General features: G+C 39.7%; 13 protein-coding genes across 27 annotated transcripts in view; 6 read left to right on the forward strand and 7 right to left on the reverse strand.

The window, feature by feature from the left end:
- Positions 1 to 16,568, forward strand: part of LOC144033842 (T-box transcription factor TBX1) — a 30,718-nt gene extending 14,150 nt beyond the window's left edge. For 2 of the 5 annotated variants that reach the window (XM_077542197.1, XM_077542196.1), the window contains exons 3-9: positions 12,485 to 12,653; positions 12,747 to 12,848; positions 13,341 to 13,512; positions 15,151 to 15,306; positions 15,442 to 15,509; positions 15,591 to 15,694; positions 15,858 to 16,568. In XM_077542197.1, the coding sequence (XP_077398323.1) occupies positions 12,485 to 12,653; positions 12,747 to 12,848; positions 13,341 to 13,512; positions 15,151 to 15,306; positions 15,442 to 15,509; positions 15,591 to 15,694; positions 15,858 to 16,099 (1,013 nt within the window). In that variant the 3' untranslated portion in view covers positions 16,100 to 16,568. Of the gene's footprint in view, positions 1 to 7,916; positions 8,083 to 12,484; positions 12,654 to 12,746; positions 12,849 to 13,340; positions 13,513 to 15,150; positions 15,307 to 15,441; positions 15,510 to 15,590; positions 15,695 to 15,852 lie in introns of those variants that run through there. The other 3 variants (XM_077542198.1, XM_077542199.1, XM_077542200.1) reach the window with 3 other exon arrangements.
- A 917-nt stretch (positions 16,569 to 17,485) lies between these two features.
- bace1 (beta-secretase 1) lies at positions 17,486 to 28,685 on the forward strand. Its single transcript, XM_077541678.1, has 9 exons — positions 17,486 to 18,294; positions 19,981 to 20,069; positions 20,840 to 21,056; positions 22,680 to 22,817; positions 22,893 to 23,027; positions 23,123 to 23,224; positions 23,476 to 23,625; positions 24,571 to 24,742; positions 25,645 to 28,685. Exons 1-9 carry the CDS (start codon positions 17,971 to 17,973, stop codon positions 25,881 to 25,883), a joined length of 1,566 nt encoding a protein of 521 aa, XP_077397804.1. The 5' UTR covers positions 17,486 to 17,970; the 3' UTR covers positions 25,884 to 28,685.
- A 768-nt stretch (positions 28,686 to 29,453) lies between these two features.
- Positions 29,454 to 46,616, forward strand: pcsk7 (proprotein convertase subtilisin/kexin type 7). Its single transcript, XM_077540916.1, has 17 exons — positions 29,454 to 29,587; positions 30,083 to 30,363; positions 31,349 to 31,579; positions 31,826 to 31,957; positions 33,175 to 33,340; positions 33,425 to 33,515; positions 33,781 to 33,835; positions 34,388 to 34,526; positions 34,618 to 34,718; positions 37,964 to 38,131; positions 39,338 to 39,442; positions 39,520 to 39,622; positions 43,072 to 43,228; positions 43,321 to 43,415; positions 43,486 to 43,591; positions 43,733 to 43,850; positions 45,636 to 46,616. Exons 2-17 carry the CDS (start codon positions 30,139 to 30,141, stop codon positions 45,909 to 45,911), a joined length of 2,268 nt encoding a protein of 755 aa, XP_077397042.1. The 5' UTR covers positions 29,454 to 29,587; positions 30,083 to 30,138; the 3' UTR covers positions 45,912 to 46,616.
- Positions 46,617 to 46,714: 98 nt separating this feature from the next.
- On the reverse strand, positions 46,715 to 53,107 carry tagln (transgelin). Of its 2 annotated transcripts, XM_077540917.1 has the most exons (6): positions 52,942 to 53,075; positions 49,190 to 49,232; positions 48,473 to 48,661; positions 48,221 to 48,392; positions 47,346 to 47,448; positions 46,715 to 47,260 (listed from the first exon to the last, which is right to left on the reverse strand). In XM_077540917.1, the coding sequence occupies exons 2-6, from the start codon at positions 49,199 to 49,201 to the stop codon at positions 47,122 to 47,124; spliced, it is 615 nt and encodes a 204-aa protein (XP_077397043.1). In that variant the 5' UTR covers positions 49,202 to 49,232; positions 52,942 to 53,075; the 3' UTR covers positions 46,715 to 47,121. The 2 variants fall into 2 exon arrangements, with proteins under 2 accessions (XP_077397043.1, XP_077397044.1); XM_077540918.1 differs by lacking the exon at positions 49,190 to 49,232 and having other exon boundaries at positions 52,942 to 53,107.
- A 10,821-nt stretch (positions 53,108 to 63,928) lies between these two features.
- Positions 63,929 to 72,844, reverse strand: ftr86 (finTRIM family, member 86). Of its 2 annotated transcripts, none has more exons than XM_077541142.1 (11): positions 72,557 to 72,844; positions 69,789 to 70,368; positions 69,628 to 69,723; positions 66,759 to 66,992; positions 66,535 to 66,697; positions 66,374 to 66,463; positions 66,251 to 66,298; positions 65,849 to 65,905; positions 65,698 to 65,763; positions 65,379 to 65,581; positions 63,929 to 64,383 (listed from the first exon to the last, which is right to left on the reverse strand). In XM_077541142.1, exons 2-11 carry the CDS (start codon positions 70,296 to 70,298, stop codon positions 64,048 to 64,050), a joined length of 1,803 nt encoding a protein of 600 aa, XP_077397268.1. In that variant the 5' UTR covers positions 70,299 to 70,368; positions 72,557 to 72,844; the 3' UTR covers positions 63,929 to 64,047. The 2 variants fall into 2 exon arrangements, with proteins under 2 accessions (XP_077397268.1, XP_077397269.1); XM_077541143.1 differs by lacking the exon at positions 72,557 to 72,844 and adding an exon at positions 72,441 to 72,540.
- Positions 71,603 to 75,479, forward strand: nudt8 (nudix hydrolase 8). Of its 2 annotated transcripts, XM_077541145.1 has the most exons (6): positions 71,603 to 72,186; positions 72,513 to 72,597; positions 72,801 to 73,490; positions 73,563 to 73,695; positions 74,690 to 74,767; positions 74,949 to 75,479. In XM_077541145.1, exons 2-6 carry the CDS (start codon positions 72,572 to 72,574, stop codon positions 75,141 to 75,143), a joined length of 1,122 nt encoding a protein of 373 aa, XP_077397271.1. In that variant the 5' UTR covers positions 71,603 to 72,186; positions 72,513 to 72,571; the 3' UTR covers positions 75,144 to 75,479. The 2 variants fall into 2 exon arrangements, with proteins under 2 accessions (XP_077397271.1, XP_077397270.1); XM_077541144.1 differs by lacking the exon at positions 72,513 to 72,597 and having other exon boundaries at positions 71,612 to 72,186.
- Positions 75,480 to 75,487: 8 nt separating this feature from the next.
- Positions 75,488 to 83,919, reverse strand: mfrp (membrane frizzled-related protein). Of its 3 annotated transcripts, XM_077541141.1 has the most exons (13): positions 83,601 to 83,918; positions 83,077 to 83,185; positions 82,747 to 82,884; positions 82,465 to 82,623; positions 82,149 to 82,368; positions 80,387 to 80,517; positions 80,129 to 80,254; positions 79,872 to 79,948; positions 79,656 to 79,804; positions 77,695 to 77,825; positions 77,200 to 77,334; positions 76,912 to 77,039; positions 75,490 to 76,833 (listed from the first exon to the last, which is right to left on the reverse strand). In XM_077541141.1, the coding sequence occupies exons 1-13, from the start codon at positions 83,652 to 83,654 to the stop codon at positions 76,609 to 76,611; spliced, it is 1,782 nt and encodes a 593-aa protein (XP_077397267.1). In that variant the 5' UTR covers positions 83,655 to 83,918; the 3' UTR covers positions 75,490 to 76,608. The 3 variants fall into 3 exon arrangements, with proteins under 3 accessions (XP_077397266.1, XP_077397265.1, XP_077397267.1); XM_077541140.1 differs by having other exon boundaries at positions 75,488 to 77,039; positions 82,747 to 82,833; positions 83,601 to 83,919; XM_077541139.1 differs by having other exon boundaries at positions 75,489 to 77,039.
- A 10,606-nt stretch (positions 83,920 to 94,525) lies between these two features.
- LOC144033040 (uncharacterized) lies at positions 94,526 to 97,546 on the reverse strand. Of its 2 annotated transcripts, XM_077540745.1 has the most exons (3): positions 97,363 to 97,546; positions 96,898 to 97,298; positions 94,526 to 95,884 (listed from the first exon to the last, which is right to left on the reverse strand). In XM_077540745.1, exons 2-3 carry the CDS (start codon positions 97,295 to 97,297, stop codon positions 95,382 to 95,384), a joined length of 903 nt encoding a protein of 300 aa, XP_077396871.1. In that variant the 5' UTR covers position 97,298; positions 97,363 to 97,546; the 3' UTR covers positions 94,526 to 95,381. The 2 variants fall into 2 exon arrangements, with proteins under 2 accessions (XP_077396871.1, XP_077396870.1); XM_077540744.1 differs by having other exon boundaries at positions 96,898 to 97,546.
- A 152-nt stretch (positions 97,547 to 97,698) lies between these two features.
- pnkp (polynucleotide kinase 3'-phosphatase) lies at positions 97,699 to 104,318 on the reverse strand. 2 transcript variants are annotated; one of them, XR_013287856.1, is made up of 18 exons: positions 104,015 to 104,318; positions 103,707 to 103,753; positions 103,183 to 103,458; positions 102,804 to 103,115; positions 102,531 to 102,610; positions 102,392 to 102,449; positions 102,194 to 102,301; positions 101,892 to 101,963; positions 101,659 to 101,707; positions 101,260 to 101,330; positions 101,083 to 101,175; positions 100,813 to 100,909; positions 100,653 to 100,714; positions 100,329 to 100,438; positions 99,253 to 99,340; positions 99,099 to 99,166; positions 98,770 to 98,946; positions 97,699 to 97,951 (listed from the first exon to the last, which is right to left on the reverse strand). XR_013287856.1 is itself a non-coding variant. In XM_077540742.1 (17 exons), the coding sequence occupies exons 1-17, from the start codon at positions 104,133 to 104,135 to the stop codon at positions 98,826 to 98,828; spliced, it is 1,833 nt and encodes a 610-aa protein (XP_077396868.1). In that variant the 5' UTR covers positions 104,136 to 104,318; the 3' UTR covers positions 97,699 to 98,825. The 2 variants fall into 2 exon arrangements, 1 of the variants encoding a protein (XP_077396868.1); XM_077540742.1 differs by having other exon boundaries at positions 97,699 to 98,946.
- Positions 104,319 to 104,414: 96 nt separating this feature from the next.
- On the forward strand, positions 104,415 to 112,066 carry LOC144033038 (TRPM8 channel-associated factor homolog). Of its 2 annotated transcripts, none has more exons than XM_077540741.1 (12): positions 104,415 to 104,605; positions 105,307 to 105,961; positions 106,612 to 106,828; positions 106,932 to 107,223; positions 107,329 to 107,630; positions 107,725 to 107,899; positions 107,985 to 108,079; positions 109,760 to 109,970; positions 110,201 to 110,437; positions 110,945 to 111,168; positions 111,253 to 111,366; positions 111,462 to 112,066. In XM_077540741.1, the coding sequence occupies exons 2-12, from the start codon at positions 105,321 to 105,323 to the stop codon at positions 111,702 to 111,704; spliced, it is 2,751 nt and encodes a 916-aa protein (XP_077396867.1). In that variant the 5' UTR covers positions 104,415 to 104,605; positions 105,307 to 105,320; the 3' UTR covers positions 111,705 to 112,066. The 2 variants fall into 2 exon arrangements, with proteins under 2 accessions (XP_077396867.1, XP_077396866.1); XM_077540740.1 differs by lacking the exon at positions 104,415 to 104,605 and adding an exon at positions 104,786 to 105,170.
- Positions 112,067 to 114,024: 1,958 nt separating this feature from the next.
- LOC144033837 (homeodomain-interacting protein kinase 2-like) lies at positions 114,025 to 118,894 on the forward strand. Its single transcript, XM_077542181.1, has 2 exons — positions 114,025 to 114,545; positions 115,097 to 118,894. The coding sequence occupies exons 1-2, from the start codon at positions 114,497 to 114,499 to the stop codon at positions 116,326 to 116,328; spliced, it is 1,281 nt and encodes a 426-aa protein (XP_077398307.1). The 5' UTR covers positions 114,025 to 114,496; the 3' UTR covers positions 116,329 to 118,894.
- On the reverse strand, positions 118,202 to 121,327 carry LOC144033575 (endonuclease domain-containing 1 protein). The gene is made up of 5 exons (XM_077541761.1): positions 121,250 to 121,327; positions 120,614 to 120,714; positions 120,177 to 120,291; positions 119,873 to 120,029; positions 118,202 to 118,806 (listed from the first exon to the last, which is right to left on the reverse strand). The coding sequence occupies exons 1-5, from the start codon at positions 121,325 to 121,327 to the stop codon at positions 118,415 to 118,417; spliced, it is 843 nt and encodes a 280-aa protein (XP_077397887.1). The 3' UTR covers positions 118,202 to 118,414.
- An 11,422-nt stretch (positions 121,328 to 132,749) lies between these two features.
- Positions 132,750 to 140,377, reverse strand: part of dpf1 (double PHD fingers 1) — a 50,715-nt gene continuing 43,087 nt past the window's right edge. For 2 of the 3 annotated variants that reach the window (XM_077541554.1, XM_077541553.1), the window contains exons 10-13: positions 138,821 to 138,933; positions 136,680 to 136,823; positions 136,514 to 136,595; positions 132,750 to 135,253 (exon numbers count right to left, since the gene is read on the reverse strand). In XM_077541554.1, the coding sequence (XP_077397680.1) occupies positions 135,183 to 135,253; positions 136,514 to 136,595; positions 136,680 to 136,823; positions 138,821 to 138,933 (410 nt within the window). In that variant the 3' untranslated portion in view covers positions 132,750 to 135,182. The remainder of the gene's footprint in view (positions 135,254 to 136,513; positions 136,596 to 136,679; positions 136,824 to 138,820; positions 138,934 to 140,377) is intronic. The other variant, XM_077541555.1, reaches the window with a different exon arrangement.

A 140,377-nucleotide genomic window follows, 5' to 3' on the forward strand; every position in this document is an offset into this window, starting at 1 on the left:
CATTTTACATGCAGGCCTAATGTTGAAATGAATAAACTGTGGATGTCCGTCTGACGTCAGCATTAGAGCGCATCTTGAACTTTGTAATTGTGGTGTGCATTGTTGAAGAATAAAGTGTCAGAAAACGAAAAAAACAATGTAGATTACAGTGACATAGTATATACAAAAGGATACGAATATTACAGGAATGCCATCGCACAACAGAGTATTACCAGGCTCCTGATTTTTTTTTTTTTTTTTTTTTTTTTAAGAATATATCACTGGCATCAGGTAGAATACTTACACATCCAAAGTCATCACTTTTCAGGAGACCCCCGAAACACCATATTTGTTCAGCCATTAATATCTCATCATCAAAGAGAGCAAGCCAGTCAACACTTTAGATTGGTCAATATAAATATAATAATAAATGTAAAAATGGGTGGCACGGTTTTTTTAGTTTAGTTTAGTTTATTCATTTTTTCCTTTCGGACACATTACAGTTTACATCAATCACATCACATCATTTGCAACATTGACATCCGAAAGAAGGGCTGACGGGTAGAAGCCGAAGCTTATTCGAGACCCGTCCCATTACTATAACGCATCAATCATATACATTATTTAGAATAGTCATTAATTTTTATCGTTATCCATCCCATACTTTCCCAGACACTGCTCGCTCAGTTCCTCTTGAATGTCCGTGTGTAGATTGCAGCTAGTCCCAGTCATTTGGCACTGGTGAGTCGGTCCCCAGACGCCACCAGCAAGCCCACCCCGCCAGGCGAGCAGCCAAGGCAAGCGCAATTCTTCTCTTTCACCAGTAGGGTCTTCGCTGACCTCGGATCAGCTTTCACACATGTTGTGCTTTCCAGAAGAGTAGATCGGCTTGCATTCGGCCCATTGCTTTCAAGCAATTTCAGCACTCGATTCTGGTCAGGTAGCACCACTGGTTGCTAGCATGTTGTGGATCTGATGACTCCTGTGCGCTGCCCAGCCTAGCTCACCCAGCAGAGCGGCCCACGCCAGCTGCATTCCAGGAACCAGACCACCAACCCCCATTTTGCGTATTGACAGCAGATTCATTGGAGCCACAATACAGCCTTATCATGTAGCCTTGGCTGTTAGAACAAATGTCCAAACCGAATTCGAGCCAGACAATATTTAGATTCAAACGGGAACAGCAATACATGTTATCAATGCAGGTGTATAAACAAGAGTTAGCCTTGGCAAAGTCAGCAAATAATCATATACAACTCCAGCTTTGGGTAATTAGTGATGTTGTTATTGTTGTGATATTGTGAATTACTGTTGTCTCTCAAGCGCTGCCAATTCCTCAGCTCCTTTCACGATTCGTGTTTTTAGTTGACCAGAGTTATCTTTAGTTTGAATAAAAATTCAAATTCAATTCATTCACGGTGGTTGAGTGGTTAGCACGTCTGCTTCCCAGTGCTGAGGACACAAGATCGAGTCCAGGCTTCGGCCTTCCTGGGTGGAGTTTGCATGTTCTCACCGTGCCTGCGTGGATCTACTCAGGTCTCCTCCCACATTACATTTAAAGGATAAATGTGAAGCTGAGTTGAGTGATGAGTCAGCGTACTGAATGTTTTGCAATGTTTAGCCTGTTGACTGAGTGGTTAGCACATCCGCCTCCCAGTACTGAGAACTCGGGTTTGAGTCCAGGCTGCGGCCTTGCTGGGTGGAGTTCGCATGTTCTCCCCATGCCTGCGTGGGTCTTCTCCAGGTACTTCGGTCTCCTCCCACATTCCAAAGACATGCATGGCAGGTTCATTGGGCTCTGTGATTTGTCCCTCGGTATGCTTGTGGGTGTGAGTGTGTTTTTCGTCTCTGTGTGCCCTGCGGTTGACTGGCAACCAGTTTAGGGTGTCCCCCGCCTACTTCCCGAAGCTGGCTGGAATAGGCTCCAACACCCCCGCAACCCTAGTGAGGAGTAAGTGGTTAAGAGAATGAAATGGATGGATTAATGTAAAAATAACACCCTAACGTGTGGACTGACCAATACCATAGATTTATTAATTGGTTTCAGCCCAATGCCAGCAATATAAGAACATTTCCATGTCCCCCATAATATCATTTGCCTATAAAATTTCTGTAAGTACACCTCTGCATTAGCGCTAATATATACATACATACATACTAATACTCAATGCACTCTCCCTGACAACTACTGCCACCAACTGCAGTGGTAATGCAATTACACTTCATTCTAGTACTTTATTCTAGTGCTGGGGGGTTCACACATGCCCCTGTTCTGTCGGATCAGCATACCCGTATGCTGATCTGACAGCTGCCTCTATCGGGCTAGCATACGTAGTCAGAATAGCATTCCTACGTTACGACGATCCCGTAAATGATAATACACTGCAATTAGGCTAAACACAGATGCATATTAAAAACACTAGAGCTACCAAAGAATCATATGTATAGTTAGTTTTAACACGAGCATGCTGTTCTGACGGCTGATTGTAACATCGGTATGCCTTTTTGATGGCTGAAATGGGCACCCACAGCACATTGTTGCCTTAGTTTACTAGTCAAGAAAACATAAGGCCAACTATAGAGCCACATTAAAACTTCAGAGGACAATATGCCAATGCGCTCCCACAAACGATTTGCATGAATTTCTGTATTTTTTAGATTTAAGTCTTCGCGTCTCATTTCGTCATTTTGTTAGGAGTTCGGCAAAGCCGAGTAATTTGGATCCCAAAGCAGACAAACAAAAGGGGTTTTACAAAAAAGGGTTTATTCAACACAAAGCGCACGCGACACGTGGAATAAATCAAAAGGCACTACAAATGCACGACGCTAGGTCGGCCTCAAAGTACAACGCAAAATAACTTCTATACACGTAACACAAAACAATGTACTTACTCTAGTAGGTGTAAACGTGAAGGACACAACATGAGAGTACATAAAATACACAACCACTAAGCGCAGGCAGCTGATGGGCACATGGGAGAAAGCAAACAATCCTTTGGCACCAGAAGACTGCCGCAGCCAGCCTTAAATAGCTGCCGATTGCTGATAAGTGACAGGTGTGATTCAGAGCACCTCCTACTGCTCACTAGAGGGAGACAAAGCACACCAGAGCACAGACCTAACAGTACCCCCCCATTAACGGACTCCCCTAGGCGGCCCACCAGCCTTATGCGGATGGAGAGAGTGGAAATCACGCAGAAGCGACGGATCAAGGATCCAGGAGCGGGGGACCCAGGAACGCTCCTCAGGACCGTAACCCTCCCAGTCGACCAAATACTGCACCCCCCGACCCCTCTTCCTGGAATCAAGGATAGCGTTAACAGTGTAGACCTGCTCACCATCGACAAGGCGAGGATGAGGAGGAGGCACTGCCGGAGGGTTCAAGGGGCTGGAAGAAACTGGCTTGAGCAAGGACACGTGGAAAACTGGATGGATCTTCATAGACTGAGGAAGAACGAGTTTCACAGAAACTGGGTTCACCACAGAGTCAATAGTAAACGGCCCAATGTACTTCGGACCCAACTTCTTGGCCCCACCAGCCAGGCGCAAGTCCCTTGCAGACAACCAGACCTTCTGCCCCGGAGAATAGGAAGGGGCCGGCCTCCGGTGGCGATTGGCAAGGAGGCTGTTGCGTGCAGCAGTACGAGCCAGGGCCGCCCTCGTGTCCCTCCAAACCCCGTGGGCTCGTCTCAGGTGAACCATCACCTCATTCTCCTGTGAAGGAAACAATGGAGGCTGGAACCCATACGCTGTCATGAATGGAGACCGCCCAGTAGCAGAGCAGACAAGGGTGTTGTGTGCATACTCCACCCAAGGCAGAAAAGAAGACTAGGATGAGGGATGTCGATGACACACACAGCGCAGGGCGGCTTCCAATTCATCCTTTCTGTCTGGCCATTAGATTGTGGGTGATATCCTGACGACAGGCTTGAAGAGGCCCCCAATGCTTTACAGAACCGCTTCCATACTTGAGAAACAAACTGAGGGCCTCGATCAGACGGGATGCCGTGTATTCTAAAAACGTGTTCAACAAGCAGGCTCGCCGTCTCCATGGAAGAAGGCAGTTTAATAAAATGAGCCATCTTTGAGAACCTGTCCACCACGCTGAGAATCACAGCCTTTCCTGATGACATTGGGAGGCCGGTGATGAAGTCCAGTGCAACATGGGACCACGGGCGCGAGGGAATGGGCAGCGGATGAAGCAAACCCGCAGGCGGACGATGCGAAGACTTGCTGCAGGCGCAAACTGGACAAGCGGAAACAAACTCTTCAATGTCTTCGCGCATTGTGGGCCACCAGAACCTCTGAGCAACAAGGAACAGTGTTCGTCTTATTCCTGGATGGCAGGCCACTTTCGAGGCGTGTCCCCACTTTAACACATCGGGCCGCAGCGCCACTGGAACAAACAGCTTCCCCGGTGGTGTGTCGACTGGAACTTCGATTCTGCTCCCTGCTTCCTCCACCAGCTTCTCGACTTCCCACCTAAGGGAACCCACAATCCGTGTCCCAGGGACCACCGTTTCCATGGGTTGCCCCTCCACCATTGGGTCGTGTAGTCTGGACAGCACATCAGGCTTGCTATTCTTTGAACCAGGACGGTAGGTAATGACGAAGTTGAATCGGGTCAGGAACAGAGACCAGCGTGCCTGACGCGGATTGAGGCGTTTAGCTGACCGGATGTATGCCAAGTTCTTGTGGTCCGTGAATATTTGAAATGGTTCTCTGGCACCCTCCAGCCAGTGCCGCCATTCCTGTAGAGCCAAGACAATGGCCAGCAACTCCCTGTTGCCTACATCATAATTGACCTCTGCTGGGCTAAGGCGTCGAGAGAAGAAGGCGCAGGGGTGCAACTTCTGGTCGACTGGGGATCTCTGGGACAGGACTGCCCCCACTCCTGTATCAGATGCGTCGACCTCGACAACAAAAGAAAGATCGGTGTTAGGATGGATCAACACGGGCGAGTTTGTAAACACATGTTTTAGGTCTGCAAAGGCGGCCTCCGCTCTGGGAGTCCATATGAATGGTATTTTATTGGATGTCAGCCTTGTCAGAGGTTCTGCTTTCATGCTGTAATTGCGGATAAATCGCCTATAGAAATGGGCAAACCCTAAAAACCTCTGCAAGTGCTTTCTTGATCTTGGAGTCGGCCACAGCTTGTATTTTGGCTGGATCAGCGCGAAGTTGACCGTTCTCCACTATGAGTCCAAGGAACTGGACTGACGCCGAGTGGAACTGCCATTTTTCGGCCTTCACATACAAGCGGTTCTCTAACAGACGTTGCAAAACCATCCTAACATGCTGGCGGTGTTCTTGCAGATTCCTGGAAAATATCAGGATATCATCTGTAGACGAAACAGAACACGTTCAACATATCCCGTAACACGTCATTGATCAGGCACTGAAAAACAGCAGGTGCATTGGTTAGGCCAAACGGCATCACCAAGTACTCAAAATGGCCAAGTGGAGTATTGAACGCCGTTTTCCACTTGTCTCCTTCTCGCATTCTAACCAAATGATAGGCATTGCGGAGGTCCAATTTAGTGAACATTGTAGCAGCTTGCAATGGCGCAAAAGCCGAGTCCAACAAAGGGAGAGGATATTTATTCTTAATTGTTATCTCATTGAGACCCCGGAAATCTATACACGGTCGAAGGGTTTTTTCTTTATTGTCAGTGAAATAGAACCCTGCACCAATGGGGGACTTTGAGGGACAAATTAACCCTGCAGCTACTGAGGACGAGATGTATTCTCGCAAGGCTTCTTGTTCTGGTTTGGAAACTTGGTACATCTTAGACACAGGCAATCGAGCGTTGGAGACCAACTCAATGGCGCAATCATATGGGCGGTGAGGAGGCAAAGATTTGGCACGGTCATTGCTGAACACTAGTTTAAGATCATGATAGTCAGACGGCACGTTTTCCAGGCTACTGGGTTCTGATTCTTTCTTTGATTGAATTGGAATGGCAGCGGACTGCAAGCAGTGCGAGTGACAGAATACACTCCAATTCTCTATCCGAGGCTTTTCCCAGTTGATATCGGGATTATGGAGTTTCAACCATGTAAGACCAAGTATGACTGGAGCTAATTTACAGGGCATCACAAAGAAACGTCGAGATTCAACATGGTTACCCGAGAGCCGTAAGGTCAACGTGGCTGTAACCTGTATAATCTCTGCTAAGAGTTTACCATTGAGGTCCAGTACCCGCCTGGGCTTTTTAAGACAGAATAATGGGCACTTAAGAGCCCCCACCACACAGTGGTCCACAAAACATTCATCAGCCCCAGAGTCTATTAATGTGGTCACCCTTAAATTGCCACCGAAGCCCGATATATCGCCCTCTATTTTCAGTCTCTGTTCGCTGTCACAGTTTCTTAGTTCATCTGGAATCGAGTCTTCATCGAATAACTCACATTGCTGGTCACTGTTGAGACGACTTTGTGCAGTAGATCCGTTCCCACTGCTAGGACGCGGCGAGGACGTGTTCTGGAGTCGATGAATCGCTGTACAGGCCGCCACCTGGTGGCCTGATCGACCGCAGTATAGACACAGCCTCTCCCGCATCCGTCTCTGACGCTCACCGGCCGTGAGCCGCCCCCCGCCGAGTTGCATAGGTTCCTCTGTTGTAGCCGCAGGTCTCAATGGCGCACCTGCAACGGGTTCCCGGAGAGTTCCAATCTGGCCATTGGACATCCAGGAGAAGTGGTTCCAAGAAACGGCCCACGTTCCTCGGTTCACTCTCGCTCTCGTTCCCTCAAACGATTATCTAGTTTTATCGCCAGTAAAATTAATTCCTCCAAGCTGGAGCAGTCATCGCGGGTGGCCAGTTCATCCTTAATTCTGGGACCAAGTCCCCGCCGAAAAATCCCACACAGAGCGGCCTCATCATAACCGCTCTCAGCTGCCAAAATTCGGAACGTGACCGAATAATCGGCGACCAATTATATTCCCTGGCAAAAGTCCAGCAGACGGCTACCTGCCTCCTTACCCTTGACTGGGTGATCAAATACTCTTTTAAGCTCAGTTTTGAAAGTTGAAAAGGAGGTACGGATAGCGGGGTTGGAATTGCTTACTACCATTGCCCATGTAGCTGCCTTATCGGTAAGCAAACTCATCATGTAAGCGACTTTCGACTTATCTTGTTCCAAAGTATAGGGTTGCTGATCAAATATTAATGAACACTGGTGAATAAATTGACAGCACAAACCAGGTTCACCCCCATAGCGGGTCGGGTGTGGCAAGGTGGGCTCACGCAAGTGGGGTGCAGGGGTCGTTAATCCCACAGGGATGTTAGATGGTACGCCATCTCGTGGAGCAACTTGCTCTAAACGAGAAGTCAACGTAGTCATATGGTTAGTTAATGCAGCAACAGCATCCGTTAACTCGCGTATTGACTGCTCGTGTCTACCCACGAGCTGTCCTTGACAAGCCACTGCATGTGATAATTTTTCAGTGTCTGCGGGATCCATGTTGGCCAAAGGATTCTGTTAGGAGTTCGGCAAAGGCGAGTAATTTGGATCCCAAAGCAGACAAACAAAAGGGGTTTTACAAAAAGGGTTTATTCAACACAAAGCGCACGCGACACGTGGAATAAATCAAAAGGCACTACAACTGCACGACGCTAGGTCGGCCTCAAAGTACAACGCAAAATACCTTCTATACACGTAACACCGGTCCCGTCGCCATGGGGGTCCGTGCCCGCCCTATCAGTCAGCCGTGCCCGCCCTAGCAAGATGACTCACCAACTATTCGTCCTATCAGTCACGTAAACTTGCGCCTTCTGGTTCAAGTAAAGCATGGCGTGCCAGCCAACCACATAGGCCTACCTCCTTTCAAGTTTGGCTTTGATTGACAACTAAGGCTAGCCAATTACAATCCGGATCACGAGGCCTGGGGTGGGGGGGTATGACGCGCGCTCTACAGACGTGCCTTAGCCAAATCTACTTCCGGGTAGATAGTGCGCATTTGCCGGCTGGCGCTGGCATAAAGACTGAGCAGTGAGCACGTCGTGCGGCTTTAATGGGAGCCACCAAACGCCAAACCTTGATCCAGGATGACACAGTTGACATCATTGGGAATCCTGAGTCCACTGGTTACGTTTACAAGTGAGTGGCAAACTTTTATTTTAATTAGTCAACCCACACAGCACGGATGAATTGTAGCAATACACAGTATGCGGTTAACAGACCCAAGCAGTCACACATACACAACAACAACTAAGGAGCATAAAATTATTTATCACTAAAGCAGTTGCAGTTCAATGTGAGTTGAATTCTCTCTTTTTTTTTATTGCCAAGTTTGTTCATGTTGATGACTGTCACTAAGTTCTAATTTAAAAAAAAAAAAAAAACAGCACTTTACACATCCTTTTGGATTGATATTCTGCTTAGTTTTTTTACTGAACCCATATGTTGTTTCTGTATATCATCGACATAACTCAACCTTATTTCTAAAACACTTTAAAACATCAATTGCTGCATACAAAGTGCTGTGCATGGAATAGAAATTAGTCTTTTAGTAGACACAAGTGAAATAAAATAAAATAAAATTAATTAGAGTAAATATAAGTAGATAAGTATACACGCAAATAAAATTAATACTAAAAAAGAAATCTGTATAAGTATAGAAATAAAATAACACAAAATACAGAAGGCACCATAAAAAAAGTAAAATGATGTGAAGTCTCATGCTGAGTAAAAGATCAAAGAATAGAGATGTCTGGCAAAAATGATATCCATATCATACAGCCCTATTCCAACATGCAAATGAAGGCAACTGCTAGCCAATTCTAGATAGAAGGGGCTGGGTTGCAGTCATTCATTCGGACATAGTTGTTTCTAGAAGTGAAGAGTGGATTTGTTGCAAATGAACTTTTGAGTTGAATAAATGCAAAATGAACTACACATTTTTTTCAGTTTGTCTTTTAGAGTTCAGATTTCCGCTTTTAAGTGACAGAAAATATTTCTGAGCACTTTTGCAGTTGTCACAATGCCGCTGTTCAACCTGATGAACATTAGATTTAGGTTGATGAAGTGTGCCCCCCCCCCCCCCCCCAAAAAAAAAAAAGTAATGCCCCCCCCCACACACAATTTCTTTCTGGTAGTGATGTGCTTCTCGGGTCGAATCCCTGAAGCGTGTGCCGAGTAATGCAGATGAGTGGTTCATGAACGGCGTGTCAATGCGTGTGTTGATGACGTACGTGGTGACGTTTGAAGCCCCACGAAGCAGGTGTACCACGTGACTGATTCAGGAAATGATTCGCTCGGTTTGAGTGTAGTTCGAAATAAAAGCGGCAAAGAAACGCTATGGATTCCCCTTCACTTTTTGTGTTTTCGGGTCCGTTATTGCGCTACTTTTTTTGCTTTTGGCATTCGATTTGACGAGCTTCTTTTTGCGATGGAACCAGCAAGAAAGAGATTTTCCCTTGTTTAGGAGCACTTTGAGCAGATCTCACCTCAGAAGGTAATGCACTGCAATTACGGTACTATTTTAACAGATTCCAATAATAAAATAAAATAAAATGTGACAACACATAAAATTCACATTTTTCTGTTCACAGTTGAAAGTCCCCTTCAGTACTGGGAATCACAGAAATATACGCGTCCAATTCTATACAAACTTGCTATCTCATATCGATGCACCCCTGCTTCATCAGTACCATGTGAAAGAGTTTTTTTCCAAAGCAGGTGAAATTCTCTGCAAAAAAAAAGAAACCGCCTGAGTCCAAAAACTTCGGAAAAAATAGTTTTTAAATAAAAATGAATAAGCACTTTATTTTACCTCCTTATTTCACATTTTCACTTGTTGCATAAGCACAAACATAGACAAAGTAACGCAGAACAATTCATGTTAAAACACTCTTCAAATATATATTCTTTTGTATTTAGAGCATGATTTACACCCCACCATTTTATTGCATGCACTAAGCATGTTATACATTTTTCTGTCCACGTGATGGCGTAGTCGAGGAAATGAATCATCTTGAAGCCCCGACGTGTGTGTGAAGCATTTCACTGCAGGGCTTCATTGCTTTACTGGGCTTCATTTTGCCATCACTACTTTCTGGTGACGGGTCTGCGTAACACAAAACAATGTACTTACTCTAGTAGGTGTAAACGTGAAGGACACAACACAAGAGTACATAAAATACACAACCACTAAGCGCAGGCAGCTGATGGGCACATGGGAGAAAGCAAACAATCCTTTGGCACCAGCAGACTGCCGCAGCCAGCCTTAAATGGCTGCTGATTGCTGATAAGTGACAGGTGTGATTCAGAGCACCTCCTACTGCTCACTAGAGGGAGACAAAGCACACCAGCGCACAGACCTAACACATTTTGCTGACTGCTGCGTTCAGGTGTAGGCTAATGTGCACAGGGTTGTCATACGAAAACATTTTTATATATCAAAACAAGCTGCTGTCAATAAATCAAACAAAAACCATATGCAGGCGCGGATGACAGTTTCCTCACCAAACTGAGGCTGAATGCACATTATAATGACTAGCACACGAACTGGCCACTTGGTGACACAATTGTCATTTCTAATTAGTGTAAAAGGCAACATTATAATCAAACAACAAAACATTGGCTCCAGCGATACCCATTATGTATGATAGTTGTCTACATGACAGAAAATTGTCTAGATTTAATTGAACATATTTTGCAGACTGTGAGAGAATTTGCCAGTTGGAACACCATTGCTTAATTTGGAAAGAAACATATGAGAAGACTCGAAAAAAAATGAGCTTTATTGTTGAATTCAAAATTAAAACCGATGCAGGAGGACTATGTAACATATTTTATGTACAAACTACAATACACGTTGCCAGTTTGCTAAAAGTACAAAAACATCAAGTGACAAAAACTACACAACCTACGTCTCAAAAGATTCCAAACTACGATGGCTGTAGCAAGTCAGCAATTTAAGTTGCATTTTTTTTTTACACTTAAAAACGTTATTCTGCACATTCAGCATGTGTCCACTGCAGACAGAATTCACATTGCACCTTAAAATAAGAAGAAAAAACACACATTAGTGAAGCCCCAAAATTGTTTTTGAATAAGTGTAGCACAGTACAAGCATCTAACTGTCACTGTGCCATAATAATAACGCACAGTGATCCACGACGCTAACTGCAGAACAAAACTTACTCTCGGAATAAAATACTTTCACTATATAAAATAATTACAAAACGAAGTAAAATGCAGTTCTAAATAATCAGTTATTGCATACTTTTACTTACTTGTCAGCCGAGGTATGCTGCTCCGACGAGTTCGACAGCGTGATGATGTAGTTGCCTACTGCGCATGCGTAGCGCGTGCGCAGATGTGTGAGGTATGCTACTTCGACGGGTATGCTGGTTTGTCAGAACACCCCCCTTGTTATCCCCCCAAGACCAAAAAACGTGGTTCATGAGATTGTTTTTGTACCATACAGATTGTACTATACTGTCTCACCCCTACTCAAGAATAACAATAATAATAATAATAATAATAATAATAATAATAATAATAATAATAATAATAATAATAATAATAATAATAATAATACTACTACTACTACTACTACTACTACTAATAATAATAATAATACTAATAATAATAGTTGTGTAAATGTACTGTAATGCCATGTCCTCTTTGCTCTCCAAGGTCATGCAAAGAGGTCATCGTTGACCAAAGCTGTGATTAATGAGCTGATAAATCCGCAATGTGACCTGGTCTATTGACAAACTTACGTATGTTCTTTATTAGGGTAGGCACACCCCAGGCTGAAAACCTTCAACACCACCAAATTGATGTGCGCACACCCAGACACACACGACAAAATAACAATAAACCAGACCCAGATTCCTTTCGTTATTTTACAATCACTCACTATTTACAAAGACAATTTACTGTACAATCAGTATAGTGATGAAACTGGACTTTGAGAAAATTCTCTGTGAGGAATACAACCAATTTGTTTCCGTCTTCATCTGTCCACACAAAGTAACTATCGCCTAATTGGAAAGTTAATACTGTGCTAAAAGCCAGCGTTTAGGCTTTGGGCTAAATCAAATCGGTGTGAACGTAAACATGGCTTCAAGGTGCATGTTTAAGTGATCTTGTGCGTAAATGTGTGTTTAATTTAGCCAGTCTCCTAACAACAGCTCTTGGGGCCACATGCATGTGTGCAGCTGTGACTAGTGCATGTCAGTGGCATATAATGGATGAGGAAGACATTGTGGTCCCCAGTGAGAGACACGAGATGTATAAAACCTGCTTGCACTCCTGATGCTCCCACCACTATCTCACAAATGTTGGGATGGGCGTTTGTGGCCCTGGACTTAGAGGGCGATTATCATTTTTGACTCAACACTACACTGCCTTTAGGAACACAAAAGAAAACAATTATACAGTTTACCTTGAACTTCACAAGAATGTCTTTACAGACAAGGAATGGTAAGTATGAATTAACAAACGGTAAATTTATGTGATGATAATTACATATTTTTTTTCTCTTCAGATTCACCACTGTCTCAAAGCTGTAAATTACCTTCGATGTATTGCACAAACGGTCTATCAAGCCTTAAGGTTCCGCCGGTCAATCAGGTCAAAGTTCAGCTGGAGATGCATGCACTTTGGCAGCAGTTTGATGAACTAGGTACCGAAATGATAGTCACCAAAGCCGGAAGGTAACAATAAGCCTAAACTTATACTTGGTGCTTCTGCTTGAAATTGCCTGTGATCCCTTTTTTGTTAAAAAATAAAAATAAAAAAAATCGCAGGAGGATGTTTCCAACATTCCAGGTGCGAATCTCAGGAATGGATCCTGCTGCTGAATATGTCCTGCTCGTGGACTTTATTCCTGTTGATGATAAAAGATACAGGTAAACCTCATTCAAAAATAGACATACTGTATGTTTTCACCATGGTGACTAAGACCACACCATTTTTTTTTGTTGAGTTAGGTCTGACAGCTGTTTTTTTTTGTTTTTTTGTTTTTTTGTTTAATGTATATAAAAATGCTGTACTTGACAGATAGGTGCTTGTTCTATAATTTTTAATGTGCTTGTTCTATCATTTTTTTACAATGTGCAATATGACCGCAATGTTTGTTATGGCTACTACCTCTTAATTCCTTTGCAGATATTCATAGTGCTGATCCAATCATACGTATAATCATCTGTTCTTACTACAGACTTACTATAGCTAATCAGTGGAATTTTGCAAAGAAAAAAGCATGGCATGCTAGAAAAAAAAAAGACTGCAATTTTGGAATCAGCATGGCAATTTTAGTTTTAATCAGCAAGAAAATAATTGAACAGAAATGTAATGATCTAATCTGCTGAGTTTGGTTATAATGCGTGTGTGCTTGTCAGATATGCCTTCCACAGCTCATCGTGGTTGGTGGCAGGTCGAGCAGATATTGCCGCTCCAAGCCGGATGCACTTCCACCCAGACTCACCAGCTCGTGGAGCCCAGTGGATGAAGCAGACTGTGTCATTTGACACTCTCAAGCTGACCAATAACCTCCTTGATGACAATGGACATGTCAGTTTTTGTCGTGACGTTTACAAGGATCTTTTTTTCAAGGGAAGTCAATGCGAAAAATATGGTCTATGCAGCCCCACTAGTCTTTTTTTATTAGGCTTATGGACTATGACTAAAGCAACAAAAAAATTTATTCATCTCAGGGGAGGCCTTTTTGCCACTTGCTGTCCACTCAACTGAAAACTACATCAGAGTTTCTCAGGCCTCAGGTAAGGACCAATCACGGCACAGCTTGTGAATGTCACATGACCAAACTTCAAAAAGAGGTGAGATGTGATTGGTTGTAACCTGAGCTATTGAGCAACTGTGGCCGCGTTCACACGAAAGCCCGTTTCAATGTATCCGCACAAGTTTCTTACCGTTTGGGCAGTTCATCCATACGGCGACGCGGTTTCGGAGCTTGAAACCGGTCACTTTTGGAACGGTATGTTCCAATGTGGACACCATATGCGGGATACTCCTCCAATGATGAAGTGTCATCATTGTTTGGCGCAACCTCCTTAGCTTGTTCATGCTTTTACAGCACAATGTTTTGTGTGATGTTGTACTTGAATCATTGTCACTTCTCCTGTGTTCGTCTCACTAATCTGAATATAATACTGGATTACACGCCCGTGCAAGCCATTGAAGCGACAGGGCAGCCATTTTACTCCTCCCATCTCCCAAGCAGACTATTATTTAAACTACTTTGAAGACCCCCTTTTCTTTTATCACTCAGTTGCTAGACCCCTATTGTTCTACTAAGTACTGTCTCAAATGTTCTCTAATATCAATACTGGAAATTTATAGGTTCATATGATGAGAATAGTCTCCGGTTCGAGTCCAGGCTTGGACCTTCCTGGGTGGAGTTTGCATGTTCTCCCCGTGCCCGCGTGGGTCTTCTCCGGGTACTCCGGTCTCCTCCCACATTCCAAAGACATGCATGGCAGGTTAATTGGGCACTCTGAATTGTCCCTAGGTGTGCGTGTGAGTGTGGATGGTTGTTCGTCTCTGTGTGCCCTGTGATTGGTTGGCAACCAGTCCAGGGTGTCCCCCGCCTACTGCCCAGAGCCAGCTGAGATAGGCGCCAGCACCCTCCGCGACCCTTGTGAGGAATAAGCGGTCAAGAAAATGGATGGATGGATGGATGGATGATGAGAATAGTTTCTCGGGAGGAGTAATATGGCGGCCTCATGGCTTCAAAAGTCTTGGCCTATTGGATATTCAGATTAGTGGTTCATCTTCTTCGCTGATTCTTATTCTATGCTTTCCGTTACCTCCCTTTGGTAGCGTTACAGCGCCACTCCACACGGCATATATATTACAGCCATTAAATGTCCTCAGTGTCTTCTTTTGAGCACTCTGTCTGTACAAGATTTGTTTGAGGAACGAAGCCGGCTTTGCTTCCTTGTGAACACGGCCGATATAATTTTCAGTTGACAGCAAATGGCAAAATGGCCATCACTTAAGATGGAGGAAAAACAGGTGAATTTTGCTGCTTAATTCGTTTTCCATAAACACAATATTAATCAGAATTCTGTGTTTAGACTAGTGGGGGTGCACACAACATTTTATAGAGAACGTATTTGGGTTGACTTCCCCTTTAATGAAAATGATACAAATCTTTGTTCAAGATGCTTCTTTCCTTTTCCCTGACAGATGATATTGAATTCTATGCATCGCTACCAACCACGCTTCCATGTAGTGTATGTGGATACAGCACCCAACAGCCATTTAAATGCGCATAGAAACTTTTGCTCCTTCTCTTTCCCGGAGACACGCTTCATGGCAGTCACTGCCTATCAAAACCACAGGGTAAGAAAGACAGATTTTGATTTTATTTATTTATTTATTTATTTATTTATTTATTTATTTATTTATTTATTTTTAAGATTATGGGATGCTTCTTTGCCTTCTATTACTGGCCAATCTAATCTATCTTTCCGCCAGATCACTCAACTGAAGATAGCCAGCAATCCATTTGCTAAAGGCTTCAGAACAACAGACGCACAGGATTGGTTAGTCATAGTGTCTGATTAATCCAGAGTACAGCTGGCCTTATTAACAAGGTGTCAGATGAATGCTTTATGTGAACACAGGGGGAACAATTCCAAACCTCTTGGGGTGTGGTATCCACCAGAGGACAGGACAGAACAACATGTCACAAACACAGAAAGGGAAAGGGGCTTAAAAGAGTCAACAGGTGAGTTTAATTATGGATTTCCACTGTGTATAAATTATTCATTGTACCGTAATATTTGACAATAAAATGCTACATCTAATTTTTCATCTTGGTGTTTTTATAATTTATTTTCATCATTAATTAATTCCTTGTTTTTGCATTTGTTCTTGCATTTGCAGCACAGGAGGTGGTCTCGCATCTGATGGAGCAGCAGAGTGGACAGTTTTGCAACTTCACAGATGCAGTAGCAGGAAACGGGAATCCAGTTTCCTTCCTCAACCGCATACCATCTTACTGGGAATGTGCCAGATCATCTCTGAGCAACAACGTGTCGTAAAGAAAATCAATGAGATAGACTTTACCTACATCCTGCAAGCATTAGCTGTATTGTATTGTCATATTGCTGTGACCAGTACTGAGAAATAACAAATACTGTACATCTGTATTTTTTTTTTTCAGGAATTTGTAACTTAGGCATTATTTTTGTCTGATGACTTTTTATTTTACCCTCTACATTTGAAAACACATATCAGTACTTTTTACTCTTTTGTCAAATAGGCTCATTATTTTTTTTTCATAACGATTAAAGTCTTGTGTGATTGAGATCTTGGGGTCAGAAAATATAGGGAGAACATGGAGTAATAATGTGAATAGGGCAGAATGATGACAGCAACAGATTTGGAGAAGCAATGTTTAGTTCCCATTTACTGCCCTACTGAAGAGAATTGTTTGATGACGTTGGCCACAAGAATGTTTCATGGCAAATCTTGTGCTGGTCTAGACCACCAGGTTCTGGTGTTCAGGTTGTTTCTGTCTAATCTGAAAATAACACACACAAGTAAGATATATGTTTTCAGTTGTTCTCGTTTGGTAACTTGACATTTTTATTACTTCACATGCAATCTAATGTGGTTTTTAATTAGTGCCTCCACTTGGCCTATATGTAAGTAAATAAAATAGGGAAAGTATGTATTTGTCTATGGAGATTTTTATTTTTCCATTGTATCAAGTAATCAAAATGGATATTTTAATATAATGGATATTTCATATAATTAAAAACAAAATACTTGCTCAATGCAGGAAATTGAATTTCGAATCATACAAAATGCACGCATGACGTCACATCCACAGATAGGGCAGGAAATTCAAACCCGAATCCAGTGTGAAAACAATTAGCCAGAGGCTTGCAGCATTATGTAAACAGCTATGGTATTAATCTGCTAATTATAAGACGCTTGAGTCATCAAATTCAATGGCTATTGTAAAGATATGTTTGGGCTCGTTCTTCTCCCATCTGCTGCAACTACTGATGCGTTTAAGGTACACAGAAAATGTCTGAGTTTGTACATCTGAGTACAAATTTTAATCAACCCTCTTCCTGAAGTAAGATCGCCAATTCAGCAAGCCAGACGAATCTTACAAGGCAGACATAAAATGATGCTATTTCTTAATCATGTAAACACTATAGTTACATTTTTTCTTGTACTTTCATCGCTGACAAGCGCTCTTAGGCTAGATAAGTCTTGTGGCATGTACTCAACGATAGCTGAATTGAAATGTACTTTAAACTATATGTCAAAATTGCTACATAATCTTTGCTTTTATTTTAACCAACAATTCTTTTTTTCCCCCACAGTGGTGAGGTTTGCGGCCAAACATAGTGAGGTCCTAAGAAACAGGTAGCACATTATCATGTGCCCTCCTCCCTCCTCCCTTTTTTTTTTTATTTTTACGTTGAGCACCTGCCCCTCTGATGCTTCATGCACGACGCGCATATCTAACTGTAATTTTATTTTGAAAATCATCGCAGGAAGTCAGCGCCTCTTTTCCCAGTGAGTAATGATGCTGGGGCGCTGGAGCCTGAAGATGCAAGTAGGGAGGATGGAGGAAGGCTGAAATGCGGTGAACAAGATGAACGACTCGGTAAGGGTTGCGGATGTGGATGCGAGTGCGTCAATCCGGCAGCCTGCTTGTTATCTCTGCATTCGGTCGTCCGACGCTAGGATGAGAAAAAAAAAGTCACAGGCCTTCGATTGTTGCTTCCCCCTGAGCTCTCAGTAACACCGAGGGTTGCCTGACTATGATGTCCACCGTTTAATACGAACTTCAGCAGTGTAAAGAAGAAATATTTCGTTCTCCGTTTTAATATTACGTCAGTGCAGTACACCGAGGCGAGCACGGTGAACTGTGTCATGGGGTTTAGCGGTCATCTTAGCACGGTCGCCACCTCCCGTCTCCCGATAAATTGAATGCCATATTGAACGGAAACAAGCCACCATCATCTGCTGTGTTCCAACATGCAGTCGTCGAGAGTACAACCTCGCTTGCTGCCAGCATTTCTGGCGTGGACAGTACTATGTCAGCTAGGCGGCGGCCATTCGGCACCGGACGCCTCGGGCCTGCCTCGAGCTATTCGCTTGCCTCTGAGCCAAGGAGCTCGCACCGAATCACCGCCGCCTCTCGAGCGCGGCCACGCGAGGAAGCTGAGTGGTCGCCGGCGTAGGGCTGTGACAGCCAGCGGCATCAACATCAACTTCGTGGACAACATGATCGACAACCTGCGGGGAAAGTCCGGCCAGGGATACTACGTGGAGATGGCCGTGGGCTCCCCTCCGCAAAAGGTAACAGGACTTGGGCACAGCGGGTGTCAAACTCACAACTCACTTTCAAATCAAATTTCAAATCAGTTTATTTTTTTGGCGCATAGTGTTTGTATTTGGAGCCTTGCACCCTGCGATTTTGTTCCTGACCAATTAGTGTATGTTTTTTTAAATTAAATTAAATTAATACATTAAATTAAATACCGTAGGCTTTGTACATACAGTAATTTACTTTAGTAATCAATTTCACAAGAACAAATGAACACATTCACATTAATTTTACAATGTGTCCCTGAGCGAACCTCATGACCTCATGCAGCTAAGCCAGCGATTAACATGACCAAAAGGTGCAAAAAAAAAAAAAAAAAAAAAAAAAAAAAAGGCAATGATGGATCAAACAAAACCAATAAAATAGACGCAAATAAAAATAAACGGTTGTTCCATCCATCTATCCATTCCAGGCCAAAATTGACACTCATGCATCAGGGCCGGTCCATTAAAAAAATAAAAAATGTTGATTATATTTAAATAAAAAACAATTGGCCAGTCATTATTACATGAAATGTGTTATTTTCTCCTGTGTAATAATGCTATTTTAGAGCTGTCAAAATTAATTGATTAATCAACAAATAATCTATAATCAAATTAACAACTATTTTAATAATCAAGTAATCTTTTGGAGCCATTTTTTAATTTAAAGTTGTCCAAATCCTCTGATTTCAGCATATCAACAGTAATTGTTCACTTTGTAGTCCTTCGTGAAAGAAGACTGATTATCTTCAGTGTTTAATCAAAATACGACATTTGCAGACATCTGTTTTTACTTTGGAAAACCATGACCGAACCGGTAACATAGTGAAATATCAGCCCCCCCCCCTTTTTTTTTTTAAATAACTATACAAAGTATGAAATAACCATCAATCAATGGTTAATAAACAGTAATCAAAAAATTGCTTTTGTAATACACTTTTATGCAAAATTAAAATGAATCAGATTAGTCGATTAAACAATTCAATAATCGATAGATTAATCAATTCTAAAAAATATTTTTTAGTGCCAGCATTAATATATCTTTTTATTTTAGCAGAATATTCAATTATTATTCAATAGCATTTCCGGTAGAATATCAGAATACCGAAATATTCAATAGCTGCAGTTCTAATAAGACAACCGTAATTGCTTTGTAATTGAATTTAATTGAGGTTTTTTTTTTTTTTTGGGGGGTTTTTTTATGAACGGAAACACACACTACCTTTGACATGGGCATGTAACTTTCATTCAGTAACTGTTTTGTCTCACTGTGCAAAATATGATACTCGCATCGAGATGTCAGCTGAAGAGGAGCTGAAGAAAGAGACTGGAATGGGCAACCCGAGAGGGGTAGACGGTTCAACTGGAGACAGAAAGAGAAGGACATTTAGGGCAACAGAAACGTCACATTATAAAACAGACATTATAAAAATAAAAACTGTGTGGTGTCGGAGGTGATAAATGGACGCTAATACAGCAACAGAGAAGTGGGGGCTGATGTAATGCAGGGCGCCAGACTAACTTATAAAAAACAATACGAAAAGCACAGTGGTCCCTAATGCATTGTCGAGATAACATTTACAAGTCTTATCCTAGAACTCACTGGATTATCCACATACACCCACTGTTGTTTATGAGCGTATTTGAACATTAGTTCTGTTTCTCTCCACTCATTAGCTGAACATCCTGGTGGATACAGGAAGCAGTAACTTTGCTGTTGGGGCGGCTGCTCATCCATTTCTGCGCAGATATTATCATCGCTCGCTGTGAGTACAAAAATCAGTAGCAAAAATACACAATTTCTTGCATTACAGTATTTATTTATTATACTCTACTGTAGAGCGTTGCAACAGGGCCTTATAATTAAATACCTAATTTCTTTAAAAATAAATAAATAAATTATGTATATGTATATATATATATATATATATATATATATATATATATATATATATATATATATATATATATATCCATCCATCCATTTTCTTGACCGCTTATTCCTCACAAGGGTCACGGGATATATATATACATACATTCATCTTCTTACCCTGCTAAAATGAGTATATATGCAAATTCACCATCGGATTCTTGTATGTGCATATGCCCATTTTTTTTCCACGCCCCCACACATATGTTGATGAATCATAATTTATTCTAATGACACTCATGTCGCGGTTCTCAAATTTAAATAAACCACCCCCCTATTTCACTATGTATTGGCATCCATTTGACAGTATTTCAGACAATGACAAAAAAAGAAGTTTGGCCTCAAAATGTTTATACCTTAATCTTCATCCAACTTTTAAAAGGTTTGTGTCATCTCAAAGCTTTCTAAACACAGAAACTGGCAACATAATATAATGACGATTGACGATGCCAATCTTTTTTTTTTTTTTTATTCCAAAATTAAAGATACATTCCAGAGTTTGTCACTTTGTTACTCATGACTGCCACTTCTGGCCTAAAGCGTTACTGCAGCCTCTGTGTCAAGCTCGTGCAAGGGACATCAGTACATATCTCTGTCTATTCACAGCTCGACCTCTTACCGTGACCTTGGAAGAAGCGTGTATGTTCCTTATACCCAGGGTCGTTGGGAAGGCGAGTTGGGTACAGACCTAGTTTCTGTTCCACACGGCCCTAATGCCACTCTCCGTGCCAACATTGCTGCAATCACCCAGTCTGATCGCTTTTTCATCAATGGATCCAACTGGGAAGGAATCCTTGGACTGGCTTATGCGGATATAGCACGCGTACGTACACTCATCGTTTATTGTTCTCAATGTTCATCAAGGAAATTGGGACAAATATCCATTTGCAATTTTTAGAGACTACAGCCACAACGTACTATTTACAGGCAGGGGCAAACTGTAAATTAGTTAATGCTGGCACATTGGGGATCACAGGCGGTGTTGATACCGTTGATTCATAGAAAAGTTGTCGAGGCTCTGCTGATTATTTATTTATTTATTTATTTTTAACTCATTCGCTCCCAGACATTTTCACCGAAGCAATCCCATTCGCACCTGGCTGTTTTACTGGATTTGGACTCATTTTGCAAGGCCCAGAGAGTATTGTGTTCTATTGCTATAAAAACATGGAACCTATCAAAAGAAAGATTAAAGTCTCTTCTATCATCAGGAAAAAAAAGTATATTTCTACCTGTTTCCGTTTTGCAGCCATTAGCATTAGAATATAGCTAAGTTCAATTTTCACAAATCTATTTAGAATTGTGTCATTTATTTTATTTTATTTTTTTTCAACACAGCCCTGGTTGATCGCCTTTGCTCTGCTGCCACCTGCTGGCTGTTTGTGTAATAACTACCATTTCTGCAACTGTTCTTTGCAGTTGCATTAAAGCTTTATGTATGCTCTAGCCCCAAAAAAACTATACGTTCTTTGTTTTGTTGTTTTTTTTTGCCAAAAAAAACATGTATAAATACGTCTTTGGGACAAAAAAAAACGTTTTTGGCCGCAAATGAGTTAATGGCTCAGTAAACCTCTAGCATGCGGAATTTTTTTGCTAGGCCTGATGTGTGTGCAAAGTTCAATGAGTTTTCGCACATGTTTACATCCTCACCTCTAGCCCCTTCTTCTTCTTTTCGCCCCAAAGGGGATTTTGACTTTTTTTCTTTGCCTGATTGGGGAGTTTAGATCATGTGATGTCACCGATCGTTTCCAACTCTGTGTCTATAAAACCCTTTGAGACCCTTGTAAATAGTATACAAATGAACTTAACTTCACAATCATGGCTTGTGATTGGTTGTAAAAATGACTGAAAATGACGTCACAGTTTAAATTAATCAGATGAAAACTTCTAGGTCAAGTTAGCAATAAATATGACTCTTGTAAATGTGCAAAAATAGGCCAAAGTTGTACATTTAAAACAGAACCAGTTCATTTTAGGATATGTCATATGTCGATTTTTTTTTTTTTTTGGTGTGTTTCGGGGTGCTACATGTGTATCCTGATTTTTGCAGGTCTAGGTCAAACAAATAGGGCTTCTTGAACATCTGTAGGGTGCGACACAAAGCCATTTTTTGTAATCATGTAGCAATAACATTAAAATACCAAATGTTTTGTCAGGCCCAATGTGCGTGCAACTTTTTGTCAGAGTTTGTGTATGTTTAATCTCTTAAAATGGGATTCAAGGTTCGATGAATCTCAATACAGTGGCTAAGAAAAATAATCATTTCTTCTATTACAATAGGAACCTTCCAGTGGTAGTTGCTCTGGCACTAATTTAAAACAATAAAAGTAAAACAAATGGGCAACATTTCTTTCCTGCTGCTTTGATATGTGATTGTGATTAATAACATGTGAAATGAAAACTAAAAAAATAAACATTGTGAGTACATTTCTATATCTTTCTTCAGCCTGATGAGAGATTGGAGCCTTTTTTTGATTCCCTGGTTCGACAGACGCCTGTCCCCAACCTCTTCTCTCTCCAGCTGTGTGGTGCTGGTTTTACCCAAAACTACTCTCTGGGCAGCGCCACTGTTGGAGGAAGCATGGTACAACACACGCAGTGATACAAACATATCATCCAGTACCCAATGCATGGCTAATACAATATGTTTACCCTGTAGATCATTGGAGGCGTAGACACATCCCTGTATGTGGGAGAGCTTTGGTATACTCCCATCCGTAGGGAATGGTACTATGAGGTGATTATTGTGCGTATCGAGGTGAATGGACAGGACCTCAACATGGACTGTAAGGAGGTAAGATGAGATGCACATTAAGGCTAGACAGAATTTCTTAGTAGTGTGTCATTGATTGCAAAATCGATCGTTTGTTATTTGTCTTAACTTTACAGTACAACTACGATAAGAGCATTGTGGACAGTGGCACCACCAACCTTCGACTACCCAGAAAAGTCTTCCAGGCTGCTGTCAAGGCTATTGAAGCGGCTTCCTCAGTCAGTCCCCAATTATTGAATTTGTCTATGGATAGGAGTCAAATTGATAGGGAAAAAATAGTAGATCTAGATAATGAATTCAGCTGGTTTAATGAATAGCAAAATGGTCTGTCATATGAGGGTTGAAATGACGGTGGGGGCTTTCAGGTATTATCGCAGCAGGTGTCTTCCATTCCTGTTCCTGCATCTCCAATGTACTTATGGCACTGTACCGTAGATTGATTGTCTTCATTTCCTGGCCTGTATTTCAGACAGAACAGTTTCCATCTGGGTTCTGGCTAGGCGAACAGCTGGTGTGTTGGCAGGCCGGGACTACACCCTGGAACATCTTCCCAGTCATCTCTCTGTATCTGATGAGTGAAAACCGGAATCAGTCCTTTCGAATCTCCATCCTGCCCCAGGTAAAGACACAGAACGTTTGTCTTGCGTCACCACTTCTGGCCTTTACGCTTGTATCTTTGGATGTTAACACAGCTGATTAGGATTGTCACTTGGGATGGGTACCGAAGACGGTATTTGTTATTTTTTTTGGTACGAATCGATTGGGGTCGTTCCTACCGAGCATTGATTTACATGAAATCAAACTGTACCATGTTTCGGTTCAGAAGCACATAATTCTAAGTTAGTGGTTCTTATTAACCTTATTGAATCATTTGAGTCAGGTGTGTGTCAGTTTTATTTTTCCATTTCTTGAAAATTCGAATAAAAATGGGTGGATGGAAACCCAACTTCTGTCTACAACTAATGGTTATCACACAGGAAGGGTGCTAAAATAATGCTTCAGTTTTAACACTGTTTATCTAGAACAGAGGTGGCTAAGTTCGGTCCTCAAGAGCCCCTACCCAGCCCGTTTTCCATGTCTCCCTCCTTCAGCACAGCTGAATCTAATGATCAGCTAATCAGCAAGCTTTGCAGAAGCCTGATAACGATCCTGATCATGAATCAGGTGTGTTAGTGGAGAGAAACATGGAAAACAGGCTGGATAGGGGCTCTCGAGGACCGAACTTGGCCACCCCTGATCTAGAATAACAACAGAAGTGTGGTACCTCTCAGGGTGGGGCTAGACACGCTGGTGTCACCTGATTGGTCAACGGATATTTGACATTTCTATGACAAGAGTGTAATTTGAAGTACACAAGACATGTCATTTGTCAAACAAATCTCGTCTGCTTATCATATCAATAATAATCGTATGATGTCACACTAATATATCTGGATGCAGCTATAGCTGTAATATACTGTAAATATTTTCAACCTACACTGTTAACCGTGTACTGTACTGTAAGTGCACTACTTGGTAGAAGTGCCATCCTAGACATTTTTTTCCCCCCTTTCTTTCTATACAGCAATACCTGCGGCCAGTTGAGGACGTAGCTTCTGCTCAGGAAGACTGTTATAAGTTTGCTGTGTCCCCATCCAGCACTGGCACAGTTATGGGGGCAGTTATCATGGAAGGCTTCTATGTGGTGTTTGATCGAGAGAAGAGCCGGATCGGTTTTGCTGTCAGCACATGCCATGGTGAGTAAGACAGGATGGAGTCGTGGGGAAATGTAGGCTTGAAACAGAATGGATTTGGATTGCATCAAAGGTTGACTTGTATGTTTGGAAATGTACTTGCCCCATTTATTAAACCATGAGTTAACTGTAATTGAACCACCATTTTGAAACGCTGAGTGTGTCAATTTCACTAGCCACACCTTGATAACTGGCAGAGATTTATTGAGTCAGTAAACAAATAAAATAATTTAAATTGTATCTGACAAACAAAAGAAACATCATGCCTCCATTTAAAGAAAGTCCTGTCTATCATTTTCCAACAAATAGCTTGAGCACTGAAGAGAAAGTTGTAACTTTTTGGAAGGTGTCCAACCCATTACATCGAGCGTAATAATACAGAATTCATAAAAACAGCATTATGCCAACAATTAAACATGGTGGTGGCATCTGAGGCAGCTGCTGCAGAACCGTTCACCATGTGCAGTAATTAATGAACCAATGAATTTTCCTGTCTTTACTAAAATCCTGCTGGCAATTGTTGACACCCTCAAGCTCAAGCAGCAGAACAACTATCTAAAACATACCAGCAAGCCCACTTTGAATGGTTTAAAAACGCAAAATAAAGGTCCATCTAAAGTTAAATCCAATGAAGGTGCAGTGATGTGACCTTAAACAGGCACTTCATGCGCAAATAAACTCCGATATGACTGTGTTAAAACAATTCTGTGAAGAAAGAGTGGATCAAAATTCCTTTGCAGAGGTATAAAAGACTTATCACCAGTTGTTGCAAATGCTTGATTTCCGTTACTACTGCAAAGAGTGAAATCAGAAATCAAGAAAGGGGCAAATATTTTTTTCTCTGCACTGTATGTGAGCTTTTATTCTTTTCTCCTAATCACTCCGCCCCACTCTACCATTTTCAGTTCACGACGAGTTTCGCACCGCCTCTGTGAAAGGCCCGTTCTACGGTATTGACCTAGAAGACTGTGGCTACAACATCCCCCAGACAGACGAGTCCACTCTAATGACTATTGCCTACATCATGGCGGGTATCTGTGCTCTCTTCATGCTGCCATTGTGTCTCATGGTGTGCCAATGGCGCTTTGCTCGCTGCCTTCACCCACAGGGGGACTTCTCTGATGACATATCACTTCTGAAGTGAACTGGAGGACGAGTGGAATCATGGAACCCTCAAATTAGCTAGATTTACATGGAGCCTTGTATTCCGATTAGAATCAAACCAAATGTCATGAAAATGCTCCATATGAACGGATTTGCAAGCGTCATGTAAACAGTTCAATCGGAATAGCCAAGCTGGGTCTGATCCGGGCATTTTTTGTCTTGACATAAATGTGTAGTGATGTCTTTTGCGTACTTGAATGTGGCAGCGTCCTACCAGACCTCATCGGTGTTGGGAGAACTTGTTAAACTATTTGTAATTTGTTTTTATCAAGCTGTCACTTTAATAAGAATCACAACTACAGTGCTAAATAGGCAATTGAGCTCTATTTTGATAAGTCAGGTGATGTTTACATCAACAACTGCTCTTCTGATTAATGTAGATGAATGCATGTAAATGGAAGATCAGAATAGATGACGCCACATGTAAACAGTTGAACAGTCACAATTATTTCAATCGGAATGACAAAAAAGTCTCCATGTAAATCCTGAAGAGGAATGATATTTGTACAGTGTTATGAAGTAAGATATTTTTCAGCAATATAAACTGGAAAATAGATGCAGATATGAAGTGAATTCACTATACACTAATACACTATTTGACTCTTGCTTTTGGGACCTGGCCCGCTCCATTTTTATTGTACTCCAAAATGATACGGCTGGTTGTCATGGCGATGCTAAGAGAAACTGTTGCGCTATCGCTTATTAACTGGAGCCCGTCTGTGTGGCAAAGCAAAAATAATTGAAGACGTATTTGTGAGAAATCTAAAATGATACTCTGATCTGACACTTTTTACTTGTACTGAAGAGTTGGTATTGAACCAATAGAATTATTCCTGTTTCATGCAGGCGACTATGCAGATCAGCCTTACATAAAAACAAAGGACAAAAACATATCCAAATAGGGAAACAAATAGCTTTCAGAATTTATTATGTCTATTCAATTTATCGTAAATACTTTATTAGAAACAAGTTTATTAGATGGGTATGGTGGCCCTGAAGTGCAAAACACAATAATTAACAAAACCACACAAAAAAAAACACATATCTAAACACACAATAGCAAATTAAAACATTACAAAAACAATAACACAATGGCTAATTTAAAACATAAATAAATAAATAAACAAAACAACAACCGCAAAAAAAAGAAAGTAATCACAATTGCAAAATCTCAGGGAGGCAGGGGCAGCCATTTTGCCACTTTATGTCGATTGTAAATGACATCACAGTTGCTCAGGTCACAACTAATCACCGTTCACCTCTTTTCTGAGGCCAAGCTGTAATTGGTCGTTGCTGAGTAACTGTGATGTCAGCAAGTGGCAAAATGGCTGCCCCTTGAGATGCATAAAAACAGGCGGATTTTGCTGCTTAACTCATATTTCATAAATACATTAATCAGATTGTCGTGCTAATACTATTGGGGGCACATACAACAAAATATTATTGTAAAGAAAATGTTTGGGCTGACTTCTCCTAACCTATCAGAACAGGGTGGGTATGTGAAGGAGATCAGGCTCATCGCTGATTGGACGAGGGGAAAGGGCTGGTGAACTCATTGTGCCTCTCCAAAAAGTGCTAAGTCTGAACAAAATTGCCTACCACTTCCAGGTTGCGCTTCAGGGCTGCCTTAAAAACAGTGAAAGTAAATTCCCGAAAGAGGTAACAACTAGTGGGGAGAGCAGACGAAAATTGGACGAAAACCCCTCTCAGTACCTGGAGTGTGCAGGTGGCTAATAATCCATTTCCTGATATTGGGACTGCCGCAAGGGCGCCAAACCATATCATTTTATTTTTTGTTTTCTTTAGTGATTGTTTTTGTGTATTTTCTTTTGCAGTCGGGTTTTGTTTTTATGGATTTTTTTTATTTTCTGTTGTGCTTTGCTTGTTTGTTTTGTTTAGTTATTTGTTTTTGTGTTTTTCATTTGTTGTTTTTTATGTATTGCACTATGGGGCCACCGTAGATGGGAACCCAAGAGAAATATATTACAGAGCTTCACGCAATGAATTGACCTGGATGTTTACAGAGTCAAGGAAGCCATAACATTGTACGCAATGGCATGATTAATTGTATGTGGTTTTGGCGTGTTGTTAGATCTACTGTTAGTTGCTTATGGCGAAAAGGAATGAGGTGTGAGCATGTCTGCGTTTGTGTGTGTGCTCGCGTGTAGCTGTACTCGTGAGAAGTATTCAGACAGATTTATTGAATTAAACTACTGAACATTATATAATGACATCTATTAAATTACACTATTTCGCAAACTCCACCAAAGAATTCTTAAGGCAAACTGAAATCTTAAAAAGTCTTATTATACCACCTTGCAATCTGTTTTGCTTGAAACTACTGAACACCGTGTCAGTATTTGATGTCACTTAATGTACTCTAATCTTAAGTGTCTGTTGTACATACGATTTGTTTTACAGGTCTTCAGTTTGTGTTGAAATACAACACATTTAGTTAATGTTGCAAAGAAAGGCTGCATCATTTCACTTCATCGATACTGTATGGTATCTTAAATCTTACCAATCTAAAACCTAAAGGGCTTTTTTTATGTCACCGAGACAGCCCAACTCACTATTGAACGACGTTTAAGAGGCTCAGAAACCAGCTCAAAACATGTTGTGTCATCCACTGGCATGCTGTTGTTCTAATGAAATAGGCCTACAATGTTCTGTCATATTTTGTTCGTTTTTGGGGGGGTTTCTCACTGCAACAAATGTATGTGCAGGCACAGCATATGCTAAGATCAAGACATGCAAATATTTCAAATAAATATAAAAACTATTGAAAGAGATCTTATTTTAACTGTAAAGTCCTGTGACATCATCCTTACCCAAATACATTTTCATCCTGAATATTTATGTCACTTGTCTTTGTGTGTGCTTGTATTACATATTTGTTTTCCGGTGTGTCCCTCAAAATAAACTTCTCAATTTCAAAAATAAAAGATCTGATCTGTGAATGCACATGGATACGTTTTTAAAAATCTGTAGACAAGCAAGCTACACATAGCCAAGCCATGCTCAATAAGCAATGTCACATTTGCTTGTTTCCCACACTAGGTTTAATGTACAGAACAAATTGATATGGTACATTGTTATAAAGACAATGAAACAGAGAAACTAAAGGAATGTTCCAACGAAAACAAAATAAAGTCAAATGCAATACGATACAAATTTAATGAATTATAATTGATGAAGGAAAATAATGGTTCTGGCTTGATTGTGAATGACGGCCACTGATCTGTATATATTACTGAACACGAAAGACCAAGACTTTTGAAGCCGCGAAGCCGCCATATTACTACTCTTAAGAAATGTTTCTCGGCATACGATCCTATACATTTACAGTATCGAAATTTGAGGCAGTTCTTGTAGAAGTGTTTAGTCATCTGCTCGCGAGATGGGAGGAGTACAATGGCCGCCCTGTGTCTTCAACGGCTTGCACAGGCGTGCTATCTGCTAAACATTAATATATACAGATCAGCGGTTACGGGCGACAAGGAGTTGCGTAAGACACTGACGATAGACGTACATCCTTATGACGTCAGACGTACAAGTTGCGACCTGTTCATGCATTGCGGAAGTGACTGACACAACAATACAGTTGAGCACATCATAGGAGTCCAGAACTGTTCTCACAATTTTCACCAGCAGAGACACATGAGGAACGAATTACATTTCAAGGTATTTAACGAAAGGTCTTTTAAATTGTAAATTACAATGACTCATTTATCTATTGAAACATGCGGTAATGGACGCCGCTTGCACACTCGATAACATACGATCTACTACTACTATTACATTGCCGATAAACTTCCGCAACTGGAGAACTATAAAGCATTTTTTAAACAACACAGCTTCCTTACCGCAGTTAGATGTCTAACTTGCTTAATGTCGTATTTTGTGTCTTAAGAGCAAAATCGGCGACAGTGATGTAGACATACAGTGTTTATTTAACATACGTAGCTCTAAAGCTTAAAAAATGGTGTTATAACACATGGCCAGTGTCTGATGGCAGGATATTTTAAACTACAACTTAATAATTGTATTCATATTGCTATGTCCCCTCGAGGAAGCTTCTGAAAGTAGCACTAAGATATGCTGTATGCTGATCCTGCCCTTATTTTCAAATTGCCTCTGACCATGACTTTATCGTTTCTCTCCTTCTCTCACATCCAGCTTGACGTTCCGATGAGGTCTCGCCCATTTGGCCCTTGTTGTCATCCTTTGTTGTGATGGCAACTCTTCGCTTTACAGTATTCATTCTCCTCTTGTTTCTCTTCTCTTTTTCTCTATTACTTCTGGCCCATCTGCCCTCTGTCGCACCGTCACTTTCTTTTCCACAGTCACCTTTATCGCCATCATGCAGTCCAGGTCAGTCATGGGCTGTCCGCCTTCATGCTGACCCACATCACGAAGATAATCAGGAATCTGAGAAACTTGATGAAATTGCTAACCAGGTACTGCGCTTTATTCATGACTGTGCAATGTGAATTAGCTGATGTCTCTGGTACTTTAATATAACTAGTGTACATCTGCAATTACCCAGGGAATATTCCATTCATAATCTTATAAATAATGACAAATATGTGTTTAAAGTACATTTAAGGGAAGTTCATATACTGTAGCTCCCAGTCATGTAGTGTTGGAAATATTTTAGCATATTATGCAGTACCTATCTTTCAGACTTTTTCCTGCAGCATGTTATAAGCCAAAACCAAAACAGAATTGCCAGGCAAACAAACATCGACACTGCTTGCCCAACCATTTGCCCAGAGTAGTCCGCAGTAAATTTAACAGGACAATGTAATTAGGGGTGTTAAAAAAAATCGATTCGGCGATATATCGCGATACTACATCGCGCGATTCTCGAATCGATTCAATAATCGGCAGAATCGAATTTTTTTTTTCTTTTTTCTTTTCTTTTTTTTTTTTTAGGATTCACACCTTGAGCATGGAAGAATGTTATATGAACGGAACATTAAGCTTTAATATTTTATTTTAATGCTGTTCAAACATGAAACAGATTACAACCTCTATAAGACTGAAATTTCAGATAAATAATACATTTTCATATGAATCTTACACTCTACAAGCTTACTGATTAGTATTTTCTAAATTTGAATGAAAAAAAATCGCAACAATCGACTTATAAATTCGTATCGGGATTAATCGGCATCGAATCGAATCGTGACCTGTGAATCGTGATACGAATCGAATCGTCAGGTACTAGGCAATTCACACCCCTAGTAATTAACGTGTTATACTAAAGTCATTATAAGTCACAGTCCTATAATTTTTCCTTTTTTGTTCTTTTATTTGATGTGTGATATTGTCACACATCACAGTTCGCAGAGGAAGTGGTTTGTAATTGTCGGGTGAGGGAGGAGCACAATCGTGAGCTACATTTGTATTTCATCTTCATCTGTATTTTGACCATTCCAGGTAGCAGAGCAAGCTGGGCTGCACAACCAGGGCCAGATTGGACAGTTGGCAGGCCACTACTTGCTGTGTTCTTCTCAACCTGGTGCTAATGTTTGGAGGAATGACCTCTATCCTGGGAATGTGCTAGCAAGCCACCCTAATGTCCTTTGGTACTCCCGGGAGAGGGTTCTCAGCCGCTCGAAAAGATCTATGGCTTTTAATGACCCCCAATACCCAAAACAGTGGCACCTGGTGAGTTTGTGTAATGCTACTGTATGATAACATTTGATGTCACAATGTACTGTACTGTACAAAGTGAAATTTTAAATGCTGACAGCACAAAGTCAATCATGTTTGAATAGGTCCAGATAAAAAATAAAATAAAAAACAAAAAACCTAATGAAATGTATGTCCCTTAATAGCTAGTCTTCAGACAACAAATTATTGTTGTTGACTTTAACCTCCGTCTTCCCTTTTCATGATATGCTTGCATTGAAGCACAATGACAATAAGGGCATGGACATCAATGTGACTGGGGTATGGGAGCGCAACATCACTGGCCAAGGAGTAACCGTGGTGGTGGTAGATGACGGGGTACAACACACTCATCAAGATCTACAACCCAATTATGTGAGTCACTGTTAATTCATTCCATTAAAAAAAAAAAAAAAAAAGCCTTTTTTTTTTTTTTTACTAAGTCATGAATTACACGAGAAATTAGTGTTGTTTCCATAACAATTACCACCAAGGTGGATGTCAAAGTCCCATCTTTGAAGGACCATTACTTGTTGTATAAATAAATATTCATATTAGGGCCTGAATGATAAGCATTTTTTGAGGTCGTTACCGATTATTGGCAGAAAAAAAAATTCTGATTACCGATTAAACAACTGATTATTTAAAAAATATATAATGCATAAAATTAACCCCTTCACCATTTCAATGGGTGCCACTTACACACAAACCTTCGCTATTAAGATTCTCTGCTTTGAATGACAAGTCCATATAAAAAAAGTATACAAAGTTACTGTATAGATTTATGTGTCAATAATAAAACCACTCTTACTTTGTTACAACTGCTGTAAAGCATTAATGCTTTCTTTTATATATTTTTATCTTGTGTTATTTTCACAAGTCTTGGGACTTACTGGGCCAACCTGGGACCACCTCAGAGATTGTATTTCGTGCCATGTCATGTGGAAATGTGTGTTAAGACAAAAAAATAAAAAATAAAAAATCTTTGGATACCGTGTTAAGAAAAAAAAAAAAAAATCCTTGGATATTTGCATCCTTGATTTTTGAGAAAAGAAAGTCTTTGAATCCTTGACATATAAATTTATAATATATTATAACTTGAAAGGACATGATGAAATGAAATCAATAAAGTGAAATAAGAATAGAATAAACTGAAAATAATAGCAACTGAAAAAAACAACAAATACTGACTGTTCCTGTGCGTTTTGGCCTCTTAGGGGCAGTGTGGTGCCGTGCATCCATGGCGTACACACTTAAAGTGAGTACAGAGAAAGTTGCGATTGAATTCTATTAAAATAACTACTTTTCACACATTTGTGCCTTTGTGTGATGTCATTTGTGGGTATGTGTTCCCACAAGATTTGTGTGTTGATATTCGTTATTTGAACGAAAAACACAAGTTGATGCTAACTTCCTGTTAGCATTTTCTAACTTCCTGTTAGCGCTAGGCTAGCGATGTTGCTAGTTGCTCATGCTATACGCAAGCAAAATGATGCATTCAGGATACTTTCACAGCGTCAGAAATTCAACTGAATGTTCCCTTTTCATGGTTTTTACATGCACATTCACCTAAATTGATTTTGTGTTTCTAGAGTCCAGAGGGCAGCTATGATCTAAACTCCAATGACCCCGACCCTATGCCCCACCCAGACGCGCACACTGACAACCACCATGGTACTCGATGTGCCGGCGAAATCGCGGCAGTTCCAAACAACAGTGTTTGTGCTGTGGGAGTGGCGTATGGCAGTAAGGTGGCAGGTACACAGTACAAGTGTGGTTAATGCTCCATTCACATGTGCTGAGCGAGGTAAAGGCTGAAATATCAATCTCTTCCATCCCCAGGTATAAGGGTCCTGGACGGCCCCCTGACAGATAGCCTGGAGGCCATAGCCTTCAACAAACACTATCAAGTCAATGACATCTATAGCTGCAGGTGATCCTTTGGTCTAGATTGTCTGCCTTGTTTTAACTGTCAATAGCAAATTGGCAAAATGGTCACCTCCTGAGATGGATCAAAACTGGTGGATTTTGCTGCTTATCTCATATTCCACAAACACAATATTCATCAGAATGCTGTGTTTATATACTAATGGAGGCACATACAATTTTTATAATTAAAAAAAAAAAATATTGTGTTGACTTTCCCTTTGATTAATCCATCGCACATTGCTAAAGTGATGTAAATTATGTTTTCTTAGTTGGGGTCCTGATGATGATGGTCACACTGTGGATGGGCCCCATCCCTTGGGCAAGGTGAGAATGTTAAAATGTTGATATTACTCTTTTCTAGCTATACTTACTGTATTGCATCCTGTGTAATGTCACCAAAGCTTTTAGTTATTATATTTTGTCCTGTACTATGCTGATGTTCCAGTATTTGTCCCAGGCATGTTTGGTAAAATTGTATTTCATTTATTTAGCGCTTTTCCACCTTACAAGGCTTTACATTTTGACTACTCATTAACTTATTATTAATACTGGAATGAACACTGCAGCTTTAATTTGCCTTGACAGTTAATAAAGGTTTTGCAATGGTGATATTTTGACATTGAAACAGAGTATTTTCTTTGTGAAGAATTGTTTCAAAATCAAAAGTTGTAGTGTCAAAAAAACTGATTGTGAAGTGTTTTTTGATACATTGCAGTGTTAGTTTTCTCCTGCAGAGGGCAATGCATCCCAACTTTTACTTTGCGACTTTTATTTAGCACAGCTTCCATTTTATCTTGGTTGTATAAAGGAACATTCTGGTTTTTCAAATGAGTCAATGTAGATCATTTGGTGAATTGTATTCTATTTTCCTCACAGGCTGCACTCCAACACGGCGTCATTGCAGGAAGACGGGGCTTTGGAAGCATCTTTGTCGTTGCCAGTGGCAATGGAGGGCAATACAATGACAATTGCAACTATGACGGTTATGCTAACTCCATCTACACCATCACCATTGGTAAAACAGAGTTTGAATGTACATCTTTGCAAATGTGCATTTATGCAAATGTCCCAAGGCTAATTGTTATATTGTACTGTTTTGGACGCAGGAGCTGTTGATGAGAAGGGCAGGATGCCATTTTACGCTGAGGAGTGTGCATCCATGCTGGCTGTCACTTTCAGCAGTGGGGGGAACAAGTTGAGGAGCATTGTAGGTCTTACTTGAGAACAAAAAATGCATGTGCCAAATATTACTGAAATTCGTTTGAGCTGATTTCAGAGCCAATGACTTGATTGTGGTGTGAAAACCGCTCACATCTAATAGACTCGATGATTAAGGGATTGATTTAACACCTTAACTTAAAATAGAAACTCCAGTCTGAAACATCAGATAATGACAAGGATGTCTTTAGCGTGTTCCCTGTGTTTTTAGCAGTCAGCACATCACTGCAATTTTATTCTTGCTGCTGGGTGTGTAGACACAACCCATTTATATTTGGTGCTGTTTGTCCCTCGTCACTATGGAAATAGTTTGACTAGCAATGCCATTGCCCTGGGAGGAAAGCGATTTGACAAAATTACTTCTCTCTAGAGGAGCGCAAGCCACAAGCTGACCACACAGTGCACTCATTGGCCAAGTGTTCACCTCACACTGGAATTTTCAAATATAAATATGTGACCCATTCGGGATTGGCACAAGAAACAATGTCTTCCCAAATGTATAACTAGTAACAAATGATGTATTCAAAATGAAAACAAATTATGTGTAACGGTACTATAATAATTGGCTATGGTACAGCGAAAGGAGAGTCTGAGAAATGTGATTGTCTGTGCAGTGGACCTTGTTGTCAGTTTTGGATTCACTGTTAAGTCTTTTTTTGATTATCTTAGTTTTACTGCATTTGATCATTGACAGGTTCCATTACGATTAGCTGTTAGCTTTGTTTGCGTAGAATGCAGTGATAATATGAGCTATTGTGTCACTACGCACAAGGCATCCTTGTTGGAGCACAACAAACATACACAGGCACAAACAACAGTGATTAGCTCCCTGAACTCTTCAACAGCTTGAACAGCTGTTAGGAAGAGTGTTTACTTACTTGTAAACACTGAAAGGGATGAGAATTCCTTCCTCTATCATGTTGCCTGTTAACTGCACACCAGCAAGATGAAAATATCACTTGTACACGATGAATGTGGGGGGAGGGACTTGACTGGCTCGGGTCTGCAACCTGCGGCTCTGGAGCCATATGTGGCTCTTTCATACTTCTCCTGTGGCTCATTGTGGATCACTAATAAAATGAGTAGAAATTATTATTTATTTTTATTATTTACATTTACTTTTTAGATAAAATATTCTTAAAATTAATTAATGATTTAGATTTTTAAAATGACCATTTTTACTGTTAAAAAAAAATGTTAGTCCAAATTTTCAAGTTGTCAGAAAAAGAGACGAAAGTTAGATGAAAAAGTTTTAAACATTACATAAAAATATACAAAAAGGAAGGAAAGGGGGAAATTACCATGAAATAGCCAAAAATGTCAGAGAATCTAATAAAAAAAAAAAAGGCAGAAATGAAAATGTTTAAAAAGTAGCTATGAAAAGTCCAAAAACAAAAGAAGAAATCCTGAAAATTACCAAAAAGAGTCCACAAAATTGCCAACAGTCAGATAATGGATTTAAGAAAAGGCAGGAAAGAAAATTTTCAAAAAGAAACTATAAAATGACAGAAAACAAAAGAAGAAATCCCGAAAATTACAATAAAATGTCCGCAAAATTGCCAAAAATGTCTGAAGTTGACAGCAAAACAGGCAGAAAAAAATGTCAAAAATTAGCCATAACGTCCACAAAACGAAGAAGAGAGCCAGAAAATAACTGTCCATAAAATTGCCAAAAATGTCAGAAATTTGACAGAAGGGCAAAAAAAGCATGAAAAAGCATTGCAAGCCAATGAACTGCCAATAAAAGAAAAAGAAGAGTTCCCCTCCCGTTTCCTGCTATTGCAGTGTCCATTTAATTCACGTTTAGTTTCTCTTGCTCATCCCGTTACTGTAAATTTAAAGGCTCTTTATTTTTATTTGGACAAATTCCTGTTCTTGCCTTTTTTAAAAGCTGGACATCCTGGATGTTGTTAAATCAACTGTTTACACAAATATGCCCTGACACCCATTTGAAATGTTTCATTGTTGTCCCCCTCAAAGGATCACACAGTATCACATTAAAAAAAAAAAAAAAAAAAAAGTGTAATACATAAGTACTTGAAAAAAAAAACAGTGATTTTTTTTAAAAACTAGTGAAGTTTTTTTTTTGTTCCACTCAGAAATTCGAAGTAAATTGGACAAGTCGTCAGAGTTTGAGTACATTTTAGCTGTTAATTAAAAAAAATTAATATAAAAAAAGAAAAAAAAAAGAAAAGCTACTCAAGGGTTGAGGAACAAATAGCCACTCTACCACCTGAGCCATGCCGCTCCTGCTGTTTTGATGGTGACAGGTGGAATCCTTGTACCTCCAAGAGACCTGCTTTGGTCTCAATTTGGACACACCAGTAATGCAGTCTAGTGGCAAACAGCAAGAGTGGCATGGCTCAGGTGGTAGAGTGGCTGTCTCCCAAGCTGAAGGTCATGAGTTCGTTGCTCAAGGCTTGAGTAATTTTTATTTTTTATTTTTTTTGTAAATTAACTCATTCACTGCCAGCCATTTGAGAAAATTTCAAAATTCTAATACCCATGTGATATTACGTTCAATAATTATATATAAACCGAATCTACCAAATAACAGAATAGACTCCCTACTTTTTGCCCCGCCCCGTTCTTTTATAAATGACAGTAGAAAAATGTAAGTTTGCCAAAATACAGCCATTTCTCCCGTGGACTCTGACACTGTGTTTATTTCGTATAAAATGGGGCAATGATGTCATCTACCAGTGGTTGGGCATCAGTAAAGTTGTTTCCAAGTTTGATATTTACTGTGGAGCATAGTCAGATTAGCCCCCATTTATCTCCGCTCTAAAAGATACAATTGACAAGTATACTTGTCAAAGGCAGTGAATGTGAGTTAAAATGTACTCAAAACTCTCCCTGTAAAAATGACTTAGAATTTCTAACTTTACTATTTTTTATTTTTTTTTACAGTGTAGAATTTGCCTTTGTTGTATGGCACATCGTTCTCAATTGATCTTCTAGGAGTCCTTGTTGACTACTTTAGTGCATAGTCTGCTAATTGTAATCCAGTGCCATTTGAAATACATCGATCTGTGACAACAGCTGTTGACAGAAGCGTTCTTAACCGTTTAAGTCACCGCTGCTGACTTAGGTGGGCTGCGAAACTCTAGATCCATGGGCGACCTCAGTGAATTTCTGTTAGTCTCTGAGCTGAGCTATTACCACCGCCTCTGTGTTTTATACCATACAAGGCTCTCCGTGGTATGTATAGCCTCAATCCATCTATCTGTGTAGGTAACATCGGACTGGTTCATGCAGCAGGGGACAGGCTGCACAGAGGGCCACACTGGCACGTCTGCCGCCGCCCCCCTGGCGGCCGGCATGGTGGCACTCATGCTGCAGGTCCGTCCTTGCCTCAGCTGGAGGGACGTCCAGCACATCATCACCTTCACTGCTACCAAGGTAAAGCCACTGGTGCCTCGTGTCACTATTTGCAATATACTTGATCTCTTTGGAGAGTGTTTTTCTGTTTGTGTAATTGTAGATTTACAGTGTTCCCTTGTTTATCATGGGTATCGCATTCCAAAACCTACCTGCGATAATGGAAATCTGCGTTAATTTAAAAAATAAATAAATAAATAAATAAATAAATAAATAAAAATCTCCCATTAATGACATACATTTTTTTTTCATTTAAGATATATATATATATATATATATTTTTTTTTATAAATGGTTTGTCATTCATAATTTATGTTCTTTTTTCCTTTACATTCATTTTTTCCATTAAAAGTACGTTTGTTTGCTTTTTTAACTTACTTATTACAGTAACCAGTGCAGTTTGTATATATATATATATATATATATATATATATATATATATATATATATATATATATATATATATACGCACACACACATTTTTTAAAAATTATTATTATTCATTATTTTTTCGTTTTGGTATGATTTTGTTTATTATGAATGCCTTTTCATTCATCATTTGTTTTGTTTTTTCCCATTTAGTCAATTTTTCCATTACAAATGTGTTATTTATTTATTTATTTACTTATTATTACAGTATACAGCACAGTATATATATTTTTTCATTTATTATATATGTTTTTAGTTTTGGTATGATTTTTAGTTTATTATGAATGTTTTTTAATTCATGTATGTGTTTTGTTTTTTTCATTTAGTCATTTTTCCCATTAGAAATATGTTTTGTCTTTTTTTTTTTTTTTTTACGGTAATTATTACAGTATACAGCACAGTATATATTTTTTCATTTATTATGTTTTTTTGTTTTGGTATGATTTTTAGTTTTGTTTTAGTTTTAATTTTTATTTTTTAGTAATGAACGCTTTTTCATTCATCTTTTTTTACAGTCATTATTTCCATTAAAAGTATGTTTATTTTTAATTTACTTGTTATATATCACAGTATATATTTTCTATCTCTGGAATGCAATGTTGTGGAGTGATGGGACAGACGCCGTTGGAAAGGTCTTGTCGAGACGAATCCGCGGATGCCATATGTCGCCCGTCGGGCGTAGGGTTCGAGAGATATTGCCCTGCAGACCAAAAAAAAAATCCGCGAAGGATGAACCCATGATAAACGAGGGAACACTGTATGCATGGGAAGAAAATCGTAACTTTGATTGTCCACTAGTGTGATAACAGTTCAGACTGGAAGGAGAACGGAGCAGGTTTCCACCACAGTCATCAGCATGGTTTTGGTCTCCTCAACGCATGGAAACTTGTTAATGCAGCCAAGGTACATTAATATGTCTCAAATAAAGTGAAATATTTTCAAATAATTGTTGACTCAAAGAAATGTATATTTTTTTGCAGGTTTGGGAGTCGGTTCCATTTCTTGTGTCCTATCAGAGCTCAGTAATAGAGGAGAAAGTGTCCATTCCAACATATCCCAAGGAGCTGATTCGCACCTGGACAGGTACTTTCATGTGCACTCTCTGCTCTCTTCTTCTTTCTCAACTCCGCATTGAGTGGTTATGCACCGTGTAGCCACCTCCCTCTTTTTCTTCCCCTCCTTTCTTCTCCCCAGTCTGACTTGGCCTCCATATTAGGTAATGTTCTGCTGTTTGTGTATTGAGACGTCCACATTTACTTGGTGAGCCACATGTCTCCAAACGGCTTCTGTGGCTTTGTTCTGTCATGGCTTTATTTAGGGCAAACTCTATTGATCTTCTTTCCTCATATTATTGTCTTATTGTTCATATATTGAGCTTATGATGATGTCATTGTAGCAGAAACACTTCCTGCCGCTCATCGCTGCCTCTCAAGTGTCCTGTCCCACATTTATGGGGCCTTTTAGTGGTCAGGCCCACTGCCAGAGGAGGTGGATTGTTCAGTAGACTTGTAGCTCTACCCTTCAACTATTTTGCTCTCATTCTTCTCGAATTGAATAAGTGGAAAATATAATGTCAACAGTGTTATGTTTCCGCTGTATTTATCAAACCCCTGCATTTGTTTACATCTCCTTTCGAACCATTGACTAGTCTATGAGTCTATACCTGTTTATGCTCTCCATCAACTCATGTCCCTCCCCAGCCGCAGGCTTTTTGCAAAACCTTAAATGGTCAAAAGAGCAGATTTGCTCATTAGATGTCATCGTGCAGGACGTACTAAAAGACTATCTGGCTGTCATTCTTGGGCGAGCGCTGGCTAGTAGCTGAGGTTCCGTTGAGATTGTCACAAATATTGAATTAATTTAAAGTCAGTCCAAATGTAGAGTCGATTCTGGCTCTCTTCACCTTGGCTTCAGAAAGTGTTGTATTTGTGTATAAGGAAGTGTTCCTTTAGGTGTTCTAGGCATCTAATTTTGCTTAAAGCTACTATATGGATGATTTCCCCCAAAAATATCTTCACAATAGCCTTTTTATTTGACCATTTATGACTGAAACATATTCTAATTAGTAGATCAACATCTTAGCTGTTCACAATGGGTACTCCTACAAGCCTCTGGCCAATATTATTTAGGAAGCGTCTGGTCCGAATCCTTCGAATTTCCCGCCCTCTGTCTGCGGGATGTGACGTCATGCGCGTCCTCGTCAGTTGTTTCCTGTCGCGCGAAGACGGAACTAGTACAGATTTTCGCTGCCCCAGACACCCGCTTTTACTCCACGGAAGGCTGCTTTAAAAAAAATATGAAAACTATGTCAAGGGCCACGAAAAAGAAAAAAATCTAAACTTGATAGTGACCGAAGCCGGGCAAGAACGAGAGTGAACATTGGTTTGACATTTCAGCGGTGGAGAGAGTTGAGATCGGACTTGGATTAGAAAAGTGATTCACAGCTGGCTTTCTTTCTACTCCAAAAGGTAAGAAGCGAGTATCTTGACATTTAGAAGAAAATGTGTTGTTTTCAAATAGCAGTAACCTCAAGATCGATCACTTCTGGGTCGTAACTATTGGGGTGAAAGTGAGGTGGACGGCAAAGTTAAATGTAATCGAACAGAATGACTTTATGAAGAACAGACGTTCCATTCCGCGGCGTTTCAATCAGGCTAAATGTTGCCTTATTTTCCTCTGTGAAAACAGCCTATTGTAGCTACATTATGCTAACGGGATGTGAACGGTACTACTGAATGGCGATAACATTCACGGCCGTATCACACAAAGTAGTGAATGGGTCTATATGTTTTTCACAATCGTCAATTTCCATAAATGACAGCCCACCTTTCGGCTAATGCACAATGACGCTAGCCTGGGGGCGACATACACTATTAATGACTAGAATCAGGTTGACGTCCGTCAAGCGGGGTGACTACAATATGTAACTGCATATTAACATCGGAATGAGGTCCAATTAATTGACGTAATTTGCACATCGTTTTGGAGTACAGCACAGGACTGGACTTCGACCGACTAAAGCAATATGATCTGCACGTCCCGTGGACATCAATTGTTTAGTGGGGATCGAGAGTCTCATTCCGTGTAGTAGCCAGCTTTGTATAACATTATAAAACTTCTTACCTCTGAAAACATAGTTTAATTGGATATGAAGAGCCCAGTCTTCAGTATTGAGGTCGTGCACGTACGAGTGCGCGCAGCGTGTACGAGCGTGCAGTTTGTTTTCGGCCACAGGTGGCAGTAGAGATTTGAAATGTTAAATCTTCCATATAGCTGCTTTAACTAAAATTGGTCAACTTGGTATTGCAAATCATAGGAGTCCGAGTCCAATCATAGGAGTCCGAGTCCAATCATTCATCTCAACTCTATATTTATTTATAGAGCAGTTTAAAACAACCACAACTATTTTCTCAAGTTTGAACCTCAAGGCAGCAGATGCAACAAAAACAGTAGGGGCCCCAGAATTGAACCCTGTGGGACACCATGCATTCCGTTATACATTTTGAATTCATATTGCACATTTCGGGCACCACATTTCCTGTACAAACAGGCCAAGCAACATAGCGTGATCACCTGCAGCCAATGATGGACAAAAGCGGGCCATATCATCACAAATCATTTGAGTCGGGTGCGTATCCTGACTAGAGCAGTTGAAATTAATTGATTAATCAACAAATAATCGATTGTCAAATTCATCCACAACTATTTTAACTTATTCAATCCCAAAAACATTTAAAAACGTTTTTTTAACACTTTGGCCTTCCCTCCCAAAAACGTGTTTACATGTTTGTTTGTTTTTTTTGTTTTTTTTAATGCAAGAGCATATAGAAGGCTTTGATGCCGCTTCTGATATGAAGCGGTGGCTTAAAGCAATGGCAGTTATTGCGGCAAGCAGGTGGCAGCAGATTATAAGAGATCAGAAAGGGCCTTGTTGCAGCAAGCTCTTTTTGTCATTGTATTTACCAGGAATGTGAATATGGATGAAACAGCTATATTCTAATGCAAATTGCTGGAAAACGGAAACAGATACAAATACACTTTTTTTTTTTTTTTTTCCTGATGAAAACAGAGACTCTAATCTTTCCTTTGGTGTGTTCCATGTTTTTATAGCAATAGAACAGAATATTCTGTGGGCCTTGCAAAATCAGCCAAAATCCAACAAAGCAGCCGGAAACAAAGGGGGTTGCTTCAGTCAAAATGGCTGGGAGTGAATGAGTTAATAATAGTAATAGTAATAGTAATCCTTAAGAGCCATTTTTTGTTTGTAAAATTTTCCAAATCCTCTGATTTTAGCATATCATCAGTAATTGTTCACTCATTTCTGTAGTCCTTCTGTGTTTAATCAACATACGGCATTTGCAAGCATCTGTTTTTGCATTATTAACCAGTGATTGGTGTTTATTTTTTACTTCATTTTCATAATCAATCATACTGTTTGTGTAGGCCTTGATTTAGGCACATGTGGAACCTGCAGCTTTACAGTATGTTTACAAAGGAAAAACGCACTTTTCTCCATGTGGTTCCCCCCTCAGTGACCGCTGCTGACTTGGCACCGTCTGGGATGCAGACACTGGAGCACGTGGCTGTTACCGTGACAATAACCCACCCCTGTCGTGGCAACTTGGAGATCGTGTTGTTCTGTCCCAGCGGAATTTCGTCAGTCATTGGGGCTCGACGGGCTGTTGACAGGTGACCTAAAAAGCGTGAGTAGAGCACCCGAGCCATATCTGTGCTCAAAAAAATGAATATTGTGCTCTGCCTTTTGCTTCTTTGCCACACAGAGACTCTGCAGGCTACCAGGACTGGACCTTCTCCACCGTGCGTTGCTGGGGGGAGAGGGCTGATGGTCAATACCGCCTCAAGATGACTGATCATAGTAAGTTGTGTCTGCTATGAATTACCTATTATGAGCTACTTCCTCCCACAATGACCCTGTGCTCATATAGAGGAACCATCGTCTCAACAATGTGCCGATGTGGGGGAGTTAACGCAGTGGAAGTTGACTCTGTATGGATCTTCTATGACCTTCAAGGAGGTCAAGGAGAGACAAATGTGAGATCTTATACTGTAGGCATTCCTTAGCAGCTAAAATAATTGTCATTTTTATTTTATTTTATTGTATTTACAAGTCTTCTTTCAATTTGAGCTGTTGTTCATACAATATTTATTGTGACTGGTTCTCTTCTGTGACAGGTTGGTGAAGGATGCCATGAGTGGCAAATACCTGGACAGCAACTTCTCTTTGCCTTGCCCCCCAGGCCTTGATATTCCATCCGAGATCATCAGTCCCTTCACCTCAAGCAGTCTCAGGGTAAGTTCAGTTGCCTCAAAAACAACCTCACACATTCTCCATATGGGTCGGGAATATCTTGCATCTCCAAATCTGTTGCAATGTTGTCGTCAATTCCAGTTCATGTTCCTCCAGGTTGCTGCTTGCCTTGTTTTTCTGTTTACAGTTTACAGAAGATATAAAAGTCTACACCCCCTACTCAAATGTTCAAAAAAAAAAAAAAAGAGGAAAAAATCATAATCACAATTATTTTTGGTAATAGCTAAAAATCACGATTATTCAAATTATTATTTTTCAGTATGAAACAAGAAAATTTTTAAAATATTAAGACAAACACAATAATTTGAAACAGTATAATTATGCAAGTTCCTTTTGGACCCAAAAAGATTGATTAAATTTGTCATTTTAAAATTAAAAAGGTGAAAATTTAATTTAAACAACGCAAAATTAGTATTAATAATCTTTTATTTTTGTTTACGATTAAGTTGATTTTGTAATTGTGGAGTGTAATAATTAAAATTGTAATTGAATTTCAATTAATTGCACCCTAAGATCAATATAAAAAATTTAAAATATAAAAACCTGTACAGCTCAATTGAAAACAAATGGCACCCTTTTGTGAGTGTAAATAAAAATAAACAACTGAAATAATGTAGTTGCACCCTCTGATAATGTGTTTAAAAAAAAAAAATGGGAATGTGTTTTTGTTTTTTTTTGGGTTTTTTTGTTCTGTACTAAAGTGTAATTGCACATCCACTACTGTAGGTGGCAGTGGTGCTATCATTGGCGGAGGAGCAAGGAGTATTACCTCGTTTGCAGAGGTGTACATGCAACATTTTTATAGACAAATTATACTATTTATTGTCACGGTAGTGAGTTTCTCCTTCCTGATGGGGCGTAACAAAAAATAAATAATTGAGACACACTGGATTAGCCCCAAATGACAGATTTAGCTTTTTAGCACAAGCCTGAAATAAATACTTTAGTTGGAACCTTTTGAAAATCATTTCAATGGAAAACCTGTTTTTGAAGATCTTCAGCTACTTGGCAGTTACAAGCCAAGTGGGATATTGCAGATGCTATATTAATGCTGAATATATGACCTAAGAGTTGCATATATCTGTCTTTGTTTCACAAAGGTAATTTGCACAACTTTAAAAACTGTGTAACTGTGTAATTGTGGACATTACAATGGAAGTCAACCCCCAAATATGTTCTATGCACCTCTACTTGTCTAAACACAGTATTGTGATTAATATTGCGTTTGTGGAATATGAATTAAAAAGCAAAATCTACCCAGGCCATTTTGCCATATGCTGTCTACTGAAAATGATATCACAGTTGCTCAGGTAACGACCAATCACGGCTCAGCTTTTTTCTGAAGCTGAGCTGTGATTGGTCTTGGAGATGAAAATGCCATGTATAGACAGGTGAGGGCACGTCCAACATATAATTGTGAAGAAAATGATTTCCGCTTCATCTATGTTACACTCTTAAAAATGTGTGATAGAAATATGGTTGTGCATACTCTGGCCAGAATATCCAAATGACTGTGATGCTTTTCCCAACACTGGTTTGTGTTTCCATGCCAAAATACACACAAAGACAACAAACAAGACAGTATCAGACCACAAAGGAAAGGGGTATGGATATTGGCTTTTGACAGGGGTGTGTAGACTTTTTATTTTGAACACAAGTCCTTAAAATAACACATTTTTTTGATCAAATAAAAATAATAACTTGCCACTACATGCATTGTTTATATAGCAGTGTGCACATATCCTCTACTAAATATCTTCTGTCCAGTTTCTGCTCCTGCTCGGCTGCTTTGCGCTGTTCTGGTCTCTCTACTACATAGTGGAGGCCGCCATAGCCCACCTGGACGTCCGAGGCCTCCACTGCCTGTCCTGGAGGCAAATGGGCGCCAGAGTCAGGAATGGGCGTCGAGGGAGAGGAGCGGAGGAGACGTTAGATGAAGAGGACGGAGGCTACGAGGCACGAGAATGTGAGCTCGAGCTGCATGCCGTGCTGGACTCCGAGGACAAAATGCCGCTTCTCGATCGAGAGGTGCTGACAACATGACACAGGGACTGACAGTCGGACAAAAGTGCCCTTTTGGACGTCTCCGACTTCCAACCTCCTCCAGCTGTAGTTTGACCGATTTGTGGATGAACTTCACTGTCATGCGTCGTGTTCAAATGTGCTTCAAACCTGAGGCCTTTTTCTATCAAGATGCGTTTGGGGTGAGTGAGTGTGTCTGTCTGTGCAGCTATCTCTCACGCAAGACGAGAGAAAACCAAAAGGACTTCAAGTCTCCGTTTGTTACTGAAGAATTAGTGAGGAATGTAATGTATGCACTTTATGAAGGTGAGAATTTCTGTGAGTGAGCGGTTGTGTGGCGAGCATTAACTAGATCTTCCTCTTGAAGTGGCCTCAATTTAAAATTTCGCTTTGGTACGGACATGTTTTAAGAATATAGTTATTTTTGATGTAGGATGAAATGCATTTGACGTTGAAGTCCAGGTGTCCTTCAAGCAACTAACTACTGAAAAAAACTTGACATGGATTTTTTTTTTTTTTCTTCACATGTGAAAAATTATATTTTTATTGAAGTGTTGCATATATATCTATATATGCCTTATACACCACATAATTTTTGCTGCCTATAAAACAGTTTATGCAAAACATTTTTTACATATTAGATGTCTTTCTACTGTTGTTAAAGAGATTGAGTTGGTTGTGCTTTGCTGTGCAAGTCACAAAGGAATAATAAAGGACTTGATGAAATTGTTTGATACTTTTTTTCTTTTTCTTTTTTCAGTACCAGCAAAATGTTCCCTCTCCCCCCTTTGGGTTGCACAATTAATACAGTTCTTGCACACATGTACTTCCAAGTCATTCTTTAATATGAAAATGTACAAAACGGTGCTGATACAGCAGGCATACATAGCTTTGGATCCTTTTTAAGCAACATTGAACATTCTCCATGTTGTGTTGTCATACAAGCATTGGTGATCTTCTTGTGACCAAATCCTGGATCATATATTTATTGCTTTATGATGACGCATACATACAGTACAGCTCTTATCAACTGGGAGTGACAGGACAGCGCAAGGTGAAGCTCTGCAAAGGTCAACAGTGTGCTTTGTGTCAAGAGCTGAGACATGGGGTTCATTTGAAAGTATGAAATGGTTACTGAATTGAAAAAAACAAAAATGGAGGACCTTTTTACAAGGTGTTTACAGGCTCCCTGATGGTGTGAAGGGTAGTTAATTTTTATGACTCCGGGATTTTACAAGATTTGCCTCGGCCTTCCATAGCTCATGCCCTCCTGACTGGCTCCCTTGTTCGATCCCATCTGGAGACCAATCACGTTTTTGCCCGCCTTGATCTGATCCTCTGAGAATTCTCGCTTGTTCTCCTGCGCTTTCCTGCAAGGCACGTACAAACACAAAAATCAACTTCAGTGCTTGTTGAGGGTTTCAAAAGGATGAATTATTTTACAACGGGACCCACTTGAAAAACCAGCTTGGGTCGCCCTGGTACGTGCCCTCATCCTTGGTGACGGCCAAGCTGCCGAGAGCTGACAGGGTTCTCTGCACTGCTGCCAGGTCTTTACCTGCCCATAAACACAACATACCACGCTTGGATGTTGCATACGGCTACAGTCCACGCACACAATTCATAATTAGACCAAAATTCTCAAGGGAAAAATCTAATACAACACAGTAACTAAAATTGATAAATAATTTTTGCAATATTGTAAGTGCTTAAAAAAATAAAAATAACATAAAACTGAACCTAAAGCTTACGTTTATAAAACTAAATTATAATGAGAATGTACTGAACCTGGCGCAACATTTTAAAGAATATTTTTTCTTAAATATTTTTTCCCTGTGTTTAGGAGTATTTTTTCCTCCTGTTTTTCTGATTTTTTTTTTTCCACCATTCTTCAGAATATTGTTTTCATGACAGAAAAAAAAAAAAAAAAAAGCTACTCAAAATATATGTTGGCCATTATTTTCGGTCCAGTTGATAATATGTATATTAAAAACATCAACACTAAAGCTAATAAAAACTAACCTAAAAATGAGCATTTCTGAAAATTAATAAACCAATAAAATCTAACATACACTCTAAAAACAAACTGCATTTACAAAACAAAAATCACTATGAAATTTTTAAAAACTATAATGAAAAATCGGAAAGTATTACATCACTGCTACATGCACTTATCTGAGGTGTCAGCAAATCTTTTTGAGGCTTCATCTCAGTCAACTTTTATCAACTTTACGGGTGAGTACATTTAAGTTTTTACTATAAACAGTGGTTAGAATATTTATCTTCTGTCATGACATTAGCAGTAGCAGTGTTTACAGTACTCATCTAACCTTCCCAGAGGTCTACGGTCTGGAACATGTCAGTCTTCGTGACGCCGTATTTCTCAGCGGCATTGAGGAACTGAGAGATCTGCTCCATCTGTTTGAAGGCCGCAGGTGAACTCTGGATCTTCTTGACAGGTTTGTCTCCAGGAAACAGGCTGTTGATCAGTTCACTCAGGACCTGGGAAAAGATGGAACGATCATTACGGTCCAAATCGGTCACAAGGGGGGGGGGACGACTCCTGGAACAGGCGTACTCACGCATCCGTCTTTCAGCCAGGCCTGGAATCCAATTTTTCCTGACTCTGGCCTTCCGACGCCAGAGCCACACTGGCGGCTGATCCACTCTACCAGAATCTGCTCCAGCTCCTGGTCATACTTGCTCTCGATCTTATCCTGGACCTGCCGGCTCATGCCGAAGGTTGGACCTTTGTTTGCCATGCCAGCTCCCTGGTGACGCGAAATTGCTCGATGTTAGAAATGGGAAAACATTGTTTATGCACTGCAGTGTTTACGCAGAATTCACTTTTATCACATCACAAAGTATTTTGTGGCATATTGTGAATTCAATCTGTAATGTCAAAGCTCAAACATGCACAATAATCATAAGCATTTACGAGCAAATAAATGTAATTACAATATATGCAAACATCTTTGACATGCACATCACAAGCGTGTAATGAAGCAAAGATGCTCAGCTGCTCAAGTGGATCTCCCGTTTCCCAGTAGAGTGACATTAACAGCACAGAGTGACCCTCCTGCGCACCATTTTGCCTTAATACACGCAGCGTGGTGCACAAAGGGAGCTCTAAGTCAGCCATCTTTGCATGTTTCTTCTTTGTCATACAGTCCCAACATGACTCGTTGCTGTCTGCCAACATACACGAATATGCTTGCCAGCGTTTTTCATATACTATGTTGCTTTTTTTTTTTTTTTTGTGCAAAACCCGAATGTAGATGCTGTCTGCACCATCCAACCTTTGCTGCCATCTTGACGTCAGGTCACTTCACCTTCCTGTTCCTGGGAAGGTTCAAAATTCAAAATAGGAAGAGTTAACACACCAAATGGGACGGCTGACGCTGCCTCCATTGGCTCCAATTGCTTTGTGGCTTTTTCTATAAAAGAGTTTGTGATAAACAAATAAGCTGAATCTCCAGCACTGCCACACATTTCTGCCATCAGGATGGTAAATTGCACTGCTTTGTACAGTTTTTTCTTTTGGGTAAAATTCTTTAGAGTGACTCTTAAGGCAATTGCTCAAAGGGAAGTCAAATGTGTTCCTCTGGAGAACTATTTGAGGGTCACAAATAGGTGAGATTCCGTGAAATATCCAAGAGTTGGAATTCTCACTTCTGTAGGCTTTCCTGGTCTGTCTGCCAAGAACATTATTCCTTCCTTGGATAATTTGGTCCTTTTATTATGATTATTATTATGATTATTATTAATAATCATAATAATAATAATAATAAATTAACAATATATTTATTATTACCATCATCATCATCAATAATAATTCATTTTGTTTATTTATTGCTTAAACTTAATGCTCCAATGCACAACAGGACATTTAAAAAAAAAAAAAAAAAAAAAAAAAAAAAAAAAAAAAAAAAAAAAAAAAAAAAAAGTGTTTCCATTTGGTTTGCACTGTTCTGCAACCCAAATTGTCACTAATCTCTGTTCAATTTTTCTGAAGTTTTTTTTGGGAGGCGTAATTGTGAAACTGATAGCAAAACAATAAGCTATAATGACAAAATTATGTAGGATAACAGCTAATGCTAAAATCTTTACTTATCAACTGGGACAATTGCCACAAGTAGTTCAGCTAGCTTGCTAGCTAAGACCACACCCCGAAAATACATACATTGCACGCGAGTGTGCACACGTCGCATAGAAAAAGGCAGAATTGACAATTTTGAGCTTACGTCACAAGTCAAAATGGCAGTCTCACCTGGTGAAAAGAAGCTCTCCGCTCAGTGAAAAGCACTGGACTTTGGATCATTGTAATTTGATGCGTGTGGGGATTATTTTCATTTTAAAATGTGATGAAATGTCAATTGACTATTATGACTAATAGGCTATAACAATCTACCTGGTTTGTATGGTAGTCAATCAAAAGCAGTACAATATACCGTTTGCATTGCGTTGCATTACGGAAATATCAAAAATGCCCAGATGTATGTAATATTTAATTGCAAGGAGTGAAGCAACAAAAATTGTCAATAGCTTTTTATTATTATTATTTTTAATATAAGTCCAACTTGATAGCTAGAGTGTGTACCAGGGCTTCGGTCTGATGTGGACGATTTTTTGTGTGTGTGCGGAGACACAGACAGACAGACAGACAGACAGACAGAACACCTTGAAAATCCCCGAGACAACCATGTTGGATATTTTTCCAGTCATATGAGGCTTCGCCAGAAACGGAAAAACTTATTCCACTGTGAACCTCATACAGGAAAATGGAAGGAGGCAGAGGGTCACTGCAGCTTGAGTTTGACAAATATGACAAAACCAATTTAACACACCGGGTGGACGTCAACATTTTTAAAGCATTTCAACGTATTGGAGGGGTGACAAAAAAAAACAACAAAAAAACTCAATTTGAGCTTTTACATTATTGGTAACAAAGCAAAAACCTCTAAGTATTAATGTAACTAAAAATACATTTTTCATTTTAAGTACGTGATCTCTGCTACCATTTATCTTTTCTTTTATTCAGGGGGTTAAAAGAAAAGAAAGAAGCCAAAACAATATTTTGTAACATTCAACTTAAAGCACAGTACGTTTAAAAAAAAAAAAAAAAAAAAAAAAAAAAAAAAAAAAAAAAAAAAAAAAAAAAAAAAAAAAAAAAGTATTGTGATTTTAAATTTATAATTCATGTCACATATGGCCCTTTTTTCCTTTTACAATTTAAATTAATTTGATGACTTGTAACATTTAGCTATCTATTATGGCTGCATCCTCAAATACTACTACATGTAGTAGTATTTAAGTATGTTAAAAGGTCCTACTTCTAATTGTCAACATGCTGCATCCCACAGCAAGGAATGTTGCTACTGCTATTCTTTCATCTCCCCTTCTGTGTTTTCTTGCTGTGGTTAGCCGTTTCCATGGTGGAGACTGCCAACAGCCAGGACAGGAAACCAGCGTTTGCAGCTGTTTGCAGCTGTGTTAACCGTGGCCCTCTGTGGGGACATTGCATCATGCATCACCACATTTAATCGGCTCCTGATGATCTGATATCAGTACAGCGTGTTTAACTGATGATGTAATAATCCACAGAAATGTGGACAGTTAGCCAACGCCCACAAGCTTTCTTCTTCAGTGGAGAGCAGTTTCAACTTTATTGCTGTGTCCAAGTTTATGGATTCACTGATAACAATATGGTGTGTGTTTGATAGTAGTTCACAGTCTAATTTTTGGACTATTGAGATTAACACTACTTAAAGTCACTGGGTTAAAGTTAAAGAGGAAGATGCGTTTACGTAATTGTGCGTATCTCTACTGAGGCATCTCTCACCACATGGAAACCATTGTACGCTGTTTATTAAAGTAACTGTGTGTAGACATTGTTGCCATCTAGTGGTGAGCTAAACAACAAATTCAAAGCACATGCACTACAGTGCCTCAAAGAGACCACACTTTGCATGCCTACCACCAATTACTGTGTTCACTAAGTTTGCCTCCTTCAGGTATCCGTAGCAGAAAGATGAGGCCTACGATATAGATAGAAATAATAATACAGTGTTGCCTCACTATAACGCGGTTCACTTTATCGCAGATTTTTTAGTGCAATTTTGTATTTTTTTTTCTCAGTAATGTACGCATTTTATAAAAAAAAAATTATGAAGGTTTGAACATTGTGAATGCTTAAACACAGAAATGTGAGAAAATGTAAATTCCTCAATGAGGAAATTAAAATAAATGATGTGGTGGGGTGTTTTAGAGCCTTAAAATATTTTTAGTAAATGTAAAACATAAAGCTAACTATTTCACGGATTTCATTTATTGCGGGTATTTTTTGGAACCTAACCCCTGCGGAAAACGAGGGAACACTGTTTTTTAATTTTTATTAATTTATTTTATTATTATTATTTTTACATATTTAAACTCATACTTTTTTTTTTTAATGAATGAACATTGACAAATCAAAAACTCTTACACTACTGTATCTTTAAGGCAATTGTTTGTGGAATAAACAGTTATTTTCACCGAACTATAAAAGACATATTAAATTTGTACAGATATGAACTATTTTAGTAAGTAGCCTACACGGAGGAACCCATGAGGCAGGTTTAGGCAGCTCGGAACCTACTTAGGAAATACCTTCAGTGGCAATGGAGTGGTAAGAAATAATTATTTACAAAAAGGGCTTCATGTAAATTTATTTTAGTCATTTTTAGTCATCCCTCGCTGTTGAAACTAGTTAGGATTCGGAAATGCCTTCAGTAGGAATGGTGTGGTCATATCATATCTCATGTTTGACAGTCCATGTGACCTATTAAAAGACAACAAAATTATTAAACCCACTAACGCTAGTGTTAAAAAACACCCAAAAGAAACAATGCTTGTAAAAGTGGATTTGTACCTGACTTAGCTGCATATATTTATTTAATTAATACAGATCGTTTGCATCCTTGCGAGGTCAATCAGTTAATTACTTCTCAAGGAAATGCCTGCACTCTGAAATTCGTTGACACGTGGAGGAACATAATTAAAGTCTACTCACTGTGAGGGATGGATCTGCTCTCTGCTGGCCGACGGTGCAGCTGGTGGTGGAGTGTGGATATTTTCTTGGCGAAGACCTCCCTGCTTAAAAATGCTGGCTTAAGAGGGGCAGACGAGCTAATGACGCAAACATTTTGAGAGGGTGGGCGCGGTAGACGGAGGGCGTGTCAAGAGGAAATGGGAGGGCCCGATGGGAAGGGGGAAAAAAGGAAAGTTCATCCTAAAAAGGGCATGGCCTTTAGCGGCTCCCTGCTACCGCTTCCCACTCCATCAGCGCAGTTCTAAAGCCCGGCCTTATTTGGGAAGAGCTCCTCCATAGCAGCCACACTGCGAATTCTCCAAATACTTTCACCGCATCCCTCATCATTATGAGTGCTGCATGAGAGAGTTGGAAAAGCAAAGAAGGCACACTCAGTTTTGTTATTAAAAATTATATTCTTCTATTCTGTTTTTTTATATATATATAAAAATGACCTATTTCCAAGAGTCTCAAGTCTCAAGTTTCTGCACTTACATTCCACTGCAGAGAAGTGTTTGCACAGCTCAATGTTGCAGAAGGAGGGGGTTGAGACTGTCTCACTTGGTTACATTTGGAAATTGGAGTAAACCTTTGACCGACCACCTGTCAATCACAGGGCCAAAAAGACAAACAACCAATCACGTCATTCAGTGAACCTAACACGAACGTACATTTGCAAAAAAATTAAAAATAAAAAAATTTTTAAAAAAAAAATCTCATTATCGAGTGTTGTGTGTAGAATTTTAAGGGAGTTAAAGGAATTTGTTCCATTTTGGAATAAGGCTTTACATAAAATGTGATGATAAATTTGGATCCTCTGCAACAAAATGCTGACAATGGAAAACCAAAAGACCCAGCCTTCTTTTTATTACAATATACTAGCTATAAAAATGATAAGAATCAATGCAGAGTCTGTGTAATGTGATGGGTTGATAATGTGTGCTCCCAAAAGAACATATTAGGTAAAGGACAAGAAGTCTAACTGCCTCGCTCGCAAGCTACATGTCTAGTCTGTAAACAAACACAGAGTAGCTCACTTCTGGCTAGCTGACATCATTATAGTTATATGAAAAAATAAAATTAAGATTCCAGATTGAGCCAAAGGGATGACTCAGTACTAGAAATAACACCTGTCACTTCAGTCATTAGTGTTAATTTTGTCAACGAAAGCTAAATAAAAATATTTTCATCAACACACATATGGCTGATATAACTTCAACATTATCACTCGCAGACTGCAGCCATTTTCACTGAAGCAACACAGTTCACTCCCGGCTGTTTTACTGGATTTTGGCTGATTGTGCAAGGCCCACAGAATATTGTTTTCTATTGCTATAAAAACATGGAACCCACCAAAAGAAAGATTAGAGTCTCTTCTTTCATTAGGAAAAAATATATATTAGTATCTGTTTCCGTTTTGTAGCAATTAGCATTATAATATAGCTGTTTTATTATATTCACAAATCTGTTTAGAGCTGTGCGGAAATCAGCTTGTTTTAACATGGCCCTGGTTGATCTCTTATACTCTGCTGCCACCTTCTGGCAGGTTTGGTAATAACTACCATTGCTTTAACTGTTCTCTGCAGTAGAGAGGCTGCATCAAAGCCTTCTGTATGCTGTAGCATAAAAAACTAAAAATAAAAAAATAAAAAATAAAAAAAAATAAAAAATTTATAAATACGTCTGTGGGACACTTAAAATATTTGAAATACAACCTATTATATGTTTTTGAGCGCAAATTAATTTTAAATTGACCTCACAGGGCCAGCTACCTGACTCACAATATAACTAGCATTTTTCCAGACGAGACGAAAATGTAGCTCACTTAATAAAAACTGGACTAAAATTTATGGACATTTTAGTTGACGAAGAAAGACAAGACGTAAATTCTGTTTGTTTGTTTTTTTGTCTGCTACTCTGTCACTAATACACACTGACACACCCCCTTTCAAATCTGCAGCTAGCGAGTGCAACGTGCACAAACATGGGGCTGGATTGACATTGAAAGGTAAAAAAAAAAAAAAAAAGGAAGGAAAGCATTATTGGACATGCTTTTCTTTGCCTGGAAGAAAGCGAAGACGTGATATGTGGACACATTATCGCTACAGTGGAGAAAACCCCTATGCTTGATTTTAGTCGAAGCGAAGGAATGTGGTCACAAGCTGGAAAAGAACACAACAAACCTTGTCACGTCACACACACAAAGACACACAAAGACATGATAAGTTAACAAAAAGTTTGGTGGTGGTTGTTTATACCGTAACTAATCCAACAGCTATAACGTTCCAACAATAACATTAATCTGACTGCTAATACTGGATAATTTACTATCTTGTAGAATTGAGTCATAGCCACTTATTGATATATATTGCATTGCGTGTGAAGTTATTTTTGATCAAAAAAAAAAAAAGATGAGAGAAAATGTTATGTGATGTAGTTTTAGATTAGATGGAAATGTTTATGATCTTCTGGCAAAAATAAATAAATAAATAAAAATAAAAAAAAATAAAAGATAAAAGGGTGACATCATTGTCCTGACTAAAACTAGACTAAAATGTTGACAGTTTTTGTTAACAAAAACTAGCTGAATACAATTATGTTTTGTTAGACTAAAATGCTCGACTCATAGTCGACTAAACAGTGACTAAATAAAAACGGGATGAGGTTGACTAAATATAATAAAAACTAACAAGTGTGATTGAAACTGGACTAAAACTAAGACTACATTTTAAAATGGCTGATAAAATTAGAACTATCAGTTAGGGATGTTCAATACCACTTTTTTTCAGACCGATACTGATACTCAGACCCTCAGTACTCACCGATACCGATACCAACTGCCGATACCAGTAGTACATTTTGACAAAAAAAAAAAAAAATCACTAAAAGATATTTTATATATTTCCTTTAATTTTGACACAAAAACAAAAAACAAAAAACAGCACAGTCACTCTTCAATAGTCTTAACGCTCAAAATAAAACACAAAAATGCTCTTTTAGTTTAAGATTCACAATTTTGAAGTATTTCCAAACCGGTGAAGTTTTGGTGAAAAACTGCTGCAAGCTAGCGCCAGTTACAGGCAAGGAGGACTCACTTAACGTCTTCCCCCTCTGCCATCGGTCGCTTGTACTCGTCTGCGTCACGAGTACTCGAGTACTTGAAAAAAGGCTGGTATCGGTACTCGCCCATCCCTACTATCAGTAATCACACATGGACCGAGTCCTGATGCAAATAGTCACAGTCTCTAAACTTGACATCCCCCTAAAAAGTGTTACAACTAAAATTTAAAGTCATCAAACTTTTATGGAGCATTGCCACGGAAGAGGCGGGACTATTTTTGCACATCAGCTTTGGTTCCAGTTCGGTTTGCGACGTGTGGGTTGCGTCAAAATACTTGTGCTTCCGACTTTGTACCCCTCGGTTGCGCATTCACAACGCGGACCGGAACTAAACTCATGTGCAAAATCACGGAAGTCCCACCTCTTCCGTGGCATATACCCCATTCCCATGGGGCAATTCCTTTACTTGAGATACCACAAGATGGAGACAAAGTACCACTTTACTGGTAGACATGGCTTTGGCCCATGCATAAAAAGATTCCCAATGCGATTACAGTTTTTCTTGTACTTTGATATTTTGTGTTTATTTATTACACATATGCAAGTTTTGTATGCATACAAGCAAAAAAAACAAAAAAACAAAAAACACTCATATGGATGTAGACTGTAGGGCGTGTTATCTTACAGACAACTAGATTTTTCTTCACATTGAGCTACAGTATGTCATAGAGAATGTAACCAGAAAATGTATTAAACTGGAAAAAGTTTCCAGTTTCCTCCCGGATCCCACCTCCGTATACACCTGATCGCCTCTCAGCATGTCCACTGTGAGCGTCTAAGAAAACACACAAAGTCAATAATCCAGTTTCTTTTCTCATCTTAGATCAATTTCACTAATAGCCTGAGTGCCACTGTCTTCTCCAACCTCTCCATTGTCCTCCCAAATGCTTGTTATCACCTCCCCATTCTTCATCATCTGCACCTCAGGGGTGGGCAAAGCAATGGTTTCAGTCAATCAATGAAAGACCTTTGTTTACTTTGTGGTAGTTATTTGTTCAGTTCCACACATGAATAGAACATGTAGGAGAAGCAAACTCCAGTCTGTGGTGCAGTGAACACACCTGCAGGAAAAAAAAACCCTAAGTGTAAGAGAAAGCAAAACTGGAAATCAAAAATGAAAAAATAAAGCTGTTTCCTATCTAATGAAGGGTTGTATGCATTGACATCATTTAGAGGGACCGTAGTATTGGTGCATTGGTATTGAAAGGCCCAAAGCAGCTAATAGGAGAGCCAATGAAAAGTGTTGGGTCCATACTAACTTTGAAGGCGACCATCTTAAGGACAAAAAAAAGAGAGGATTTTGTAACCTGCAGCTTACAATACACAACACATTACCACACATGTGTTGTAATCAGATCAAAAAAACAGCATTTTATTTATTTCCCCCCCCCAACTATCTTACCGTTTCAAGCACCCACTTTGCTCTTTCAACATACTGATGTCACCCCACAAAGAGGTCATCCTCTTTAAAGTGGCATCCTCGACTTGGAAAATGTCGTCGGATTAAAAGCGCAGTCCGATTTATCACAATTCGCCGTTTCCTTCAGGTTGACTGACAACCGGTCTGTTATTTAAAAGCACTTGTTTGATCAATTCAGCTGAGCAAAGTTATCACAAGAAGCAGAGGAAGAAATCCATCGTTGTAGGTTTCACCCTTTTAGTGTTACATTTATAATTACATTAGTAATGTGAATACGTTTGTTGTTTGGTCCTTTAAAACCACCAAGCAAAGTTCCTGAAAGTTAAACATGTCACCTGTCTGATAATCCCACGCCCACCCACCCAAAAAAAAAAAAAAAAAAAAAAAAAAGGTATGTCTTAATAGTACCAGCACTGTCTTTTGAGTATCTGGTTGATTGGCTGGGCAGCCACACAGTCATGGAGGCAGAGCGCCCCCAACAGGATCATAGCTGGAGATGCAACTATCTGAAATTAAATAATCAGTTGGGTGTAATCAGCATGCCACGATGGACTTAACTTCATTTGGTTTGCCATTTTTGAATACTTCACGTATATTGTTATTTGTTAAACCACTTAATGGCTCAATCATTTAAATACTTTCCAAGACTTTTTACTTTACGAAAATGGTTACAGCATTTTAATGTTACGGATGAGGGGTGGATCCCAAAAATGCAGGCCGAGATAAAAGTAAGTACACCAAATTATTACACAAGTGTTTAACAAATTCACAACTTAAAGCGCTGGCATGGAAGACCAGGAAAAAACGTATAACATAAAGAGCTTGCAAGTTGCAACATGCAAGTAAAACCGAAATAGAAATCAGAATGCAGGCTATAAAGCGCAGGGGAAAAAAAACAAAACAAAAAAACCCATCAAAGTACAACCAAAAGCGACGTGGGGAAAAACTTACACGCGAACAAATACCAAACAGTAGTGATGTGCTTCTCGGGTCGAATCCCTGAAGCGTGTGCCGAGTAATGGAGATGAGTGGTTCATGAACCGCGATTCAATGCGTGTGTCGATGACGTACGTGATGACGTTTGAAGCCCCGCGAAGCGGGTGTACCACGTGACTGATTCAGGAAATGATTCGCTAGGTTTGAGTGTAGTTCGAAATGAAAGCGGCAAAGAAACGCTATGGATTCCCCTTCACTTTTTGTGTTTTCGGGTCCCTTATTGCGCTACTTTTTTTTGCTTTTGGCATTCGATTTGACGAGCTTCTTTTTGCGATGGAACCAGCAAGAAAGAGATTTTCCCTTGTTTGGGACTGGAGCACTTTGAGCAGATCTCACCTCAGAAAATAATGCACTGCAATTACGGTACTATTTTAACAGATTCCAATAATAAAATAAAATAAAATGTGACAACACATAAAATTCACATTTTTCTGTTCACAGTTGAAAGTCCCCTTCAGTCCTGGAATCACAGAAATATACGCGTCCAATTCTATACAAACTTGCTATCTCATATCGATGCACCCCTGCTTCATTAGTACCATGTGAAAGAGTTTTTTTTCCAAAGGAGGTGAAATTCTCTGCAAAAACAAACAAACCGCCTGAGTCCAAAAACTTCGGAAAAAATATTGTTTTTAAATAAATATGAATAAGCACTTTATTTTACCTCATTTCACATTTTCACTTGTTGCATAAGCACAAACATAGACAAAGTAACACAACAATTCATGCTAAAACACTCTTCAAATATATATTCTTTTGTATTTAGAGCATGATTTACAAAATGACACCCATTTTATTGCGTGCACCAAGCATGTTATACATTTTTCTGTCCACATGATGGCGTAGTCGAGGAAATGAATCATCTTGAAGCCCCTACGTGTGTGTGACGCTTTTCACTGCAGGGCTTCACTGCTTTACGGGGCTTCATTTTGCCATCACTACCAAACAGGACTAAGCAATACTTCGTGGCTGAGCACAAGAAGGTCTAGAGAATAACTTGAGGCTGGACAGCGAGCAAGGAATAACCCGACACCGAGTGTTGACAGCAGTCCCTTTTAAAGTCCTTGATTAATGATGCCACACAGGTGTGGCGCAGAAGGGCACGCCCACTCCCTCATGCCACTGAAATGGAAAAAAACAGACTGAGTGCAGAATCATGACATTTAATGATCATATTTACAATACTGTTTTAATTTAAGAAATAAATCCACCTCATTATATGTTATTGTAGCTTTCGCTAGTGATTAGCTGAACGAAAGCACATCGCTCTGCGACTTTAGAACAAAGCTGTTGTGTCCATTCAATTCAAGCATAATTATCAGTTACTGTTTGGTTCCCTTTCCCCACCAGCTGTGTATTGATTTATGACAGTTTGACATTGATTGATTTTTGACATAGTGATATAGAGTCACTGGACCTTTATTATTAGGGAGTGTGTGTCTCACACTACTAGAGAACTGAACATTGTTGTTTGACCTGCAGGGAAAATCATGTCCAAAGAAGCAAAAAGGTAAGTCTTATCAAGAGAGGCTCAGATGTCACACCATTGCCTAAATCACATGCTGTAATGAGTGCACTCATACATCATGTTATATGAAATAGATACGTATCCCTTGACAATAGCTCAGAACATCACAATGTCATGATTATTTGTGGGTCAAGACCTTGTTACAGTTATTTAGGCTCAGGTTCGGTTATAGGGCCGAGATTTTGATTTTGACCACTGATTTGCTGGCATGGAAATGGACACAAAAATTCAGATGTGCACTTTATTGTACAATATCGGATTTAGTTTTCTAAATTCACTGCCCGCCTTGCGAATCTGAGATGCCGTTAAGTCGGCGATATTTGTCTTGACCAGTGAGAAGCTCTGTACTATTGCCAATTGGGTGGCACAATACAAATAAAAAACTACAAAACATGCAAGATAGCTGACTTAGACAGACAAAATGTTATCTAGCGACAAAGAATATATTTCTGCGCCACTGCAAACTACAACCATAATAATAAAAATAATTGTTACATGAATAGAACTACCTACAACCTACATACTAAATATAACAAATAAAATGGCTTATATCTCCTTGTAGCCTCGCTTCTAATTTGATGTGCGACATCATCATATTCTTTCATGATTAGACATTGTTTCACACAATTTCTTCTTCAAAGTCTGAGAGGACCCAATTGGGGGGCGCTTGGGCTTAAAGGGCTATATGTAGTTAAATGTGCTTGTGTTTACACAAAACAAGCATTTTTGTATTTTGTTCCACAAATAGTGGAGCCCAGAGAACTAAGCAAACATGGTGAAGCAGCATTTAGCTGTTATGTTGCATGCAAGCGAAATAATTTGTGAAATATTTTTTATACTAGAGCATAGAGAAGGCTTTGATGCAGTCTCTCAACTGCAGAGAATGGGTGAAAAAAATGCTAGTAATTACAAAAACGGCCAGCAGGCGGCAGCAGAGTACAAGAGATCAACCAGGGTATGATGAAAACAAGATGATTTCCCCACAATTCTAAGCAGATTTGTGAACAACGATGAATCTTGGCTATATTCTACTGCTCACGGATGAAAGAAGAGATTCTAATCTTTGTTTTGGCAGGTTGCATGTTTTTATAGCAATAGAACACAATGTTCTGTGGGCCTTGCCGGGAGCGAAGGTGGTTGCTTCAGTGAAAATGGCTGGGAGTCAATGAGATAATAAAGTGGCCCAAAATGAATACAGTACTGGTTTATATCTATTCACCCTAGACATCTACTTTGCCATTAATGCATTGTAACAAACTAAGATGTGTTGTGTGTTCCTGTGTTGCGCATTTGTTTTGCATTCTTGTGTCCAAGTATTAGTGAACGCATCGCCCTATTTTGTTTTTTTCTTCTTTATCAGCTGCGGCCAACAGTAACAGCGGGTGTGTGAAGACATAAGGATGAGATTACTAACCATGTCTGCCGGTAGCATTCTTGTGAGATGCCACAATATGCAGTAGCTGAAGTTATGGAAACGTGTTTTGTTTTTGTTTTTTTTTCTCCACGGTGCTGCCCTTCGCCTGTAGTCTTCTGGAGTTGAGGTGTGCCTCAAAAGCATCTCATTCCAGAATGTTGCCTTTTCATTATGATTGTGATTAGGGGTGTTAAAAAAAATCGATTCGGCGATATATCGCGATACTACATCGCGCGATTCTCGAATCGATTCAATAATCGGCAGAATCGATTTTTTTTTTTTTTTTTTTTTTTTTTTTTTTTTTTTTTTTTTTTTTTTTTTTTTTTAGGATTCACACCTTGAGCATGGAAGAATGTTATATGAACGGCCCATTAAGCCTTAATATTTTTATTTTAATGCTGTTCAAATGTGAAACAGATTGCAAACTGTTTGTGTACAGTGGCTCACGGTTATAAGCCTCAAGTTTTAGATAAATATATTCATACAAATCTTACAGTGTACATGTACAAATTTACTGATAGTATTTTCTAAATTTGAATGGAAAAAAATCGCAACAATCGACTTATAAATTCGTATCGGGATTAATCGGTATCGAATCGTGACCATTCGTATCGGGATTAATCGGTATCGAATCGAATCGTGACCCGTGAATCGTGATACGAATCGAATCGTCAGGTACTAGGCAATTCACACCCCTAATTGTGATTATTATTGCAATGTTTTACAAGTGTACATGTCCTTCACATGCTGCAATCATTAAAAATATATTCATTCAGAGATTTTAAATTGTCAGGCATAAAAGAGAACACAGGCTGCTGTGAAGCATAAAGCATTTTTAATGATCATTTTTAATGTTATAACAGGAAATATAATTTTAAGTTACTCTTGACGCAGCGTAGCCCATGTAGTGTGGCATGCTCAGTGACCAAAGTCTGGCATGTCTGAATTTTTGTTGGTTTTACTGCATAATGTGACAAATCCTACATTGTCCTTCTTTTGGTATTGACCAATAGTGACATGTAGCAAACGTCAGTCACTTCCTGACGAGCGTGATATAGCTCCATTTTCTACTATTGTGCCAAATGTAGTTAAACTAAATATATATATATATATATATATATATATGTATATATATATTGTAGCCTCCCGTGACTTGTCGCTGGAGCTCACACACAAGAGTAAAAGTGCATCCACTGAGTGAAAGCATGTGATTTTATGATGTTTCTTTTCATTTAACAACATGAACAAGGCATATAAAACATATATAAATGCCGTATGATATTGCCATACTTTAGACAGCACTCCGAACCGTACGTTTTTCTCCTTCTCCTTATAGAGCGAGAGAGAGAGAGAGAGAGAGAGAGAGAGAGAGAGAGAGAGAGAGAGAGAGAGAGAGAGAGAGAGAGAGAGAGAGAGAGAGAGAGAGAGAGAGAGAGAGAGAGAGAGAGAGAGACTGAATGGATCTATTTCAATCACTAAATTGAGCTGGAAATCTGTACTAATGCCCAAATGATATTCTGAAAATAATACAAAAAAAGTCACAATATATGTAGCCTTAGATATATATATTTTTTTATTTGGGTTGTAAGCTGTTGCCTGTACAGTAACAGAAATGACCTGTACGTTTTGAAAATATGATCGGCTTTTATTTTTGTGTGATAGTGATTTTGCGTGACAGTCGTGTTTGTTTTTGTGAATTTGGTGGCTTGCTTTGCAGTCATGTGGTTGTCACTCAGGTATGATTATGAAAACACCTGAGTTCTGTACCCACAATATTATTGAGTCAGTTCAAGATTTGTTATTCTTTAAGAACAATCCACCACATATTTGACAGCATTTCATATTTACTTTCTCCTCAAGTGTCATTGTGTCTGAACTCAGCTCGACTATTTTCCCATACAACAAGTAGGGCTTAACAAATCAAACAAAACAAAGGATGGGGAGAATGGGACTGCAACAACGCGAGGCAAAAACACAGTGACAACTGCTTTTTTGTTGTTTTTTTTCACTCACCCAAACACACACATACAAACATGGTCTCCCGGGTCTCAAAGTGAATCCATGCTGCCTGCTTTTTCTCTTTCAACAACTTCAGGTATGTGTTTGAGTGACGTGTGTAGAGCGAGGACATAAAACTCAGTTTACAACGAACACACGCGAACCCGGATCCGGATGCAAATCTTCACTTTGGCGGCTTGGCCGGAGTTTTTGGAAAACTTTTTTTAATGAAAAAAATCCCCACGGATGTGCGGATGACAGGGTAAAATGCAGAAAAATGTCACCTGTTTGCAAAACCCACCGCTATGTGTAAACAGGGCCTTAAGTGCTGTTTTTCCTCTCTTGGTTGTTTGATGGTGTATTCTATTACCTGTTCACATACAGTATAGTAGAAGGTGTACTGTATATTATTTGCATGGTCAGAATGAAAATATACATATATATATATATATATATATATATATATAATAAATCAAACCAGTACAGCTGTATGTAATGAATTGATTAATTTTTGTTTTAGTTTATTATAAGTTTATTTTCATTATATTAGGACAATAACATGGGGAAAAAAAAATCATCTTGTGATTGCAACAAAGCAACTACATTTGTATTTCAATCCAAGTGGCAGACTTTCACAGTAGCACCAACTCCACCCCAGAACCGGAATCCTGGATACAGTGGACCGCTGAACTGGGTCACATGTCTGTGGATGAGGTGAGCCTGGTCATTGTCGATGCGGTAAAAAGCCAAGATGCCTGCATGCTGGTCCAGATAGGTTCCAATCCGTCTGCCTTTGGGTGAGCCCAGCAGTTTTTCCTGACTATTGTGCCAGAAGGAGAAACCGGTCCCGGACCAGTACAAACTCCAGGAAAGTGGATTGTGGCCCAAACGGCTTCTGTCGTCAGAAGACTGGCGATCCATATCCTTGTATGCCACACCAATTGTAATCTGGATGAAGAGGGAGTGAACATTTTGTTTCATTATTTATTTATTTTTTCTTACAAAAAGTAGTTGTGTAATAATGCAAAAACTTTCAGGACTGCCGCTCACTCAGAAAAAAACGGCAACTACAACATTTTTCTGCATATCTCAAGACAAATGTCATCTGATTCTAACATTATGGGGGTTATTTGTTTACAGAGTCAGTAACCTTTACAGTCAAAAGAGCCATTTTAGGCCAAATAAATATTAACAACAACAACAACAAAAAATCTGTCTTGAGCCACAAAACATTTAAACATTGTGATGAACGAAACAGTATGTACATACTGCCTCTCTTCTTCCTTTTTTGGACAATTTTATGGTAATTTTGGAGATTTCTCGTTTTGTTTTTTATAGTTACATTTTAAACGTTTTCTGACTTTAAAAAAAAGTTTTCCGTCTTTTTTTTGGGCAATTTTGGTGTACGTACATTATGTAATCATTTTCGGGATTTCTCCTTTTGTTTGACATTTTAAAGTTAGTTTTTGAATGCTTTTCTTTTCTGTCATTCTTTTATAATGAATTGCCAGAATTTTTGGCAAAGACGTTTTTTTTTTTGTAATTTGCTGCCTTTTTGTTTTTGGATATTTTATGGTTACTGTTTGAACATTTTCTTTTCTGCCTTTTTTTTTTTTTAAATACATTTTCTGACTTTTTTTTTTACAATTTTGTTTACATTATATGGTAATTTTCTGCTCTTTTTGGACATTTTATGGTCTTCTGACAATTTACAAATTTGGACTGACATTTAAAAAAATATATTTATCTAAATCATTAATTTATTCAAATAATATTTTCATTTTCATAAAAAAATAAATAAATACATAACAAAATATATATTTTTTTTTCTTCTTCTTCTTCTTCTTCTTTTTTTTTTTTAAACACAAATCCACAGGGAGCCACAGGAGAGGGACAAAAGGAGCAATCATAAGTTGCAGAGGCCCCTGTGTTAGTAGAATCACCTTGGGACCAGTCCACTCCACCTCCCAGTAGTATGGGCTGCCTCCCAGTGGCTCTCTGCAGAGAAGCTGTCGCCAGTAGAGGAAGCGTTCTGGATGGTCCACTGGGTTCAGGTTCTCGGCACGCAGCGTGGCCTTACGACCGCCACCTGACAGCTGTATATGCCGATACACTGTGTTGGGATCCATTGTGGGCTCAAAGCGAACTGAAGGGTGAAAATGCATTTTAAGTAAGACTCTGGAACCAGCTAATGTTTTTGACATTATGCAGTATATATTCTATTTGTTGTTCCTGGAAAACAAAAAAAAAACAACAACTCACATTTCAGCAATTCTTCCCTCATTTTTGGTTCTGGGCTTACAAGTGCTATTGTTGTGACCGGATGTGCTAAGTACAAAAACCAAAAGGGGAGGGTTGAGTGTATTAGCTGTGAAATGGCTGTCAAGGCAGTTAGTTTCACGTTGTTAGCTACCTGGAGGTGGAGGTGGAGGGAATGGTGGAGGCGGTGCTGAGGCTTCATTGGCAGAGACTGAATAAATGACATACATCATAAGTCAATTATGGTTTCTAATAATGCTTAGAATTCTGCTTCATATGATACGGTTGTACAGTATCAATCTCATAAAAGTGAAAGCACTCATGTCTGTGAAATTACTAAACTTCAGTGAGTACCACCCTAAAAGAAAAAACAATCCAGTCCAATTATTCATGTACCCCTTTTCGCTTGCAATTAATAAATTTAAGGTAACCTAACAAAAATTAATGACTCAAAGGCTGAAACCAAACTCATCAATGTCAATATTCGCCATGTGTTGAACTCAGCTGGTCGTACAGTAGAGTCAAGTGTACTGTATACAGCTTGATGATCACTTACCTTGGGGTCGTGGCAAGGGCAAAGGTGCAGGATTATGCGTCTCATAAACTACAGGAATAAAAATGTAAGCAAAAATGTTTATCACTTAATATTGAGAAGAAATTTGGTGCTAAGTTACTCCACCTGTGTTTTGCACAGTAGACAAGCCATTGGCCGGCATAATGTTGGGTGCTGTGGCACCCTCACTTCTCGAGGCCATAGGGTCCTCATTCACTGCAGAGACAAAAGTCCACTTAATATCAAGGCAGGACAGGAGTGATGGTGGAAAACTTGACTAAAGTGACCTAAAGTTGCAAGTTTGGCAAGACTGGATTTGCAGAGCTCCTTTATTGACTCGTGTAGCTCCTTAAAAACCGAGCGGACATCTGCTACAACCGCTTCCTCTTTGCACAGAATTGATTCGTGTGCGCCACCAGTTGGACTTGCCATCTCCATTGTGAGGAAATTCTGAACAGGGAAAATGATAACAATCAGTTGTCTGCAAATTATGAGTTAAAAACCATACTACCTTTAAGAAGCAGACGTGGTCCTGCATGTCTGCCATCCTGCTGAGCTCCTCTCCCTTCCAGTGAAGCTGTACCATCTCCTGCTCCAGTCTGTGAAGTTGGGCCTCAATTTGGCTGCCTAAAGACCGCTCGTGCGCGCAGAGAAGCTCGGCGACTTGGGTGCCGGTGAGAGCAACGACATTGACAAGATCGGAAAACAAATCCAGTCGCTCTTGCTGCAGCGCCTGGACCAAAGCCTGAAAATAGAAGGATACAGGGAAAATGAACTACATCAAGCTATCCATTTTGTTTCTGCTTGTAAGGGATGGGCAAGTCCTGATACTGGCCATTAGGGGTGTGAATTGCCTAGTACCTGACGATTCGATTCGTATCACGATTCACGGGTCACGATTCGATTCGATACCGATTAATCCCGATACGAATGGTCACGATTCGATACCGATTAATCCCGATACGAATTTATAAGTCGATTGTTGCGATTTTTTTCCATTCAAATTTAGAAAATACTATCAGTAAATTTGTACATGTACACTGTAAGATTTGTATGAATATATTTATCTAAAACTTGAGGCTTATAACCGTGAGCCACTGTACACAAACAGTTTGCAATCTGTTTCACATTTGAACAGCATTAAAATAAAAATATTAAGGCTTAATGGGCCGTTCATATAACATTCTTCCATGCTCAAGGTGTGAATCCTAAAAAAAAAAAAAAAAAAAAAAAAAAAAAAAAAAAAAAAAAAAAAAAAAAAAAAAAAATCGATTCTGCCGATTATTGAATCGATTCGAGAATCGCGCGATGTAGTATCGCGATATATCGCCGAATCGATTTTTTTTAACACCCCTACTGGCCATCGATATACAGGCTGATACCTGCCCTTATTTTAAGGTATTGGTACTCGCGACCGGGCGGCACGGTAGTCGAGTGGTTAGCACGTCCGCTTCCCAGTTCTGAGGTCTCCGGTTCGAGTCCAGGCTCGGACCTTCCTGGGTGGAGTTTGCATGTTCTCCCCGTGCCCGCGTGGGTCTTCTCCGGGTACTCCGGTCTCCTCCCACATTCCAAAGACATGCATGGCAGGTTAATCGGGCGCTCCGAATTGTCCCTAGGTGTGCGTGTGAGTGTGGATGGTTGTTTGTCTCTGTGTGCCCTGCGATTGGTTGGCAACCAGTCCAGGGTGTCCCCCGCCTACTGCCCAGAGCCAGCTGAGATAGGCGCCAGCAGCCCCCGCGACCCTTGTGAGGAATAAGCGGTCAAGAAAATGGATGGATGGATGGTACTCGCGACCTTTGTGGCTGTTACACAATCAGGAACTAGAAAGGAGAAATATTAGTATAATTTCAATTGATTTAAAGGAAACTGTTAGATTGTGACATATATCTTTTTTTTTTTTTAATTATCTGTCATTGTTTTTGTGGGAAATTTCATGTATCAAAAGTAGTGCTGTCAAAGTTAAAGCTTTTACTTGTTGATTAATCAAAAAAAATTATCCCATCATGTATTAATGCAGATTAATCACACTATTAATTTTGCCAACTTAGGATCCTTTAGCTTGACAGTGGATGGTTACGTTAAAAGGTAGCACAGGTTGAATTTGAGAAACAAACATTACTACATGCATTAAAGTTAAAGGGATACTTTACTTATTTACCGATTTTTGGCAGTCAAACATTAATATTTTGTCGATAATAAATTTGATATTTTCATTATTTTTCATGTACAATTAGTACCTTTAAAAAGTCATTCTGCAACTTGCTGTCGACTGAAAATGACATCACAAGAGCTCAGGTAACCAATCACAGCTCAGCTTGTGAATGTCACATGACCAAACCTACAAAACAGGTGAGCTTTGATTGGTTACCTGGGACCTTGTGATGTCATTTTCAGTCAACAGCAAGTTGCAAAATGTGTACTAATTGTACGTGAAAAATAATGAAAGTGCCAAATTATTACAGACAAAATAGTAACTTTTTATTGCTATAATGTGTTAAATAAGTAAAGTATCCCTTTAAGCATTTAATAAATGTTTGCGTATGACATTTAGAATATTTGTTCATGTCAAACTATTGGGGTGATCTTATTTCCATTTTAAAATTATCCATGTAATTAATTGATGAGAAAGAGGAGGATGAGTGTGCACCGTACAGTGGATCAAAAGATGTTGTCCTCATAACATTAAATGTTGAAAGAATTAACACATAGCAGGTCCTCTTCAAATTTGACTTTTTAAATAAGTGATTAATCTGATTTTAAAAAATAATGATTTGACAGCTCGAGTCAAAAGTACTAGTGGTATCAGTATCTGTATCGATTACTCGAGTTGTGTACTTGTGCTGGTATCAGTCTGGAAAAAGGTGGTATGGAACATCCCTAATGTTCTATGCATCTCTCTTCTAGTCTAAACAAGACATTTTGATTAATATTGTGTCTGTGAAATATAAATTAAGCAGAAAAAGCCACCTGTCCTCATGCAATTTTTATTTTTTATTTTTTTTTTTGGTGTCAACTGAAAATGACATCAGTACCTAAGAGCTTAAGTTAAGACAGTCATGCCTCCACTGTCGGCACTGTGATGTCATCATCTTCAGTCGACAGCAAGAGGCAACATGGCCGCCCCCTGATATGGATAAAAACTCAAATTCATATTCCACAAACGCAATGTTAACCATGATAAAACATATTTTTGGCTTGACTGCCTCTTTTAGGTGAAAGGGTGGATTACACCCCATTTTGCCAGTAAATAGACAGGTTTATGGTCCTTTAAGTCAGCCATGTGAACCACTCATAGTTCAAATAAGATGGACTGACAAAAGCCAGAGCAAACCAAAGAGATAATAGAACTGTCCCAAAATATACATTCCAGTGAATCATACCTTATGTTGACGGGCAATGTTCGGGAGTTCCTTTAATGTTTTCTCTGTCTCCTGACCTCGCCTCGCCACCTCAGCCTGCATCTGAGTGAGCTCTTTCTAAAAACAAAACATTTTTGTAGTTGGCCTGTCGGTGGTTTCAAAAATCTTCACGTTGCACATACTTGTCTCTCCTTCCTCTCATCTTCAGGTTTGAGTACACGATGCCCTTTGTGTCCATGCTGACAACAGACGACACACACACATTCCCGGTCATCGTGGCAAAACAGGTCCAGGGGCTGGTTGTGTTGAGGGCAGAGTCTGGCAGCCACGGCGGGAAGCTGAGGATACACACTGCCTTCCCGTGGTCCAGTATCTGGAAGAATCTCCAGGTAGATTGGTTCTGATGGCAGAGCAGAAGAAACAGCCGTAGAGGGTCTCTGTTTGAGAGTATTGGTTCTAAGCTTCTCCAAAGCTTCCACTAGGAGCGTGCTCTTTGCCAGGGTAGGTCGAGGCTTGAAGATCTGCCTGCATTGGGGGCAGCTGTACTGGGCCTTGCTGTTCCCTTTGTCCCAATGACTCTGGATACAAGACAAACAGTAGGAATGTCCACAGGGTAGGGTTGCGGGATCCTTCAGGGTCTCCAAACATATAGAGCAGACAAAAGTCTCTTCTTCAAACCACGCTGAGGCCATGAGGTGCTGTGATGGGAGCCGGATGTTTGCCTTCCTTCGAGGTCAGATGCTACGGGAACCCAGATTTTCCCTAAGGGGGACAAAACACTATTTGAGTGGAAGGTTTCAAATGCAAAGTTGTTTGATTCACATGCTGCTTAGAAACTGCAGCAGGTTCGACTTGGGGCAAAACTGGTAAAACCTGTTCTTGGGAGTTTCTCTTGAGAAATGGTCACCTGTTTCTTTCTGACATTCATTTGAATGTTTGAGGGAATAAATTCAATGTTCATCCTGGAAAACAATTGCCTATTTTAGTGTCACTAATGATGCTAATGGCAATTCTGTGTTTTCGTGACATTTTGTCACAAAAAAAAAAAAAAAAAAAAAAAAAAAAAAAAAAAAAAAAAGCCTTGCCTGCTCTTTCTTTGTTAACACCGTTTGAACCTGTTATCATAACCACATTATTGTTATTTTAATCTCCTCAATGGCTTCCTGGCAAACAGAGATATTTTGAAATAAGTTTTTTCATTGTTTTGGAGTGCATGAATAGTGAGCTGCTCACCAAAATAAGGTGTTTCCCAATGTGTGAATAAATTTTACACTAGAAAAATCTCAACGGCAAACAAAAATGTCACAAATACTGAAATAATTAATGATAACGCTTCACTTTATTCAGAGATTTATTGCTGAAATTGAACAAAAAGCTGTTATAGTCGCCGAAAGCCATCTGCGCATGACAATGGGTGGATAGTATAAAGAGATTTATTTTTTTTGCCATCAATGAAAGAGCATTTAATTATTCTGCCAGTCCCGATACATCACTGAGTTTGACAGATTGTAAGTTGTAATTTCTCTGCTTTTGATTTAAAAGTATCATACATTGATATAGTAATATAATGAAGTGATTATACATTTGTAAGGTTTCACAATCATACATCCCTCTGAGGGAAGCCATAACTACAATGTGGCCTGTGACAAAAATGAAATAAATAAAATAAATAACTGACTTCCTCACCTTAGGTTATCTCATAAAGGTCTCCTTAATTAATTTCTCAATTCTGCATCAGTTTATGGTCATCAGCCATTGTGGTTCCACTCATTGGCAATCTCTACCACTAAGATCTTCTGTCATCTTTAACAAATAAATAAATAAATAAAAATATACTTAACCAAACTTTTTTAAATGTGGTGTTAGTGTTTATTGTTTGCTTGCTCATAATTTAGCATATGACCAAAGGGAGATTTAAAATGCCCTTTGTGTGCCTACTTTGACGTTAGGCTAGGAGGGGCAAAGGCGTCATTGCATTCCATGTGTATGGTGTGGAAGACAACTGAAAACAGAGGATGCTGGAACATTGAGCACAATGCCGTGTCATTTCCACAAGGGAACTAGGAATGGCATTTAACAGGCATACAAAATATAAGTAAGCAAGTAAATAAATAAAGGAATTCACCACCCGCAAATGTCATTATGCATTATTTTGATAGCACATACTTGGGGATTTAAAAAAGTAAACTCATGAAAATCGGTTAAGAAATGAGAACGTTGCGATTTAATATAAATGTTAGTGCATTGACTTTGATAAAATACTTTCCCACCAACTTGCGCTGGTGTATCATCATAGTTTGTGACAACATTCATTTATTTATTTTAAACTGCTGTATCTTTATACATCTTGTTTTTAGTGTTTTAACGTCATCTCATCCATCTTGTATTATCCTTCCTTATGACTATGCCGTATGAAATGTGGAATGTAAACAAAATTGCTTGGCTTGAACGTGAAAATGTTGTGAAACAAGTCTTTCGTCATGACTGCGCAATGATATGGCAACAGTGACGACCACGAAGCTACCCGGCCCCATTACGACTAATGGCAACCGGCAAAATGTTTTGGATTCAACTTTTACGGTGAGTTTCTTTCAAAATAAATTATACTCGGCTAACTGTATCGCTATTGTCCATTGTTCAGCCGTATAGGAATCTTGCTACGCGTAACCTTTACATGACGTTTTATAACTTGTTCCAACAGCTTCGCATTATGCTAACACGCTATCCAGCTAGCTGACATAAACACGGACACCAGATTACTAAACGTGATATTTATTCAAATCGGTAATTGTATGAGTGCGGTTGGCTGGTAGCATATTCACAAATATACACACCGATCTGCGCACGAGTCCGCGTTAAATACACGAATTGGACGCATTTTTCATTTTAAATTTTTTTGACTGTAGGGCAACCTCAGAGCTTACCAACCGGCTTTGAGAGTTCAACTCACCTGTTCTGGACAGACATGCAATCAGTCGTATTCCTTGGCAGGTGACCAACAAGTTCATTCATCACTTTTAAATGATTGCTAGACTCGCCGTAGTTTGCTCAGTGGTGCAATTAGGTTGAAGAAATACTCAGAGTCAATACATACAGCAAAAGCAGAGATATTTGTGTTAAAAAAAAAACAAAAAAAAACTTGATGAGTACAGTTGACTTTAGTAACCAATACTTGTTTTGACTTCTTTTTCCAGAATGTTTCGGGGCTCACAGCTGGTGCTCAGCTCTTGTCCGTTAAAGTCACAACTGCGACTGAATGAGTCCAACAGTACCCAAGCTCGATGGCACCTGAATGGAAGGAGGAGATGTTGCTCACTCTCCACAGAGACTGCATCACTTTATTCAATTTTTAAATTACACTGTGACAATGAACTAAAGCAAGAGGCTTCATTACAAAACCTTAAATCCACATTTTCCACAAAGTCTCCTTGGAAGCACAACAAAACTGTGAACACTCAGGACTGTTTATCAAACGCAACTTGCCGTCTACCTCGGAGAAGATTTTGGCATATTTGTCGTCCTTCACACAATCTGAACAGTACAACTTACTGTCGTTATTTTCGTGACAGACAGAAGGTTGACCTTGAAGAAAAGGTCCAGACTAGAGCACAAGCCTATAGCCTCTCTTCTCACCAAGCCAGAGCAGTTCACGGACCCTGGACTGAGTGTCTAACTCTGGAAAATGAAAACAGGTGTCGACGGAACCTGGCCCCAAATTTGAAGATGTATAATGTGGAGAAGGGGAGAAATGCTCAGAGCCAAGGAAACAATCAGGGAAGATGGGCGTCCATTCTGGTGTCACTCTGCAGTGAAGGGGGAGAACCAGCATTTCTTTTCACGCTGCGCTCCAGCTTGTTGAAGGGCAGGCACAAAGGAGATGTCAGGTCAGTAGCTGCACATGGCTCATTTTCTGCACACTTGGCTGAGTGTTTGTCCTCATTTGCACATCCGTGTAGCTTTGCAGGGGGCAAGAGTGATCCATCAGACAGTGATGTGGTGGCCACTGCGCTGAGGGAAGCCCGGGAGGAGCTTGGCATTAACGTGCCAACAGAAAGTGTTTGGGGTGTCCTCAAGCCTCTCAGGGACATGGTGAGTTAAGCATTTACCAGATATGCATCAATGCGGGACAGATTCAAAACAGCTTCCATCCACACTTCCACAGTCTGTTGAAAGTGAATAAAGTATCTGTCTAATCTCTGTGCCCACAATGGGAACTTAGAACCAGTATTGGAATGTAACAGAGTAGAAATATAGTCACTTCTCCCACCCTGTTATGTTGAAAGTAGGAGTGTCAAAATTAGTGCATTAATTTTGAGGTAATTTAAAGTTCCTTTAATGCCACTATTTATTTATTTATGTATTTATTTATTTATTTTAACGCAATTAATGACCACCCCTTACTTGGAAAGCCTGTACGAAGTGGAATCCAGTCGCAATTCAGCAGACACGTCCACGTCAAAATTTAGCGGTAATAATAATGCATATATTTGTGGAGACTGGGGTGAAGTTGTATTTTACAATTACAAAACGTGCAGAATTTCACAAGTTACTTAGCGTTAAAGAAAATTATTAAATAGCTCTTAATATGAAAAAAAAAATGCACTGAGCTGTCAGTTTTACAAATGCAATTATGCCATCTAGTGGCAGAAAACTGACCAACACAAGTCTATCACTTGATTTTTTTATAGTGTAGTACATCTTTTTAATTTTAACTCATTATGAAATTACTGTATACATGACTAAAAGATGAAGCCATATATCTATTAGTTTAACCCCCCCCCCCCCACATTTTTATATAAACAAGAGTATGTAAACTTATGAAAAAACATTGTTTTTGTACATTTAAGAACAGATATAAAATTTTAGATTCATTGTAAGTAAACTATTGAAGTCATTCTATTAATTACGATAAAAAAATTTTTTAAAAATCGCCTTGACAGCCCTAGTTGAGAGCAATTGTTACTATCCCACAAATATTACTTAAAAGTCATACTAGACGCTGATCACACATGGAATTATTTGAATGCGGGAATGTGTGCACACACTTCATGTGACTTGAACTTGTCATTTGACCTTTCTTTAGTCAGGTATGTTGGTGGCACCTGTGCTGGCTCACGTAGGCCGTCTTGAGGAGTTGTCCTTCAAACCAAATCTAGCAGAGGTAAACTCATTCTGTGATTGTTGCCTAATTAACGAATAGCCCCATATGGGTCTTGTGTACAATGTAACGTCCTTAAATGTTGTCCACCATGCCACAGTGTCTTTTAGCCCATTTAATCGTTAAAACTGACTTGTGATCGTAGCAACGTTTAAGCTGTTTTCTTTTTCTGTTTGGTTATCAGGTGGAGGAAATTTTTTGTTTGTCTTTGTCCCACTTGTGTGCCCCTCAAAACCGTGGGTACACACACTTTCGGACAGGGGACAAATACGGATACACGCTGCCAGTGTTTCGTAATGGGAAGCATCGCGTGTGGGGGCTGACCGCCGTTGCCTTAGATCATACACTAAAACTTCTTATCCCATCACATCTGCAGTAAAACTCCTTCAATGTGTGTCTCAGAGTTCATATTTAGTAACGTGCAATCAAGCTTCATCTTATTTTATTTGACATCTTTACTTGTTTTCACAGTTTCTTTGATTGGAGCCAATCCTCTTTGTTATCATATAAATTTTCTGAATTGTTACACATCTAGCTACAGTAGACTGACTGAATGGAATTGATTAAAAGTTATGTTGACGTTGATTCACAGCTATTTATTACCTGTATGGTGTTTTTACCTCACTCAAACTAATCTGTACTGTTTTAAGTAAGAGTGAATATATATCACAATGTGGTATGTTCAAGGACAAATTGATTAAAGATCTGAACAAATTTTCTTGTTGTAATTTTTATTCCTCTTAAGTCATACCTTAACAAGGCAATACAGTAAATGATATACGTGACCAACTGGAATACTGGAAATGCATTGCAGAGCTGATGTAAACAATCATAATTGCCGTGGATATGATTTAGGGGAATTTTGGCTATCAAACTTTTGCCACAATTAATTTTTTTGAGCTTGTATTGTTAGTGAGGATTTTAATATTGCACTGTATTGATGGGTAATTCCAAGTAAATATTGGAATTGATACCATTCTATTAATACATAGCTCAGCTCTGTACAACGCTTTATTTCTTCTGTGGTTGTTTTTAATGGTTTGGTAGATGTGAAGTCAATCAGCCAACCTGCTTCCATTAACAAAACCTACAGTGGTTTTGCTGTTTTTGAGTGCTTTTCACCATTAAAGTTGCTTCTGGGAGGTGACTTTTATTTATTTATTTTTAATATTCACTGACCAGGATGAATTATTAATTATGGAAAGTTTTTCTATTCACTTCAAGTCTCAGTTCTCAACCAAAAAAATAAATAAAAAATTTAAGGGATACTTGACTCATTGAGCCCCTTTCAGTAGTAAAAAGTAAATATTTTGTCCAGAATTAATTTGATAACTTCATTATTTTTCATGTACAATTAATACTTTTAAAAACACATTTTTTTTCCCACTTGCTGTCGACTGAAGATGACATCACCTGTTCTGAGGAAATAGGTAACGACCAATCACGGCTCACCTGTTTTCTGGGTTTGGTCAGCAATCTGAACCATGATTGGTTATTACTGGTTTCCTGAACACGGGTTATGTCATCTTCAGCTGACAGTAAGTGGCCAAATTAGTTTTTGAAGGTATTAATTGTTCATGAAAAATTAAGTTATCACATTAAAGGTGTATTCAAGGATCTGTTGTCTCTCCATCTTCCGGGTGGATCATCAACAATTGGTTCTCGCATGCGCGCCACCCCCGTAGACGAGCAGGATTGCTGGCAGGATGTCTGCCATGAGCATTTTTTAAAAAGTGACAAACTGATGTTTGGCTTCTACTTTTTGAGAAGATCCTTTAATACAACTTCAATTATAGACAAAATACATTCTTACTGAAAATGGCGCAATGAGAGTAATGTGGCAATCAAGGCAGCGAGCACTCCATGGGGTCTTCCGTGTCAGGCAGGAGGTGGCAGTTGAATGGCCAGCTGAAGGAGAAAAGGTCCAATGCTTGGCTGCACTGCTGCTCAGCCGAGGAGCAGACAGAGCGGCAAGGCTGCAGGACGCCTCCATGAGGGCTGCACTGCGGCAGGAACATCCCACAAAAGAGTTTCCGCAAGGGCTCAAAGCAGGCCAGCTCCATCAGAACCTTCGACAAGACCACAGAGGAAAGAGAACTGTACGGGAACCTGTGATTCCAATGAGAAGGCGGTGGTAACCAATATACCCTGTACTGTCGCAAAAGTGTGGCAGCTTCTCTCTGATCGGTGATGGAGAGCCATATGTTGGGGAATGAGGTGAGGTTGTAGCTGAGACCCAAACACATCTCCACCTCGATTGACTCACATGGGGAAGCTGGTGGCATCAACAAAATAATACAAAAAAAATCAAAGCCCTCAATTTTGGTGACAGAAAATAGCTCCACTTATTTCTTTTCAATAGCCGTCGAAAATTAACAACAAAAGCTCTGGGTAATTGTCACACCCTCTGAGGTGACAGACAGCAATTTACTCACTGAATGGAGGATAAGTGGAGTTGCCACAATCCCGTTCATCTGCTCCATCAGGGCAGTCGTTCCAGCCATCACACAACCACTGTGGGTGAAGACACTCGCCAGTACTGCATGCAAACTGCCTCGGACCGCATGTCCCTTTAACAAGAAAAAGGCAAGAAATGTATTCGGTAAATTAATGGATCAAAAACCTATACTCCTTTGAGCAGTTGAATATGTTCAGTGAAGTTTAGAGAAGATCAAAAGTTCACCTATAAAGGTTATACTGCAGTTTATTTTACAAAGTTATTTCACCTGAAAGTTCTATTTTTATTTATTTATTTATTTATTTATTTATTTATTTATTTATTTATTTTTACAATAGTAAAAGATAGTGCTTATTTATGTGCTGGTGGCGTTATCGTGTCCCGTGTCTGCTTTTTTACTTCCTGCTACGTCAACCCCATTAAAAACATATCTGTATGTGCAATATGTATTATCTTGGGAGGACAAACTCACTATCCAGCAGGGACACGGACTGATACGTTGCGTTAAAGCCGCTGTCAGCAACTCCCTCGTCAGCCACAAACAGTACAGTCATGTGCTGGCCGGACGAGGTCAGGTCCGGTGGGAGGGCGCTGCCACAAAACCTGACAGAAAACACACAATTCATCATAGCAAATGTTACAGGTCACAAAGCTATTTAAGTGGAGCATGCACGTAGGTGCGCTATGTGGACCAAAGTAGGGACACTTTTCATCAGATTCAATGATTTTTCCCGTTTGCAAATTTAAGCCATGTTGAATGATTGTTTGAGTGTTGACTTCAAAATGATGCTTTTGAAATATATGGCCTGCGGGCTCCCTCTAGTGGTACATGAACGAACCACTGACTTAATTGTTCAAACTGCATAAGAGACATTTGCCTCATGCTCCATAAGTAAGTAATAATAAAGTCAGGCTGGCAAAACAAATAGATGACGAAAAAGTGCGATGTTGCACTTTTCTCAATTAAAAAAAAAGAGCAGCTGAAGTTTCATTTCGATAACATTAAGGGGCATATTCACTAAGAAAGCGCTGCGTCCGGTAACAGCGGGAAATATTGCACCACAACTGCACTCGCAATCTGCGCCCAGTTACCCACCTATTCACTATTACTAATGATATTAATCTAATCATTCGGGGTGTGCCAAAAAAATCGATTCATAAAAGAAGCAAGATTCTCATTTATTAAGATTTAGAATCAATGTTTAATATCCAAAAATCGATTTTATTTAAATTAGAAATGAAGAAGAAGGGGGAAAAGGCAGTTCTAGCCCACATGCTGTTTTTGTGGAAAAAGGCACTTACAATACAAAATTAATAAATGTTTAAACAACAACAACAACAACAAAAAAGACACTTTAATGTCTCTATTTGTCATTTTGTCTTGCAAAATAGACTGGAGTAGATCATGACAATTTTTTGCATGTCTATAAATTGAAGCATAAATCATTTGTCAATCGAATAATTTTGAATCGAAAATCGTTCGAACCGAGAATCGAAAATCGATTCTGAATCGAATCGTAGACCCAAATATCGTAATTGAATCAAATCGTGAGACAGTCAAAGATTCCCAGCCATACTAATCATATACCGGTGCAAACACGCCCACAAAACTGACAGCTTGGAGCAAATTTGCACCTGATTTACCACACATGGCAATGGATTTGCGTCAAGAACATGGTTGCTATAGTAACAGTTGCGAGAAAGATGACATTATCAGAAAGCGAGGCTGGACCGAGAGTAAGCGTTTAGAGCGCCATTAAGCTGTACAGAGCAGAGAGGACGACAACGGCGTCATTCATTCATAAAGACAAGTACAAATTATTGGTGCGATTGTTTTTAAAAAATATATTTTTAGAGGTTGGCGTGGGCGTATAGTATGCATCTGGCATGATCGGTTTACATTATGTGTCTTAAAACAGAAGAATTTCTTTCTCTCTCTCTCTCTCTCTCTCTCTCTCTCTCTCTCTCTCTCTCTCTCTCTCTCTGATCTGCCATAGATGTTGTGCTGCAAATGGCGCGCGCTGCTGTCATGATAGGTTGCAGCAGGTTAATACATGCTTTCCAAAAACGTTATTTGCGTCACGCTAACGCGATGTGGCTATTTGCGCTGGCGTTAGTGAATTAGACGCTGTATATCAATGAGTCTCATTTGCATTGGGGTGGGCATATTTTGCGTCAAATGTATGCAAATTACCTCAACACTGGCACACCGTGACGCAATCTGTTTGGCAGAGCACTTAAGTGACGGATTTCCCCATCTGCGCATTTAGTGAATTAGGTGCTCCCTAATTGCTCCATTTTTGTCGGTTAGCTTGGTGCAAAGGCGACGCAAACCTTTAGTGAATGGTCCCCTAAGTATGTTGTTTATACAAAAGGTTTTCCCCAACACTTTTGTTCAAATATATTAAAAATCACAATCTGTCTAAGTTTTACCTTCCCAGAACTCTTCCAACTCCAGTGTTGCTGCTGTCATGCACCTCTACATAGTCAAACTCACACACATCCTGAATCTCCAGACTGAAGTTCTGGAAGTGCAGCGTGATGACGTGATCCTCCTCAACAGATATGTGCCATACACAAACCTAACAAGGGAATGCAGGGTGGTTAAAATGGTCTCGAAATGGTTTGTTTAGATTGTTGTGAATGTACCTGCTGGTGAGGGTAAGGCCTGGGGTGGTTTGGACTTGCCAGGGAGCCAAGTGGCCCAACTTTTTGCCCACCACAGTCTGTGGATGGACAGCAATGGTTAGTTAGAGAATAAATATCACCATTCTAAGGGTTACAGTTTGGAGGATTTCATTACCTCATTTGCGAGAAACAGATTATAGGATTCTGGCACTCTGCTATGTAAATTCTATCTTCCCACGATATCTAATAAATGAATCGCTTATTTCCCAATCTTTTACCACTGTTTGTATGACTGCAGTTGGCCTCATCTTTTTGGTCATGGCAGTTTGGATGGCCATCACACACAGACACAGGCAGCAGACAGCGGCTACTGTCGCACATGAACTCGTCTCTGGAACAACTTTCTGAGAAACAAGCAAACAGGCGTACATTGTGCAGACAAACTGGAGCATATGCATCAAGCATTTAGGCAGCTAACAAACTCAAGAAAGAGTTTTCCTTTAGTTTGTCGTCCATGTACACAACAAATCACTGACTGTGTCCAGGCAGCAATGTCCTGTACTGCGCTGTGAAGCCATTGCCTGCAATGCTGCCATCAGAGTGGAAGGTCACCCATACTGTGCTGCTATTTGTGTTGACTGTTGGTGGAGCCACGGCACCACAGAACCTACAAGAAAGAAACAAATGTGTTTGTGTTATCTTTTCTCATCTAAAAGCTGATAGCAACCAGCCAGGTTTCTCGTTCTGGCTCCATCTGTTGGTCATTGTTATTTTTGTTCCTTGGACCAGGTATGAGCCCCTCTGGTGCCAGGGTATGATTTTTTTTTTTAACAGTTTAGTCATTTGTTCGCACAGTTTACAAATCCGTTTGCAGCGTTTACAGATCTGTTCGCACAGTTTACTAATCTGTTCGCACAGTTTAGTCATCTGTTCGCACAGTTTACTAATCTGTTCGCAGTTTATCAATCTGTTCGCACAGTTTACTAATCTGTTTGCACAGTTTACTAATCTGTTCGCACAGTTTACTAATCTGTTCGCACAGTTTACTAATCTGTTCGCACAGTTTATCAATCTGTTCGCACAGTTTACTGATCTGTTCGCACAGTTTACTAATCTGTTCGCACAGTTTACTAATCTGTTCGCACAGTTTACTAATCTGTTCGCACAGTTTATCAATCTGTTCGCACAGTTTACTGATCTGTTCGCACAGTTTACTAATCTGTTCGCACAGTTTACTAATCTGTTTGCAGCGTTTACAGATCTGTTTGCACAGTTTACTAATCTGTTCGCACAGTTTAGTAATGTGTTCGCACAGTTTAGTAATGTGTTCGCACAGTTTAGTCATCTGTTCGCAGTTTACTAATCTGTTCGCACAGTTTAGTAATCTGTTCGCAATTTACTAATCTGCGCGTACAGTTGAGCAATCTGCTCGCACAGTTAGTAATGCACCCCCAAAAATGGGCTAAATATGTGTCTGTATTCAAGTGTTTTTCTTTGTTTCTTATTGACATGCTAAACTTTGCGAACAGATTATTAAACTGTGGGAACAGATTAGTAAACTGTGGGTACAGATTAGCAAAAAAAATAAAAAAATTCATACCCTGGCACCTGCGATTGGCTGGCAACCAGTCCAGGGTGTACCCCGCCTACTGCCCAGAGCCAGCTGAGATAGGCGCCAGCACCCCCCGCGACCCTTGTGAGGAATAAGCGGTCAAGAAAATGGATGGATGGATACCCTGGCACCAGAGGGGCTCCATAAAACGCAGTTATCTTTATTGTACATTAAACGCGCGTTACAACACCTATTAAAGACCTCCGTGTGCTTTTACGTAATGATTGCTCAGAAGAGAGTCCTTTCATGAAAATGTTATTTGCCACAGTAGAAGCACTGTTGTCGCACTTTGTCACAATAAAGGTATCTCGACAGGTGGAATGTGTAGTGACTTTTATTTTGTAGGTACTGCGGGAAGCTGACGTGTCTTCCGTAAAGGAACATGTTAGAATTTAGTAATTCATGTCCCTAGCCTGGAACTGATTTGCGGTGACACGAAAATCAATGAAAACACCTATATAGCTTGGACATAATTTGAATTTCTTCTCATAATGATAATGATTTAAGAACAAATGATACAAAGCAAAAATACATAAATTAAAGTCGTGAAAATATTGACTTTGCCTGATAGGCGTTTTATTTTGAAGTAATTCAAGAATTAACTTACTTATTGAGCAAGTAATGAGTAACTATAACTAATTACTTTTATAAAGTAACGTTCCCAACACTGGTGTTGATCCACTAACCTTGTGACCACGGAGCTGTGCTCTACATGCTCCTGTACCTCCAGCCAGTCAAACAAACAGGGAGATGGACCCTCGATATTCAAAGAGGACACATGGATCTGAATTGAGTGAGGCGGTGTGGCTTGGATGACCCACACACACAAGGTGTTGGGGGGATAGGAGCCCGGGTGGTTTGGGGAGCTGAAAAACCCTACGGAATCAGTCAGAACTCCGCCACAACCTGAAAGGAAACATGAGCTGTCTGCGTAAGCAGAAAAGTAACAGCCTGAAACAATTACAGACATGTCAGCACTGCAGGCATGTGGTTGTGTCATACGTGTTGCTGTCGTGGGGATGCTCGGAGGGTGGGCTACTGGCATACTGTCCTGATGGCTTCTGTTTGATGGAAGTGAGGGTGACTCTCCACCTCCTGCACTCAACGGGTCTGAAGGGCTGGTAGACAACAACTGCTCTTCAACCTCCTGACCTTTGAGCTCTAAATCCAAAACAGAATGCAACACAGTACAAGATTTTTATGCTAAAATATCATCATTGTTATCCATGATTTTAAATTTGTGATTGGGTGCTTATATTATCACAGGAAGGAGCAGACACTCACGTGTGAGGATGAGTGCCAGTGTCAGGCCCAGAGCTACGACCAGGAGCAGGGCAGCAGCGAACAACACCACCTTCCTCCAGCCACAACCTGCACCCCGCAAAGGAAGAACACACACCACGAACAGACCCCACCCTCGGCCTGATTGTTCACACAAAAACATTCACTTTTTTAGGGAGTGTGGCTGGCAAGACATTTAGAAGAATGCACTTTTTACCATTCATAATTGAAGGAGTTGAAAAATAGGCACTCTCAAAAAGTTTGTATGCTGAATACTGTGTGGGTATTCGATGCATAGAATCAGTTTATTTATTTATTTACTTCTAAATTTACCAGCTGTTGGTGGTTTGATTGGCTCAGGGGTGGATGAGGTCATTCGAAGTCCCTCCACACGCTCCTCTCGCTCTCCCTCCAGCTCAAAGGCAGGATTGCAGAACACATTCTGGACAAACAACGACAGAAAATCTACAGTTGTACACAAGTGAACCTTTGTACTACATTACTAATGTGTAAATTACATTTCAGGAAGCTAACTTTGTCTTCCGGAACAAGACGTGAACCATTTGCGGTCAGAGATGAGTTATCACCAAGAAAGGGATAATTAATTCTACTGCAAATGTTAACCAAAACAAGATTATGTACAGAAACATTATGTCACTTATTACAAAGGTTGAAAAAAAATAAATAATATATATATATATATATATATATATATATATATATATATATATATATATATATATATATATATATATATATATATATATATAACCACCTCAACAGATAACATCTGACATTTCATAACAGTAATATAGTTTATCTTATCAAACTTGCCCATCATGCTTGACCTTTCTCACCTTGTAAACGTCTGAGGCGTCTGAGTCAATGACTACTTGACTGAGATCTGACATCTTCGGTCCGCTGCTCCTCTGTTAGCGAACCCAGAAACACTCCATGTGTCCATGGGAAAATGTTGAAGACTTAGTCTAAATGTGAAGCTCTAGTGACGTGAGTCATCGTGTGCATCAGAACAGTACAAGGTTTGCTATCCATCATCATGCTCCAGGTAGAAATGTTCAAAATCATTTAACTTTCACAATATCTGCATTTATTATGGTGCGTGATGTTGCGCGATAGCCTCCAAAATACTTTAAAAAACTCTTTCCCAGTGTTGAGCAAAGCCGAGTCAGCTGAGAGGACTTAGCCCTGAAGCAGGAGGGCACGGAAAGGTGGGGTTAAAGCCCAATAATCCCCGATTTTTTAAACTAATCCAGTATGTTTGATACTTTTATTCACATGGAGGATTGCTAGTTTCAATAATGAGCAGATGTGGATGGAACAATTTCCATCAAAACTAAATCGGGGTAAATGTAAATCTCCATATATCAAAGTTTAGCAGACAATCCTCGACGTCACTCAGCCTGTCGGGATTCCAGGAAAAAGAAAGAAGGTGACTGGAACAATTTACATGAAGATATAGATTGGAAAAATACATGACTTTTGCTGGAAAAAAAATATGCTTCAAAATAAAGTGAGAGAGCTCACAATATGGTGCTACCCCGTAAAGACTAAAAATGATAAATAGATTAACATTGACACTTTGTGTTCATTTTGTACTAATGCAGAAGAAATAATTCATTTGTTTTGGGATTTACTGAAACTCTTTTTTTGGACTGATTTAAATAATTGTATTAATTTAGGGGCCTATTCACTAAAGGTTTGCGTCGCCTTTGCACTGCGCTAACCGGCAAAAATTGAGCAATCTGGGGGCGCCTAATTCACTAAACACGCGCAGATGGGGAAATCCGTCACTAAGTGCCCTAACAATAATTTGTATATCTTTATATAAATTATATAAATTGCCTAATTACTCTTTTGCTATCCTACAATATGTTAATATTAATAAGCAGCTTATATAGATGTATACATAAGACTGAGTCTATATTGCTTGTATGCAGAAATTAGTTCTGGTCTCCTGGAATGTGTGTGGCGCTCGCTCCCAGGCAAAAAGAATAAAAATTTTAGACCATCTCTCAAAATTTAAGGCAGATATTTGTCTCCTACAAGAAACCCACTTACAAAAATCAGAAGAAAAATTATTTATAGATAAAAATTTTAGTCAAGTTTACTCTGCCTCCTATAATAGTAGACAAAGAGGTGTCTCTATACTTATACATAAGAATTTATTCTTTACTCTAAATAATATAGTAACAGATTTAGAGGGCCGATATATTATTATCCAGGTAACTATATTTAATAAAGTATATACAATTGGTAATTTATATGCCCCAAATAATGATGACCCTGATTTTTTCCATGAATTTTTCTCTCGGTTACTCGATTTAGCAACAAATTCTACTATTATTATTGGAGGTGATTTTAACACGGTCTTGAACCCGTTAATAGATCGTTCTAATAATACGATATATACAAGGCGATTACGATCCGCTAAAGTAATAGATGAATATATGGAGGATTTTGGCCTCAGCGATGGCTGGAGACTTCAAAACCCAACTAAGAAGGAATTTACTTTCTTCTCTGCTGTGCACCGATCATTCTCAAGAATTGATTTTTTCCTTACAAATAATTCTATTGTTGATAAAACTGCTATAAAAATACATTCTATAATTATAAGTGATCATGCACCAGTCTCCCTCACTCTACAAATTGACTCTACCTTTAAACCTCCCCCGATATGGCGTTTTAACATCTCATTACTGAAAGACGTAGAGTTTGATAAAATTATTAGAAGGGAATGGGCAGATTTTTTGGAAATAAATGACTCTCCAAATATATCTCCATCTCTTCTCTGGGAAGCAGGGAAAGCGGTAATTAGAGGGAAAATTATATCATATTCAACTTATAAAAAGAAACAGGATCAAAAATTAGAAAAATACCTGGAAGATAAAATTAAACAACTAACGGATGAATGTGTATTAAACCCAAATAATCAAATATGGATAGAACTACAGAATATAAAAATACAGTTAGATAACATGTTATCTAAAAAGACAGAGTTTATAATACAACAGTTGAGATATAATAATTTTGAACATAATAATAAATCAGGTAAATTCCTGGCAAATCAACTTCAACGGAATCGGGAAAAATCTCTTATAACGGCTATTAAAGATATAAATGGTGAATGCACACAATCACCAGAAGAAATTAACCATATTTTTTATAACTATTATCGAAATCTATACACAGAAATTAATAGACCTAACCCTGAATATATTGAGGAATTCCTAAACAGCTTAAATATACCTCAGTTATCTATTGAACATAAAGATATTCTCGATACCCCGCTTACTATAGATGAGTTGTATCGTGCTTTAGACAGTATGCCTAATGGCAGAGCACCTGGTCCAGACGGCTTTCCGGCTATATTTTTTAAACATTTCTGGTTAATGTTTGCTCCATTATTTCTAAGAGTAGTAACTGAAATTAAAAGTAAAGGTGATATACGTCAAGATATGAATATAGCAGCAATTAAACTTTTATTAAAGCCAGAAAAAGACCCTACCCTCCCGTCAAGTTACCGACCGATATCACTAATTAATACCGATATTAAAATTATCGCTAAGGCCTTGGCATCTCGATTAGAGACGGTAATCTCGACAATTATTCATAGTGATCAAACAGGTTTTATTAAAGGTCGTCATTCTACTAATAATATTAGGAGACTCTTTAACTTGATTAGTATGTCACAGCGGTATGATAAAAAGGCAGTTGTTATTTCGCTGGATGCAGAAAAAGCCTTCGATAAAGTTAACTGGTCCTTCCTCTTTGCTGTCTTAAATAAATTCGGCTTCGGGGAGTCATTCATTCAATGGGTCTCAATATTATATGATTCTCCTAAAGCTACAGTTACTACTAATGGGATTACATCACAGAGTTTTACTTTACAAAGGGGAACAAGACAAGGGTGCCCAATTTCTCCTTTATTATTTGCTATATTTATTGAGCCGCTTGCATTAGCTATACGTCAGGATAGACGGATCCAAGGAATCCACTCCGGGACAATAGAACATAAAATTAATCTATATGCCGATGATATATTACTCTATTTAGAAGAACCTGCTATCTCGCTAGGGGAAGCATTTAAATTAATAACTAAATTCTCTCACTTATCAGATTACTCTATTAACTGGACAAAATCAACATTATTACCTATTACAGAAAATTCATGGAATCCTACAAGTCAGGATCCACACTACTCCTTTCCTACAGGTAATTTAAAATACTTAGGTGTTAAAATTTCACCTAAGTTAACTGAATTAACTTCTTTAAATTTTTCACCATTATTGGATAGTATCCGTAGTGACCTGGAGCGCTGGAATAATCTTTCGATCTCTTTAATAGGACGGATAGCTACTATAAAAATGAAAGTTTTACCAAAGATTAATTATTTATTTTCAATGATTCCATTTAAACCTACGTCTAACTGGTTCCAATCGCTGGACTCTGCTATCATAAAATTCTATTGGAATAAAAAAAAAAGCCAAAATTAGTCTATCTACTCTTCAGGAAAGTAAATCTAAAGGAGGTTTAGAGACACCAAACTTTATGTACTATTATTTAGCTAATCAACTACAATATCTTGTGCTATGGACACAACCCAACAGAGATACTAACTGTTGGTTGGAATTGGAGCAGAAGGATTGTAATAATCTTAGACTGTCAGATTTACTCTTTATTACAAAATCAATAAGACGACATAATTGTTTTAAAAACCCAATGATAGCCGCCACCCTGACTGCCTGGTGGAAGGCATTAGAAATTACAAACTCCCAATTGGCGCCCTGTGGGCTTTCTCCCATTTGGCATAACCCCGACTTTCAACTTAATAATCAGTCGTTCCATTTAAGCCTATGGGAGCAGAAAGGAATTACACACCTTCATCATCTTTTCTCAGATAATAAGTTTATATCGTATACAAACTTGGTCCAGAAATATGAAATAAAAAAGGGAAATTTCTTACATTATCTGCAAGTTAAAAATATGGTTAAGAAACAAATCCCAACACTTCAGGATACGCTCCAACTGCCTGTCTTAGCTAAAGATATTATAAAGCTTTCTCCAACAACAATAAAGAAAATATCAAAAATATATAAGTTATTTTTATACACAAATAAAACGTATTTACCGACTTTAAAATGGGGAAAAAGACTTGTCTATAGTTCCGGAACCAGACTTTTGGACCCAAATCTGTGAAAATGTATTTAAAATGACCAAACAGACAAATTTGCAACTTATCCAATATAAGATACTTCATAGAACATATATTACACAATATATGATGAAAAAAATGGGACTCTCTGACTCCGACATTTGTCTCCAGTGCTCACAAAACACTGCCGATACTTATCTTCATGCTTTATGGTCATGTACTCCAGTGCTGCATTTCTGGACTAAAATCTTGGAAAAGCTCGCTGATATATTAAACTGTAGGCTTCCTTTATCTCCAAGATTGTGTTTACTAGGTGACTTAACAATAACTGAGCTACCATGTAAACAATCTCAATCTATATTTATAGCCCTTACTATTGCTAAAAAAATAATCCTTGTCAATTGGAAAAATAAACAATCTCTAAATATCGACCACTGGTTAAACTTACTAATAAATTATATCTCAATGGAAAAAATCTCTGCCTTAAATAAAAATCAAGTATCAAGATTTAAACAAATATGGTCTATGTACATAGAATATTTTAATCTCAATTTGGCAACTTAATCCTGCCAAGATTCTGCCTGTTAACGAGAGCCACCACATCGTTACAACTTCTGTTTTCGCTGCTTCTGTATTTGGTATTTTGTATCTGATTGTTTTTATTTTTATATAGTCAGGAACCTAGTTGCTGCTAGTGGGCTCGAGCATACCACACTATACGACACTATACTCAATAACTCCTTAAGATCTATTTCTAGTGGGCACTAAGCATCAACACTTGGTGTTACTGCATGCTAATTAGTCAATTTTCTTGACGCCGTCCCCTGTGGTCGGGCGGGGGTGGTTCTGCCCCCCCCCCCCCCGTTGTCTGCTCGGTGGCGGTTGCGTCTTGGCCGCTCCCTGGGCCCCCTGTGGGGTGCGGTGTTGGGGTGCTTCCCCTGGTGCCCGGGGCGGTGCCGTCCCGGCGCGGTCCGCTGCTCCGTGCCCGGCGGCGCGGTTCGGGGTGGGTGGGCCTCCGGTGTGCCCCGTGGTTCCCTCTCCCCTCCCCCTTCCTCCCCCCCGTCGCCTCTCCCTCCTCGCCTCCTCCCGCCCATCCTCCTCTGCCTCCCGGTCCCTTTTCCCTTGTCGCCCTCCCTCCCCCCCCCCCTTCCCTGTCTGCCCTGCGGCCCCTCCCCCTCCCTCTCCCTGGGCCTGGGCCTCCCTCCCCGGCCCGGGCGTCGGGCTCCGGGGGCCGGGCGAGGGTTTGGGGCCTGCCCCGCTCCGGTATAACTCCTGGCGCCCCGGGCGGGCTCCGGTGGCCGGTGGGCTGTCCGTTAGCCCTGCTGCGCTGGCTGTCCGCCCATTGTGGTGCCGGGTGGATGAGGTGGGGGGCGGGTGGGGGTGGGGGTGCTGGGGGGCGGGCGTGCCACCTACACCTGCCGGGTTGGGTGAGGCCCCGCTGGTCGCTCCTCTTACTCACTTCACTAGCTTGCACTATACACTTTGTAAATATACACATAGGGCACACAACACATTTCTTGGTGGGGTGGGGAAGGGTGGAAACACCGTCTTCACCCTTCAACTCCCCTCCAATTTTAATGCACCTCACGTCCAAGGGGAGGGGTGAGTTGGGGCGGGGAGCCATCAGAGGGGATGGACTGCAGTGCCTGGCAGCGCTGTGGTCCCCCCCATTTGTGTCCCTGCCCCTCCACTTTGTCCCTCCATTCCTTTTTTTAATGCACCACACATATACATATTCATTTTTTTGGGGGGGATACGGGTGTGTCGGAGTAGGGGAAAAATTTTTCTCGCGGGGGGCCGGGTTCGCGGGGGGGGGTGGCGGCCGTCGGGGGGGGGGGGGGGGGGGGGGGTTGGGTGCTGGGGGTCGGGGTGTGTTCGGGGGTTTGGGGGTCGGGGGTGGTGGGGCCTGGGTCGTGGTGGATGGTGGGTTTGGGTGGGGTGCGGGGGGGGTCGTGGGGGGATGGGGGCTGGGGACCGGTGGGGCGCTGTGGGGGCCCGCTGGGCCTCGTTCTGCGGCCTTGGGCTCGGGGGTGTGGGCCGGGGCTGGGGCGGGGGTGTTCCGGGTGTCTGGGTCGGCTCGCCGACCGGTGTCCGCTCGGGTGGCTTGGGGGTGGCCTTGGTGCTGCCGCGGCCTGGGGATTCCGGGCGGGGGGGGGGGGGGGGGGGGGCTCGCTTTGCTGGACCGCGGTTGACGGCTTCTTTCTTTGGTGGTGGTCCTTATGCATGCCAGATCCGTCGCACCAGCATCTACTGAAACTCAACAGAAGTACCCTCTCCCTCCCACAGCCCCTTGAATCAGTTGGTGCTGGTGTCTGTGGTTCTCACTTTGCTTTATCTATCCTTCCCTCCTTCCTCTCTTTAGTTTTTCCTCTGGTCACTTGAGATCTTAATTTATTAGAAGTATGAGGTTTCTGGGGTTGGCATAAGACTCTGGTTTTGTAACCACGCAGGAGGGGTCTTGTTGGTGCTGGACTTCACTTTGATGGATTGGATGTACTGGCTTCTATGGATCTCACTCTGCCTTATCGATCCTTCCCTCCTTCCTCTCTTTAGTTTTTCCTCTGGGCTCTTGAGATCTCGCTAAATTTGCTGGAATTTAGAGGCTTCCGGGGTTGGCGTAAGACTTTGATTTTGTAATCATGGGGAAGGCAGGAAGTGTTTGGTCGGTGCTGGATTTCACTTTGATTTACCTTTCTTTTCTCTTTATTTCTTTTTTTTTTTCTGACCTTTTCTCTGGTCTCCTGACCATTTAAATCTCACGACTCTGGCAAGATTCTGAAGTACCTGGTTAAGGCGAAGGGTAATGGGATATTTATAAGGTTTTAGGTGAATGAATGAGTATAAATTTATACGTATTTGCACGCACGCACACGCACGCACGCGCACGCACGCAAACGCACACACGCAAACGCACGCACGCACGCACACATACACACAAAAAAAAAAAAAAAAAAAAAAGAGCAATGATGACAAGACGTTGAATCGGTAAGACTACCGAATGAACCATTCTGAGCTCTTTAAAAAAAAAAAAAAATGTATTAATTTAGGGGCCTATTCACTAAAGGTTTGCGTCGCCTTTGCACTGCGCTAACCGGCAAAAATTGAGCAATCTGGGGGCGCCTAATTCACTAAACACGCGCAGATGGGGAAATCCGTCACTAAGTGCCCTAACAATAATTTGTACTTTATGAATGAATGACGCCGTTGTCGTCCTCTCGGCTCTGTACAGCTTAATGGCGCTATAAACGCTTACTCTCGGTCCAACCTCGCTTTCTGACATTTTCTATGTTGGTTTAGGACACATAATGTAACCCTGGCTGATCGGCAATGACGGGGAGGCATTTTATGATCATTTTTACGTGCCAGATGCATACTGTACGCCCACGCCAACCTCTGAATATATATATTTTTAAAAAACAATCGCACCAATAATTTGTACTTGATGAATGAATGACGTCGTCGTTCTTTCTGCTCTGTACAGCTTAATGGCGCTATAAACGCTTACTCTCGGTCCAGCCTCGCTTTCTGATGTCATCTTTCTCGCAACTGTTACTATAACAACCATGTTCTTGCCGCAAATCCATTGCCATGTGTGGTAAATCAGGTGCAAATTTGCTCCAAGCTGTCAGTTTTGTGGGCGTGTTTGCGCCGGTATATGATTAGAGCAGTGCTTCTCAATTATTTTCTGTCATGCCCCCCCTAGTAAGAAGAAAACATCTCGCGTCCCCCCCACCCCAACGCGACTATAAATAGTATCATTTGTCTATAAAATTGTTATAAGCACACCTCTGCATCACACTGTATCCGTATTAACATAGAAGAGAATAAAAAAAGAAAGAAATATGGACCAACTTACACCAAAGAATAGCTTTATTAACTGTAACAGAAAAGATTTAAAGTGCATCTGAAATTCCATCCATCCATCTTCTTGACCACTTATTCCTCACAAGGGTCGTGGGGGCATCTGAAATTCAAAAATATAATTAATCCTTAATTAAACTATAAACATTTTTTGACTGACCATGTCAAACCATATGATACGGAAAAATAAAATTACATAAAATCAATAATGCATTCAAACTGATCACCAACATTAACTGAGGAGCACAATAATTAAAAAAAACAACAAAACTTTAACCTGCAAAACAAAAATATAAAATAATTTGCGCAGATTTATTTTTTTTTTTTTCTGTGTGCAAAGCGCGCATGCTCAGTGCAAACAAAATCCCTACACCACCGAGCGAATGCTCCCTGCGCACACTCTGCCAATAATGAGAGCGCCACTAACCCCTGATTTAGTGGAGGTGCAATTGCACTTTATTCTAGCACAGTAAAAATAAATAAATAAATAAATAAATAAATAAATAAATAAAAAAAAACAAAAAAAAACATGTTCCCCGAGGTCAAACCGCCCCACGATTTGAGAAGCACTGGATTAGAGAAATATCCTTAGTGAATAACTGGGCCCAGACTGCGGGTGCAGTTGTGGTGCAATATTTTGCGCTATTACCGGACGCAGCGCATATACCCCAAAGCAGGGAAACGAACCCCCCCAGTTTTTTATGTGCTCCCAATAGTCTTAACACAGCATTCCGATTAATATTGCATTTGTAGAGTATGAGTTAAGCAGCAAAATCCACCTGTTTTTAATCAATTTTAGTGGCAGCCATTTTCCCATTTGCTGTCAATGGAAAATATGCATCACAGTAAGAAAAAGCGAGGTTGGACAAAGAGAGGTGAAGAAGCGTTTTCCTCATAACGTTATTAAACTGTTTTGAGCAGAGGACAACAACGGCGTCGTTCAGTCATAACGTACGAATTACTGGTGCGATCATTTAAAAAATATATAGTTTCAGAGGTTGACGTGGGCATACAGTATGCATCTGGCACGTAAAAATGATCGTAAAATGCCCCTCCCCCACCGCGATCAGCCCGGGTTACATCATGAGTTGCAAAACCAGCAAATAGAAAAATGTCCCCCAACTCTCTCTCCTCTCTGCGTGATCAGCCTGAGGGGGAGGGCACCATCTCCACTGCTGATCTCTGGATCGAGGAGGCGGCAAGTTTACACCAGCCTTCCATAAACGTTATTTGTCACTGGAACTCGGTGTGGCTGTTAGCGCTGGCTTTCTTGAATTAGACGCTGCATATCAATGAGTCTCATTTGCATTGGGGTGGGCATATTATGCGCCAAATGGATGCAAATTACTAATTTACATACGCGCAAATAACACCGGCGACCGGGGCACAATCTGGCTGGCAAACACTAAGTGACGGATTTCCCCATCTGCTTTGTGAATTAGGCGCTCCCGGATTGCTCAATTTTTTACCAGTTAGCGACGTGCAAAAGCTATGCAAACCTTTAGTGAATCTACCCCTGGATGTGTTATGCAAATTTGCCGTAGGGAAATTGAGTGCATCAAAAACGGAGTGTCTGTGTGCGCACTAGGCACTCCGACTTGAGACATGTACCGTGGATACTTTAACATTTTTATGTTGTGATCTTTTTTTCCCCCCAAGTTTGTGGTTTAGCGTCACTATGTCTGGGCTTTTCTATACACCGGTTGCGTGTGCGGTGCGTCTTGACTGCGTGCTCCGGACGCGTCAATTTTTTGGCCAATCCACACCGGCTCCGCACAGCCGCGGTCCGGCAGCTCCGTCGCCGACCACTTCCCGCCGTGTCTCGCGTGACCGCGTGCGATCATGTGGCATTAAAAACCACGACAAACACACAGAAAGTCTGTGCTCAACAGAGAAGCAGCAAGAGAGGTGGACTTTTATTATTTTGTGGCTTTCTACCTCCAATATAAACCTCTCCTCGTCCATGTTCGCTGGTGTCTAAACCGTGAATGAGCACCTCGCACGTTAACTCCAGGCCCGTCTACGCCCACATCACGTTTTGCTTGTTTTATCTTGAAAGGTAACCGGAAATTTATTTTGAAACTGCGTCGGTCTTCCTCTCCCGCTCGATGTGTTTTGTGCGAGCCATTTGCCGGAGGCCTACCGCTGTGGCGTCCGGCAAAAATAGAAAATAAACCCGGGGTAAATCCCGGGTTAAGGTGGTGGTTTTTAGGCTGGCTAACTATGTTAGCCCAGCCCAAATAAGCTAGCTCAGCAGTGTTGCAAATGCAATTGGCAAAATGGCCACCCAACTGAGATGGATAAAAACTATTTTTGCTGCTTAACTCATCTTCAACAAACACAATGTTAATCAGAATGTCATGTTTAGACTAATGGGGACATATTGTAAAGAAATTCTTGGGTTGACTTCACCTTTAAGACAATGTTAACACGGAGATTGAGGTGACTGGTAAATTTAAGGGAGCCCTAACTGCTAATAACTACAACTTTTTTTTTTTTTTTTACTGTGTGCAAGAATCTTAGTAGAGTTGAACAATTTTGTAACGCAATCTAACTGCAATTAGGCTACTCCCCTCAGTATTATGAATGTGATTTAATGAGCAATTTATCCCCCCCCCCCCAACGACCTCTTCCCTTTATTCTCCAGCAATAAATTCGTCTGTATTATAATAAACAATATTAGGTTTATTTTTCCATAAATGTTATAGTTTTCTAGCTTAGGCTTCAGCTAAAATAAAGGCAAATGAATCAAGAATTAAAATGACAGTTTATTTATCTACTTCCATTACAGTCGTTAACACTTTGACTTGCAGTCTTTTAAGCGTTCACTTCACCTTCACAAGACTATCAAACAAATGTAGCGCAAACTTAAATCAGGAAGTCAGAAATCAGATTACATCAACAATACAAACAAATCTGTGGCTTTATCACTTCAACTTTTCATCTTTCATGTAACAATATGTAAACATGTAAACACCTAATCACTGAACTTATTTAGACACTATATAAATAAATAAAATATATATTATAAATAAAACAACGCCCACCGACGAAGTGGTTTGTTTTTCCACAAATTGCAGCCTTTCTTAGTTGAAAATTGCATTCTACAATATTGTGATGTCGATTAAAATTCAATTCATTGTTCAGCCCTAAGATTTTGAAGAAGGCATGGGAAAGCTTGAAAGAGTCCACAGATGTGACGCTGGATAATCCTGTTTTTTTTTTTTTTTTTTGTTTTACACATTTTTCTGTCCGGGAGGCACATCAGGCTGCTCAGTTTGATTCGTATGGCACAAAAAAAAGAAAAAAGAAAAGAAAAAAAAAACTGCCGTAGGCTATTAATAATGTTGGTGGACGTGTAGGATGCATTTTGGACGCTTCTCTGGTGAAGTGTTCTGGGTATTACCCACTGGGAGGAGACCCCGTGCAAAACCCAGGACAGGCAGGAGATGTCTCAGCTAGCCTGGGAACACCTCAGGACCCTCCCAGAGACTAGAGCAGGATGTATGGAAAGTGAGAGAATTGCAAACTTCCCTTTCAAGTCACTTAAGATTGGAAAATCAGCCTAAATTATAAAATGTTCTCAATTCAATAGAACATGCATCTACGTTCTTTTTGTCGAAATAGTTTCGTCCATTGAAGCTTTACGTTTCCGCAGGTTACGCTGGGGTTCAGCTGAGCGCAACGCACTTTCACCTCCTCCTGCGCTGTTTCGTCCTTCTTCATTTCCTGGCACCTCAGTGGAAGGGCCACTGGAACAGAATGACCCTTGAGTCCCGACTGCCCGTACCCCATCTTCTATCACTTTTGTCAGAACAGAGATGGCCGACGTCAGGTCAGATACGGCGCTGACCAGCTGCCTTGTATGCGCAACGATGGCCTGAGTGTCCCGTCTGGATGCGCGCATAACAGAGGACACAGCTCTCACCTCATGGACAATGGACTGTAAACCATTTTGAAGCGCTGCGGACTGATTTTTCTGTTGCTGTAGCAACTCCTTGTCTATGTCCTCATAAGGTGGCTGCTTCTGGGGCTCTTCTGCGTTGCCTGTTGATGACTTTGGCTGACTTGAGTCCGGCGCTGATTCTGTAACTTCTAATGCAATCTCTAAAAAAAGCAGAAGAGCTTGTTTAAGGAATTATAACGATAACAGCAAATGTTGGCTTACCAAGTTGTGATTGAACAAATTTAACATTTGTGTGCACAAAGTTTTTGAATGAGTCATTCAGCTTTTTAACAATAAAAATGTATGCAGCAGAGAATAATTCTATGTGTAGCCAATGCCTACAAGTTGGGCAAACAGCAAAGTCAGCATCCTGTTGTTGTTCGACTTTCGGCTTAGTCCCTGTCAGTTCAGGGGCCGCCACCTGTGATGCTGTGAAATCATACCCGAATAAATTAAATGTAACTAGTAACAGAAACAAAATGGATATTTTGCAGACCGGCAACTCGCCACTTAGCGGTATTTTGCTGTGAATGGCGCGAGAAATACCAGCATAAATTCTGCAGCAATACTAATTCTACTTTATACAGTTTTTGTTTGTTTGGTACAATTTCTTGACACCTGCCTATTGACAATTCCAGACATTCAGGCATTTCTGAAATTTCCGCAATGAGATGCAATGAGAACGCTTCATTTACACGGTGAAAACAAACAGCGTATTTTATTGCCTTTGACTAGTATACAAACCAGGCAGATTGTTATAGTAGTAGAGCGACATTTCAACATTTTGAAATCAAAATAATCATCACAAATCAAACTACAAGGATCTAAAGTCCAATGCTTTTCAATCGACAATAGAGAGGGTAATTTCACAGAGTAAGACCACCATTTGGATTCGTGACGTAAACTCGGAATTCAAGTCAATGTGCTTTGTTAGGGTTAGGCTGATAATAAATGCCAATAGCAGCCGGTCTTCGGTGGCAAAACAAAAAGAAAAATTGTTGGAAAAAAATACAGAAGAGGGAGAAACAAGACAGGAACCATGCACAGTGTATACATCTCAGTCTGGTGATTGACCAATCAACCAACCAGTTTTAACCAGCAATAAAAAGGAGATTTGCCGGTCACGGCAAAATAGCCACTGCCTATAAGAAATGTGTGTTAAACATGGGCTTACCTTTGCGTTCAGTTTTAGTTTCAAGGATGTCAAATTCGTCGATTCCAATGATGTTCTCATCGCAGAAGGTCATCTGCAACTGCTCCAAAATTGCAGACAGAGGTATGTCTTGCGCCGGTCCAACTGTTTTATTGGCAGCCGACTTGTTCTGAGCCATTTTTTCTTTTGTTCTTCTTCGGATATCTTGCCATCTTTTCTTCACCTCGTCTAGTGTTCTTCTTGTTTTACTTACAGCGTTGACTTTCTTACAGATGTTGTCCCATATTGCGTTTCTTCTGTTGATATTCAGATGTCGATGCTGTAACTCATCGATGTGTTTGTTTGCTTCTTCCACTAACACCGCCAACTCCATCACACCAAACTTCATTTTGCGCTTGCGGGTCTCTCCCAAATTCTCCATGCTGAAAGTGAAAACTATCAGAGACACCGATGGCGAACAAACGAACAAAGCGGTAATGAACTAACATAACATCGGTGTCACCAACTTGGACTGCGACCAGACTCCAGGTTCTTCTTCGCGTGTTACTTCTTCTACGTTTTTATTACTCGATACTGTTTCTACATAGCGCCCCATGTGGCCACACTGAGACACCACATACGCTTTCTACCACTTCAGGTTGAATAGTGCCCACTATTTCATATTTTCGATCAGAATATAAGACACAAATGCGCAATCTTCGTCGATTACGCACAAAACTCCCACCAACAGCATCCACAATCTGTTACATTGGTGGAATTAATATTAGAAAAGATAAACCAGCCTACATTTGTTATGACCCCTACTGAATCACACACAACACATTTAAAGGGTGTGTTTGCTTTATTCTGTAGGCTGCCAACCATAAACAATCCATATATTTAAACCAAATTAAGCATTTCATACATTTAAAGAAATCATTTGAATAATTTTAGGGAAGCCAGCAATCATATAAAAGCCATGTTTTGTATGACGGGCATTGTGCTAACAAAATCCGTATACTCGCCATAGCGCAGCATGATATGGAAAGAGGTGTCCACTGTCCAGTCTCTCACTTCCATGAAGTAGGGCCACCGTCTACAATATGGTAATTTAAGTTGGACAAAACACTGTGTAAAGTGGGTCTATATACCTCTTAATTGTATGGGTATTCTGATGAAAACAAACCAGTCATGTAATTAAGAAACCTGGGAACCATTTCAAACTATGAAAGAGATGCACAATTTATGTCTCCTTAAACCCAGACATTTACTAATTAGTGAATCACAATTGACAAAAATACACAATCAAGTGTTGCGCTGCACTCTAGAGGTACAATTAATCAATTAGTCCACTAATCAATAATCAAATTAATCAACCACTGTTTTGATCATCAATTATCATTTAGAGACCTTAACTTAAAATTCCCAAATCCTCTGAATTTCAGTCTGTAATCAGTAAATATTCTCCAATTTCTGTTGTCCTCTTTCAAAGCAGACTGATTATCTTTATGTTTAATCAAAATGATCCATTTACAAACATCTACTTTCATTTTAGAACACAACAATTGACATTTGCCTAATTTCTGACGGATGTTACAGCCTAACCCAGGGATTAAATCATAATCAGTTTACATTGTGCATTTTCTACACCGTCAATTTGAAATATTGTCCAGTTTTTAATAAAAGAATGGAATTTAAAACATTTTTAACCAATTCATTCATTAATTGAAAAAATAATCAACAGGTCAATCAATTATTACAATAATCTTTCATTGCTGCCCTAATGTACTCTGTGACATCAAAACTCTTACAGCCAGGTTGAAATACACAGTTGAAGTTGCTCATTTTGCACACTTTAACTACTAAACTCAATGTACAGGTGCATACAAAAACTTTTTTGTGTCTTGCACTTACATCGTCACAGTTTAGAATCATGATTCTTTTGTTGTCCATAAACATGTTTGGGACCGTCAACCTTCAGAGAACTGTCGGAATAAGACTTCTGATTGGCTGTCTTTAAAATTAGGGACAAAGTGGATGCTGAGGATCTCGGAGAATCCCTCAGAGAGGGCAGGTGCCACAAAGTGTTTCCTGCTCATCCAGAGCAAGAAAGACAGAGAAAGAGAGAGAGTGTCATTAGAAAGGACTCACTCACATACTGCATGGTGTTAAATGTAACACATGTCAAATCAAAACTGGACAAAAACAGAAAAAAAGAATTGTTCTTGGATGGGGTTACTCACTTATAACTTTGAAAAATCATGTCATTGACTTTCATGTGTTTGCTGTCTGAGGGCGCCATCTCGCGGTACTAGTAACAACAGTAACAACAAAGCATTATGAAAGGAAATCGAGCTCTTTAGTCAACACGTGACAGTGCAGAAAGGTGAATCATACTCTATTGTTGTGTTTGGCTTGTTCCAGAGTGGCTGAGAAGTGAAAACAGCGACAGGGCACACCCGCTGCCTTGCCTACATCCACATAACTGGAAAAGATAAAGGGGACATAAGCACAAAAGAAACAATTAATTCAACCGGGGCATGCAGTAATAACAGCATTATAGAAGAAAAGTATTATGTCCGTGGATGCCATGTACAACAGTCTCTTTATTTTGATTTGGATACTTTACATCGTGGACTATAGTAATTCAGAGAACGGAAGATATATTAATCTCTCATCTTGCATTAGAAGTACAGATAACTACTGTATATTAGGGGCGGGAATCTCTGGGTTCCTCACGATACGATATACAATACAAGGCTCACAATACAGCGATTATCGATATATTGGTCAGGTAATAAGTCCACGATAATCTTCGATAAAACTAATCAAGACATAAACTGATGGTTTTTCAATGAGAAAATTGTTTCTTTTTGTACCATCACTGAAACACAATATTAAAACCGGTGTCTTATTCACAGTGAGTAGTTTAGTGTATATTTTTAAACAAATACAAATGTCTTAACAGAGACAACTTACAGTAAATAAATGTGCGTCTTTATTAAAGACTATTGTCAAGCAACATGTTAGTCAGTCACAATTTTTTGTACAACATTGCAAAAGTAAATAATTGAATAAAATAACTTAAATATTAAATCCAGTTAAATCAATATTTATATTCCTCAGAAATTGTTTGCTTCAAAAATGTTTTGAAACTTTAAAATTGAAGATATAATACACGTTTTTCATAGAAACGTATGCACAACTAAGCTCATGAGTCTTCTTCACCTAAAGACTTCCGTACATTTCCCCGCCACTCTTATGAGGCGCTCCCTCTAGTGGCCCGCCAAGTAATTGCCCAATAAGTAATGAACAATGGAGCCGTTATAGCTGCTGTATATTGCCACAAATATCGATACTTGCTGTAGGCATATCGATAATCTATCGGGAGACAAAATATCACGATTTATCGCGATATCATCACACTCCTAGTATATATAGCGGTATTGTAGGAAAGATATATTGTGGGATACCGTTTGCGAGATTCGGGGTCAGGGTTGGTGTTGTCTACGGCGACGCTGCGGCCTTCCTTAAGAGCGCGCTCACATGCCGCCACGCAGTTCTGCCATGAACCAAGCGTATCCTGAAGAAGACACAAAAACTTCATCACATGGCAGGAGAGACTTTGAATATCCCAGATTTTAATCACATCACGTTATGAAGTACTGAAGATGCGGCATTTGGCAACGGCTCCGAGTTCTGCCATTTTCTTATCAATACATCGGATTCAAGCCACATGGCAACAAATTCTTATGCTGTGATTGTAGAATTTTGCAGCAACTGTAGTGGCTACTTACCCTGTTGACGTACACGTAACCCTTTGGGATAATATGGGTGTGGAAGAATGTGGACTTGCCCGCTACAAAAATATAAATAAAACAGAGAGAAGTGATTTAGAGGATGCCATTGAGCGACACAGACACGATGCACCTAGGAAGATTGGCAGCCTTTACATACAAGCAGGGAAACCCACGGCCACAATGACTTCTGTCTTGCTAGAGGTGAGAGACGCAGACGGTGGGTCATACAGCCTGCCACTGGTGTCCAGTTTTCTCTACAATTCACATTTCAGTTTCAAACACAAATATGGACAATTTGGATAGTGCAGTATATCTCTCATTCCATGTATGCCAGTCAGGCAAGTCAAGTAATTTCAAAACATTTTGATTCTTGCATTAAGGCTAAATGTACACATTTTTAAGATTGCAGGACACATTTCTCACTCACAGGGTCAAATTGTGGTAGATTATAAGAGGCGCTCTTCCAGCCCAGGAAGTACTCCTCAGGAGTGTGGAACTGCAGGCCCAGATTCAGAGCAAACTGCAGACATGAACAACTGCTTGATAACCTGTACATGAATGATTTTTAAACGAAAAACACATGAAGACTACAAAGAGTTCTAACCAGTCGATCACTGCAGGAAAAGTCTTTCTTCTTCTTCCCTGGAGCCCAGTTTTCAGGTCTACCTGCAGCATCTGCAGGGCCAAATCACACGATATCTTTGTCTGCAGCATACATTTCAGCTTATAATACTATAATGATCTCACAATAGTTCAATATAATGTTGCGCTTTTATTTTTAGTACGGTACTTGATTGAATCACATACGCAGAAGGAGAGGGGTGTTTTGTTTTGTTTTGTTTTTTTGCTCCAGTGCTTCTCCTACATTTGTTACATCTAATTTACCAATGTGGTAAATAAATAGGACTCTGTAAATGTGCATTAGTTAACAAACTAACTTGTAGAGATAGAATCATTAATATTGTAATGTAGATAAAGGATTAAATATTTTCTATAGGCTCACCTCCGACATAAAAACTCTGTGTTTTGTCCACAGGAACACCATCATTGGCCTACATAGGGAACACACAAAATAATACAACAAATAGAACTTCAAAATGCAAACACAAGCACACGCTAGCTCGTAGAAAGGTTAAAGGGTAACATTTCAGGGTCAAGACTGATCTGAGTATAGACATCTTTTTACTCTCAACTTCAGTTTATCATCTGTGTAATCATGACTGGAATGTACTTAACCTTTTCACACAAGTGATTCCACATTCCCACTACTGGTTTCCTGTAGATTCCTGGACCAGCAGCTACAAACACCTGAAACAGACCACAATCACTATCAGCTTTGTGGACACTAAAAAGAGAGATCATGTTTTGACTGCATTACCGATAAGAACATTTGTCAGATATTAAATCCAGAATATATTCAGATGACTGACTAGAATTTTGTAGTGTATTCTCTTGAATTGGTCATTGGTCATACAGTTGCCGATCATCCGCGTATATTGCTAGTCCCACCATTCAAAAGTCATGGTCTTAAGCCTTACTTGCACAGGCAGCTGCAGCGTGGTGAGGATGTCCTCCACTTTGGATTTGAAGACTTCTGGTCTCAGTTTTCCTCTCGCGATCCCCATCTGGTTGGTGAAAAACACCACCTGAACAAAGAGAAAGAGGGAGGGAAAAAACATATCTATGTCTCATATCATAACAGCAGGTAAAAAAAATTAATAATTTTGCTTCTCAACCTTGTATCCTTTCTTGATTAAACTGGCCAGCTGAGGTTGAATTTCAGGGTAGAGAATCCTGTTTATGATGCACGAAAATATGGCAAAACATACTCCACTTGATTATGATACAAGAAACATTTGGACTTTAGGGACATACTTCCAGTCATCCGGTGCAGTGGGAAAGACTTTGCCTGATTTAGTGGTGATGATGCAGCCATCTATGTCAAAGCCAGCAATCTGGAGGGGAAGACATTTCAAATATTAATAATACATTGCATTATTATTAACATCTACACTAACATTTGATACCATGTATCATGGATAGTCGATGGCACAAACTAAAGAACCATCTTTGATGACAAAATCTCAACACTGAATAATAATTTAACCAAAACAAATATTTTGCTTTTCATATTCAACCAGTGCCTACCTTGTCACTTCCTCTGACACCTGCTGCAGTGTAAAGCATGAGGTTGCCAATTTGCTGCCAAGTGCTCTTTGCGCAGGGCGAGGGAGAAGAAGATGCAGGCTGGCTTCCCGTTGCTGCCGGGCTCCTCTTGTAACTCTCATTCATGGCGGACTCTGCCAACTCCTGGAGCTGCCTGAGCTTTTCTTCTGCTAGTTTCTCATTCTCATCTTCACTCGTCTCCTCCCTGTTACCTTCAGGAGAGGCCTCCTCATCTGCTCTGTGGCGCTTTGCATCGGGATGCCTTCTCTCTGGGCTAAGTGACCTTTTTGATGACTAGATAGATATAAAAGTCACAAGTCTGCTTCAAAAATGCAGCTAAAAAGTAAACAAATTAGGTTACCTTCATGGGAGATGTAGAAAAGAAATCCTTTATACTGCGCTTAGGTGGACTCAATGGTGACCCATTTTTGTTCCCATTCTTCCCACCTTTTATTTTCTTTGAACTGTTGAGCCCTCTTTGTACCGTACTGGAAGCAGGTCGAGCTGAGCTCGAGGTGAAGCACACTTTAAATGGGTATTGCTGGTTGACCAGGTAGAGGGTGCCACCATGACTAAGTTTACCAGACTGACCACGGCCAAGCTTCTCACCCTCCAGGAAACTGGGATTGGGGCCCAGCTGAGATAGAATAGCAATACTTGGGTTATAGATTTCACTGTATACTGTTAGCAAATGTACAACATGCATGGTAGGTCAAGGAAAAGAAAGCAAATGTGTAATCTCTTGTTTAGACAGAATGACACTTGAAGAGAAAATCAATATGAACTGTTGTCTTACATGAGGTGGATCGTTCTTAAAGAATAATAAAGTTACAACTGACTCCTTAATAGGGTGGGTACACAACTCTTAAGTGTTTGTTTTCATACCTGAGTGACAACCACATCCTGGTCTGCAAAGCAAGCCACCACCTTGACTGAAACAAACAATGACTGTCACAACTAAGCAAAATCACGCACGCACAATCAAAAGCCAATTACGTTTTCGAATCATATCGACCTGCTGTTAAGACTAACGTAATGCTAAAACTAAACAAATACCAAGTTTGTGGGACTGGTTGATAAAAAAAAACAAGCATATAGTTCACAATGATTAATGCTGTGTTTCATAACAATAATGCATAATCTATTTGAAGAGCAATGTGATGAAAGCATGTGAACGTGCGTGTTATATTCACCCTGGTGCCTTGAGCACTTTTTGTCAACGACTCCGGTGTCGGGGCCCCGACCCAGCAGCACCGCTCGTCCATTCTCCAGAAGGATCTGAGCGCCAGATGTACTAACCAAAAGGCACGACATTTCAGCAACGCAGCCTCACAGTGAGAACTAAAGTCTCGAAAATCTGGACAACGTTCTTATTTTAACTTTCATTGGTGGGTTGTTTTCAGCGGAACTAACCCCTGCGTAGGTAGGGCATGGCATGAGGTAAGGTTTGTTTGTTTGTTAGAGTTATCGGTCCTTCCCTATAATAGGACCTTCCTGAAACGTGTTCAATTGTAAGGTTCCGACCACGCTAAATGTTTCTGGGATTCCAAGAATATTAACTATTATTTGGTTTTCATTTACTTTCTTTATTACGTGTCACTCATATAAATATTTAAACTATACCCGTTTTTCTTTCAACGCAGCAGTTTTTTTTGGTATTTTTATTTTTTTAAACTGCGCATAGAGATTGTTACTTCCGTTGAGATTTAAATATGACTGACTTCATGACATTCTCTTTATGGAGAAAACAGAAACGAACAAGCAAAGACAAATCACTTAGTTCAGTAAGTTGATACTTGTTTTGAGTAGTTTTGTGTTTTCATTTTTGTTTGCAATTCTTAATTTTGAGCGTTTAATATTAAAAGCTGCTATATTAATAATTTTGGTGACAGGATATTACTACAATAACACGAACTGCAACTTCCATATACCCTAATTCAGTGACTCAACTATGAAGTATAAGTGATTTGGACGATCCCAGCTGTCAGAGAGGAATAAGACTGTAGCTACTGTGTGTTGATTCAGAGCTAACTGCGGGTCGGGCTTTTTACCCATGTTGTTTTTGGACTGGTATTGTTGGGCTACCTTGAAAGAACTTACTTTGTTTGCCTAACATTAAAATGAGACTGGATTAGCAAGTTCACCAGGGTGTGTCACTTGAAGAGGAACAAGATCAAACTCGAAGAATCCTGATAGACATGGTATCATCCAATAGTGCTTGTTCCTGATCATTATCAAAAACACATAGTGGGTTATTCTCACTTGACGTCCCGCCTCTATTGTACTTCCTTGGTACTGTACTGCACAGTACAGCACGCACTTTCAATTCCTGCAGCTGCAAGTTCTCAGGTAAAGATATGAGAATGTGTGGACTTTGGTGTCACCTGGTAGAATTAATTCTCTGAAATGTTTTTGGTACATGTTTAACTAATCTATGATATACTGTATTATTTTTTAATTCAAACCTTTTTTTTTGTCATTGCAGATATTCATTACGCCATGGCCACCCAACAAAGTCACAAAGAGGGAGCCTTTTTGTCCCTGATGAGAGGCTTGAGAGAGCTGGACCTCCGTGGCTCTTATGTTCCTAGTGCCCTTCTGCTGACTGGAGAACATGCTTTTCCTTTGGTGTTGAACAGCCAAGGCCAAGTCCTAATGGCAGCCTCACAGTATGGTTCTGGAAGAATTGTGGTCCTTGGACATGAAGAGCACTTGACAACATTTGCCACTCTGGTAGAAAATGCAGTGACTTGGCTGAGAGGAGATGGCTCACGCAACCTGTCAGTGGGGGTCAACGAGACTGTTAAAGCAGTGGCCAATAATCTCAGCAGATCCAATATCCAAACTAAAGTCGTGGGTGAATTCCAAAAGAATCTGGATCTTGGTGTGTATGTAACAGACGCCTACAGCCTGACTACTGATGGGAAAGACCTGGTGGCATTTCTGAAAAACGGCGGAGGGGTGTTGATTGGAGGGCAAGCATGGAGTTGGGCCGGAGACCACCCAAGGGAGAACACACTGCTTGGGTTTGGAGGGAATAAAGTGTGTGGTGTGGCCGGGATCTACATCTCGGAACACCCGGGTGAAGCTGAATTGCTGCATGTCTACCCTCAGATTCCAGCCTCATGGATGCGTGTGGTGTATGTACAGTAAATTATTTTTTCTCATTTTTTTCTCAATAGTAAGATGTATTGTACATTGCATCGCTTACTCTAAATTGACACTATTGTGAATAGTACCATTACATTTTGCACCTCTCTAGTCTATATAATTGCTTATACTTTTACAATTATTATTTTTATGTTTACATTGTTATATTTGTAAGTGAAATAGTACAGTGTATGCTCAGACCTTGACAGAGTCATACGTTTGTCGTACTATATATAGTTTTGCTGTGCATATGCACAGCTTTGTTTTAATCGGCTACTTAAATACAAAGTCAACCCAAAAATGTTCTTTACATTAATATATTGTATGTGCCCCCAGTAGTCTAAATGTGGCGCTCTTATTAATATTGTGTTTGTGAAACATAACAAAGTAGCAAAATCCACCCGTTTTTACCCATCTCAGGGGGCGGCCATTTCGCCACTTACTGTCGACTGAAAATGACATCATAGTTGCTCACGGCTCAGCTTAATAAGAAAACAGGTGAGCTGTGATTAGTCATTACATTTACATAAGCCCTGAGCAACTGTGATGTCATTTTCAGGTGACAACAAATGGCAACATGGACTAATGGGGGGTGGATTTTGACTTCTCATTTAAACCTTTCATTGTTCTTAAAATGCAGACTGGGCAATGAGTTTGAGGACGACCTGGAGTTCTTACTTCAAGGGGTATCTGAGTTTGACATTACTGGAGGTGCGATTGCTTCTGAGATTCTGATTCATGGACGGCTCGCCTTCCCTATCGGCACGACAGAAGATGGACGGCCATTTCTGGCGGCCTCCTATTATGGGCTTGGCCGAGTCATTGCTGTGAGCCATGAATCGTTTTTGGCACGAGAGGTAACGTTCATAAAAACTTTGATCATGTTAATGTTGTATTTTACTGTATGACATTTCCAGTTGTGTGCTGATCTACCAAACGTCAATATTTGGTTCATCACAGGAGCTGGCTTCATTTTGGACCAATGCCATTCACTGGTTGGATGCAGGGCGGCGTGGCACTGTTGGCGTCGTGAAACATAAAGCGCTGGACGTTCTGAGGAAATCTGGGTTTAAGTGTGAGCAGAGCGACTTCAGGAATGACTTGAGTGTGTTTGTTTGTTCAGCATACAGCGACAAACATGCGCTAGAGATCCAGAACTTTGTGGCGGAGGGAGGAGGTCTGCTGGTTGGTGGGCATGCTTGGTATTGGGCACAGGTGCACAAGGGCGATAACCCCTTGACCGAATTCTCAGGTATTAAATGTCACCATAAGAGTGTTTACGTTCTTTTCCGCTCCTATTGAGGTATTCTAAAAGATACTTGCTGAGCATCATTATAGACACGGGCTGTAATTGCAGGCAACAAGATCCTGAACAAAATGGGCTTGAGTCTGTTGCCTGAAACCATTCGGGGTGGTGTATACAAAGCCCCTGCGCCCAGTAAAGTTGGCAAGGACGCCTACCACTTCTGTCACCTTCTACAACGCTTTGCTGCTCACGTAACGGAGGGAGATGATCTTACCAAGCAGGAAGAGCAATCCCTGAAGAAGCTTGGCAAGGATTGTTCCGCCTTCTTACAAATGGAAGCGTATGATCGCTGTTCATACACTCAGGTCTTGTCCACTCTTATGCACGTCCTGAAGAAATCTGGCATCCCTCAGGTAGGTCGAAAACTTAAAAGTTCAGTGGACCAATCAGGTCTTTGCTTGCTGATGTTATCGATATGTTATAGATTTTATGCACTACATTGTTTAGGTGTGTGACACCTGCCCAGTGAAAAGTCCCAAAGACCATCTCCTGCTCAACGTGGGTGCAGAGGTATATAAGGTTTGCCCCAATCCCGACAGCCTGTTTCCTTACCTCATAAAGGACAGCCCCTTGATGCCTGTTGTCTATAATCACAGGATCCCGGTGAATGTCAACACAGCAGGTATTGTTTGACCATTTGAAGGTTCAACCTACATACAGTGCTATGTTACTATATATTGACGTGATTGTTTCTGTTTATGCATCAGAAAAAGAGGAGTGGATCAGTACTGGGCTCTACCTGTCTCAGGGTATGAAGACCTATATAGCAATGCCTGCGCAGATTGTAAACAAGGGATGGAAGGTATGCACTTAATCCCAATTATTATTTGGATTTATTGTATTTCTGTTCATGCTGAATCTCTTCCCGGGGAGCAGTGCCCAAATCACTTTAATGTGGCAGCTTAACTCATTTGCTCCCAAAAATGTATAAATATGTTTTATTTTAGTGTCCCAAAGACATATTTATAAGTTTTTTTTTGTTTTGTTTTGTTTCTGGTATGCTAGAGCATACAGAAGGCTTTGATGCAGCCTCTCGACTGCAAAGAATGGTTGAAGCAATGGTAGTTATTACAAAAACGGCCAGCAGGTGGCAGCAGAGCAAAGGAGATCAACCAGGGCTATGTTGAAAAAAGCTAGCTATATTGCTAATTGCTGCAAAACGGAAACAGATAGAAATATACTTTTTTCCTGATGAAAGAAGAGACTCTAATCTTTCTTTTGGAGGTTCCATGTTTTTATAGCAATAGAACACAATATTCTGTGCGTCTTGCAAAATCAGTCAAACTCCAGTAAAATTCGGGAGTGAAGGGAATTACTTCTGTGAAAATGGCTGGGAGTGAATGAGTGAAAGGGGAAGTTTGCCCCCCCCCCCCCCCCAAAAAAAATAAATAAAAAATAAATAAAAATAAAATAAATCTTGGCAATAATATGTTCTATGGAGCCCCACTAGTCTAAATACGGTATTCTGGTTAATATTGCGTTAGTGGAATCTGAGCAGTTTTTGTCAATATCAGAAGGCGGCCATTTTGCCACTTGCTGCAGAGTGAAAATGAAATCACACAGTTGCTCAGGTCTCAGGTAACAACCAATCACAGGTTAGCTTCAGAAAATAGGTGAGCTGTGATTGGTCGTTGCCTGAGCAACTGTGATGTCATATTCAGTCGACAGCAAGTTGCAAAATGGCCGCCCCCTGAGATGGTTAAAAACGGCTGGATTTTGCTGCATAACTCCATCCATCCATCCATTTTCTCGACAGCTTCTTCCTCACAAGGGTCGCAGGGGCTGCCTGACTCATATTCCATCCATCCATCCATCCATCCATCCATCCATCCATTTTCTTGACCGCTTATTCCTCACAAGGGTCGCGGGGGGTGCTGGCGCCTATCTCAGCTGGCTCTGGGCAGTAGGCGGGGGACACCCTGGACTGGTTGCCAGCGAATCGCAGGGCACACAGAGACGAACAACCATCCACACTCACACGCACACCTAGGGACAATTCGGAGCGCCCAATTAACCTGCCATGCATGTCTTTGGAATGTGGGAGGAGACCGGAGTACCCGGAGAAGACCCATCCGGGCACGGGGAGAACATGCAAACTCCACCCAGGAAGGCCGGAGCCTGGACTCAAACCGGAGTCGTGCCGCTCACTCATATTCCACAAATTTAATATTAAAACAGAATGTCATGTTTAGACTAATGAGGGTGACATATAATATTGTCAAGAAATGTTTAAGGTTGACTTGCCTTTTTAAGGGAAGACTCCAATTTGTCCGTAGTTACGAATGTGAGTGTAAATGGTTGTTTATGTCCTGCTGGCGACTAGTCAAAAGTGTACCCCACCTTTCCCCCAAAGTCAGCTGGGTCAAGCTGCAGATCACCCTCAACCGTGATAATGACAAGCGTTCTAATGGCTGGATTTACAGAAGGAAAAAAATTCAATACGCATTGATTTTCTCAAAAAATCTCTTTTGTTCCACCACAGGTCCAAATCGGTTGTCAAACAGATTATCTTAAGGCTGCTGAGTTGAAGAGAGCGCCCAGTGTTCATGAGAAATTCCCCATTGACAAAGAGATGATGCGAGTGTGGAACTTGTGGGGCGGTCTCATCTACTTAGTGGTCCCACCGAAAACCCAAGTGGGAGGGGTTGAGATCATAGTGCAGGTAGCTGTGCCGGCACCTTATTATAAATCTGGTGAGGATGATGTGATTGGTTTGGTCTGACTTTTGTTTTGTTTTTCTTGTTTTTTTTGTCTGCTTTTGCATCCTTATGCTGGTTGTAGACTTTAGTAGAGAACAGCTTTCATGATATTTCACAGTTTTTCCTCCAAGTCCACTTTGACAGCTATAGTTAAACCATAAGGCAGTTTAAAAAATGTTCAACCTAGTTTGCAAACATACTATTTATCCCTCTGCTCTTTTCAGGTGTGACAACAGCAGCCGATTGGGCCATGCTGCGAACAGCTCCTTCCCCTTGGGCAGAATTGGAGTTTGAAAACATTGTACTCACTGTGCCGTCAGATGTCATTAGGAATCTGGATCGACCAGATTTGCTGGCAACACTCTGGGACACGTTCATGAAAGGAATTGCTGATCTAGCGGCAAAGCCGCACAAATTTCCTCGCAAAGAACGCTTTGTCACAGATGTGCAGATTTCTCATGGTGTGTACATAATGTGTGTACAGTAGGGCTGCACGATATTGGAAAAACATGCGATATGCGATATACTTGCGGAACATCGCGATATCGATATTTTTGCGATATTTAACATTTACCTAAAGAAATTAAATTTTTATTACCTAATGAAAGAAAAACATTTTTCATGGGGCAAAATAAGCAACCTTCATGTAATCTTAGTTAATTAACTGTAATTATGTCTTGATCATTTTCAACTATTGAATGGCGATGCACATTTTAGTTAGCATATGACTGGTCAAATTCATATAAAAAGCATAAAATTCCATATAAAACTTATTGCGTGCCTTTGCGATATGCATATTGCAAGGGCCAATATCGCGATATCGATATTTTTTCGATATATTGTGCAGCCCTAGTGTACAGTATGCCAAGGGAAAAACAATTTGTAAACTAACTTCATGGAATCAAACAATGTTGATGGATGAATTCTGAAAAACATCCCGGACAGTTCTAGTTTTCCTCACTTTTCAGGTTGGATGCATGCTGGATACCCCGTCATGATGCACAAGGCCTCGGCAGATAGACTGGTCAACCTTGAGGATATCAAGACAAAAGGCATTTGGGGTCCGATCCACGAGCTCGGACACAACCAGCAGAGAGACTGCTGGGAGTTCCAGCCACATACCACAGAGGGCACATGCAACCTTTGGTCAGTGTACATCCACGAGGAGGTGTTAGGGATCAAAAGGGACAAGGTTAGCTCATTTTTCCTCTTTGGCTGGGCCCTATGGCAGGATTGTGACGTTTTTAACATTCATATCATTGGTTCTTCAATACAGGCTCATGGAGATATGTCTTCAGAAAAAAGAAAGAATCGATTGGAGGAATTTGTAAAAGGGGGCAGGCAACTCAACAAGTGGGTGGTGTGGTTGGCTCTTGAAACATACTTGCAGGTGAGAGACAAGGGACCTCGTGTTGTAGACTCACATCTCTTAAAATACAGCTGTTACACCTGATGAGACTGATGATTGTAACATCTTCCACATAGCTTCAGGAAAGATTTGGCTGGGATGCCCTCAAGAAGGTGTTTGCTGCTTACCACAAGATAAGCAACTATCCAAAGGAGAACAACGGCAAGATGAACCTGTACGCGGAAACTTTCTCCAAAATTGTGGGAATGAACCTGTGCGGTTTCTTCAAGGCCTGGAGTTGGCCCATTGAGAGGGCAACTGAGGAGAAACTTGCCAACCTTCCCACCTGGGCGGACCACCCCATGGTCCGGTTTGGTTAAATATGCGACTGCTATTGATTAGAATGCAGAGAGCTATTTTGTTGAAAGTGTCAATATCTGTTTTTTTCTACATCATTAAGCTGATCCTGTATATTTTGCACTGTGCACTACTTAAAAACAAAACAAAAACCTTTACTGAAATAATTCATCCCTTTCTCATAGATTGTCTTATTTTTCATATATGGGTAGCTAAAAAAATAAATTATGGTTTCTTGAAACACTTAGGAGCAATGATGCAATAATGGAACCTTGTCCGCTTTTAAATATATTTGAATGTATTGTGCTGTGTATTTAAATGCCTTGTCTTTGCTGGCAATGGAAAGAGGACAAATAAACATTCCCACAATTTACATTTACATAAACATTTGCTTCTTCATTTTAGAAGTGCAAAATGGATGAGTGTAAATTTGTATGATATTAAATGTAATATTGCTGAATAGTCACTAAATAGCTTTACGTTTATTTTGAGCAAAATTGTCACCAATCATAATGTCGAAATTTCTCCAAGACTATTTGTTTTTTTTTTAAGGGATGTTTAATGCCACCTTTTTTTTTCAAATGCAGCATGATACTCAACTCTAGTCACCAATGTTAGTAGTTTCGATATATAATTGACCTGATATCGATACCTGGTGTCAATACTTGCCCATCCCTAATTTTTTGCCTCAGTAAACTGATAATAGAAAGTCTAACCCCGATGTTTATGGACCAGGTATGTGACATTTTATCAGGAGGTCGCATTGGGCTGAATAAGAAAACCAAGGATGATTGTCCAATGTCAGGTGGACATTGACAATGACCAATATAAGTGGTAAATACAATGGATTGATATTCAATAGCATATAAAATGAATTGCTATTGAGAAGTTGTGATTGAGTGTGTGTCAACCAGCACACTTAAGTTAAATGGCATGACATTTTAAGGTCAAAATAATAAATCATTAGTTGCAGCAGGTTGTCATTGTAATTACTCAATCAAAAGTGGCAGTCATTAACTTTTGCAATGAAATGAGGATACAGGTTGAGCAGTAGTTCAAGTTCCCCATCAAGAATGATTCCCATAGTAGGCTACTGTACGTCTGGAGCAAAATCATGCATGGGTAACATTAAGCTATAAGGAGGGGGCTACAGTTTTTCATCAGCGCTACTGGGGGGCTCACATCTGACCATGCACTTATAACCATATCAAAATCCCATTTAAAATATGGACAGAATACGTTCTTATGTTTTATTTATTTATTTATCAAGTGTACAATATGTACTGATGTGCTGCATAGTGTCTTACAGTTTTTTATTATTATTATTATTATTTTCCCGTTGATTTGGCTTACACTCATTGCCATTCAAGGACTGCACATAACTAATGGAACAGAAAACCAACGTCAAGTGCAAGAACTCATTTTATGCATATCCCCAACACCCCCATAAAAATAAATAAATAAATAAATAAATAAATAAATAAATAAAAGCTCTCCCAAAAGTGTAATATTATTCAGGAACCATGTTTGTCCTGCTTGCCTTTCCAAATCCTCAAAAATTAGGCCTACTTGTAGTCGGCTTGGGAAAACCGAGTGCAAGCGCAACTAATCCATGTCTGCCATCTAGTGGTGAATATCATAAAAGCATACAGTGGACACTCATTGCAATGCAATGCGGGGTTCGGGGGGGAAGTCATTATTTGTAAATATCTCCGAAGTATTAAAAAAACGCTGATAAACCTCCAATATAGATTTTCAACGGAAAACCCTAGCCAAAAAACCCTTTGAAAATAAAATCCATCCATCCTTTTTCTTGACCGCTTATTCTTCACAATGGTCGCGGGGCATCCATCCATCCATTTTCTGAACTGAAAATAAAATAAAAAAATTATATATATATATATATATATATATATATATATATATATATATATATATATATATATATATATATGAATTCTGCAGATGCCGAGCCACGAGTAGGCGAGGATACTGTAATAGAGAAAGTATTATTATTATTATTATTATTATTATTATTATTATTATTATTATTAATAATAATAATAATAATACTAATAATACTACTACTACTACTACTAATAATAATAATAATAATAATAATAATAATAATAATAATAATAATAATCAAGTGGCCGTTAGTTACCCACCTCACCCCGATGTAAGTCTAAATACACTGTATTCGAAGGCTGACGTTTGCATGAACATTCGAATTTTTACTACAGTAGGACCGGTGTTCATTCGAATCAGTGAATTCTGCTTACAGCCGCTGTCTTATTTCCGAGTGTTCGTGAATGCATCACACGACTCTCGGGAAGGGAGGGAGCACCTAAAATATCATCCGAGTTGATTTTCAAATCCTCTATAACACAGTGTAGACAGGCACCGCAAGTGAACGTGCTACACTTACACAAAGAGCGCACGTACTTTAAACGTCACTTAGTGTAAATACTATTACATACATGTAAGAGTTTATTTCTTGTAGTTGTGTACAAAACTAGACAGACGAAGCCGGTGTACACGTCACAAACGCCTACGGCGATACTTTCCGTCCACAGATGTCCACAGTTGATAATACTATGATTGTGACTCGTTATGACGCTCCTAATATCAGCAATGCTAAATACATTTGCTCTTCAGCCGTCTTGAAAGCTGAGGCATCTCCCTTACTGACATTTTTTTCTACGGCTTTCCGCTCGAAAGGGTTCAACTTCAACACTGTTTCTATGACGTCACCGGTCGGTAAGTTAAAAGTTCCAGAAAGTTGGACAGGTAGCAAACGCAGCTTTGGAGAATCATGTGTTCATGGACAAGCTCGGAGTCTTCAGCCTCATCTGTTTCTTCAAGTAAGTCATTATTATTATTATTATTATTATTATTATTATTATTATTATTATTATTATTATTATTATTATTATTATTATTATTATTCACATTTATTTTGGGTAAGCTTGCATTTACTCGAATGAAATCCCAAAAGAGGAGGGATATTTGAAAAAGTGAACCGGGTCCTGAATGGACACCAGAGCAGTCTACGGTAACCAGCCAATTATCATCTGGAGAGAAAAATGTCTGGCGTTGTGCCAGTGCGATTCACCCACAACACTAGGTGATAAAATGAAAAAAAAAAACAAAAAAAAAACTAGGTGATAAAATGGTTGCCTTATTTATTATTATTATTATTATTATTATTATTATTATTATTATTATTATTATTATTATTTACTATTATTAAAACATTTCTGTTTTTAAGTCAATATTATTAATATAGTGTCAACAGGCATTTCCAGAACCATCACGCTCCTCGCAGACTAAAGGTGTCCTCAGTTCTATGCCATTCATACCTGACTTGACAGTAGTGTCCTGTCTATCCTTTTTTTTTTTTTTTTTTTTGCAGTGAAAGTGACAAGACCTGAAGTCAAGCTTGGCAAGGTTTTGTACAGCAAGTCCAATGCTTACTCTGTTCTGGATTTCATTGGCGAAGGCTGCTTTGGGAAAGTGGCGGTGTGCAAAAATCTGGACACGTCGGAGACGGTAGCTATTAAGATCTTGAAGAATGACCCAGCTGCCAAACAGGACACGGAGAAAGAGCTGTCCATATTGAAGATGGTCAGTGTTATAGATGCATCTAGCACTAATGTAGTCAAGTTCTTTGAGCAGTTTGAGCATGAGGGAAACATCTGTCTGGTGTTTGAGGTATTGGACTGCGATCTCATCCATCTGCTGGAAGAGCGACAGCCTCAGCCGTTGTCTTTGGACGAAATCCGTGTCATTGCCCATCAACTGCTCGTGGCCTTGGTCACCCTGAAGCGTATCGGCATCTTGCATACTGACATCAAACCTGACAACATTATGATTGTTAATAGGAAAGAACAACCCTTGATGGTGAAACTAATTGATTTTGGCAATGCGATTCTAGCATCCAAAATTAAGCTCGGGTTGGAGATTCAACCAGTGGGATATCGAGCTCCAGAAATTACCCTCGGCCTCCCTTACAACGAGAACATAGACATCTGGAGCGTCGCCTGCATCATGGCCTTCCTCTTCCTGCCTGGAAACCTGTTCGCTGTCAACTGCGAATATCAAATGTTGAAGCATATTATCTGCGTTCTGGGCCAGCCAGAAGACCGCCTACTTCACGCTGGGAAATACACCGAGAACTATTTCACTGAAGACGAGGAGGTTGGAGTTTCTCAATATAGACTCATGACACCAGAGGAGTTTGAAGCGGCGAACAATGAGAAACCTAAAAATCCGGATGCTTGCAGAGACCCTCCCAAATCCCTGGAAGATATGATCGAGTTGCCCACTGAGGGAGAGATTGCAGACGGTCAGCTGGAGAACAGGAAAGCTTTCTTGGACCTGCTCAAACAGATGCTGCATCTTGACGGGAATCAGAGAATCTCTGCCTCGCAAGCATTGCAGCATCCTTTCATTACAATGGACCAACAGGCCGCCAGTGACAGCTCGTCCCCTCTGATAAACGACATGTCGCTTGCTGAACGACAAATCCCTTCCTCAGATATAACGACTGACTTTGAATCCAACAAGAGCATGTTGAAAAGGGTTCACAAATTTTTACGCCGACTGACCACTGCATTCTATCGCATGGCAACGTTACTGCACTGATGCCAGATTTCCAATTAGAAATTTTGATTTGTATTTTTAGGATGATACCAATTAAGATGTTTGATTCACAGAATCATCTTGTTGTCATCACAATGTATTCTGCTGGTGTGATTTTGTGCTCAATGGAAGTCATCTGTTTACAGGTTGAATCGCTGGCATTTTCATTGCTAGCAATGTCTATCACTGTGGCTACTTTCATCAATGATAATTCACTATAGACCCTTCCAGTGTGACGTAACTCTTTGACCGCCAAAAACGTTTAATAACGATCAGTAAAATCACGACGTATGCCGCCATATACGTTAAATGATGGCAACTAAGTTTTTTTTTTTTTCTCAGTGCAACATCTAAGTGCAGCGCTGCCTGGTCAATGGGTTGTGGAATCAAGAACACTCTAACTATGGCCAGCAGATGGAAGCATTGTATCTCTTTTCGTGAACGACCACAGCCTTTGTCATATCATAGTTTTTTTTTTATTACGTGCGGCAGTAAAACAGTTATGTGCGCCCCTTGCGGTGGAGGCCAGGGTGTCAATTTGTTTGCTAGCAGCTAGCAAGCTAAGAATAGATTGAAAACTTTGATATTAGTTTGATATACAGCAAGGCACATATCCGGGCACAAACGATTTAATGAATGGTAATTTACACCATGAAAGTAGTGATCGACATACTGTTTTAAGTAGGGGTGTGAATTGCCTCGTACCTGACGATTCGATCCGTATCACGATTCATAGGTCACGATTCGATTCGATAGCGATTAATCCCGATATGAATTTACAATTCGATTGTTGCGATTTTTTTTTTTACTCAAATATAGAAAATACCATGAAAATGTATTTATTTATTGATCTGAAACTTCAGTTTTATAACTGTGAGCCACTGTATTTAACAAATAGGTTGTAACCTTTTTCATGTTAGAACAGCAATGAAATAAAATATTAAGGCTTAATGCTCCATTAATATAACATTCTTCCATGCTTAAGGTGTGAAAAAGTTAGACGTTTTGTTGAATATTTTTCCATCAAAAATGTACATTAAAAAAAACGGTTCGGCTGCCTATTGAATTGCGTGCTGTAGTATCGCGATATATTGCCGAATCGATTTTTTTTAACACCCCTAGTTTTAAGCAAAAACAACATACCTTAAGCTTCCGCTTCCACTTTGCCTTCCAACAAACTCATTTTCTTTTTTTGTAGCGAGGGCTCCACACGGCTGGTTTCAATGAGTCGCACTAATGTGGTATCCTACTCGGGCCGTTTTTTGTGACACTTGACATGGTTCCCACCTTTTAACTAAAACTCTCCCCGAAAATCAAGCTCTGTACTTTCATTTGTTATGGGATGTTTGCCGTCCGTGAGGTGCAGCGGAAGCTAAGCAGTGACGTCAGCTGGAAGGGTTTATTGAAAAAGTATTTTAAAATAAAGCAAACAGCTACAGTACATAGCAACAGATTTCCTCAAGTGTAGATGTTGTTTTACATCTTTGGGGTCAGTGGGAAAGAACACATGAACAAACTTGAACATTCGTCTTTATTTGTTTGTAGTATGTCAACGCACAGCCTCAATACTGTGAAAGGGAATAATATAAGTTTTGCTGTTTTGCAAAACATATTTCTTTATGGAAGTCAACCCCCCCAAAAAAATTCTTGACAATAATATATTCTATGCAGCCAAACTAGTATTCTGGTTAATTTTGTGTTAGTGGAATATGAGATAGGCAAGTAATATCCAGAAGTTTTGATCAATCTCAGAAGGCAGCCGTTTTGATATTTGCTGTGGAGTGAAAATGACATCACATTTTCTCAGGTCTTAGGTAACAACCAATCACAGCTCCGCTTCAGAAAACAGGTGAGCTGTGATTGGTCATTGCCTGAGCCCAGCAACAGTGATGTCATCTTTAGTTGACAGCAAGTGGCAAAATGGCCGCCTCAAAACAGATGGTTTTTGCTGCATAACTTATATTCCACAAACGTAATATTAATCAGAATGTCATGTTTAGACTAGTGAGGTCACATATACTGTAACATATTATTGTCAATAAATGTTAAAGGCTGACTTAGCCTCCATCAACACAAACAAATCATGCAATCAAATGTTGCAGCTATTGTGGAAAAGCTCTCCTACTGCTTCATTTGAGAATTGCTGCAGGAACTCTCCAAGTTCATCCAAAGAGAGTTTCTCGACCCAGTTGTCTTCTGTGTTTCTGGCTGCAGCGGCCCCCCCCTCTATGGGCCTGTCATTGTTGTCCACACAGCAGTATGCATTCCACAGGTAGTCTGGGATGTTGACACGCTTTACATTGTTCTTGACAATCCAATTGCCCGCAGAAGGTACCGCACCGACCAAAACATAGGCCTTGGAACACTTTTCGCGGAAGAGATCAGTCAGCTGGGACTCGTGGATTCTCCATGCGTTCTGGTTCAGTTTGGGGTTCTGGGGAACCACATTGGTGAGGGTGAAAGTGGCGTTGCGGCTAGGAACTGTCAGAGGAGTGGAGAGGAATTAAATGGCGGGAGTAAAACATGATGAAAAGACAAATACTCCAAATAAATACACACGTGGATTAAATTGTTGTTGTTCCTCTGTTCATGATATAATGATGATGACGGTGATAATAATCATCATGATAATGAGAAATGAAAATCAGACATTGCTTTTGAACATTGCTTTTGAATTGTGGTTTAACAGAATTCAGGCGATTACATTTTTAATCGCAATTACTTGCATTACTTCAATAGTTAATTTAACTCAAGATCAATCTCAAATTTTATATCTGTTCTAAATGTACAATAAAATGTTCAATAACATATTTGTTTCCTAAATTTTCATATTCTTGTTAACATAAAAGTAAAAAAAAATGTGAAACTAATAGAAATATAGCTGCATCTTTTAGTCATTGATACACTAATTTCAGAATAATTAATATGAGTTAAAATTAAATATATGTACTGTACTGTAAAAACGAGTGTGATATTGATTTGTATTGAGGTCATTATTCTGCCACTAGATGGCATAATTGCATTTGTAAGACATTGGTGATAGCTCAGTGCATTTTTTTTCATATTAAGATGTATCTAATCTTTAACATGAAGCAACTTGTGAAATTCTACACATTTTTTAAATTGTAAAATATAACCACCCCAGTCTCCATAAATATATGCAGTAATATTAAATTTACTACTGCAAAATTTTGACGTGGATGCATTGCGACTTGAATTCCCCTAGTACAGGCTTTCCAGTCAAGGGGTGATTATTAATTGTGCGTTAAAAAACATTAGTGGCATTAAAGGAACTTTAAATTAACTCAAAATGAACACACTAATTTCGACACTCCTAATATATATACAAAAAAATGATTTGACCATCGGGAAGGATCAGATCACCGGTACAGAAAATGGATGACAGCACCAGTTGAATCATAATGTACTTACTACTGAGTATATTGTTGGTCAAATGTGTATGAATGTTTTCTAAAAATCTCGGGTAATGGTGCTGGTGAGAAAATAAATGCATCATATAGTGAAGGTTTTTTAAGAGTTTAGTTACCTGCATGGTGTCCATTGGGGTTGAGGTGACCTCGGTCAAAACCTGAATATGTGTAGTCCTCATTCAGAGCCTGTCTCTCCCCCAGGTAGATCCCAGGATGATCTCGACCCAGCCAGTAACCATCCTTCATCTCTGCTTGCCAGGATTTATTTACCAGCTAGGGGAACATCACAAATCTTAACTTTCAACAGATGTCAAAAATGTGCATCAAACTGATGGCATGGCTTGGAAATGAATCAAAAAGTAGTGCTCTGTTTGAAAAAGGTTGGTGACCCCTGTATTGTCCTGGCATGATCGTACCAACCTGAGGTTCTACAAACCACCTTCTCTCCCGTCCACCTCCATTGCTAGGCTGGAACACGTATGCCGAGTAAACTGCAATTCGATGGTTTGTGTCGTACAATGTGGCAAAGTGGTACCTGGAAGTGCAAAGAGTCCCCTTAGATGACATTTTTTTGGACACACATGCTGATGATTTCAAATATCCAAAAAATAGAGAAACCATTTTGGCTACTAGTCACATTGTAAACAACTAAGAACAGGTGAGTTTTGTGTGGAATATCTTTTCTAGCCATCACCTGGTCACCATCAAACACATAATTGATAAAGTAGAACAGAAATAGTGAGCTACAGTACATCTTCTCCTCCAAAATCCTTAACTTTTGACCAGGTAATTTTAGTCTGGAACATTTGTCCATACAGTGTATTTTGTCATATGGAAGTTACAATTCCACTTTGTACCGGTTGACAAATCGCTGACAGAGACGAGCGGTGCCAGGTGTTGAAGAGCCCCATCTTGGCACTTTGCTTTTGTAGAAATACTTCAAGCATTCAGGCACATCCTGCGGCAAAATATCAATTACAGAAAGCACTGCCATTTAGAGTATTTGGTTAACTCATTCACTCCCAGCCATTTTAACAGAATTTTGCAAGGCCCTCAGAATATTGTGTTCTATTGCTATAAAACATGGAACCTACCAAAAGAAAGATTAGAGTCTATTTTTTCATCAGGAAAAAAAAAAAAAAGTATATTTCTATCGGTTTCCGTTTTGCAGCAATTCGCATTAGAATATAGCTAAGATCCATCAATATTCCCAAATCTGTTTAAAACAGTGGGGAAAAGAACCTTTTGCAACATGGCCCTGGTTGATCTCTTATACTCTGTTGCCACCTGCTGGCCGTTTTTGTAGTAACTACCATTTCTTCAACCGTTCTTTGCAGTTGAGAGGCTGCATCAAAGCCTTCTGTATGCGCCATCATAGAAAAACATAAAAAATGTATAAATACGTCTTTGGGAGCTTGGTGGTATTTAAAATAGAATGTTTTTATTTGTTTTTTAAGTTAAATGTTTCATTTTGCAGAGTGCACCACACAAACCTCAAATTGTTCCACAAGGTCTGCGTGAACAAAAAGGAAGAGTGACAGAAGAGTGCACAGAGTTGCCAAGGTTTCCATTTTGGGTTTCTATCATTGAAGATAAGACATTAGAAATATAAACTGTTAATTCTGTATTCAGCCATTATTTTTGTTTGTGTATGTCCACTTACCATGCCTTGCACCTGTCAGCTGCCGCGGTGTGCACCGAGTGGGGTGAGGGACTTCCATATATACATGCTTCACATCACCTTTCACCTTCTTTGCTAACGTTGTTTATCTCAACTTAAGGCAACACGTGGTTAATAGTGTGTGTATGTGTATTCTTTTTACACCTACATTAGGGGGACATGAATTCCAACTGAAAAAAAAAAAATGCTACATAAAAATATAATGCTCTGGTTATAGCAGGAAAACTGTGGGAATTATGGCATAAAAAAATAAATAAAGAAATATATTCATGCAAATATTTATTTTGATAATTTAAAATGTATATTTTTTTCCCGAATACATTTGAGACTCTTTCAGGTCATCTGATAATTAATTCGAAGCAGATTCATTTAGCACTGTTTGGCCATGTAGAGCTGAAACAAACGTGTCAGAGTGGAATAAAACATAAGTGCGTTCGGCAGATTTGCTTTCAAATTGGCACATGGCAGCTCCGTGTTATCGCGTTCATATGTTGTTTTCCCACGATCACAGCACAGGTGGTGTGCTAACATCACTCAATAACTCTCACCACTAACTTGCACCTACCTACATGATCGTATTAGCCAATTTTAGGTCAAATTAACCAAACTATTGCGTAGATATCAAATGAAAGGCATTGTTTTTTTGCTGGGTCAATACAAGCCCTAGAAAAAAGTATGGAATCACCAGTCTTGGACGAGCAATCACTCAGACGTTTTATTCTGTAGATCAAGCTCAGATAAAAATCATGAAACAGTCGTAAGGTCATTCCAAAGTGCAACATCTTGGCTTCAGAAACACTAAAAGAAATGAAGAAAAAAAAACATTGTGCTGGTCAGTAAATGTTACTTTTATAGAACAAATGCAGGCAAATAAATATGGAATCACTCCATTCTGAGGAAAAAAAATATGGAATCATGAAAAACAGACAAAGAAAAAACACTATTATTTAGTTTCGCTACCTCTGGCTTTTATGACAGCTTGCAGTCTCTGACGGATGGACTTGATGAGTGACAGTATTCTTCATCAATCTGATGCCAACTCTCTTTGATTGCAGTTGCCAGATCATCTTTGCAGGTCGGACCCTTGCTGTGGACCTTTTATCCCCCCCTCAATTTCCAGTACAGGTATTCAATTGGGTTGAGATCTGGGCTTTTTGCAGGAAATAACATTGACTGGATGCATCTTTCTCCAAGGAATGCTTTCACATTTTTTGCTCTGTGGCATCTTGGAAAATTATTTCATAATCCCCAAACATTTTTTCAATTGGAGGGATAAGAAAGCTGTCCAAAATGTCAATGTAAACTTGAGCATTTATTGAAGATTTTTAACCACAGCCATTTCCCCAGTGCCTTTGCTTGACATGCAGCCCCATATCATCACGGACTGCGGGAATTTGGAGGTTTTCTTCAGGCAAGCCTCTTTGTAAATCTCACTGGAACGGCACCAAACAAAAGTTCCAGCGTCATCACCTTGTCCAATGCAGATTTGTGACTCATCACTGAAGATAACTTTCATCCAGTCATCCACAGTCCATGATTGCCTCTCCTTAGCCCATTGCAGTCTTGTTCTTTTTTGTTTAAGTGTCAATGATGGTTTCCTTTTAACTTTCCTGTATGTAAATCCCATTTCCTTGAAGCGATTTTGCACAGTTGTGTCACATACATTGATCCCAGCTTCCTCCCATTTCTTCTTCATTTGTCTTGTTGTGCATTTTCTGTTTTCAAGACATATGGCCTTTAGTTGTTTGTCTTGACGCTTAGATGTCTTCCTTGGTCTACCAGTACGCTTAACTTTAACAACCTTCCCATGCTGTTTGTACTTGGTCCAGATCTTCAATACAGCTGACTGTGAACAGCCCACATCTTTGTCAACCATACGTGTAGTTACCTTCTTCAAGAAGTTTGATAATCCTGTCTTTGGTCTCAAGAGACATCTCCCTTGTTGGAGCCATGATTCTTGCCAATCCACTTGGTCCAGAAGCCATCCAAGGTGTGATAACTGCACTGTTTTTAACTGCTGACTAACGAGCAGATGTAATTTGAGGCAGGTGCCCAATTAAGGAAAGATTATTGCCTGGGTGTGTCCTCGTTTTCTGCTCAAAATGGAGTGATTCCATGTTTTTTTCCTCAGAATGGAGTGATTCCAATATTTATTTCCCTACACTTGCTCTATAAAATTAACATTTACTGACCAGCACAATGTTTTTTCTTCATTGCTTTTAGTGTTTCTGAAAGACCAGATGTTGCACTTTGGAATGACCTTTCATGCTTTTTATCTGAGTTTGATCTACAAATAAAACGTCTGAGTGAGTGCTCGTCCAAGACTGGTGATTCCATACTTTTTGCTAGGGGTTGTAAATATCAGTTGGCTTTTATTTTTGCAACAGTAGGACAGATTGCACATCACACAAACAAAGCTAATCGTGAATCGCATTGTCACCGCAAGTATACAATAGTTTACAGTGACATGGTATGAAGAATACAAAAACAACTCATGAGCAACATGTTGCTTCAACAAATCTAGATATTACTTTCATATCTATGTGACAAAAATGTTGTTTCCCAAGAAAAAGGTATCCATGCCCACCACCCAAACTCTCCCCCTGCCCATCAAGCTGTACAACACACATTCAGGAGTCACCAGAAGCACCTTAGTAGTTGTCGAGCGTTGATGGATGCTAGCCAGGTCGTCAAGATGAAAAACAGACTTTTACTCTCCCTCCAATATCAGTCAAGTTTAATTTATAAAGTTGTTGACGGTCAATTGAATGAAAAGTACCAATAGAGAACTGCATAATGTTGATTTGAAATGAAGCCAAAGCAAGCCATGGAGGCGAGTCAAAACAAACAGGCGACATTGGTGATTAGATAAAATAAAGCAGGCTGTATTTAATCAGCCTTGTAGTTTCCCATTACTTTGCTCTGTATTCATTTTTCACATTAACTGCTCAGCATAAATCTGACGGAGAGATATTAGTGACAGGATATGAAGTTGTTACTGTGTTTGCGTAGTGTAATTGTTTTATTATTAAGGAACCGGAATGAAACAAATGTTTAATGAGTCATATTGTTTTTGATTGTTGTTGGGGTTTTTTTCATGTGTAAACACAATAAACAAGAAAGGGCAGGCAGATAATAAAGTGTAAATCAATGGCAATTAGTTAGAATGATAAAACTTTATTGTCTGATACTGAAAGCATAAAGGGAGCACATTCAACGAAGAAATCAAATACAAGTTGTGTTTTCTAATTCACCTTCCAACAGTTCCTGGTGAATTATGGTTATGAACCCCGTCCATGCAGGCACTGCATGCAATTCAAATGTTTTTGCCTGAGGGAAAGAAAGTGGATGTTACTTAAGTCTGCCTCTAGGTTGCAGTGTTGAATTGTGTTTTTCCACTTCACCTGCATCTTCTTTCTCCCTACTAAATTGCCATTGCAGATTATTCAATTGCTCCTCAAGCAGAAAAATGCACTCGACAAATTCATGATCCAGTCTGCTGGGCTGTGTTATCAAAATGAATACAAATAATAAACAGGTACGTCTCAGTTGAAGAATTCAAACTGTCTGAAGCTGATAGTCATTTAAGATAACCATGAATGGCACAAAATTATAGTTAATTAATTGACAATTTTGAAAAGATTAGAGGCTTTCATTATCTTTATCAAATCAAAACATACAATTATTTGCATCTAAATGATTCTATCAATCAACATGGGTCTTGCACTCAAGTCACAAATGTGAAATTCCATCAAACCATGGTCACTGGCCAGTTAGCACGAAAAATTTAATTTGATTTGGCTTGAGACCATTTTTTAGCTCAAATTTCACTCAAAATGACTTCATTAAGTGAATGTGCACATTTTAAAGAGTTCCATTACAAAAGATGCATGATATCTTTAAACAAGAATTATGAATTGTACTAAAAAAAAAAAAAAAAATCTATGAAAAAATGTACTGCTTATGTTAGTACCTCTTTGTCAGTGATCTTCAGTTTTATATTGATCGTTAAAATGAAGATAGAATTTATGTCAAACTGTCCTGTTTCACATAAAAGCTTTCAAAGTACATTTGGATGTTGGACATGCAAACTTAATACTGCTACCAATCAAAAACATTCATTCATCATTCCGCTCATATGAGACTCATAAATCAATGCATACAAGGCTTCCTCAAAATTTATAAATTAGTAAAGCACGCTCCAGCAATGCTATTATTTCCGGGTATCATCAAATATGTTAATGAGAGAGGACTTTCAAATCCAAACTATGAGTGGATTTTCTTTTGTTTTGTCTTTCAGTTTTTCCACAATTACTTGTCTGGCAAAGGCAGATGGCTTGACAAAAAAAAAACGAATACGAATTCCATCCCAAACTGATGAAATCCCCCTCCCGCCACCACCAATCTACAAACAGAAATACAAACCCTCTCGATTTCTGCTGCCCCTCCTCTATCCATTTCTCTCACTGTCCAGCCTCATTCATTTTTCATTTTTAAGTCATTTCATTTCAGATGCATTCATTTTCAATATATTTATGTATGAGTCTTCCTGAGTCTTCACCCCACGCTGCCCCTCCTCCGTTTTTAAATTCCTCTCTTCCTTCCTCTCTTTTCTTTCTCCATCTTCGCCTCTTTCCGTGGCTTCATCCTTGCCTTCTACTATCCCCCCCCCCCCCCCCCCCCCCCCCCCCCACACACACACACACGCCCCAGTCCATCCCATTACAGTAATCCATCACTCCTCCATCAGCCACCATGCAAACAGGCCTCCTGGTTACCATAGAAACCACCTCCCGGCCTAGCGCCGCATTACCCCTCTCTGATTGGTTGGCAAAGGATTGGCAGTCTCAGTCTGTCTGGGAGATGTGGTAATTGGCTGGTAAGTCACACACACACACACACACACACCCATGCACGCACACACAAATATTTTCATAGTTATCAAAGGGAAACTGAGGTCAGCATGATGAAGCTGGAGATGGTGGCTCTAGGCTGTGTGTGTGTGCGCATGTGTGTGTGTCGGCATGCGAGTGTGTGTGCTGCATTCGCTCAGGCATGGGGTTTTCTAAGATTTTGGAGATGGTGGTAGGAGTGGGGTGGGGGGTTGGGGGGTTTGAGGCTTAGAATGTTTGGGAAATGTTGGAGGCCTGCCAAATGTTGAATGCAGGAAGTATTTAAACATGTTTTCAAAGCCCATTTCATATTTCAAGCACCTGAAGGAAGCAGTTTGGTGTCTGGCTTGTGGAAGGAGGGAGAAAAAAAAAATGGAAACGGTTGATCAGCTCAGCTACACCCTGCTGCTGTTGCTCAGTCGGGTCTGGTCAACACAGGCGCTGTGATGAATGTCTCGTCTGCAGGAGTACATCACAAAGAGCAAAAAGTGGGCCTGCCCTGAATAGCAAAGTGCGCTTGCTCGCCTCTGCAGTGGTTTTCAGAAGACAATTGCAGACCCTGATGTTGCCCTTTTGGAAGATTTCAAGCCAGCTGTAGACAAAAAAATAATTCCATAGTGCATATTTTTTGAGCCACGGGGCTCTATTTTCATAGACAGGCACTCAGCCTAAAAACGGGCGCTAAATATTTTTGCCAGGGCAAGTTAGTGTGTTTGTAAATTTGGTAGACGCGCTACACATCAGTGGGCGTTGAAGCATATCGACCTGCAACTAAGTAGATGAGATTTTAGACTAGATAAAACTAGGTCTAACTAGTGGCACAGGAGGTGTAATCGATTTGGAGCGAGGCGCAGGCAGATTCGGCTTTCTGCGGACGTACGTGATGGATGTCATCGTATTTCTTTCATACATATGACAACAGTGAGTTGTAGAGTTGTAGAAATCAGTCACCTCCCCAACAGAGGTGGCAATTCCAGGTCCAGAAAGGAGTGTTAAAAACCCTGCACAGTTTGGCTTTAGCCCCAGGTGCTAGCTAGCTAGCTCCCTGGCTAGCACTTAGCCCCAGGTGCTAGCTAGCTAGCTCCCTGGCTAGCTCCCATGGTGCTAGTTTACCTGCATGGTGCTAGTTTACCTGCTAGGGAGCTAGCTAGCTAGCTAGCATCTGGGGCTAAAGCGAAACTGTGGCAGGGTTTTTATTTTCTGGACCTGGATTTGCCACCTCTGCGAGGCCCCAAGTCGATGAACATTATGAGGCTGCAGAGGCCATGCGTACTCATATCCACTGTTGACAAATGTCGAGCAGAAATTGTTGGATGTTGTCCGAGATGACCACTCTACCACTGAGCCACGCCGCCCATGTAGAGGAAGCAACGTAGAGCAACAAAATGTGACTTGGGTGCTCTTCTTGAAAATCACTAGAATTTTATTGGGCGTTTAAGCACATTGACCTGCATCTAAGTAGATGAGATTTTAGACTAGATAAAACTAGGTCTAACTATAGTGGCACAGGTAGTGTAAACGATTTGGACCGACGCGCAGGCAGATTCGGCTCTCCGCGGCACTGTTGTCATATTTATGAAAGAAATACGATGACATCCACCACGTGTGGGAAAATCCCTCTGAGTTGTAGAAATCAATCCCCTCATCCAACAGAGTTGGCAATTCCAGGTCCAGAAAGTAAAAACCCTGCCACAGTTTGACTTTAGCCCCAGGTGCTGGCTAGGTAGCTCCTGGCTAACCTCCATGGTGCTCATTTACCTGCTAGGGAGCTAGCTAGCATCCTGGGCTAAAGCCAAATTGTGGCAGGGTTTTTACTTTCTTGACCTGGATTTGCCACCTCTGTGAGGCCCCCAGTCGATGAACATTATGAGGCCATAGACGCCATGCGTACTCATGTCCACTGTAGACAAATGGCGAACAGAAATTGTTAGGATGTCGGCAGAGACGACCACTCTACCACTGAGTCACGCCGCCCATGTAGAGGAAGCAATGTAGAGCAACAAAATGTGACTCGGGTGCTCTTCTCGAAAATCACTATTTAGCATTTTAGAACCTATTCCATGAAACGGTGGTCATCTGGCACCTACAATCAGACCCTTATAATTGCAGTGGAAGAAAATGTGGAAGAACATTTCCCCAGATTGAATAACTTGCATTTATAGGCTCTGAGTCTGAGCACACAAAAAAGATAAATAAATCAATGCAGCCATTTGCACACAAATGGACAACACAAACACATTATTTTTCAATCTCATCATTTTAATGAAAAAAAAAAAAACTGAATCAAGGGAAGAAAAAAAATGCAGGGTGTTGAATTTACAGACAATGATTGCAGTGATGATAGCATGAGAATAAAAAGTGTCACAGAAGATTTCATCTTCCTTTCAAGGTAAAAAATACAAATTAAAACTTTTTTTCCAGGGTTATTTACAGAAGACAATCAGATTTTGGGCGGGGAAAAGATACAAAAAATGATAAGTGCACCCTTACACACACACTTCTCATAATTATCTTCTTTTTGGTGGGGAAATGAAAAAGTGCAAGCAAAATCACAGACTGAGAATTTACAAGAGAGGCCAAGAATGGATTAAAAAAACAAAAAAAAACACACAAAAAAAAAACAGATCAAGTCTGACCTTGCCAGTTGCCACCCCACAAATTGGGCACCTGGATGTTTTAGGTTTCAATTTACAATAAGGTCATGAATGGCTGCCATATCCTTCTCACATAGTACAATCAAAAAATGACTCCACCATTAAGTGCCAGGAAAGCTTTTCATTTAAAGGCTTTTCAGTTAACATCATCTTCATCCATCCAAAACTTGCAAACATTCCAACTCTCAAACAACCGGAAATCTGCTATTTCCACACAAATTGAGATTTCACACTCAGATGACTGCTTTAACAAGGGCATTATGACAGCTTGCTATGAGAGACTTTCATTGGATGTTGGGGGAAAAACGTACAATTAACACGATACAAATATTTCAACAAAACATAACTTTTTCAATTGAACATTATGTCAAAACATTGTTTTCATGGCAACATGAAAGCATATTCAGCACAGCTTGATGGCTATGTTTTCTCAAGTGTTAAATAGAAGCACAGTCGCCAGAAATATTTAACCAAAATCTAGCATATGACCGTTTTTGTACTAATTCCTTCAAATTTGGTATGGAATGTGGTTAACTTCCGCACTTGGATGTGTGCGCATTCACCCAGGTGTACAATACAATACAATACAATACAATACAATACCAACAGAGTGAGAAAAGAAAGACCAAAAAGAATGCAGCAAATAAAAGGGTTACACTTTGGTCTCTGCTTGTTGTTAACTAAACCATCATTGACTATCAAATGTAATTTTGGAAACATTTCATGTCATTCATGTCAACAAAATTGCCTTTTCTATGACAAACTGTCCAGTAGGGTGCAAAAGTATCTTTTGTTGTTGTTTCAATTACCTTTTTCAAAGCAGTCATTTTGTCACAGTAAAACTGGGCCAGATGCAAGATAATGCAAAGCATACAAAACCAAACTTGATGAAGGTGCAGACACAGGGTTGCATTTTCACCATTCGAGTTTGTTTGGCATCACTGCATCTGCCAGCCCCCCAGAATGCTAATGGCACTGCCAGTTGGTTCTTCACCCCCCATAAACCCGGAAATAACCTCACTAATGAACAGACACACAAACAAAACATTAGTACGGCGCTCATCACTGATCGTTCTGTTATTTGTTACTTTTGTTTGACTTTGGCGGAGGTCTGTGCTGTATTGAGTGGCATTGTAGACATTTTAAAACAGCAAATCTAATGATGGAATAAGACTTTTGCGCATTACTGCACATTGGAAATTATATTTCCTTTTTGCCCACTTTGTAAAAGACAACATACATCTGGAATCTTAAATCTCAAAGATGATTTCCTAAATTAGTTTCAACGTTTCCTTTAAGGCTGTGGTTCTTAACCTGGGTTTAATCAAACCCCAGGGGTTCGGTGGAGGTCAAGACACACACCCCATTTATGTGATTCATGATTACGCAGTCTGCTTGGACAACATTAGCTGCCAGGTAATCACGCTACATTGCATAATTAGCCTATCAGTGCTACAGGGAATTTGGTGTGCTTTGTAGTCGACTTGTGTGATGGTACATAATGTGATTTCTTCATTTATTTTAATCCCTTTATACTAACTACTGTATGTCAAAAACAAAATTGGTTGGACAAATATGTGCAGTATGAATTCACATGCACAACAGAATGTAGCCTATGGTGTTCCACAAGGTTCAATTCTAGGGCCTCTGCTGTTTTCAGTTTATCTGCTGCCCCTTAAGTGCTCTATAAATACAGCGTTGAGTGATGGGACTCGGTGCCTTAACTACATGATTTGTAGTTGAGCAATTCTAGTCCAGCACAACTACTTTTCTAGCAAAACTAAAGGAACACTAGGATGGAGATGGCGAATTCAAGAACAAAGTGCTTGCTGAATTCAAGGTGAAGAATGTCAAAATTGATGAAAAGGCTCCTCTCCCTGTTCATTTCTTCTTATTATTATTTTTAAATAATTTAATTGTTGTTTTAATAATTTAAAATGTTAAAGGTACAGTGTGTAATAGTTGACCACTAGATGTCGCCAAATAATAGAATGCAGCCAATGCACACATATTTTGAAGCACGCGAACTATGGTGACTCAGAGAGACCAAACTTCGCAAACCTACCACCAATAGTGTCATTTGGCGTGAGCGAGGGGGCATCTCGGCGAGCGAGGACGACTTAGCAGGCGGGGAGAACCCCGGCAAGCGACTGAGTGGGCTGGAGTTAGCGAATAAGCGTGGGGGAGTTAGCCGAGCTACAGGCTGGATCGAACGGCTAGTGAGTGGGTGGTAATGTCATACCATCTTTACTTATATAGCAGTGGAAGAAGCTAGTAAAAGCTTTTGAGAGCAAAGCAGAGGATGACAAGCGGCAGAAGCCTGAATGACGTGACTCAGCGACAACCACATGCAGGCCCCAGCTGTGGAAGATAAGCATTGGGTCTGTCACTAGCTGTAAGTAGGTCTAACTACGTTCGCAAAGTCCATAGCAGGAAGATGGCAGCGAAACATGGCAGCCTCTTGTAAGGTGAGGCTCCACCCATGTAATATACCATTTGCTAGACCTAAGATTATTTAAAGGTCCCCTGAAATGAACTTTGCAGCAATGACGACAACCATCCTCTGGACGCCCTAATACTGTATCAGAGAAATTTTCATAAAATTGTATGTTGTTGTAGAGTTGCAGGCTCCACTAGGAAGGTCTACTGTTAGCCTAGCATCAAATAAGCGGATTTTGGTGGGTGTGGCCAAGGCTCGCCAGACATCTGTGTGTTCTTGACTACAAAATATGTTGGGCGTGGCCAAGTCTCGTCTTTTCCATGCGCTCCTGTTTACAAACTGTGTCTTCACGTCTGCACCTGAAGGAATATTTACACCTGAAGGAATATTGGCACATGCTTTTTTGCGTGCTTTAGTTTCAATAGTTGATAAGTGAAAGATGTTCTGCTAATCCACGTTTGTGTTGTCCCAAACTCCTGAAGCAGTCGTCAGTCAAATGTTTGCCACAAACTAACACATGTTTTGGGAGTTGCTTGGGCATATTTAATGTATAAATAAAGTCCAACCAACAAGCCTTTCTGTGGCAGAAGAAAATTTTTGTTGTTGTCCTCTGTACACTCTGGTACAGAGCAGTTCCTATGGGCTTGTTATGCTGCCATGGTGTCCTGCTTCTGCTGTTTGTGGGGGGAGGGGTTGAAAATTGTGAGGGTGGAGTTCGCGCTGAGCTAGTGATGTGTAAAACCAAAAAAGGTGGGGCTAGTGATGTGTAAAACCGAACTGCTGAAACAGCCCGTTTGAGAGTACTGTTTGAGCTACTTTGATATCCATAGTATGGGGAAATATGGGTCGGTTATCTCACAGCTTTGGGGACTTGGGCATAAGGCATATTTATGACCAAAAACCTAAAAAAGTGAACATTTTATTTCAGGGGACCTTTAAAAAAAAAAGTACATTAATGTGATAGGATATATTTGTTTTGCATATTATTAAAATCAATTGTGTTTTTTTTTAAAATCATTATTAGTTCACCACTAGATGGCTCAAGTTATTACACATTATGCCTTTAACAAAAAACATTTTATTTTTCAATAAAAAAAGGGTTTGGTGAATGCACATAGGAACTGGTGGTGTTCAGTACCTCCAACATGGTTAAGAACCACTGCTTTAAGTTTAGATATGCTGGCTCAGGTTATTATTTGTCCTCAACAGTCCCCAAAATAAATACTAGCTTGCATCTTTAATGAAACATTTGATCTTCTCTGGTTGAGTGACATATATACATGCTGGTTTAAGTGGTTAATTGTGCAGAGAGAGAGAGAGAGAGAGAGAGAGAGAGAGAGAGAGAGAGAGAGAGAGAGAGAGAGAGAGAGAGAGAGAGAGAGAGAGAGAGAGAGAGAGAGAGAGAGAGAGAGAAGTCTAATGGCATGAGGGTCACTGAAACTTTGTTCATCACACTCATCGATGTTTATATTATGCTAGTGTTTGTGTGTCAAATGTGCAAATGACTGTGACACGCTAAGCAGCCATATTTGGATGCAAGTACAGCTAGTTCATAATGAGCTTGAGTTATAGGATATATGGAGCACCAAAACTGCCAAATTTCAAAATAAATAAATGACTTAAATAAATACATAAATGACTAAAAGTTAAAATAAAAATGAATCTAAAAAATATAATTCGAAAATTATATCCAAAAAAATATATATATAAATGGAAATAAATCCGTTTTTATTTTCACTTTTAGTCATTTATTTATTTATTTAGTCATTTATTTATTTAGTCATTTATTTATTTTGAATTTTGGCAGTTTTGGTACTGCCAAGTGGAAATGTTATTCAAATGAGGGGGCGGTCCTAAGCGTGTCTTGGGTTGGACTCCGCCGTTGTAAACTGCCTGTCATTGGTCGAGTGAGCAGCTCGGCGAACAAGGAAGTCTCCCCGGCTTGCAATGGAGAGCTCCAGCAATGGACGACGATCGTGTCCACTGTCTGCTCTAAATAAATAAATTACTAAATAAATAAATTACTAAAAGTGAAAATAAAAACGGATTTATTTCAATTTATATATATATTTTTTTAAATATAATTTAAGTTATATATTTTTTATTTTCACTTTTAGTAATTTATTTATTTAGTCATTTATTTATTTTGAATTTTGGCACTTTTGGTCCTCCATAATAATATATAGGATTGGCTATTAAATAAATAAAATAAAATAAATAAATTAAATAAAATTAAAATAAATGAATTAAAATAAATAAAATAAAATAAAATAAAATATCTGACCGTGAGATTACATTATTTTAGGCAGGGAAAATTAAATAGTAAAAGACAAAAACTGCTGTTCATTCCACAATTTGAGGCCGTGAGTATTGAGAGTGTTGTGACAAATTAAAAGAAAAAGGAGATAGAGGAGTAAGACCACACCATAACAAACCAAAAACAAACATTTATCACTTCAGAATTGGTGTTGTGGAATGGCTGGTAGACAAAGTGTGTCACAGTGAGAACTCCAAAACGCAGTCATTTGAATTTGGTTTGGAACATACGTCATACTTGAGCATTAGCTTGTGACATTTCCTGTTGAAAACAATTCCTTCGTCTCACCCGCATCCTTGACGGGGAAAATCTCAGTTTTCCTCACATTCAAACGACGTCCCGACTACTCAACTGCTACCACCTCACGTAAAGCAACTCCAGTTGAGTGTGGAGCCGGCTACAACTACTGCACTGCTCAGATCCGCACGCACGCACACACACAGTTTAAAACACGCCTAATTTGGCCAAAACAGCTCTTATCACAAAGACATTATTGCAATTTAAGTGTGCTTTCTTCTCGAGTTCAATTATAAACATTTCCCGAACAATCAAAAATAACAACATGCAAATGAAAAGGAAATGAATCATAAAAAAAGGCCAGACAAACAACGACCCTACATTCGCAACACACTGACAATACGCAAGCACGTGGTGATGTGTTGGCTTCACAGTCATTGTCTCGCTGAAGTGGAAGGGTTTTGGAGAGTTTCTCAGCATAAGCAGTCATTTCCTCGCTACCCCCAAAACTTTTTTTTTTTTTTTTTTTTAAATCAGAAGATTTTTAACTGGACACTCATAATCCGCTCTGAAATCATTGATATGGAACCCATAGAGTTTAGTTTTTGAAAGAGTCTGAATTCTGTACAATTCTTGGAAACTGCAGAAAGAAGTTCATTGTATCAGCCTTAAAAGTTCATTTTCCAAAAGTTTGTATGAGTGAAAGATACTGCCCCGTTATTATCTAGGGTCTTCCAAGCCACGTCCTCTGCTTTGCACCTTTTCCGTCTTGTTAATTCTCACTCGCTACTTGAATGAGTTGCAGCCAAAGATCATTAGGGCTCTTCTGAGGGCCCTTAAGGGGGCTCCAGTGGAGTAGTATTCCTCCAAAGTGCCCTTGGCAGACTGGAGTGTATCTCTTGTGAGCAAACCTATTGCCAGCAGATGAATTCTTCTGCACAAGAGGAGAAAAGTATCCGCGTGCGTTTGCATGTCGGGGTCTTGTGTCATCCGTTCACAGCATCAAACGGACGTTGGAAGTTACAGTGTAGCTCCCCTCAGAAGATGTTCGGATGAACTCGCTGAGTCCTGTGCTGAGTCAAAGGTCGCGGGGTCGGAACGCAAAGGCGCGTCGGCACTCGGAGACAGACAGAGGGCGACGGTGGGAATGTTTGGGACAGGATGAAGGGCCAAGAGGATGAGGCACGCAAAGCTAGCTCGCCAGATTAATTGAGGGTGATGTAGGCTGAGGCCTTCTCCTTCAATTGTCGCAAACACAGATGACAGCTCCAGCTTCCTGGAACACACACGCACACACACAAATCATGAGTTCAATCACTGCTATTGTGAAGACTTTTAGATTAATCCTTCATCTCAGAGTGTTAAGTAATGCTGTAAAAGCTTGATGCCGGAGCATCACATTTGGGCCCGTGGTTAGCGGGTGGAAAGGATTTGACAAGTAGGTTAGTATGGGTTTGGATTTGTGACATTCATTAAGAAACAAAAATGCTTCATATGTAAAAATCAGTTTTATGCAGTGAGAGTTCATGAATGATTGCTGAATGCTAACATTAGCGTTTGGTACAGTTCTCCAGGGTAAATTTGACACATTTAAATTTTCCCAGTTAACTTTTATATCTCACTAACCCATCTCGGTGTGTTAAAATACATAATATGAAATCTACTTTAAAAAATCTCCACAGGGATATTATGTTCAATATCACTCTCACGTTTAAATATCACGTTGATAAAGTGAATACAATCCTTGAATTTTTCACTCATAAATTTTAGGCATTTTAGAAATTATATGTCAACAACTGCTCCTCACAAGGGTCGCGGGGGTGCTGGAGCCTATCTCAGCTGGCTTTGGGCAGTAGGCGGGGTACACCCTGAACTGGTTGCCAGCAAAACGCAGGAGTGGAAATCAATCCCACAAAATATGATGAGTCCATCTCATACATCTCATTTAAACATAATTTAGAGAAATGGTTTTCAGTCATGCGTGCTTTGCTTTTAACTATTTTGTTTGTATTATGTCTGTATTATTGATTTTTATTTTTGCTTTTGTTGATGTTGCTTTATATTAGCCATCTTCCTTATAGCAGGAAATTAGCCTTTTGGCTATAATTTGGTGCATTTATATTTTATTTTTGAAATGTTCATTAATGTACATTGTGCCTCTACAGCAAATAAAACACATTAAAGATAACTAGTCAAAAAAAATAAATGAACATGGCCGACTGAGTGCTGCATAAAAGTGACACTCTTTCTGTATAATCAGTGACATAACGCTTTTGCCATGGAAACACACTACTGTATGTTACCTATTTCCATGACAACAACATTCAAAATCCTGATACAGTAAGCATAGCAATGTGCACTAGAAGGCACGCTCTAAAATTCAGTAGTGTGTTGAAGGATGAACATAAAATATACCAGCTCACAGATTTTTTTTGATGATTTATAATGATGTCACTTGAAATTGCAATAAAAAAAAAATCCAATAATTGGTATATTAAAAGCTAGGTTTGGTTAGCAAAGGTGTTACTGTACATACCTTCTGGAGGTTCAGACATAGGAGGGCTCAGACAGTACATGTGGTAACCTCTGTCACAATCGTCACAAAACAACAGTTGATCCTGGAACAGAAAAAAAAACAAAAAACAAAACAATTGCTCAATTCAACTCATAAGATAGAGGGCTCCATTTTGTAGACAGCGCACCTGCGCCGTGGCGCAAATGCCGGTGGATCTTGATTTCCCTATTGGTGCAAGGCTGGCTGTGCGTGTTTGCCAATTTGGTTGGCAGACCGGTCTCCGCCAAGCCGGGCGGTTCGGCACAACTGGAGGAGCGTCTTGGAGATGCACCTGGCGGAGTGACAATTTGGTAGCAGAAAATCGATCTAAAACGTACGACTGCACAGATCACAACTAACACCATTGCAACGGAGACAGGCGGTCTAATGCGAGGTATTTCGTTTGGACGATTTATTGCATTTTATGCAAAATCAGTGATCAGCTGCCATGTTTTAATCCTATAAAGCCCAACGTATTATATTAATTACAACACATTTTGAACCCTCTATTTCATGAGTATAATGTTTTTTTCCCCCATTAAAACCCTGATGTATATAATTTGAAACATGCATTGCACGGCTTAGCCATTAGAGGGCAGTATCACCCAGCTGATGGCTTTTCCAGCGACCTTGTAAGATCGCCCCAATTGAGAAAGGAGAGACAACTATACTTATTAATAGTGGGAAATGTTCTTTCTGATTTTTGGAAATATTAATATGTTTTATATGTCTGTTTATTATTCTAATTTTGACAGTTATAAATGTATGAATTTAAAGCATTTTGACCGGATGAATCAAATATGACACAAATCAAAAGTCATATGTCGACGCCTTCTTAAAATAATCGCCCAAGTCATTTTTTCAGATTTTCCAGGAAATTGAAACATTTGCATCATGAGGAGATGATTTAAAAAAAAAAAAAAGTAAAAAATAATAGAATGCCATATATGGGCTCTTTGAATAGCTAGACTACTTCCTGAACTGAATACCACATTTTTGTTTCCTGTCTTTCATGAGTGGACAAACTGATTAATCCAGGTGTGTCTGGCCAATGTTGTTGTAGTTACTGAGATCAGGCACACCTGGATTAATCATCTTGTCCACTCATGAAAGACAGGAAAGGAAGGACTGGTGTTGAGTTCAGAAAGTAGTGGATTTGTGCAAAGAGCCCATTTCACAGTTCAGGTTTTATAGTTTGCCCAACCAATCATTTATGTCATTGATTGGCTCCACAAAATAAAACATGTTATATTTAATCGGCAGTTTTTGAAGAGCTCACCCCCCATGCATTTCAATTGATGTCAATTATACATTTTTATTTTTTTTTTATAGTGTAGCTATATTGCTCCACCTTCTGACTGAATCGGTGATCATCTGATTGGATGATCTGATTATGTGTTTTTTTTGTTTTGTTTTTTTTAATTCATTGATCGCTGATAGGCTAAAATTTCCTAATTATCCATCCATCCATTTTCTGAACCGCTTGTTCCTCACAGGGGTTGCGGGGGGTGCTGGAGCCTATCCCATCTGGCTATGGGCAGTAGGCTGGGTACACCCTGAACTGGTTGCCAGCCAATTGCAGGGCACACAGAGACGAACAACCATCCGCACTCAAAAGCACACCTAGGGACAATTTGGAGCACCCAATTAACCTGCCATGCATGTTCTTGGAATGTGGGAGGAGACCGGAGTACGCGGAGAAGACCCACGCAAGCATGGGGAGAACATGCAAACTCCACCCAGGAAGGACTGGGTGGAGCCTGGACTCGAACCCGAGTCCTCATTACTGGGAGGCAGACGTGCTAACCAGTCACCTACCGTGCCAAATTCCTGATTATGTCAAGCCTAATTAAAAGTTTAATTTCTTTGAACGAATATATATATTTATATATCAGCAATATCTGACATAAAAAAATAAATAAATAAAAATAATAATAAAAAAAACCTCTGTGAGTGTGTGCGTGGGTGTGTGTTTGCAGCCACATAACAGGAACATGAACTATACACTGAAATGGTCTTTTGTAATGGGAGTTTAAAAAAATGTTGTACAAAATATTGTAATTACTGAACATAAAGCTTTATTGATTTCATTCTGTAATCATAAACTAAAGTGTCCAACAAGAGCAGGCCTTGCTGTTTGCACATGTGCACAAAGCAGGTGCAGTGGCATTCCTGTTGCTGGGCAAATGTTCCATTCTCAACCAATTAAAGTACAGTATCATAGAGAGATTACTCTTTTTTTTTTTTTTCCTATATTTTCCACTAATTTCCTATGGAGTGAAATCTTACGTCATTCTCAGAGGTGCCGCACAGGCTGCAGGACTTGCACTCGATGCACTGCCAGCGATAAGTCCTCACTGCAGCTGTCATGTTCACTGTGAACTGCAGACAGGACGGGTGGCCTGGGTGCGCCACATGCACACACACACACACACACACACACACACACACGCACATGCCCACACAATTTTCACCACTACTTTCTGTACTTTGAACTTTGCCGGCCATCTAACCATTAATTGGATTACTTCTTGATTGATTCAGATATGAGAGATGTTGACATCCGATTTCATTAAAAAAATGGAAATTATTTTCCGATAGCATCTGTTTTGCATATACTGTATAATTTATGTGAAATTTTATAGTGACACATGAAATCTAGTGGTATTTTGTGAATAATAATCAAGGTACAGTATTTGGTAAAGTCAAAACAATACCAAGCAGCTACTTTGTTAAGCATTTGTTTGCATTGCTATCCAAATGCTACTGTACCTTTTCCAATCAACATTTTTCCATCTTACAGTTACTCTCTACTCTAACGAATGCAAATAATTAAATACAAAAAATGTAATCCAGATTTCCTTTACTTGCAATTTTCTACTTTAAAGAAAAGGACCATACCAGTGTTTTGCATGCTTTAGCCTATTCATTACAAATCATGTACATCTTTTTGGTTTTATTTTTTATTTTTAGATAAAAAAGAAATACTAAATGGACAATATTTATATACAAATACTATACATAAAAGCAAATAAGAATACAGCAGACCTGTCATATTCAATTAGTGCATTATTAATAATTTACAATGTTTTTAGCATTCACTCCACTCAAGACACAAATGGATGTATAAGATCATAAATGGTACATGTACAGACAATATCATACTTGATTTCTATTCACAGCCTAAATTCATGTTCGAAAATCGGGAGGAAACCCCCCCACCAAACATTAATGGTATATGGAAAATGCATGCAACTTACAACATGATTCTACACATTTGTTTATTTTCACACAGGAAGGTGAAACCCAAAACTATGTTTAATTTTATTACAAAAACAAAATAAAATAAAACATTGTAGTCAGTGAACCAATTAGAATGTGGACAAACGCACATTTTAATTCTGAGTATGTATAACCATAATAACTAAGCTCCGTAGGGCCTTCTTCTATATTTCACTTTAATTTTATTTTAACTCCTTGCTGTATGAAGAACACATAAAAATGTGTTCAAGAAACAAACAAAATAAATAAATGTTGTCCACGCATCAATACAATGAAGGAGGAAAAAAAGTACATCTTTTTCATATTTTTCAATACAATGTGGTGCCTTAAATAGGCTATACTGTAGTTACAAAGAATAAAAATGCATAACTTCAGGATGAAGTTGACTGTCTCAATTTCAGCAATTTATTCCGTTCATGTCCACGAACATTTTGGCCTCGGGGACTTCATCAGATTGTGTGTTCTGTTGACATGGCCACAATAAATTGGTGAAATGGAGGTGAGTCACTTTTATCTCTGAAGAACTGTTTGTCGGCTTCCTGTTCACCGTTGTGATTTTGGTTT

This window comes from Festucalex cinctus, chromosome 13, assembly GCF_051991245.1.
Source record: "Festucalex cinctus isolate MCC-2025b chromosome 13, RoL_Fcin_1.0, whole genome shotgun sequence".
NCBI classification, from domain to species: domain Eukaryota; kingdom Metazoa; phylum Chordata; class Actinopteri; order Syngnathiformes; family Syngnathidae; genus Festucalex; species Festucalex cinctus.

Excerpts from the sequence above, each read along its gene's own strand:
- bace1 (XM_077541678.1), top strand. The coding sequence starts at position 17,971 with ATGCAGTCGTCGAGAGTACAACCTCGCTTGCTGCCAGCATTTCTGGCG. Across the intron at positions 23,225-23,475 it reads CTATTGAAGCGGCTTCCTCA|ACAGAACAGTTTCCATCTGG; the intron begins GTCAGTCCCCAA and ends CCTGTATTTCAG. Across the intron at positions 24,743-25,644 it reads TGCTGTCAGCACATGCCATG|TTCACGACGAGTTTCGCACC; the intron begins GTGAGTAAGACA and ends TACCATTTTCAG.
- pcsk7 (XM_077540916.1), top strand. The coding sequence starts at position 30,139 with ATGGCAACTCTTCGCTTTACAGTATTCATTCTCCTCTTGTTTCTCTTC. Across the intron at positions 39,443-39,519 it reads AACTTGTTAATGCAGCCAAG|GTTTGGGAGTCGGTTCCATT; the intron begins GTACATTAATAT and ends ATTTTTTTGCAG. Across the intron at positions 43,229-43,320 it reads GCTCGACGGGCTGTTGACAG|AGACTCTGCAGGCTACCAGG; the intron begins GTGACCTAAAAA and ends TTTGCCACACAG.
- tagln (XM_077540917.1), bottom strand. Across the intron at positions 47,449-48,220 it reads GACCGTAGACCTCTGGGAAG|GTAAAGACCTGGCAGCAGTG; the intron begins GTTAGATGAGTA and ends GTTTATGGGCAG. Across the intron at positions 47,261-47,345 it reads GACCCAAGCTGGTTTTTCAA|GAAAGCGCAGGAGAACAAGC; the intron begins GTGGGTCCCGTT and ends CGTGCCTTGCAG.
- ftr86 (XM_077541142.1), bottom strand. The coding sequence starts at position 70,298 with ATGGCCTCAGCGTGGTTTGAAGAAGAGACTTTTGTCTGCTCTATATGT. Across the intron at positions 66,993-69,627 it reads ACATTGCCCGTCAACATAAG|GCTTTGGTCCAGGCGCTGCA; the intron begins GTATGATTCACT and ends TTCTATTTTCAG. Across the intron at positions 65,582-65,697 it reads GAGGGAAGAATTGCTGAAAT|TTCGCTTTGAGCCCACAATG; the intron begins GTGAGTTGTTGT and ends TTCACCCTTCAG.
- nudt8 (XM_077541144.1), top strand. The coding sequence starts at position 72,149 with ATGGCAACCGGCAAAATGTTTTGGATTCAACTTTTACG. Across the intron at positions 73,491-73,562 it reads AGGCACAAAGGAGATGTCAG|CTTTGCAGGGGGCAAGAGTG; the intron begins GTCAGTAGCTGC and ends ACATCCGTGTAG. Across the intron at positions 74,768-74,948 it reads TCAAACCAAATCTAGCAGAG|GTGGAGGAAATTTTTTGTTT; the intron begins GTAAACTCATTC and ends TTTGGTTATCAG.
- mfrp (XM_077541139.1), bottom strand. The coding sequence starts at position 83,654 with ATGTCAGATCTCAGTCAAGTAGTCATTGACTCAGACGCCTCAGACGTT. Across the intron at positions 83,186-83,600 it reads ACGCCTCAGACGTTTACAAG|AATGTGTTCTGCAATCCTGC; the intron begins GTGAGAAAGGTC and ends TTGTTTGTCCAG. Across the intron at positions 77,040-77,199 it reads CTCCACTTATCCTCCATTCA|CTTCCCCATGTGAGTCAATC; the intron begins GTGAGTAAATTG and ends TGATGCCACCAG.
- LOC144033040 (XM_077540745.1), bottom strand. The coding sequence starts at position 97,297 with ATGGAGAATTTGGGAGAGACCCGCAAGCGCAAAATGAAGTTTGGTGTG. Across the intron at positions 95,885-96,897 it reads AACTAAAACTGAACGCAAAG|AGATTGCATTAGAAGTTACA; the intron begins GTAAGCCCATGT and ends TGCTTTTTTTAG.
- pnkp (XM_077540742.1), bottom strand. The coding sequence starts at position 104,135 with ATGTCGTGCCTTTTGGTTAGTACATCTGGCGCTCAGATCCTTCTGGAG. Across the intron at positions 103,459-103,706 it reads AGGATGTGGTTGTCACTCAG|CTGGGCCCCAATCCCAGTTT; the intron begins GTATGAAAACAA and ends ATTCTATCTCAG. Across the intron at positions 101,331-101,658 it reads ACAGAGTTTTTATGTCGGAG|ATGCTGCAGGTAGACCTGAA; the intron begins GTGAGCCTATAG and ends TTGGCCCTGCAG.
- LOC144033038 (XM_077540741.1), top strand. The coding sequence starts at position 105,321 with ATGGCCACCCAACAAAGTCACAAAGAGGGAGCCTTTTTGTCCCTGATG. Across the intron at positions 106,829-106,931 it reads AATCGTTTTTGGCACGAGAG|GAGCTGGCTTCATTTTGGAC; the intron begins GTAACGTTCATA and ends GGTTCATCACAG. Across the intron at positions 111,169-111,252 it reads TAGGGATCAAAAGGGACAAG|GCTCATGGAGATATGTCTTC; the intron begins GTTAGCTCATTT and ends TCTTCAATACAG.
- LOC144033837 (XM_077542181.1), top strand. The coding sequence starts at position 114,497 with ATGTGTTCATGGACAAGCTCGGAGTCTTCAGCCTCATCTGTTTCTTCA. Across the intron at positions 114,546-115,096 it reads AGCCTCATCTGTTTCTTCAA|TGAAAGTGACAAGACCTGAA; the intron begins GTAAGTCATTAT and ends TTTTTTTTGCAG.
- LOC144033575 (XM_077541761.1), bottom strand. The coding sequence starts at position 121,327 with ATGGAAACCTTGGCAACTCTGTGCACTCTTCTGTCACTCTTCCTTTTT. Across the intron at positions 120,715-121,249 it reads ACCTTGTGGAACAATTTGAG|GATGTGCCTGAATGCTTGAA; the intron begins GTTTGTGTGGTG and ends ATTTTGCCGCAG. Across the intron at positions 120,292-120,613 it reads TGTCAGCGATTTGTCAACCG|GTACCACTTTGCCACATTGT; the intron begins GTACAAAGTGGA and ends TTGCACTTCCAG.